This window comes from Gracilinanus agilis, chromosome 2 (genome assembly GCF_016433145.1).
Source record: "Gracilinanus agilis isolate LMUSP501 chromosome 2, AgileGrace, whole genome shotgun sequence".
Lineage (NCBI taxonomy): Eukaryota > Metazoa > Chordata > Mammalia > Didelphimorphia > Didelphidae > Gracilinanus > Gracilinanus agilis.
The window spans coordinates 471521441-471651482 of NC_058131.1; the positions used below are offsets into that span (position 1 = coordinate 471521441).

Consider the following 130042-nt stretch of genomic DNA (forward strand, 5'->3'; position numbering starts at 1 on the left):
CAGCCATGAGTTAGGGAACTGTCTACCTCAAGCATATGAAGTGTTTCCTTGGCACAATGGGTGAATGAGAATAATTTTTTCATCCAGAGTCAAGATGGCAAAGTAGAAGCAGAGAAGCTCAAAACCACCATAAGAATCCTCTCCAACCAGTCATAATATAATGCCATAAAACAAATACAGGAGTAAAAGAACCAACAAGAAGCCAGAGTAAAGCAACTTTCATGAAGAAAACAACTTGAAATGTAGGCAGAGAATATCTGGGACACCAGGGTGAGTAGGGAGCATGTCGCAGGAGGCTACAGCAAAAGAGCAAGGAGAAAGCCAAGAGAAAACTCTCCCTACCCTCACTGCATATCTGTTGTTCCAGATTCTGAACCTGGGGCCAAGCCAACATCTAGACCTTGAGATCCTGCTTTGGCCAATAGTGGTCTAACCCAATGCATGACTCTTAAAGTTCCAAGAAAATCTGCAGTAAGGTCCAAAATTATAGTCTAGGGCAGCCTATGTTGCACAATCTGATCTATGTGGGCCCAGAGGGAGGCCAGGAGTCCTAGACCAGGCTTGTGGTGTGGGCATAGATACCAGTTTGGGGCAGTTGGTAGGCCTAGAGCTGGACCTCCTCATCCCTGTGAGGGGCAGGATGCTGACTTGAAGGGTCCTGGATGACTCTTCTCAAAGCTAAGGTGGAGCCCCAAGGCAGGACAGGCTGCTGTGCACTATGCGCCTGGCTTGATGGAGCTCAGAATGAGACCAAAAGCCTACCCCCAAGCTTGAGGCTAGAAATTGAGCTATTAGCAGTCTTAGGGGGTAATTGGATCAGCAGTGGGAGGTGGCTATCAGAGCTCCCAGTCCATGGACCATCTTGGAAGAACTGAAACTTGCAGAAACCCAGAAATAAGGCTAAGGGAGGACCGAAGCTTTAGAAGTTGCCCTAACCTTCCAGAGAATAGAACCTACCTTTTTAAAAGGCTGGGAAAATAAACAAACCTCAAAAAAATCTACCTTAACATAGAGAATTTTTGTGGTGACAAAGAATAAGGCGCAAACACAGAAAGGGACAGAGAAAGCAAAGAAAATACATGCATAATCCAAAAGAAAAAAACAAATTGGATACAGATTCTGGGAGAGCTCAAAAAGGATTTTAAAAAATCAATTAAAGGAGGTAGAGGAAAAATGGAGAAGAGAAATAAAGGCAATGCAAGAAGAAATGGGCCAAATGAAAAAGGAGGCTCAAAAGCTGACAGAAGAAAATCATTTCTTAAGAATTAGAATTGGGCAACTAAAAGCTAATGCCTTCACGAAACAATAAAACAAAATCAAAAGAATGAAAAACAGAAGAAAACATAAAATATCTCATTGAAAAAACAATTGACCCAGAAAATAGAACCAAGGAAGACAATTTAACAATTATTGGACTACCTGAAAGCTGTTATCCAAAAAAAAAAATCCTAGAAATCATAATACAAGAAATATTCTTGAAAAATAGAGTAAAATAGAAATTGAAAGAATCCACAGATCACCTCCCGAAAGAAATCCTCAAAAGGCAATTCCCAGGAATATAATAGCTAAATTTAAGAGCCATCAAGCCAAGGAGAAAATACTGCAAGAAAATGCAGCCAGAAAGAAACAATTCAAATACCAATGTACTACAACCACGATCACATAGGACTTAGCAGCCTCCACATTAAAGGATTGGAAGGTGTGGAATATAATATTTCAAAACGTGAAAGATTTAGGTTTACAACCCAGAGTCACCAATGCAGCAAAATTGAATATATTCTTTCAGGGGGGAAATAATCATTCAATAAAATAGAAGATTTCTACACATTCCTGAAGAAAAGACCAGACCTAAACAGAGAGTTTGGAGTCCAAATTCAAGGCCTAAGAAAAGCCTAAAAAGATAAATAAGAAAGAAGATATTTAAGGGACTCAATAAGGTCAAACTGAATGTATTCCTACATGGAAAGAGGATATTCATAATTCTTAAAAATTCTTATTAGTAGTAGAACAGTTAGAAGGAGCAGACAGAGGGTGGGGAAAGTAAGCCAAGTAGGATGATATGCAAAAAAAAGTAAAAGAGTGAAAAAGAGGATTGCACTGCAAGAAAACAGAAGGGAGAGATGGAATGACATAAGTTATCTAACCTAAAGAGGCATGAAAAACTATTACAATGGAGGAGAGGATGAGGGTAATCACAGGCAATGCTTCAACTTTACTCTCATTGTAACTGACTCAGAGAGGGAATAACAACCATACTCATTTGAGTACAGACTCCTATCTTGCCCTATAGAGAAGTAGGAGAGGAATAAGACAAGGGAAGAGGGGTGGTGGTAATATGATGGAGGGGAAAGTTAAGGGGATGACAAAAAGTGAAACACTGGTAAGGAGGAACAGAGTGAAAAGGAAAAAATCAGGATCAAAAGGGAAAAATAAAATGGAAGGGAATACAAAGTTGGTAATCATAACTATGAATGTGAATGAGATGAACTCACCATAAAACAGAAGTGGAGAGCAGAGTTGATTAAAAATCAGAATCCTACTATACGTTGTTTATTAGAAACACATTTAATGCAGGCTGGCACACCCAGAGTAAACATTAGGGGCTGGAGAAGAATTTGTTGTTCATTAGCTAAAGTAAAAAAAAAAGCAGGAGTAGCAATCATGATCTCAGACAAAGCTAAGGCAAAAATAGGTCTCATCAAAAGAGATCCAGAAGGAAATTACATCTTGCTAAAAAGTACTATAAACAATGAAGTAATATCAATTCCAAACATATATGCACCAAATGGAACTTCAAAAAGAAATAGACAGTAAAACTATACTAGTGAGGGACTCTCCTCAACTTCCCCCTTTCAGATCTAGATAAATCAAACCAAAATATAAACAAGAAAGGAATAAAGGAAGTAAATGGAATCTTAGAAAAATTAGAACTAATAGATCTCTGGAGAGAATTGAATAGCAATAAAAAGGAATATGCCTGCTTTTCAGTAGTACATGGTTCCTACACAAAAATTAACCATGTATTAAAGGCATAAAAACTTTGCAACCAAATGCACAAAAGCAAAAATAATAAATGCATCCTTTTCAGATTAACATGATAAAATATATAATCAATATAGTTCCATGAAAAGATAAATTTAAAATTGATTGAAGACTAAATAATCTAATGCTAAAAAAGGTTGGGTCAAAAACAAATTATAGAAACAATCGATTCTTTTATTAATGAGAATGATGATGAGAAAACAACATAAAAAATTTATGGGATATAGCTAAAGCAGTACTTAGGGGGAAATTTATCTCTTTATATTCTTAATAAAATCAATAAAATAGAGAAAATGCAGATCAATTAATTGGGTATGCAATTAAAAAAACTAGAAAAAGAACAAATTTTAAAACCTCATTTAAAGACTAAATTGGAAATCCTAAAATTTAAAGGAGAAATTAATAAAATTGAAAGTAAGAGAACTATTGAACTAATAAATAAGACTAGGAGTTGGTTTTTATGAAAAAAAAAACAAATAAAATAGACAGTGTTTGGTTAATTTGATTTAAAAAAGGAAAAAAGAAAATAAACTAATCACCATAAATAATGAAAAGGGTGAACTCACTACCAAAAAAGAGGAAATTAAAGCAACTTTAGGAGCTATTTTACCCAATTATATACCAATAAATTTGACAACATAAGTGAAATGCATGAATATTTCCAAAAGTACAATTTGCCCAGATTATCAAAAGCGGGAATAGAATCCTTAAATAATCCCATATCAGAAAGAAGAAATTGAACAAGACATCAGTGAGCTCCCTTAAGAAAAAATCCCCAAGGCCAAATGGATTCACAGCTGAATTCTATCAAACATTTAAAGAACAATCAAATACTACATAATCTATTTGGGAAAATAGGCAGAGAAGGAATCCTACCAAATTCTTTTTTTGAAATAAATATGGTTCTTTTACCTAAGCCAGGAAATACAAAAAAAGAGAAAGAAAATTATAGGTCAATTTCATTAATGACTATAGATACAAAAATTTTAAATAAGATACCAGCAAGGAGAATATATCAATATATCCCAAGAATTATGATTAGGTGGGATTTATACCAGGAATGCAAAGCTGGTTTAATATTAGGAAAACTATCAGCATAATTGACTAAATCAATAATCAAACTAACAGAAATCACATGATTATCTCAATAGATGCAGAAAAACTGTTTGACAAAATATAGCACCCATTCCCATTAAAAATACTAGAAAGGATAGGAATAATTGGGTCATTCCTTAAAATATAAGTAGTATATACCTAAAACCTTTAGCAAATATCATCTGCAATTGGGACAAGTTAGAAGTCTTTCCAATAAGATCAAGGGTGAAGCAAGGATGCCCATTATTATCACTATTATTTAATATAGTATTAGAAATGCCAGCTTTAGCAATAAGGAAAGAAAAAGAAATTGAAGGAATTAAAGTAGCCAATGAGGAAACGAAACTTTCACTCTTTGCAAGTGATATATGTTATAATTAGAGAAGCAACTAAAAAACTAATTGAAATAATTAATAACTTTAGTAAAGTTTCAGGATACAAAATAAATCCACATAAGTCATCAGCATTTCTACATATGACCAATAAGGTCCAGCAGCAAGAAATTAGAAAGAAGAATTCCACTTAAAATCACTCTAAATCATATAAAATACCTGGGAATCTACTTGCTAAGGCAAACACAGGAATTATATGAACACAATTATAAAACACTTTTCACACAAATAAAGTCATATCTAACAAATGGAAATATTAATTGCTCATGGCTAGACCAAGCTTATATAATAAAAATGATAATTCTACCTAAATTAATTCATTTAATCACTACCATACCAATCAAAACACCAAATAATTCTTTTATGGAACTAGAAAAATTAATAACAAAATTCATCTGGAAGAACAAAAGTTTAGGAAATCAAGGAAACTAGTGAAAAAAAAAGAAAGAAAGGAGGCCTAGCAGTACCAGATCTCAAGCTGTATTATAAAGCAGCCATCATCAAAACAATCTGGTATTGGCTAAGGAATAGAATTGTAGATCAATGAAGTAGATTAGATACACAATATACAAGGGTAAATGACTTTAGTAACCTAGTATTTGATAAAAGGATCCCCACTTTTGGAACAAGAACTTTTTAACCAAAGCTACTGGGAATACTGGAAAACAATATGACAGAAACTATGTATAGACCAATATATTATATCCTATACCAAGAATGCTAGCCACCTCCAGAGAAACAACTGTTGGAGTTGTCTTTCACATCAGTTTATTTTTGGCTTTATATTGAGGTTTTGGTTATGTATGACTTTGTTCTCACAATAATGACTAATATGGAGGTGTGTATTGCATGACAATTAAAAATGGGGAAAAAAAGAAAAAATAATTTTTTTCTATGAAGGCAGCTGAAAGCAAGTGCTATGGAGCGTTTGAAGATTGGTGAGACATCAAAGATGCCAAGGTCATCCATTGCAACCCAGGCTCTAGCCTATCTTTTGTCTTGCCACTGGACTTTGATGACTATGGAAAAGAAATTACATTGTGACTTTTTGACTCACTTAAATCCAATTCATAATCAAGTCAATATATATAACCTCTTGATACCATTGGACCGCTTCAGAAAATAAAGATTCAAGAACTTACATATCCAATTTATATATCCAAATGTGCATTCTTCTGTAAAATAATTTACTTAGGAGACTATACATTTATTCCAGCAATGTTGACAATATTCAAGACAGTTTTGGACTTGTTTTTTGAACTACCATCAGTTTCTATGGAACCTTCTTTGGAATATATTTGGTGCTAGCAAATAATTATCCTATATGCGTGAATTTTTTAAAGCAGTCCAGTATCATGTGGAACTAAATTTATTGTGTAATATGATGATCATAGGGTCATAGATTTGAGATATGAGACCCAGGAAGTTCAAGGATCTTGCCAAGGTCACATTGATACTAAGTGGCAAAGCTAAGATTCTAATTGAGGAATTGAGATTCTTTTTTCCCCAAGTCTGGCTTTTCCAAGTGTAGCACTGATTGATATGGTAATACTCTTTTTGGTAAAACAAAACAAAACAAAATAATAAAATGTGATTTGAGCACAATGAGACCATTTCTTATATGGCTTCTAAAAAGCTCATGAAAACGATGGCAAGAAGAAAGCCAAATATATTTTGAAAAAATGGCAGTAAGGGTAGCTAAGTAGAAAACCTCTTCAGATCACTAATTTTAAGAATAATCTTTGGGATATTTATGTTCTAGTATGTTTCTTAAAAAAACAAACAAACATGGATAAACTAGAGTTAAAAGACTTATGACATCTTCCAAATTGGACAGCAAGAGAACATGTAGGTTTCTTTGTGCTACATGGAACTTCTATGAAAATTAACCATGTACTAGAGCAGTGATGGGCAACCTTTTGAGCTTGACATGTCATAATTCACCAAAAAACCGAGCATAACTCAGGTGGGGTGCACTTTGAGAAAAAAAACAACATAATTTCACAATATTTATAGTTTAAATAACAAAAATGTATAATTGTAATATATAACTGTATTTAATAAACCCAAATAGGTAAATTAATATAGGTAGAATTGTCATGTATCGTGCACAGAGTGTCTACACTACATTACAGCAAATGTTTCATCCTTGGCATGCGGCCCCATACTTCTCTATATGTAGCCGCATGCGGCTGCATGTCATTGAAAATGGCTATGCGTGTCAGTGCTGACACACATGTCATAGGTGTGCCATCACTGTACTACAGCATAGAGATATTTCAAAGAAATGTAAAATGGCTGAAATAATTAATATATTTTTTGCAGACCACAATGCAATAAAAATGAAATTGGCTCAGGGACTACAAACAAAAGATACAAATACAAATGGAGACTTAATAATGAAATCATAATGAGTCGGCCAAAGAACAAATAATAGAAACTATTACCAATTATGTAAAATAAAATGATGATGATGAAATAATAGATTAAAATTTCCGGGATATAACTAAAGCAGTCCTCGGGGAGGGGGTGGGGAACCATAACCTGACAAATATATGTTAATGAAATAGAAAAAGAGTAGTTTAATAAGCTGAATATAATTTTTAAAATTAGAAAACTAATGAATGAACAAAATAAACACAAAGAAAAATATATTAAAGATGAGAAAAATGCATTTGAAACAAAACACCATAAGAATTATAAATGAGACTAAAAGACAGTTCTTTGAAAAGATGACTAAAATTAATAAATCTTTAATCCAATTTTTAAAAAGAGAGAAGAAATTCAAATTAATAAAACACAAATTATAGATAGGTGAAATCACAGCAAAATCAGGAAAAAATAAAAAGAATAATCAGAACATATTACACATAATTATATGCTAAAAAACTGACAACACAAAATAGATAAATATCTTCTAAAACAAAAAATACCCCAACTATCAGAAGATTAAATAAAAATATTAAATAGCCCAATCTGAGAAAAGGAAATAGATATGATTGTAAAAGAACCATAAAAGACAAAAAAACAAAAACAAAAAACCAAACTCCTAAGCTTAATGGATTCACAGGAGAATTCTATCAAAATTTTAAATGACAATGAATACCCATGTTTCCTAAATTATTCCCAAAAATTAAGGAGAGAAGTACCCTACTAGAATCCTTTTATGATACAAATATAATACCAATAGCTAAACTGAAGAAAGAAAAAACATGAAAAGAAAACTATAGGTCAACATCATTTATGAATATCAACTAAAAATTTTAAACACAATCCTATCAAACAGATTACAGTAAATTCTCCAAGAAACCATTCATTATGATTAAGTGGGATTTATAACAGGAATATAAGGATGATTCAACTTGAGGAAAATAATCAGCATAATTAATGACTTAAAAAACTCAAACATCCAAAACCACATGATCATAATAGTTCCAGAAAAAGCCTTTGACAAAATATAACACTCTTTAATGCTAAAAACCCTACAAAGTATAAGTCTATCTAGGTTGAATATCCAGTCAGGTCTGGAATCAGGAAGACCTAAATTCAAATCTATATTCAGATGCTTATTTAGCTGTACAACCCTGGGCAAGTCACTTAACGCAGTTTGCCCCCATTTCCTCATCTGTAAAATGAGTCAAAGAAGGAAATGGCAAACTACTTCAGTATCCATCAAGAAAATCCAAAATGGACTCACAAGGAATTGGACATGACTAAAAAATGACTGAACAACAATAATGTGAATATGAATTTACCTGGAAAGAAGGGAATCCCTTGGAAGATAGTATTTTTCTGAAAATCTTAATAAAGGTGGGAAACAGTCCTTACCCAGACCCCCTAGTAGAATGGGACAGCCCCTCAGATGCCTCTAAAGAAGCTTTTCCCCTAGTGAATGGTGATACTATATTTGGTATTACTCTAGTGAGGGGATTCCCAGGCAGCTGAGGTTCTTTCTGGTGGTCCAGGGGGTAATGTACTCATTGTTCAGAATGCTCTTATGAAGACTCCATTTAGGTTTGTATCTTTTATTTGTACTGTCTGTTTCAGGTTTTTATTTTTTCTTGATGTTAAGGTCTGTAAAGTACTATAACTTTTCTTCCCTACTTATATTTCTATTTAGGCAACTGCAAAGATTTTTGAATTCTTAATTTTCCTATACTTTGTATTCTCCCTTTTGTTTAGCTGTTTTAAGAGGAACATATAATCTCTTAATATTAGTTATTTTTTGCAATTCAGCTAAATTTTCCTCTTTGAATTTTGAAATTGTACCATTATATATCATGTGCATATTTTATGTAGTTATTGGTTCATAGTCTATGATTACTTTAAGTATAATGTAATTTCCTTATTTTTTATATTGGGCTTTTTATTTTTGCTTTTATTAATCTGGTAATATGATTGTAGCTCTTCCTTTTGTGGATTCACTTTATATATAGTAAGTTGGGAAATACATGTCTGATGAAAATCAGGGATTTAAAAATATATATATATGTTTAAGCTTTTAATTGTATTCATTAAAAGTGAACTTTAATACTTCTTATTGCTGATCCAGTGCTACTATGATATAGTATTTAGTTTAAAGTATAATCTTTTGAATCTCAAAACATTTAATGAAGCATATTTTGAAAGAATCAGATTCCTTGCTTGACACTCAACTCAGTTAAATTTATAATAGAAAATTTAATGATCTTGTTAACTGTTTCCCATATTAATTAGTCAGAAGTTTTGCATAAAACAGGTTAGCTGCAAAATAATGGAAAGAGATTTATAGAGGTTAATTGTGCTATGTTAGTAATATGCAGTGGTATCAACATTTTTTAATGTTCCTGTAGATAAGTTGCATTTTCATTAACTCCTGCTTTTGGCAAAAAAGTATTTAATGCTTTTTTTTCAACCTGCTTTATGTGTATTTTTAGCCACCTCTCCCTCCTGCCACCCAAAATGATGAATCATAAAAGTTTTTACAAAATCTCTTTCTGTATTCACATCTTTCCACTTCTTATTAAAGGCTCCTTTCAAAATGTCTTTTCTGCAATATAGCAGTGAGCATCAAATCAAGAGCAGAGGAACTAATCCTAATTTTTAAAAACTAAAGCTATAGTTAAGGGTTGATGTTGTTACACTGTAGACCCGACTTCTTATCCCAGCTAACTATTAATTAAATGGGTGGTAACTCATCTACTGTCCATTTAATAATATTCTAATCTGTATCACAATTATTGATATGTAGAAATTGTGGTTAGTGTGGAAGAACAATGATCTTAAAATTGTAAGCTGTGAGTTCAAGTCCTCATTCAGATATTTGCTGGATATATGACTTTGGCAAAGTAAATTATTTCTCGGCCTCAGTTTCCTTATCTGCAAAGTAAGAATAATGATACTTGCCCTATATACCACATAGGGATGCTGTGAGGAAGGCATTTTATAAAATTTAACTAGAGCATAAATATTATTTTCTTCTCTACAAAATTAAATATTTTCTAACTCCATATCCCAAACCCTGGCAAAATGCTTTGTATACAGTACATATTTAATAAGTGTTTGTTGAATTGCAGACAATTTGACCTTTTTGGACTTCATTTTCCAAATCTGTAAAATGAAAAGATTGGTCTACATTATTATAAATGTAGGGGTCTAAAATTCTATTACATTTGAATATGCCCGTAAGAAAAATCTTCCCTTGAAATAGAATGATAAAAAAAGCTTTAAATTTTTTACCTTGTGATTTTGGACATCTGAGAATCCTTTCCTAGTGAAAAGCGCCATCAAGGAAAATTATAAAAATGATGGAGCCAGTCTTACTACAATGAAGGGTCACTTTAGGTTGGACTAGCATTTGTGATGAATGGACAATAATAGTATATCTACATAGCTGTTGTATAGTGACCTGAAGTGGGGTAACCAAAAGAAGGCAGGGTAGAAGAAATGCTGTAAGGATTCACTGAAGCATAACCTCAAGCAATGTGGCATAACTGTGGATGGCTGGGAAAGAATGCAGCCAACAAACCAGGCAGTTGCAGCCATAATGAACTGAGCCAAGACTTTGGGCTCACAATAAGCCTGAGAGACATTGTCACAATAGTGCTCTTCAAATAGTACTATGGATGCTAATCAAAAGATACATTTCACATGTACTGAGTATGGAAAGGAGCCGTGGTCCCACGTACACTCGTCATAATTGCTAAAACTGAACTAGTTTTTAAAAAATTATTTAATATTTTGTTTTTTCCCAATTTCATGTAATAACAATAATGTTTTCCAAAATTACGAGATCCAAATTGTCTTACTTCTTTTTTTCCCTCCTTCCTTACTAAGGTGACAAGCAGTTTGATCCAGGCTATACATGTATAAACATGCAAAACTATTTCCATATTGGTCATGTTATAAGGGAATACTTATATAAAACCAAAACCCTAAAATAAAAACACTCACAAATTAGTGAAAAATAGTGTGCTTCAATAAAACCCAACTAGTTTGAAGTGAGACTCTATTCTTTAAAAATTACTTTTATTAATTTCAAGTATTGTAGCCAATTAGAATTATGGTGACAAAGGATTACTTAGTAGAATTTAGAACTACAAATAGTTCTATAATCAGCATCTGTAATCAGCACATCAAATGGTTGTAAATGGTGTTTCTAAAACACTTTAAAAAATCTGTTTCTTTAAGTAGTTTAGGCATTCCCTTGGCCATCTTTCTATATTAGTAATGAAGTTATCAAATCCAAACTTCATGTGTGGTGAAAACTTTTGACTCCAAGACCAAACGGATACAAATTCTAAATTTGGCAGTCAAAATAATGAAATAGGAAATGATATAGATATGTACATAGTTGCACTTAGATCTTTGTCAAGGTGAGATACAGCACAATATAGAGAATAGAGTACCAATCTAGAGTACCAACCTGAAGACCTAAGTTTAAGTCCCATCTCTGATTTATATAGGCTATGTGACTCTGGGGAGATGACTTGTACTTTCAGTGCCTCAGGCAATTTTCTAATAGTATATGAATTACAGAGCAAGTGCAGACTTGTATGGTATTATAGGCTAGTTTAGAAAAATTTAAAAAATAAGCCAACAAATTGTTTTCTTGACAGTTTCTTGATATAACTGGTCAAACCTTCAAATTTAGAGAAAACTAAAACATCCTTGGATATCTATAGTTAATGGATTTTTTTCATTTTTTCCTCATCATTTCAAATCATTTGGCACATAGCACTTTAGGATCTGGCCCCTTTCCTATTTTTCCCATCTACATACATATGATTCCCTTCATGTTCTTTATGGCTTAACCATATTAGCTTACATTATTCCTCACCCACAACCCTTTATATCCCATTTCTTTTGCTCTGGCTATCAGTGAATAGCCATATTCTGGCCATAGTTCTTGTAAAATAATATATCCTGCTTGCTTTCAATTCATGCAGAGACTTTTCTGTTCCCAGGCATGCATTACGGAACATCATTCTCCCCAAATCAGAGCATCCACAGGTATCTACTATTTCCTGCCAGCTTGTTATGTGAGGAGGAAGTCTTTTAATGATCTGCTTAGGCAGAACTGAGTGTGTATACAAAATGTTTGAGAAGACAATCTTTCCTTTCTTCATTGTGCTTTCAAATGAGGAGAATTACTGTGAGTCCTTGGGGCAGGGCTAGAGGCAGCCTATAGTGTCTGCCACCTGGCTGCCAGGTGTTTATGAACACATGATCCCTCTATTTCCTTTGGTTTTGTGTTTTTTTCTTTCCTGATCATAGGTGAATGAGTATCCTGAGATGGAAGCACCATCAAAGCTATATGAAGTCCCACAGACACTCAGAACTGGTAGAAGCCATTGGCCAAATCTTGTGAAGACCCAGGGTAGCCCGGAGAAGTGGGCTGCTTAATCAAGCTCAATTATGAGTCCATCAGGCAGCTGAGACCAATCAGTGAGGGAATGATTTACCTATTGGTTATGCCATATCCAGAAGTGAACTTGGTCCAGACTCTGAAAAGGGAGAAAAGGACAACTGGGGCCAAGAAGTGGGGAGGAAGCTATTTTGTTCCAAAACTATGAATCTACTCTCTCCAGGGATGACCTGTGTACAGGTATACAGAGAGTAGCATGCCTCCTAGTTTGGAGAGATTTTGGAACTTCTATCTTTGCTATACTTTCTTAGTAAAAAGCCTTTTGTAAAAGCTAATTGATATCAAATGGTCAGTTGTCATGGGGAGATCTTAAGTGGCTAATAGAGAAGGGAGTATACTATGTGGGGGCTTGTAAGAATACTAGAAACTCCAGTCCCTTAGGGTTACCAACTAGGACACTGAGGAAAAGAGTGAGTTGTCCTCTGGTGACAAATTGACAGAATGGGTATGGATTGTAATAGGATGGGTTGGGAAATAGTTTCCCTCCCACCATTGCTTTGGGAATCCTTGGTTTTCTTCAAGACTCAACTCATGTTTGAGAAGCCTTTCCTGGTCCTTCTTAGCTCCTTTAAAATTACTTTGCATTTATCTAGCATGTAACTATATAATGTAGGTTTTCTCTCATTAAAATATAAGCTTCTGTACTGGAGAGACTATTTTTGTCTTGGTAGCCTCAGTCCTTAGCCCAGTGCCTGGATCATAGAAGACACTTAGTTGATTTAGTCTCTTTTCCCATTTAGGCTTCTAGAAGTATATTTACCAAACAAATAAATAAAAGTTTCTTAATAACAGCCAACATTTATGTAGTTCTTTATATATTTCATTTGTTCCTGACATCAGCCCTTGCAAAGAATTAGGTAGGTGCTCTTATATCCTCATTTTATAGTTGAGGAAACTGAGGCAGAATGAGGTTAAATAACATGTTCAGCGTCACACAACTAGTAAGTATTTGAGGCAGAATTTGAACTTAGTGTTTCCTGATTGCAGTGTTGATTCTTAAGTTGTTTTTTAAATCCACTGTACCACCTAGCTGCCCAACTTGCAAATAAATGGAGGTGTGAATTCCTCAGTACTCCAGTGGAGTAGAATATCACAAAATCTCACATGTAGTTCTATCTTTTGGTATACTTGGGAAAAAGTGGATAAACATACCCTTAAAGGAGGAGGTGACATTTTTCTTTATTAATAAAATAATATTCCTATACAATTAGATTTATTCACATTTTCTATTTGTCTTTTTAATTTATGGCAACTTTGGAATGACTGATTTTGAATATTGTTTCTGCCACTTATTTCTTAGGGGGACTCTGGTAAAGTCCTTTAATTTTTCTGAGTCAGCCTCTTGATCTGTAAAATGAGGGATTTGGATTAGATAACTTTTTAAGGGTCTTTCCAGTTTGAAAATTTTGTGATTTACATTGATTAAAGATAGCCTCCCCAACTTTGTTAGGTAACATGGACTGATAGCATTTGTAAAAGCTGTATTTTTACAGGCCACTTGTTTACCAGAAATTAACTACACAGTTTTATAGGACAAATGGTTCTCAGTGAGTATAAAGGTGGTATGCCCCTAAATTTTGAATGTTACACTATTTCAGATAAAATAAATGTGTAATTTTAATATAAATTTTATTCAAATGTATTTTGATATATGATATAGAATATAGAATTGTGTTTGGTAAGTATAGCAGTCACAACATTAACAGATCTTGCTTATTTTAATTACACATTAGCCTCTAAATGCATCAGAGCTTCAACTCACAAAGAATTCAACAACAAAAAAGGGGCTGCATTTATTGAAGGTAAACTGCAATGGCCAGGGACTCTAGACTCTTCTATAGCATTGCCAACTTAAATATTCAGTATAACAAAATTCCACATACTAAAGACTATTGTGCTGTGAATGAAAAAAAAGGGGGGGGTTTGCATTCAGCTGGTTTAGGATCTAACATTTTTTATTTGACTAAATTTTAGGCAATTAAAATGAAAAAAAACATGAAATTAGTCTTTCCAGATGATGGACAAAGTTTGAAATTAAGATGTTTCTTATAAAATATTCAATGTTACTTAATAAATTTATGTACTATTTAAATTCATCATATATTATTATCTTTATAGTCATTTTCACTGCTCTCCCCAAGATTGTCTAGTGTAATTAATATTAAGTGCTTTGCAAATGCAAAAATGCTACTTAACTGTTCATTCACCTCAACATTTATTAAGTACCTATTAAGGGAAAGGCAGTTTTATTTGCTCAGAGAAGCAGAGAAATTAAAAATGTTTTAACTGAACTTTGATGTTCTTTCATATTTTATGGATTTTTTTAGGTTCTTTTATATCCTCCATCTCAACTCTGTCCTTTCTCCCCCAAAAAGTAGCTGCACTGTCAGGTTAGAATATTGAAACTAGCTCTCTAGAGTGGCAGGGCAGGTATTATTTTCCCTATTTTATAGACTAAAAGATTAGGGCTAGAGTAGAATTTGTTCAGGGTCATAGAATTAATAAATAACAAAACTGATGCTAAGATATGGATCTTCTGCTCATTTATCTACTATTCATTCCATTACACCACAATTTCTAGGTGGTAGAGTGAGGGGAAGAAGGGAATAAGAATTTATATGTTGCCTACTATGTACCAGGCTCTCTGCAAAGCACTTTAATCTCATTTTATCCTCACAACCATCTTATTATTAAGGTCCTATTATTATTCCCATTTTACAGATGGGGAAACCAACGCAAACAGGAGTTGAGTGTCTTGCCCAGGGTTGCAGAGATAACAAGCTTCTGAAGCTGCATTTGAACTCATCTGGACAGAGATGGAATCAATAAAGATAGTGGTCTTCCCAAGGAGGCAGTTGGTATACTTAAAGAACATTTGATGTTGAGTTAAAACAGGTCAACAGCAAGTTTTATTTGACTAATCTCTTGGACAAAAAAAAGTGTATTTTAACCCTTGTGAAAGCTCATATGTCAATAATCAATCAATCAATATTTATTAAGCACCTACCACTTGCCAGTCATTATGCTATTTCAACCATAACCTTCAAATTGGCCACCATGATGTCTCTTTTTTTTGTCCCTGAGTTTTAGATTGCTATTTGGATTTTTTTTCTTTCTAACTGTGTGTACCACTATGAGGAGCACTTATTAAAATTATTTACATGATCACACCCACACACAAATTTGCACAACTGCTGCTTGTTGTGCTTTCACTGCTAGGCTTCAAAAAGCAGCTTCAGGTAATTCTAGCTTTTGAAGAAATTCTTTATAGACATGCTATCAGCAGATATTTCTCTAAAGTACAGTTTGTGTTTTTGAATACATATCCACTTACTAAATATTTACACATATTTTAATCTTAACTATGACTTATCATTTTTAATTGATTATTTCCTTTGTGTTTCAGTTCTCATAATAAAAATGACTTGGAAGGAATTTTCATTTGACTCTTTTTTTTTTTTTGAAAAAGGGTTTATTTTTTAAGCTAAAGGATTTTATTCTCATTAGAAACACATTTCCCAATACTGAAATCCTTCTAAAATGAAATTTTAAAACAAACCTTAATGACTTTTTAGCTAATAAGAGCAAGATGACATTGAGTTACATTTGGTTTTATAAACCTATTGTATATCTGAGTCATTTTGATCAATGCTACACTAGACTGTAGCCTGAAGAACAGTAAATTCACTTGAGAAGGCAGCTAATATTCTTTGAACACTTGAATAAATAGATGTAAATGTTAGCTTTAATGTTCTCTTTGTTAATGTTTTTCCCCCCTGAAACCTCTGACTGAGCACGGCAAGCTGAGTAGCAACATCACAGTGCTGAAAGAATTTTTCAACAGCAATTTGCTTGTTCTAATTTGCTTTTCAAGGCTGGTGATCAGAATCGTTATGGAGCCTGAAAAAAAGATCTATTTCTATTAATTTGGTCCAGTAATTTCTCTTATTCTAGTCATATTTAGTTTCTTTGGCAGTTTCCTAGAGGAAATTAATTCAATCAAAATGCCAGCAACCTATGTAGTTCTATAATTTCAAGTTAAAAACAAAACAAAAACACTCCAGAAACAGATACATTGCACCTCAGATACACCTGCTGAGGAAGTAAGGATATATTGAAATGAACAACTTGTAATCTAGAAAGTTTTTGTTGTTTCCTTTGAAAGAGTAAAATAATGTTTCCAATTATTTAGTCCACAACAATGCCAAAACATTATTTATGCAATCATGACATTTTTAAGTAAAAAAAGTTGATCAAAGTTCAATTTCAAACACAGAGACAATGCTCATTTTTTTAATTAGAGACTGTTCATATTCTTTAGGGAATAGGATTCTGAACAATTACTTTATATTCTAGGTAAATGTTGAAAAAGCAAATTTTATAGTATTTTGAAAAGTACTTTAAAGGAAAAATATTCTGCAATTACTTAAACCGTTTGGTTTTTACACATCCAATAATATTCAAAATTGCCAAATATTTTCTTTCTCCTTAATGTGGAAAAAAATTGTGATGTATTTCTTCCCAGATCCAATTTTTAAGTAGCTTTAGTGAAGCTTCCTCTTGGTCTACAAGGCTAAATGATGCTACAATTGTTCTCACTAAATAATATTCGAATCCAGAAATACACACATAGATCCTCAGTAAAGCAAGAGAGATTTCTATAAATAACTTGGATCAAACCTTCCCTTAAAATGGCAGTTAACTTACAGTTAAGCTATTATATGGAAATAGAAATGTAGGAGTTTGTCTTCAGCTTTTTTCCTTATAACCAGCAGAGGGCAGAAAAGCTCTTTGGAGGAAAAAAAGCTTTTTTTTACCCTAATAATATTTGTATTGAATACATATCATTTTAATGACTAAAATTATTAAAAGTATATTAAACATTTGTATTCTCTGGGGAAAATTACATAAAATGGTTAGATTTCATGCCATTTGACTTTGAAAATGGGGTTGTTTTAAATAGGTCACCCTCTAGAAAATATTCCATGACCTACATATGAAGGAAAATTCATTAAGGGGGTCTTCATCTGAAGCACCTCTTCCCTAATCTGAATGTGGATGTGCATCACACATTAAAAAACATGGCATAATTCAATCACGTAGATTAGACAGGGCCTACTGATTTAGCATTTGAAAGAAAGTTAGGCATAAAAGCAATATCGTTATAAGAGTAGTAATAACTGAAATACCTCTGGAAGTCTATTTCTCTTGGCTATTGCTGCTCACTGCTATTGCTCGTAGACATGACATTAGTGAGTTGAAACAGCTGGTGAACATTTTTAAGCCAAGCTAAAATTGTCAGTTGATTTAATAAAATCCAAATTGTATGACTATAGTAATTTGATTAGTAATGCTTTCATTTAAGAAGTTTGAAATCTCAATATGGATTGGCACCCTGGTATTTTTGGCAGATCAATTAAGGAAATGAAATCTTTAACTTTAAAATATTTAGTTCTTTTATTTCTTTGAAATGATATATAATATGGATATGTTCTCTCTCTTAGATAGAAATGTTCTTTGTTGAATTAGTGTAACCTATTGACATAAAGGTAGTTTGGGTAACTTCAAATATACAAGTTAGATAATATAACATCTTAGAATTAATTTTAAATCCATAGAACAGGTTCTTAAAAACATTTTTAAAAAGCCATATATATGTATATATGTGCAATTATGTATGTTAACACTTTGTTTTTTAACCTTTAGTACTGCAATGTTACTCAAATGACTTGCTTTTTGGAGCCATACAGCCATGCTAGTTTATTAATTTAACGTTAGAGACATGAAAAATTCAATCAGTTTGCCAAATAAAATATGTGCAATAAAGCAGGGATGGTCTTTTGCCTTTTCTTGTATCCCTAGAGTTTTAGCAGAGTGCCTATAGTGATTCATAAATGCTTGACTTTACTAAAAGGAAAAAATAAACAAAAATAATTACATTTATGAATATCTAACTTGTATTATACAGCAAACTGGTTAAAGATCATTAATACATGATGACAAAGCATTTAAAATTTTAAATGTAATATAATTAAGAATCATTAAATAGTATTTAGGCTCTAAAATTGAGTAACAAAAAAAAATCATGCTAGCTTAAAAAAGTTTAATACTCTAAAATATAATTTAACTAGGGTTAGGGGAGTCTGGGAAGACATTCTCTAAAAAAATAGAATTTTATATTATAAATAATGAGATTTTAAAGGAAAAAACTTAATTGCTTTATACTTATTTATCAAGAACTTTCAGGAAAGTTCTCAATATTACAGAGTACAAAATAATGCAGAATGTATATGAATAAAGTTTGAGAGGCCAAATTAGTCATCAAAGGGAAGAACTTTAGAGAAAACTAAAGGAACATTCGATCTTTTAGAAGCATTTTGGTAAGGGTACACTTTTTAGCATTACCTTATTTATATGTTCAATTCATACGTGCATTCTTGACAATGGACATGTTATCTTATGGAAGATTTTTCTTTTCTCCTCTCCCAAGATAAAATGAATACAGTTTAGTAACTATTAAGGTGGGTAATTTCATATCATAAACATTTCTTTCCAAGCTACATTTCCTTCCAACATACCATGTGTTACTAATCTGCAAGAAATGACAGTGCAATTTCTCTAAACAAGAAGCATTTACCTAGCCTCTAATAATGGTTCATTCCTTTGATTTCTAGGTGTCCCCACTCTTTATATGAATACATGAAACAAACTTTTAACTTGTATTTGGAATACCTTTTAAAAACTTAAGCTTCCAGCAAAGGGAAATGTTTACTCCATTGCGTAAGAAATAAACTTCATTTGGTATTCAATTGACTTTCCAACTTAGCAGACAGGACTTTACAACTTCAAATACGGAAAATAAATTGCATTCTTGGCTCTTGCTTTAAAAGGTTATGAAGAATAAACGCACACCCTGGTAGTGTTCTAGTGATCTCCCTAATCTCAGTTGCACTTTGTCAGAATGAGGTAACTGGTAGTTAAGTGAAATACCCTAGATCAAAGGGGGATTAATCACCAACTGAATCCTTGCTGAATAAACCTGTCATTCAAGAAAATTATTTCCACCGAACTTAGCAGAGGATTGAAGGTATTTGCATAACAGGGACCACGTACTTCAGCCAGGTTAAAAGGTTCAGAATTCATCCCATGTTTAGCTTTTTGCCTCCTTTTCCTTTCAGCAACCCTGTACAATGGTTTCTAATCTGATAATACAGCTAACTATCTAAATGATGTCAGAACAGGAAAGTATTGCAAAGTTTGGATGAGGGATGGATCAATTTCACTTTCAGTAGTAACTCCTAAATCTGATTTGTTGGAATTTAAGATGTAATCCTTAAAAAAGTCCCTTAAACCTGAGGACTGTTTATTAACAGCCCCTTTTTGACCTTTGTCTTAGAAACAACTGTTGTGTTCTGGCAGCAGTCCCTGCAGCTCTTTATGATCATTCCACTTATCTACCTTACCCCTAAAAGGTGAGGTTCTATGGATATCTATAAAGGGCTTTGAGGTTTTCATTTTTTTTTAAAAAAGGGAAGTTATAATCTTTGCTTTGCAATTTTCGATAACATAAGAACTCACAACAGGTTTGAAATTTTAAAGCAGACTGGCATCTATGATGAGATATTTCTAAAACTCAGTGCAACAGGCATCATCTAGAAATAATTCTCATTTTTCTGACAATGTTATTTACAACAGGTTAAGAAGGCATTCAGTTCAGATTCTGAAAGACCAAAAGATATATTAGTTGATGTAATCATCAGCCCAAAGTTATAGTATATACATTAATCTTAGAAAAAAATTTAAAATGTTTTGAGATTGAAAAGTCAAGTTAAATTGTCATTGTCATTAGATGTTTTTTCTAATGGTATTCTCTAAGTTTTATGCCTTCTTTACCTGGTAGGCACCCTGAAGAAGCTAATTATATAGCAGACATCAGATTTCATAATCATATTTTGACACTAAAAGTAATTTAGTCACTTTTGCATCTAGACTAGGTCCAATATGATTCAGTCTTTCATTGAAAGCAATTCTTGTATTCATTGGAAATCCAAAGCATCTTTCAAGTTTTTTTAAAAAATGCAAAGAATGGTTATCAAAGAAAATGAATAAAATCCATATTGAGATAATTTTTTAGAAAATGATTGAAGTTTTAACCCAAGAAAGGACTCTTAGAGAGTCTTATAGCTTAGAATAAGAACATGTCAATCACGATTAAGCTTCTAGAATCGGAATCCCTTTGAAATGCAGCTGTTTCTTCTTTAATTGTGGAAGGGACTCTAAAGAAAAGAAAGGTCCAGCCTTAAAGATGAGTAAGGAATACAAAATAGCTCAGGATTAGTTGTGGAGTTCAAAGGTCGCTAATTACACTAAGGAGTTCCCAGACACAGGGAAAACATTAAACAGGTTACCTAAAAAATGGGAAATAGACTTTGTCTTCAGAAATTATCCTGAAGTGACAAGTTTCTAGACAAAATCAGACGTATCACAGTGTACTCAGCTGATCTCAATGGGATGAAAATAGGAATTGGTTTTAGTTTTGTAGTTTTCTAAAAGGCAACTGATGGTATCACATTTCCTTCCCAGCATATTTTTCAGATTCTTTATATTATCCCTCAGGTTTCCAGAATTAGTTTCAAATCAGTGAATCATAGTCTGTATTAAAGAGAGATTGATTACATAAAAAATCCCCACTAACTAATGAATCTCATATGTAACTCATAGTGCTTTGCTGAACTTATGGAAAATTAGTTAACTAGGTGAAAACCAGTAAAGTCTTTCTTAGAAGGTTTAATTTTTGATACTGACATTTAATTGGTGTTAGTTTGCAGATGATCTAAATAATGTTATTCCTATAGTATAAGAGTGTTCAAACTTACTGTATGGTTCTCTTCTAAAAAGGCAAGTTGCCATTAATAATAGCTTGGTATCACTGACAATAATGAAGAAATGGTTATTTCACATCCTGAGGTTCCAGTCTATCTTCAAGGCATTCCATGGCTCTTTTTCAAAAGAGCTAATAGATTTATGCAATATTTTTCTTATCAGAATCTTTAAAGAGCAAAGTATCATACACATATTTGGTGCTAGTACTTAGTCATTTTCTAAAGCAATATTATGTTGCTTCTATCATTTATTTTTAAAAAGACATAAATAAGAAAAAGTACTTAAGAGTTTTAAACTAGATTTTTATCTAAAGTCAGCATTACTATTAGTTTCTGAGAAAATGGAAGATGACAAAGAATAGAGAAAGAACAATGGTGGAAAGAACAGCAAGAATGATGGATTCTGTAAGAAAAAATGAAAGTGATGTCATGAAAATGGGAATAAGAGACAAAGACAACATTATATAACTGAAATGTTAAATGATACTCTACACAAAGGATGGTTTTTTACTTTTTTATATGAATTCATAACTAAATTTTTGAATATCAAATATCATACAAAAATGCATAAAACACATATTCAAATGCATTTAAAAAATTAAGACATAAGAGTAGATTATCAAGCCCTTCTTATAAAATGGGCTTTTTATTGCCCTTTTATATATTCAATGTTATTCTAAAGAAAAAAATTAGAAAAGATGAATACATTTAAAAAGTAGACAGAGAGTAAAGTAAACATCTTCAACTGAATTGTGCAGTCCTTATACGTAAGTAAGAAAGCTTTGACTAACATCAACAATTTCCTCCTTCTTTTACAAGACTGAATTTCCAAAAGAGCTATGGTTTCCACTGTAGCCTCTTCTACCAAAATCAGCTAACATTTACCCTATGAGAGGTATTGAAATACATAGAATAAAAATCCCTATTATAGGATCTAGGTCCAACTTCCTCATTTTACAAAAGAGAAAATTGAGGAGCAAAGAGAGATTGAGTAACTTGCCCAAGGTTCCCATCTATAGCAGTGTTGGGATTTATACCCTTGTCCTCTGGCTGCAAACTCCAGGTTCTTTCCACAAAACCATATTCTTTTTCACTGTATGCTTTAGTTTAAAGAGACCATGGAAAGGCAACAGAGTAGAAAATCAGCTTTTAAATTATTTTCTTTTAGAACACGTAAGGCTAATAATAATAAGCACACTGTCATATTAAAAAAGAAATTGATCCATGGTTCATTCCCATTAAAGAGAAACATACATATTAAAAAGTAAAAGATAGCAATTTATTGTAATTGTGTTAATATGACTTAAATAGCCCTCTTTTTAAATATCAGAAAATTATAGCAATAATGATCTATATGTTACGGGTGCAGGGGCTTTGGAATTCCAGATATAGTAATCAGATGAAATCAGTTCCCGGCCTAAAAAGGAAACAATAAACAATGTTATGAATTTTTGTTTAAGCATGAAGTTCTGATTTTAAAAATGATATCTATATCATCCTGACCTTTAAATGATACCTATATCATTTGAACAATGCTTATGTATCTTATTAATTTCATTTAATTTATCACTATGTCAATATACTATCTACCATTATACTAGAGAAGCTTTTAACAAATGCTAATACTCATTTATTAATCTGCTACTTTTAGTTTATAATATGAAATATTATTCAAATATTCCTCACATTATGGTAAATCTCACCATTTTCCTAAACATGTACTTTCTATTTCTAACCCCATATCTTCATAGCAAATCCTTACTTAGTCTTGAATCAATTTCTGTTTTCATCATTGTAACTTCTAGATTAATATTCCTTATTCTGACTTTGATGCCTACTTGTTCACTTAAAAAATCCACAGCCAAAATAATCTCTCTTAATTACTTGTTAAAAAATTACCCATATGAGACCCTTTTCTGGCTCCCTAATAAAATTTAAATTTTATCCTTCTACATTTGCAAAGTTTGATTTTGCAGCTTTTATTAAGTAATTATAACTTGTAACACTTTTCTTCATTCCCTCTAACTACAGAATACCAGTTTAGAACAATGTAAAATGATTACTGCTCTCTTAACCATATTGTAATTTTAGAATATTCTAAGATGGTTCTAACTCACAAGAGCCAAAAAATGAACAATAATTGTTATTGTTATGGCAGCTGTCTAGAAACTAATAGTGGAAGGAGACCGGTCTGTATCTAATGGTCCATTTAAAACTAGGTTCATTTAATATATATGTTGTATTATAACAGGTGTGTGTTAAGCTGGTCACCTAATACCAGAATATATGTCTGAAAATTACTTTTTGATATATTTCAATTATTTAACAGTTAGTGAACACCTAAAATGTTTTTGACATGGAATTAGAACCAATTTATTCTCAAGTGCTATATACAATTTTAAATGCTGTTTGTCAGCTACCATCAATACTTTTCTCTAGGCATCCATGACTTAACAAAATACAAAAACTGAAGCACACTTAGAGGTTAATTTTTTTTTAAAATCAATCAACAAATAAGCAATTATTAAAGGCTTGCTACGTGAGCTGGTTATATAAAGTGAAACAATTCAATTCAATTAAAATTTATTAAGTGCCTACTATGTGCCAAGGCACTTTGTAAGCACTACAGATGCAAAAAGAGGCAAAAGATAGTCCCTGCCCTCATGGAGCTCCAAATCTAATCTGGAGGTGTCAAGATGTACATAAATGGAATATGTACAAAATAAATTAAAAATAATTTTGGGAAGAGATGTACTAGAGCTTTTGGGGTTAGGAAAAGCGTTGTGGTGCTGAAGCAGAGGTAGAGGAAATGCATTTTTTTTTGTTGTTTTTTTAAAACCCTAACCTTCCATCTTGGAATCAATACTGTGTATTGGTTCCAAGGTAGAAGAGTGGTAAGGACAAGGCAATGGGAATCAAGTAATTTGCCCAGGGATACACAGCTAGGAAGTGTCTGAGGCCAGATTTGAACCTAGGACCTCCCATCTCTGGGCCTGGCTCTCAATTCACTGACCACCTAGCTGCCCCCAGGAAATGCGTTTTTAAGAAGAAACAGAGATAATATAGGATGAGATCAGAGCCAACCAAGTAAAGAAGTCCAACTCACTCTTATTCATGTGGTACCCAATTCCCTAGTCATCATCATCTAGTTTTTTAGAATTTTGTAACTGCTGATCTCACTCTCATTGTTCTTGGTCCCTTTCCCTGCCTTGCCAGAATTTCTATCCAGTGACTTAAAAACACATAAAAAATGTATAAACTTTATTTTCTTCCAAAATGTATGTCACATACACTTTGTTTAAGTGAATTCAAGTTATTACTTCGTTTTATGTCTTTTTGATGTTTAATCTGTATGCTATTTTAAACTTGTTGACAAGTTGCTTTGTGATGACGAATTATGTACAGTATTTGTCTGAAATAGCAGGTGCTCAGTAAATATGATTAGCAAAAATATTTCCTTAGAATTAGAAAACCATTTATAGTATTACGATATCAATTATGTGTTGAAATAAAATATCTATTTACTATTATCAAGAAGAAAAGAAATTTAATTTCTGATCCAGCTGAATATATTGTAGCTCTTCCTCTTTTACATATCTAATTTAGGTGGTTTGCTTTGTAAGCTATAAGAAGACAGAGATCAGAATGTAATGGGCTGAGAAAGAATAGAAGTGTCCTAGGAAAAGTACTTCAAACTATCTATATTTAATATACTCAGGTTGCACCATGATATATGAAGTCTTATTCTACAAGAAATTTTTGTTATATATTCTTCAGTTCAGTTTAAAATTAGGGAACTTACATGTGCTTATTTTAGGTTTTCCTGATGCAAACACTTGAACTGAATGCTGATCAGCATAACACCCAGTGAGTGTGTAATCTGGGATCCTAAAATAAAGCTGTAAGAAAACAAAAATGTATCTAATTCTAGGCCATTCATTTAGTACACAATGTCACATTGTTTCTTTACTCACAGTTTTGTGAGCTTACCTCATTTCACAACATAAAAAAATCACAAAACACTAAAACCAGGATATAATATAAATATTTATGATGAGTATGAGTAGGACAACACATATTTCTAATTAATTATTGAAGTGTGAGAAGTGGAAACGTATGGTTGAAAAAGGAGATGGCTGGTCATATATAGTGAAAGCAAAGAATATGTTACATATATATCCTAAATATATACAAATTCTAAAATGAGTTTAAAGTGTCTGATCTTCTTAAACACTTGGATATTTCAAATTCAGTATCAAAGGTATGAATGCTCTCCTCACCTACACAGATTGTAAGCCCTTTACATGCTGATGTAGCTAATCAAAGTCTATGACCTGTTGGCCAACCTTCTGATGATTAACCTCTTCAAACTTAGCTAAATTATTTCAGCTATGACAGGGGAAGAAAGGTGGGAAAGGAATAAGCATTTTTGTAGCAATTAAGTCTTTTACAAAGATTATCTCAATTGATCCTCACAATAACCCTATGAGGTAAGTGCCTTTATTATTCCAATTTTACAATTAAGGAAACAGAGATAAACAGAAGTAAGTTACTTGCCCAGCATCACACAGTTAGAAAGTATCTGAGCTAGTTTTGAATTCAGGTCTTCCTGACTCCAGGCTTGGCAGCTCCCAGCTACCTCTAACAGATATGTCATCCAGTATTGGGCCATATTCAGCTTTATCAGCTAGTTAAGACTCACCAGATCTTTGATGTATACTTTTTGAGGACACAAGATCACTTCAGTGCCATGATGGAGTGTCAATGCATTAATAAGGATTAATTAAGCATTTAATTAACTCTAGGCACTGTTCTAGGAGTGCTGAAAGTCAAAAAGAGTCCCTGCCCTCAAGGAGCTTGCATTCCAAAGGTAGAAAAACATGTTTTTTAAAAAAACAAACAAACAATAACTATATACAAGATATGTATATATGGTGAATGGATGGCAGTATTAGAGGGGAAGGCAGTTGGAGGAGAAGGGCGTCCTACAGAAGCATGGAGGGAAGGCAATCCAGGTTTGGAGGGACAGTCAGTGCAAAGGTATGGAGATGGGAGATGGAGTGTGATGTGGGAGGAATGACAAAGCGGCCAGTGTGACTGGATAACAGATGTCATGGAAGGGAGTAAAACATAAGACTTGGAAAGGTAGGAAGAGGTCAGGCTATACAATCTTTAAATGCCAAACAAAGGACTTTATATTTGACCCTGCAAGTAAAGGGTTCCCCCTTGGAGTTTAATGCACAAGATCAGTTATCATGCATTTCAGCACTTACTCTATGCCAAAGATTGGGCTAATATGGTTAGAGCTATGCTTTAAGAAAATTTTCAATGATTCTTATTGAAAATCACTTTGAAAGTTAAGTGGAAAATGGATTGGAGTAAATGAGACAAGAGGCTGGGAGAGGAATCAGAATGCTGCTGGAACAGTCTGGAGAGGGGTGAGGAAGTGGATGTGGAGGAGGTACCTGAGGGATGATGTTGTCAAGAGAGAAACACAGCATCTTAAATATCTTAAATGTTTTCTTTATGATTATCATTGTAAGAACCACCAATTATCATACTGTGGTTTATATTATATTATAATATAGCATTATATATATTATAATATAGCAGATTATATTAAAGCTGTTTGCTGCTAAACTGCAGAACTGTCTTATGGTTGGGAGGGTCTGTACTAATGTATCAAGCGATATTTGTCTCTAAATTCTGTACTTAAGTTATGGTTAGTAACCTAGGACAGTGATGGTGAACCTATGGCACAGGTGCCAAAGATTACACACAGAGTGCTCTCTGTGGGCCCTTGGCCACCCTCCCTCCCTCCCCACCCACCCTGGAGTTCATTACTAGAAAGGCAAAGGGATTCAGGCAGAGCTGCTCCCTTCCCCTTTCCACCATGCCTGAGGACATTTTCACATCTCCTGTACCCCTCCCTTTGCTATTAGATTGGCAGTAGCTTATACCTCCATCCATGTGTATAGTTTCTATAGCTAATTATGCTGTCTGATACTCTTTTTCCTTTTAACTTCTTAGCTTTTCCTTTTGTCTTTCTTGTTCAGAGGACAAGTTTTTAATGTAGTTACTCACATAAATATTTCCAATAACTTACTTTTACATATGTTGTACCCCCAATACAAATAGTGTCAACTGGTTGCTTCTGATGACCCACAGAATTAAAATTCACAGTTCCAGAAAGATTAATTTCCAGTGATTTCGGGAACTTTTGCCCTGAGAACAGAAATATCATCAATCAACTATTCTTGATAAATATGCATCTGCAATAAATAAAAGAAGAAAAAAGCAACTCACCTATAATCCAGATTAATAAACTTTTCTCTCGTGATACTTCTACCTGGCCAAAACTAACTTTGTATTCCAAATGGGTGATTGGCCCTCTGAAAATACAAAGTTTTAAAAAGTTACCTGTAAATAAAGCTACACATAGTTCACAAGAAAAGAAACAAAAATTTTGATACTGATATTTAACATAGGACTACAGAGGTTTAATTTGTTCATTCTTTTGGCTTCTAAATGAAGTACAACCTGGATTTTGAGTTAAAGGACCTGTATTTGAATTCTGGTTCACTCATTACCTTTGTGATGTTGGACAATTTACTTAGTCTCTATAAGATTTGATTTTATCATCTATAAAATGATGGCATCAGACTAGATTACAGTGATCTTATGAATGGACATTAGAACTCTAATGATGACTTATAGATAGCTATATCATTCTTAGTTTGTTGGAAAAACTAAAGTGTCCACAATCTCAAAAATATTTCATATATTCTTTCACTAATTCTAAAAACAACTGGAAAACCAAATAAATATACGGAATATAGACATATTAGAATTTAGATATATAGAGAATATAATAAAATCTAGATATAATCAGAAATACATATGCACAATGAAAATTATGATTCGATTTTAGTTAGGTCATTTTGAGAACTACATTTCAGAATAAATTTAAAAATAAAAAATGAGGAGGTAACCTTGAAACCTATTCAGCTTAATTCATCAGACAGTTAACAGCAAGGCTAGGTATGAATATAAGGGCATAGAGTAATTACCTGAAGACACAGCACTTTGTGGAAACAGGTATCTGCTGTGGCTTATATTTATTAGTGATTAGCATCCACAATCAGGAAAATAAGGGCAAAAAATATAAAGATAAAAATGCCACTTTGTGCTGTTTACCACTATTATCAGTAACTTAGATAAAGGGTATACTTGGCATCTCCATCAAATTTGAAGAGGACACAAAACTGGTAGTGGTAGATAATACAGTGGATAAGAGTTAGGATACAAAACCAATGAAAGCCTAGAACACTGAGCTAAATCTAAGATGACATTCAATAGAGACAAATACAAAGTGTTGCAAGTGAATACAAGAAGATCAATTTTGTAAGCATCAGATATGGAAGGCATTATTGAGCAGGTTTCTGAAAAAGATCTTGGTAGTTTAGTGGACTCGAGTCTAATGAATCAGCAAGGAGCCATAGCTGTTAAAAAAGCTAATATTACTAGCAGCATTATCAAGATCATAGTGTGAATTCCACTGTACTCTGCCCTTGTCAAACTTCAATGGAGTATTACATCCATTTCTGTGAGCCACCATTTATAAGGATATTGATAGGTTGGAGAGTATTCAAAGGAGGGCAGTCAGGATGGCAAAGAGCCTTAAATCTATGATATGTAAGGGTCAGTTGAAGGAAAAAGGGATTAATTTAGTCAGGAGAAGAGTAGCCTTGGGGAACACAATAGCTGTTTTCAAGGACTTAAAGTGCTGTTATGTGAAGGAAGAATTAGACTTGTTCTGTTTGGTCTCAGAGGGAAGAACTAGGAGCTGGGGGTAGAAGTTGTAATGAGGCAGAACCTTCTATCTATTAGAGCTGTGTAACAGTGGAATAGATGGATAGGTAGTGGGTTTCCCTTCCTTAGGGGAGGGGTTCTTCAGAAAGACTGGATGAATACTTGTCAGCTATATAATATTAAGGGCTGCTTTGGGGCATGGTTTAGAATAGATGAGCTGCTAGTTGCTTCCAACTTTCAAAACCTATGATTCTGTGATTTTATAATCATAGTTAAAAAAACCAACATCATTAGATTAGCATGAAAATCCTTCCTTGCCTAACCAAACATTCTTTGAAGAGTACATTGCAAAAAGGGAGCAACCATGTCATTAAATTATTCCTACCTGTTAAAAAATGGTATATGAGCTTCACAATACTCAAAGCTATTTTTCACACTTTCATGAAGTTTTAAATGGACATTTATTTTTAACTGTGAATCTTCTTCCTTCAGTTGATAAAATCCCAAAATTGGTGGGACAGGCACCTAACAACAACCATGTTAAGAAAGTATAAATAATTTTTAGATATTAGACAAAATATTCATTGAAAAATGTATGAACCTATTAATTCTAGGACTATCATTCAAGTATGCCTATGATACTAATGAATAGAGTATATTTGCCCTGAGTTATTTTACCAGTAGGGACTTGCATCAACTGGCCCATTTCATACATGTATCTTTTCCTAATTCTTGTACAATATCTTATGCAGAATATTTGTTAAATACTTTTCTGCTGTTCTTTCCTGATAAACATCTCATCTGTTATGATCATAATAAGATGCTATTACTTAGCAGTAGACAAACGGTATAGGACCATGGGGAAGTAACCCATGATGGTCTCCAAAATGGGGACCATGAAGAAAATAATAGAATTTCTATTTCTACTTATTGTCTCAAATAAGAAATGAAGGTCACTTGTTATAGATAAAAATATCATTAAGAAGTTTTACATCATAGCAGGGTTAATATGAAACCCTTCTTCATTTATCACTTTTAGGATACTGTGATATATCAGTTTATATATGCCTGGTTAAATGGATTTTTAGTTTTAGCTAAACTCTTTCTCATAAAATGGATGAGTGGCTTAAAAAATTCTTGTAAACAAACTGAGGATAATACAAATAATGTGATCACAAATGAATAACTAAGAAATGGCACACCTAATAATTCTATTCCTAGGTCTTCCTTAGTTCAAGGTAAAGACAATAGATCTAATCAGAGCAAGAAGTTGGCAAAAAAAATCAAAATTATTAAGATGACCTGAATATAGATTTATATACCCTATTATTAATAATGAATCTCATCCTAAGTATATACTTGTACCTTGAGATATTAGGAATAAATTGGAATCTTGGAATATGAATAAATGACGCCATCAAGCTTAGCAAAACATCTAAAAACTAAACTTTTGTCTCAAAAATGTCACCCATAAAAAAATCTGGATCTATACTCTTAAAAACCTTGGAAACAGAGTTTCCTTATGTGTTTCAAAATCTTCCAAATGAAAAGTATCAGTATGTTTTGAATCTATTGGTTTAAAAAAAATGCAACACCTTGCAATTAGTTTGCAAGAACAAATGATTGATATCACAGAAATTTGCTAAAAGAATTTCAACAATAAGAAAAAAATCTTTGTATAATTGGTAGAACTGAAAATGTGTTTTGTGCTTTTTTAAGTGCAGCCAATGACACATTTTTCAATTGGATCCATATATTTTTGTGGATGTGTCTTATTTAACTAGACCAGTCATTAAAGTCAACTACTGAGATTAACTGGATTCTGTTCCAGACATCCAAACTATGGTATCACAAGAGTTAAAATAAAATTTAAAAAATAATTGAAGGGCAGCTGGGTAGCTCAGTGGATTGAGAGCCAGGCCTAGAGATGGGAGGTCCTAGGTTCAAATCCAGCCTCAGACACTTCCCAGCTGTGTGATCCTGGGCAAGTCACTTGACCCCTATTGCCCACCCTTACCACTCTTCCACCTAGGAGCCAATACACAGAAGTTAAGGGTTTAAAAAAAAATAATTGAGCCTAATCAGTCATAATATAAATGAGAATAAAAAGTTTTATATTTTTAATAAAATATTTTAAAATGCTGTTTATTTTTAAAAAAATTTGTGTATATATTTTATATTCTAAAAATTATTTTATTTATTTTTTTACTCTAGGGATGTTTTACAACGGAGGTGTCAAGCTCTACAATATGGCCTGTGGGTGGCCCCCTGAAATGTTCTATCCAGCCGCTAGGACATTATTCCTAATCTGACAAATACAATGAGTTGGATACAATATAATGAAACTTCAAAAGAGTTGCCTTAGAAACAGACTGACAGATGAGCATTTCTTTTCCTTTGGCCCCCTCTTTAAAAGGTTTGCCCATTATTGCTCTAAACAATTAAGTGAGATGACCTTGAAGATAAAGCATGTTGTGAAAGTTTATAGATTTCAGAAGAATTCTCAATAAAATTTTAAACCTTCATTTTCATTCATCTGCTATTTACTAAAACTTAGAAAATTCAACATGCTTATTTGCTTATTAACAAAATCTATAAACTATACAGATTAGTAACTTAAAAAAAATACCCAGCCTGTTCAAATCTGGAATGAGGCACTTCCTAGCTGTGTGAACTTGGGCAAGTCACCTAACCTTGTTTGCCTAGCCCTTGCCTTTCTGTCTTAGAATTGTTTTCAAGACAGAAGGTAAGGGTTAAAAAAAAAATCAAACCTACTGAGACTGCCACCTGCTTTTTAAGGGTTTCTTGGAACACTGAGAAATTAATTGATTGATCCAGGGTCGCAGGACTTGAACTTGGTTCTTTATGACTCTTGAGACTAGATCTCTAGCCACTAAATCATATGCATGTGTATGCTCTCTCTCAATCTCTCTCTCACTTTACCTGAGAAGTATAGTAGCACAAGTGGAATGACTCTAAAGGAGGACTGAATGGAAATTTGTAAGGCCCACTAAATGCAGAATCATCCATTATATCAACACTACTGGAAGTAAGAACAGCAGAGTCAAGGGAAGTCACACAAGGATGCACCAGAATATCCTGAAGTGGAGATCCATTGGTGGGGAGATTCAAACTGACAGTAATGTTTGGCATGACTCCTTCCAAATCACACTAAAAAAAAAACAAATAACCAGGATTATTACCAACAAAATCCTAAGATGGTAATTGCAGTAATTGCTGACACTCAGATGACATTTTAGCATTTGCATTGTGCTTTATGTACATTTTATATTTATATGCTAACTCATTTGAGCCTCAAAATAACCCTCTGAGGTAGACTATATAAGCAATATCCCCATTGTACAAATGAGAAAACTGAAGTTCAAGTTGAGGTTCAGGTGTTAAGAGTAGGATTCAAATCCACATCTCCTTACCAGTCCCCTCTTCATTCCAGCACTTTCTCTAGTTCTTTGAAACCTTTCCAGAAGGACCAGAATAGAGTTGCTTTTCTTTGCTTTAGTGAGTCTAAGTGTGGAACTCCAATGGCTACTTTGTCGGATATCAACTCATATTATGATATGCCCCTGCTTTAGCCCCTAAAATATACTTATCTTTGACATATATGGGTGTTTAACATTTTTAATCTACTATCTAAATACGGTTGAGGGTTAAATTTACTGTGGAGTTTGATAAAAGTTGCGGAGATCAGTTTGGTATACTACTGACACCTATTTATTTACAGGAGAGGTAGGGATAGGAAATAGAAGGTAGGAAATAGGATAGTATATCTCTTAATTCTTATACTATGTCTAAAAATCTAAACCCTATACTAAAATCTCTAATAAACCCTAAATCTAAGGATCTTCTTGCCTGACAAAGCAGGCCTAACTAAACTTACTCTCCAACTATGATTAAATTCACTAGCTATTTAATTTAAATTTAACTAATAAAATAAATTTTTATCTTCTCCAACTACCTTAAACCAGTATATGAAATCAAAGTGACAGAAGTAACTGCCAGATCCTCTTCACAGAGACTGGCTCAGAAACTCCCAGAACTCCTGTTCCCTCAGAAGCCAGAGAAAATGGAGAGACCTCTGCCAACTCTAGCCTTTCTCTTATAAATTCTGCTCTTAAAGAGACAGAGTGAGATTAAGTAACTCCCTCTAATCTAGAAATTCTGCTCTTAATAAGACAGAGTGAAATGAAGAAAATTCCTTATAACAATACCACGCATGGATATTTAATTTATATCATTGTGTTTATTTTAGATCATAAATAATTAGCAGGTAGGAAACAGTTCCATGAGCAATTTTTTCTGCATCTAGCATAAACCCTTGCATAAAAAGGTCTTTCATAAATGTTTTCTGATGATTATGATGTATTTATAAATCAGTGGACTTGTCCATAAGTGAAAACATATGTTTCTCCCCCTGAGGATATGGAAAAAGACTGGATTTGTGACTTTGCTGGTTTAGGAAACCCTTCCCAATATAGGTAGGCACCTTCTCTGCACTTTAGAGTTGTAAAGTTGCTGAGGGTTGTCAGACTCACAGTTAGACATGTTAGAAGTAGAACATGAAACTAGATCTTCCTGATCCTAAAACCAGTTTTCTATGTACAACCTTCACAGTTTCTCACCTTTCTCTCTTACTTTATTCTAACTCCTTAGCAACTAAGTGCTAATAATTAGCTATACATAAAAAAGAAAGAGGAAAACAGCAAGTGCATGTGGACATAACTCAATTGCTCATTTTCTTAGTGATCAAAGAAATACCAATAGTTTCCTCAAACAACTCATTGATATATTCACTATTATGTTCACTTCAATGACAAGATCATTAGTAATTTACAACAAAGCAACGTATTTCAGAGATGTAGCAAAATATAATTGATAAAAAGATCAACCTTGAAATCTGGAAGAGTTCAAATCATCCCCGATACATACTAGCTGTGTCAAAGTAGGTTTCCCTTTTTTGTGTCTCAGGCAATCTTTTAAAACTTTATAATACAGATTTACTAATCTGCATGGGTAGAAACAATTTCTACCCCTTGACAAAATCATTGGTGTTGACATCCTTTCCCTGGCCCTCCCCCCAAAAAAGAGGGGAAAAAATATACTTTGTATAAGAATACTCTTTATAGATATACAAATATAGGTATACGGTCATCAGTATTTTGAAATTAGAAAGGACCTTAGAGACAATCTGCCTAACACTCTCAAGAAATAGGAAAATGATATTAAAGAAGTGACTCATTCAAAGTCATATTGCTGGTAAGGTTAAGCCTAGATCCCCAAATTCTTGGCACTTTATTCAGTACTCTTTCTACTATACTTAAAAGATAAATTGTGTGTGATATTTTTTCCCTCCTCTGGGGTGGTGGTGGAGGGAACAAAACATCTGTTTTACAAAAAAATTTCAATCTTCAAATGCTGAGTTTCCTTAGCAAACTCCAAAGTAATATTCTTTTTTTTTTTTTTTTTTTTTTTTTTACTTTTAAACCTTTAACTTCTGTGTATTGGCTCCTAGGCAGATGAGTTGTAAGGGTAGGCAATGGGGATCAAGTGACTTGCCCAGGGTCACACAGCTGGGAAGTGTCTGAGGCCAGATTTGAACCTAGGACCTCTCATCTCTAGGCCTGACTTTCAATCCACTGAGCTACCCAGCTGCCCCTAAAGTAATATTCTTAAAGACTATAACATATCTTCTTATAGTAATATGTTGTCAATAGTATTCAGTAGCCATATAGTATTAAAATAAATTATATATCAATCCCTAGATTTAAAGCATAAAGACTGAAGGAAGGTTTTGGAAAATGAAACAATCTAAAAATAATGCTATTTAAAAATAGCTACAAAATGTTTACTTATACTTATTTTACTTAGAGGGATTTCTGACCATTTTAAAACAAGATATTTAAAGGTTAGTATTTATAGTAACATCACCATTGATTTTTCATAATCTTTAACCTAAAATAGGATTCCAATAGGAATGATTATTACCTACTGGTTCATTTAAAGCCAAAAAAAAAGGGGGGGGGAAGTCTTTTTTAATTTAGATGCCAATTTAGAGATTAGTCAGTTTTATCTCTGAGAAGATCTAGTGGAAAATTGGTGGGGCATGTAATAGAATCATTGGGTGTTAAATATTATAGATCTTAGAGATCATTTAGTCCAAAGCACTGTTTTATAAAAGAAAGTGTTGATAGAATTCACTCCCCAAGGCTTGCCTGACCCAGCTCATCTTATCCAGCATCCCATTTGCGTGCTTATGCTATGTAACTGGACATGAACACACATGCTTGGGGGGGGGGGAGGCGGAGGATAAAAGTTTTGGTGTGGCACTGCCCCTTCTCTCTGTTTCCCAGAATGCAGCTGGGGTGCCTGGCAGAGAGCCAGGCGGTGGTCATTAGGTTAGATTAGGCGTTAATCTGCTTTCTCTATCTTTAGTGATTATTAATAAAACTCTATGGAAAATAAGAACCTGGAGTTATTCTTATTAATTTAAATTTAAATTCTATAAAATTCAGGTGGAAAAAGACATATTAATAATTTGTATCACTCTGATTTTTAAGGACTACCATTTATTAAATTTAAGTCATAGTACTGATTTCCCAAAGTAAAATACTTTTACTTTTTTCAACATATGTAAAATAGATCCATTGAACATATACTGGAAAGTCTCACCTTACAAGTTATAGTTCCATAAACTTGCCACATATCTGCTACATCCCGCTTATCATATTGCATGGATTTAACTTTTTCTGTGATAGAAACAGCAACTTGTTGTTTTCCTTTGTAAGTACCAGCTTTCCATGCTGGTTGTTTTAGGGTTTGATTTATTGAAAGATTATTAAAATTATCTAATAAGAAGTTGGAATCTAACAAAGTGCCAAATGGACAAACATGCATGAGCAAATCAGGTAGCTGGCTCACTTTAGTACTTAGATCAACTTCAGTCTTGGGCCCAGAGTCAAGAAAATCAATTAACCCAAAAAGTAGATCAAAGGCTTGTGAGATTCCACTAATACTAATGAGTGGTGGATGAGGAGACAAAGTTTGCTCAACTAGTGGAATGCTAACATAAATCAGACTATTCTTCTGAAAGGCAAGAACAGGCCACAGTTCTCTTCCTTCTATTAGAAGTCCATAGACTGAAGTTTTATTGATTCGTGAACAGCTATCACGGCTCTCCACAAAATCCTTATCATCATCCAATAACCTGAGTTCAAAAAGCAGAGCTTTACAGAAGGGGTCATCTTCTGGTAGAGGTACATAACTTGATCCATTGAAGATTTTGGCTCGTTTTTCAACAGTGGGAAATCTTCTGAATCAAGGAAAGAAAAGCTTATGTTATTCCTGAACCTTTCTATTCATAGTCAAAATAAAAAAAAGTAACAGAAAAAAATTAACTTCCTGATACATTTATTTCTTCTGTTTTAATTATTTTCTCAAAAAATGAGCTGTTACATTTAAAAAACTTGATTAAGTTTGTTTTCCTTATTATACAGTTTTATTGTTTCAGAATTGGAAGTCTTGTCTCAGTTCTATATAGAGCTCAAACTTTCAAATTAATGGAGTAGATTTAAGAATAGAAAGCTGAATAGATTACTGTTACTTATTAATGAAACTAACACTCTTCCCATATATTCTTTCTCTCCCTCCTCAAGGACCCAGCCTAGCAGTAAAAAGCATATGGTTTAAAAAATTCTTTATGACTTATCTACCTTATACACAATGCCAGATACATTTTTGGGGGGATATAGAAGATAATTTTACCTGACTTTCATGTGCTTTAAAATACTGTATATTCTTAGTTTAAAAAGTTCTCTGCTACTACCTATGAGAGTACAAACCAGTCTCAGATATTGTGATCATTAATTGCTGAGTGAAACTGGTAAGATTTTTAATTTCCCTTGGTCTCAGAATCAACCTAGAAAATAAATAGGTTGAATTTGGAATTCTCAAATATCATTTTCAGTTCTAAAATTCTATGACTGAATATAGGGTAAAAATCCATTAGACTATGAGCTCCTTGAGGGCAGGAAATTACTGTTACCTGTTTTTTATCTCCTGGTGGTTAGCACAGTGCCTGGCATGTAGTAGATGTTTAATAAATGGTAAGTGACTGGCTGACTACTCAAATCTACTGTAGGCCCAACTTAGGCATTTCAGGTGGATTTTAAGCTTTCCTTAGAATAGGCTGCAAATGTCAGAGTTAAAAGATCTTTGAGATAATCTTGTCCAGTTCCCTCACTTTGCAGAAAAGGAGAATGAAGCTTAGAGAAATGAAGATATATGGCCAAAATCAAAGTAATAAGTAGCCAGAATTAGAAAAATATCTTTCAAATCGAAATATAGTAGGTTTTCCACTATAAGATTTAATAGGCTCAAGGACACTGGGGCTGCTTTGAGCAGATATGACCCAGGGTTGACCTTGATTTGCTTATCCTTAAGGTGTAAAAGGTAATAAGTTAGCTTTTGCTGTAAGAAAGGTAGTTTGCTAGCATGAGAATCATTTGCCTCAGCAAATTCTACCAATCACACCATATAAATGGGTGATGAAAAACTTACCCAATTACACATGAATTTTTCTTTTGAATTATTACTATAAAGACAATGAAAACTTCCCTAGAAGTTTTCAAATTTTAAATAATCTTATTTACCTTATTAAAATGAATTATATAAATTTTCACTTTTCATCAGACCACAGATTTAGAACTGGAATAGACTTTAAAAGTCATAATTTGAATCTCTTTTTTAAAGATGAGGAAACTGAGGCCTAAAGTATTAATAACTAGTCAAAAATCACAGAGGTAGTAAGTGGCAGACTTGGGATTTTAACTCATGACCTCTAGTTCACTTTTATTTAACAAAAGATTAAAAACCAAAACTATTTACAGTGTGAAATTAGTAAAGAAAAAAATAACCATGCAACATTCTTTGTGTCAAATAACAGGTATTTTATTTCTGCGCTGCCAAGCTATTTTTATTTTACTCTCTCCTTTTAGAATCCTCTTACTTAAAAAATATCTCCTAACCTTCCTCAGATGTCTCTCTTGATTCTCCCCAACTGCTAATGCTCTCCTTTGTTAACTTTATATTTCCTGTCATGTAAAATTTAATTTACAGGTACTTATAAAAATGCATTTCTTTTCCTGTTAAAAGACCACAAATTCTTTGTGATCCGAGATTATTTTAATTCTTCGTATTTATATTCCTAGTGCCTTGCACAGTACTTGACATGCTGCAGGTCCTTAATAAATGCAAAATAATTGATAGATTTATAAATCAGTTGGTCTAGATAAATTCTCAACCTCCTTTCAGAACTACTATTCTGCTGTGGTTCCTCTAATAACTCAGGAAGAATTAAGCATTGTTTTTCACTTCGGAAAAAGATGGAACTACTCGTCAAACAAAAGGATGATTTGATTACATTGACTTTCCTATCTATTCAACCAGTAAGAATAATTAATTTTCATTCCAAAAGCACTATGTTCCAATTTTCATCCCTTAGTATCTTCAGTTTTTAGGGATGAATAAATCCATAATGGTCAATCATCTAAGCGCTCCCAGCACTCCCCTACGCCTGCTGTCAGTACTCCTTCATTTTATGGATTAAGAAACGGAAGCCTAGAGAAATGAACTGACTTGACCAAGGTCTCACAGGTAGATGGTAAGTAGTGGAACTGGGATCTGAACCCAGATCCTATATACGACCTTCATTTTATTTTCTCTATTCAGTCGTTAAGCTATAAGCCAAACATCTAATTATCTTCTCAAGTCAATCAATAAGCAATTACTATATGTCAAGGCACTAGGCTAAGCTAGTCTGAATCACAGAAAACTTCCTAACGATTAAAATGAAGAGAACAGTATTTAATGTTTTGTAGAGATTCAAGGGGGAAAGTCTTTTGAATCTTATTTTCATCTGCTCTGATTTTCATTTGCCCCATGGTCCTAGAGATATGGATTGTGTTGCCTTTCTGGGAAGCAGGTCCTGAAGATCAAAAAGTTTAAACAGGTATTTTCTTAAACAATCACGATCTCTGGGGGTGCCCACTCACATTTACCTGGAGAATCTCACAGTCCCGCCATGCGGGGTTCCTGGTTCGTGGCTCACCAGCCAAATCGCCCGCTGGGCCATGACTAGGCACTACTGGACCAACTCAACTCCAGTCTCGGTCATCGTAGTGAGAAAACTCCAGTGGAGGCGCGCCATGGAGGCCCTAAGGGGTTTTTCCAGGAGTAGAAAGGTCGCTCCTAGCCAGCTATGGCTCCAGACCAGCTGGAAAACAGGCTCCCTCTACAGTACCGACGCTAAAGCTGATATGACCGCACACCACATCCGTGAGAAAGGAGGAGCGCAAGGGACAAAAAAATCTCCCAGTAAAATCCCAACAGTCTGGATACCCTTGCTACCAAATTCACACCCTCTTCCTCCTTGCTCCACTTCCGGGACGGTGGCCCGGAAGGTTCATAGCTCTTCAGTTTCCAATACAGTGCCTGACGTCTTCTCTTCCTTTTCGCTTTGCAATCCGGCCCCCTCACCTCTCCTCCCCCTCCGCCTCCCCCGCCCCGGCCCAGGAGAGCCCTCTCCGGGCTCCGTTGGGCGCAGCTCCACTTCCGGCGTATGAAGGCGGTGACAGAGAGGCGCAGGCGGAGTTGGGAGATGGTTGCTGAGTAGCGTTAGCGGTTCCGCTTTATGGCCGCTTTCACGCCCTGGTGGGCCGGTTGGGGCAGCGACCGTGCTGGGGGCGGCGGACTCATTGGCGGGCTGTACGGAGCGCCCAGGAAGCGAAGCATGTAAAGTGGGAGGCCAAGTCACGGGGATAAAAAGGGGATTCTCCTGCGTGGCAAGAGACAAGGCGGACAGTCCCAGTCCGTCGGCATGGCTACTACGGCGGAGCTGTTTGAGGTGGGTTTACTACGCTTGAAGCGGGAGGGTGGGGAGTCCGGGACCGCTCCGGGCTTTTGTTCACTGTCTTTTCCTTGGGATGGGGGAGAAGCACCTGTGAAGAAGGACTTGGGGGAAGGGATGGCCAGGGAAGCACGAAATGGGGGAGGGGTGTTTTGGGGATGGTGGAGGGATGGGAGAAGGATGGGTCCCAGAGTGCAAGGGGGCTGCATCTCCCTGCGAGAACAAATCAACTCTTCCATAACTTCTTATAAGAGTATGGAAATATGGAAGGCTAATCTCTTGGTCAGAAGAAGCCTCCAGATCATTGGAGGAAATGGGAAAGGTTAACTACAATACAGGAAGGAAGGGAAAATGACAGCGGCCTTTTGAGTTGGGGAAATCTCGGGACTTGTTTGTTGAATCATCTGAGATTTAACCTTGCAAAGTAACCCCGAGTTGATATTCAGCTCTTTATGTTGTGCACTTCTGTATTGGATCTATTCATTTTAGTTGTAGAAGAAGCAACTCAAATGTGGGCAATGCATCTCCTTGGAAATGGTGTTTTTGGGAGAGGCCTATCTTTCCACCATTAAAGTGGAGAGATATGCAAAGCTTTTAACCTGTTGGTGTTTTAAGGATTCTAAAAGGCATTAATGATGATAATGATAATTGCAAAAATTTATACAGTGATTACTATGTGCCAGGCATTGTGTTAATCATTTTACAATTATTATCTCATATGATCTTCACAACAACCCTGGGAGGTAGATACTTTCCTTATCTTTATTTTGCAGATGAGAAAAATGAGGCAAATAGAGTGACTTGCCCAGAGTCACACAGCTAGTTGCCTAGGCTGTATTTGAACTCCTCACACTGACTCCAAGACCACTGGGCCACCTAACTTCCTGTAAAATTTTAGTTCTGTTTGGGCATAACAAGGAGGTTAGCATAATCCAAAGTGTCTGCTATCCCTGTTATTTTTCTTTTTCAATCTGCATTTTAGTTAGTTCATCTCCCATGAAACTGGAGAGAAATACAAAGCTATTAACCTTGGTGTTCTAAGGATCCTAAACATCTTACTCTTGCTAGAGCAGAACCTAGGCAGAGGTTAGTTGTAATAAATGTGTCAATATTTTCATTAGTTTTTGTTGACTGTAAGCCATCTGCTTTGGATTTTTTTTTTTTTGGAACCTTACAGGATGTAGGGATGATAGGAAGCTTTGTCTTGTTTATTAAAAAACTTGGATTCTTCACTTATGAAATTCATCTTTTACTGATTTCCTTTTAGAAAAAAAAATCCACAGAGAGAGGAAGAATTGTTTTATGCTGGAGAACCTATGCATATCATAAATGCAGTTTAAATTTGGGAAATTTGTTTAGTAGTGAGAAATTTTGTTCTCCCTCTGAACTCTAATTTTTGTCATTTCAAATTCAAAACCTTAAGTACTAAATTTTATAATATATTCATAATATTGCTGTTTTTTCTGTCAAATCAGAGTTTGGCTACATAATTCATATAGTATCATGATTCCTCATATTACATGAGGAATATTATTCTATGCCATTTACCATGATAAAATCTTATAACATCAAGTGAATTTTATTTTTTTAAAACAGCCTATGCCATCTGATATGGCATAGAACCTTTCCATCATGCTAGTTAAGGGAATTTGAATTTTTTTTTTACTATTCACATTTTTGAAAAAGTGAAAGTACTTATTTATTTGCAAGGTTATTTTAGATGCCTAGTTTCAATGTGCCAAAATTTGGAGTATTCAAATTAGGAAACTGCAAGCTAGCATTTCACTCATAATTTATTATATTCATGGCTTGACAACTCTTGTTGAATTTATTCTTGGTAGTTGTATTACAGGTCAAAATGGGTATTTATAGTATCTATAATTGCTTAGTCAAGAGAGCCTTTATGATTTCATTGAAAATATGTTTAGTCTTTTACAGATAATAGTCTTTCTTGTCTTGGAACTTGTCACTTAAGGAATAAATATCTGAGAGCATGATTCTGCCTGATAGCCAGCAATGATAGCAACAGGGTGCCTGTATGAGGCCAAAGTCTTGGATCAGTCCTACACCTAGAGCTTCATCTTAACTTCTTTTGTTTTCTTTCATTCTTCATATTGGCTTTCTGCTTCATCAGTTTTAACATTTTTTATATTAATTTATTTTTATTTTTAAAGCTAATATTTAGTTATGATGAATTATTTTAATAATTCAATGTTGGAATCTCTTGAGCAAAAAAATAAGTATTATATGTTTTTCATTGCCAAAGTAAAATATTTATTTATGAAACCAAATTTTGCAGTAATATCATTCATATTTCTCCCCATGCATAAATTTATGTATATAAGAGCTCAGCTGTAGACCTTCTTTTGGTAACTTCTTCAACTCTCAGAAATTCTTTATGCAGATGACTCCTAAATCTGTTGATCTAAACTTTCTCCTGCTAAATGTCTACACTAGGATGTTCCGCATGCATCTCATTGTACACAAAACAGAATCCATTACCTTTTTCCATATATTCACGCCTAATCTTAACTTGGCAATTTCTGTTAAGGGCACATCCATTCTTCTAGTTACTCCATCTTACAATCAAAGAGTCATGCTTGATTCTTGACTTTAATTCTTGTAGCCATTTAATTTCTAAGTTTTCCCTATTCTTTGTTTACAAATACATTTTTTACATCTCTTCTTTTTGCTTCACTAATATCACAGTTACCTTAGTCCAGACCTTTACCTCTCACCTGGACTGTTGTAACAGTAGTCTTCTGATTGGTTACCTACTTCCAGGCCCCCCCCCTTCAATTCCTCTGCCTTACAGTTGCCAAATAGGTCTGATTCTGTCTCCCCATTGTCTTTAGGATAAAGTAAAATTCCTCTATTATTTAAAGCTTTTCATACAGCCTTATCTTTCCACAGTGATTGTACTCTCCATAATGTTCCCGGGATAAAAATAAGAAAAAGAAAGATAGCTTTTACTTTCAGGGAGTTTACAGTCTTTTAGAGGAAGATAACACACAAATGCTCAATTGGGGAGTTGGTGGGGAGGATGTAGTTGCCCACCATTGTGGCATGGTGGAGTCTAGGCTAAGAAGTATAACTTAGGAGAGATGAAGAGTTGGCTAGCCTCCTTAGAATGGAGTCTTTGGGGAGTGTTTTTTGCTTCAACCACCAGCTCTAAATCAGAGAGGCAGAGTATATGAAGGGTATTAAAGAGGTATGAGTACCAAAGCTGATGCAGACAAGTTTGGTGGTGAAAAGGTTTCTTGGGGACCATGGTGATAGTGGAGTCTTAAATCCAAGGAGCGCAGCTAGTGGGGGAAAAAAATCTAAAGTCAAATTGGCTCACTTAGTAACCTCCTCCCCAGAAAAAAAAAAAAGAAGGAAATTATTCTTTGCCTCTGGATCTTTAGGCAGGCTTTACCCTATTCTTAGAATGCTTTTTTACTTCATCTCTTCTTCATAGAACTCTTAGCTCACCTCAAAACTTAGTTTAGGTGCCACCTTTTTTAAGACCCCTTTCCAGATTCTTTAAGCCCTTGTGTCCTCAACCACAACACCATATTTATTTGTAAATAACCTGTCTTGTCTGTGAAAATCTCGTATCCTTCCATGTGAGATCTTTTTTTTAATAAAATTTTTATTTTTTAAAAATATTTTTCCATGGTTACATGATTCATGTTATCTCCCTCTCCTCTTTCTTCCCCCCCTCCTGGAGCTGACAAGTAATCCACTGGGTTATACATATGTTATCTATAATGTGAGATCTTTGAAGATAACTAGCTTTTATATTTTTGTCCTCAGCATTGAATATAGTACCTGGCATGTAGTAGGCATGAATAAATAAATCATGAAAGCTTGTTTATTGATGGGAATGAAGGATTATTCCCTCACCTACATATTGGGTTATTAGTGTCTTACTGCAGCTGGGAGAAGATCTCTGGTGACTGACGCTCTTGTATTGGGTATCCCAGATTCTTCATCAGAACTTGGAACACATTTTTCCCCTGAAAGAATATTGTCAGTTTTGATGGGTAGGTGATTCTTGGTTGTAAACCCAGCTCTCTCGCCTTTTGGACTATATATCTTAGTCCAAGCTTTCCAATCCTTCAGTGTAGAAGCTGCCAGATCCTGTGTAATCCTGACTGGGGGTCCATGATATTCGAATTGTTTCTTTCTGGCTGCTTGCTTTCTGGGCCTGGGACCTTGACCCCCCCCCTTTTTTTTTAATTGATTTTTAAATGAAAAAGATTTTTTTCTGGATTATACATGTATTATCATGCAAAACATTTCCTAATTATTCATTTTTGAAAGTGAATAAAACCAAAACCTCAAATCATATACTCAAATAAACTAGTTATAAATCATGTTTTCATCTGCATTTCTATTCCAAAAATTCTTTCTCTGTAAGTGCATAGCATTCTTCAAAGTAAGCCCTTCACAATTGTCCTGGATCATCGTATTGCTCTTAGTAACAAAGTCTATCACATTTGATCATTCCACAATATTTCAGTTACCATGTATAATGTTTTTCTGTTTCTACTTATTTCACACCGAATTAGTTCATGTAGGTCTTTATAGTTCTTTCTGAAATCATCCTGTTCATCATTACTTATAGCAAAATAGCATTCCATCACCATCATATATCACAATTTTTAGCAATTCCTTTTAGTTTCCAATTTGCTTCCACCACAAAAAAAGAGCAGTTATACATATTTTTGTACAAACAGGCCTTTTCCCTTTTTTTTTTTTTAAATCTCTTTGGGATACAGACCTAATAGTGGTATTACTAGATCAAAAGGTATGTATTATTTTATATCCCTTTGGGCATAATTCCAAATTGCCTTCTCTAATGGTTGGATTACTTCACAACTCCACTGGCAATGCATTAGTATCTCAATTTTGCCATATTCGCTCCAATATTAATTATTTTCTTTTACTGTCATATTTGCCAATCTGATAAATGGAGGCAGTTCCTCAGAGTTGTTTTATTTTGCATTTCTCTAATCAAGAGGGATTTAGAACACTTTTTCATGATTCTTGATAGCTTTGAGTTCTTCATCAGAAAACTGCCCATTCATAACTTTTGACCACATATCAATTGGGGAATGACTTGGATTCTTATAAATTTGACTTTGTTCTTTATACATTTGAGAAATGAGACCTTTATCAGAGAAATATGTTATACGCTTTTCCCTTAGTTTGTTGCTTTTCTTCTAATCTTGGTTGCATTGGTTTTGTTTGTACAAAACCTTTTTAATTTAACATCATCAAAATTGTTCATTTTACATCTTGTAATGTTCTCTATCTCTTATTTGGTCATATATTCTTCCCTTCTCCATAGATCTTGCAAGTAAACTATTCTACTTTCCCCTAATTTACTTATAATATCACTTTTTATGTTTAAAACAAACCCATTTTGACTGTATCTTGGTATAGGGTATAAGATATTGACCTAAACCTAATTTTTGCCATACTGTTTTCCAATTTTCCCAGCAGTGAGTTCTTATTCCCAGATCTGGGATCTCTGGTTTTATCAGACACTAGATTGCTGTGGTTACTTACCCCTAGTTTGTTCCATTGATCCACCTCTCTATTTCTTAGTACCAGATTGTTTTAATGATTAATGCTTTATAGTACAGTTTAAGATCTGGTACTGCTAGGACACTATACTTTGCATTTTTTTTCCGTTAGTTACCTTGATATTCTTTTTTTTTTAAAACTAACCTTTTGTCTCAGAAAGAGTACTGTGTATTGGTTCCAAAGCAGAAGAGTGGCAAGAGCTAGGCAATGGGAGTTAAGCGACTTGCCCAGGGTTACACAGCTAGGAAGTATCTGAGGTTAAATTTGAACCCAGGACCTCCCATCTCTGGTCCTGGCTCTCAGACTACTGAGCCACCTACTGCCACCTCCTTTGATATTTTTTTGTTTTTTGTTTTTCCAAATGAATTTAATTATTTTTTCTAGTTCTATAAAATAATTTTTAGGTAGTTTGATTGTTATGGCACTGAATAAGTAAATTAAGTTAGGTAGGATTATCATCTTTATTACGTTAACTCAGCCTACCATGAGCAATTAATGTTTTTCCAGTTGTTTAGATCTAACTTTATTTGTGTGAAAAGTGTTTTCTAATGTGTTTGTGTAATTCCAAATTTGTCTTGGCAGATAGATTCCCAAATATTTTATATTGAGAATGGAGTTTCTCTTTCTAACTCTTGCTGTTAAGTTTTGTGGGAAATATATAGAAATGCTGATGATTTGTGTGGGTTTATTTTTGTACCCTGCAACTTCGCTAAAGTTATTAATTATTTCAACTAGTTTTTAAATTTAATTTCTAGGATTCTGTAAGTTTACATCATATCATCTGCAAGGAGTGAGAGTTTAGTTTCCTTTTTACCTACTTTAATTCCTTCAATTTCTTTTTTTTTCTCTAATTGCTAAAGCTAGCATTTTTAGTACAATATTAAATAATGGTGGTGATAATGACCATCCTTTTTTCACTTTTAATCTTATTGGGAAGGCTTCTAACTTATCCCCATTGCAGATGATACTTGCTGATGGTTTTAAGTAAATATTACTCATTATTTTAAGAAGAGACCCTTTTATTCCTGTGCTTCCTTGTGTTTTTGATAGGAATGGGTGTTGTATTTTGTCAGAAGTTTTTTCTGCATCTATGGAGATAATTATATGATTTCTGTTAGTTTGATTGTTGATATGGTCAATTATGCTAATGGTTTTCCTAATATTAAAACAGCCTTGTAATTTCTGGCATAAATCCCACCTGATTATAGTGAATAATCCTTGTGATATATTGCTGTAGTCTCTACTAGCATTTTATTTAAGATTTTTGCATCAAAGTTCATTAAGGAAATTGATCTATAATTTTCTTTCTCTTTTTGGTCCTCCTGGCATAGGTATCAGAAACATATTTGTGTCATAAAAAGAATTGGTAGGACTCCTTCTTTATTTATTTTGCCAAATAGTTTGTATAGTATTGGGATTAATTATTCTTTTAATGTTTGATAGAATTCACTTGTGAATCCATCTAGCCCTGGGGATTTTTTTGGGGGTGTTCATTGATGGCTTGTTCAATTTCTTTTTCTGTGATAGAATTATTTAAGTATTCTATTTCCTTTTTTGTTAATCTAGGCAATTTATATTTTTGTAAATAACCATTTCACCTACTTTATCAGATTTATTGTATAATTGGGCAAAATAGCTCCTAATAATTGCCTTAATTTCCTTTTCATTAGATGTCAAGTCACCCTTTTTAGTTTCGATACTGGTAATTTGATTCTCTTTATTTTTTTAATCAAATTAACCAATATTCTATTTTTTTAATAGAACCAGCTCAAAGTCTTATTTATTCAATAGTTTTTATTTTCAGTTTTGTTAATCTTTCCTTTAATTTTTAGGATTTCTGAGTCTTTAATTGGGGATTTTTAATTTGTTATGTTTATAGTTTTTTTAGTTGCTTGCCTAATTCATTGATCTAGGAGCTCTTGAATTGGCTATAACAATTCCTTGGGGATTTGGGGATTTATTGTAGGAGGTGATCTGTGGATTCTTCTATTTTACCCTCTTGTTGAAAAATATCAGGGAATGTTCTTTGAATATTTCTTATTATTGATGTTTAGGCTTTTTCCCCCCTATGACGTTTGCTTCTTAGTTTGTCTCCCATTTCCTCAAGTGAGATATTTCATATTTTCTTCTCTTTTTGTATTCTTTTGCTTTTGTTTTTCTATTTCTTGATATTTCATGAAATCATTAGCTTCTATTTGCCAAATTCTAATTTTAAAGACTGATTTTCTTTGGAACCCATTTTTGCATAGAAACAGTGTTTCTATAAATGTTGATTGGTTTTTTGTGTTATTTCCAGAGAAGATTGAATTTCAGCTTTAGAGCAAAGAATCAGACTCATCAGCCAGATTCTGGCTGTTTCTTTCCTTCTTTTAGGGTTCACATTTTTTTTATTCCGGTCTGTGTCCTTTCTGTGCAGTGTTCAATAATCATCCTGCTTTTTTTTTTTTTTTTTTTTTTTTTTTTTTTAAAGAATTAGAAGGAGTTTCTTACTTGTGTACCTCATTTTAAACACTGAATATTTTAGGGTCAAAAAGACTTTAAATAAAAAGTTCAGGCAAAGCAACTAGGGAAAAATGGTGTTCAGACCTTGGGTTATGAGTGATCATACAATAATATAGGTCCTTTTATAACAGGCCTTATAGGTCCAGTTATAAAAAATGGCCTACCTCTGTTTCCTAATAATTTGATTCCAATATACAACTTTCACAGGGATATGTTTTTAGAAAGTGGTCTAAATGAAAAAGATGTAAATGTTCATACATTGAATCTATGAGAAACAGAGGGTTAGTTCCTATGACCACCAATCTTGACTGGAGATTACTGAAAATACACTTTATACAGTTCTTTATAACAAAATATTAATTCTGATAAAATGCACTTTTCCTGGCATAGTAATCATAAAATAATGTGTACTGTTGCCAGCTTGAAAGTAAAAATGAAGTTACTATAAAATAATGTGAATGCTTGAGGTCATGAAAGTTAAACATGAGAATGTTAAGAATCAGCTATTTCTAGCATGGCTTCCAGAGAGGCAGTATGGTGTAGTGGATAGACTACTAGAATCAGGAGGGTCTGAATTCACGTCTGCTCAAGACTGACTAGCTGTATAACCTTGGACAAATCACCTAAACCTCTTTTTGCCTCAGTTTCTTCAGCTATAAAATGTAAAAAAACAAAAACAAAAAAAAAAAACAGCCTTTACCTCACAAGATTGTTGTTAGGGATTAAATGAGTTAACCTTTGTAAAACACTTAATAGTGCCATTTTTATAGTACCAACTATCTGCCAGGTACTATCATCATTGTTGTCATCATCCATGTAACAGGGACCTAGTATATTGCTGCAGATTTCCCGTTCTGTAGCTTTGAAAACTGGTTCTCTTTCATAGATAATTTAAAAGATAATTATTGCTCTTTTGATAAAAAGTAGAGATGAGATATATGGAAACATACAGATAATTTCATTAGCTCATAGAATTTAGTTGATAGACTGGCATTGCTTATTAATAAGGAGATAAAGTGGTGAGCAAATTGTGGGATGGTGTTCTTTATGTTAGCATGGATTATTGAACTTGCCTTCAAGAAGGCCTGAAAATAAATTCTGCCTCTGATTTTTAATACCTGGAGGACCACAAGTAAGGCAGTCACTTACATTGTTAAGTCTCAGACAGTTCCCAAAGATTTTAAATTTAACTGGTCTTCAATCATAGTTTCCTTTGATAAAATGAAATATGTTAGAAAGGACATTGAGAGTCAGGAGACATGAGTCCTGGTTCTAACTTGCTTTGTAACCTTGGGTAAAGGACTTTATCTATTTTGATTCAATAATTCAATTAAATAAGGTTCCAACTATGTTACAAATATGTAAAAGTAGGACATTTTTCTATCCTTAAAGAGCTTATATTCTGCTTTGGAGAATATAGCATGTACACAGATTAAAATTCATTTTGTGAAGAGGGATGTGTGCAGAAAAGCTTTAAAGATAAGAATTCTTGAGTGTTTGAGGTGAAGAGAGAACATTCCAGTCATGGTTTATACAAATGCATGGAATCTGGAGATAGCATGTTGTGATTGTAAACCTTCATTTAGTTCAATGTGGCTGAACATAATAGAGTGTGAAAAGTGAATAGTATAAAGTATGGTTGGAAAGGTTGATTGGAGCCAGATTGTTTTAAACGTTAGGGTGAAGAATATGTATTTTATCTTAGACATATTAGGGAGCAACTGAAATTTTTTGAGCAGTAGAAAGATATGTTCACATATGTGCTTTAGAAAAAATATTTTGGCAGTCGTGTTGGAAATAAACTAAAGAGGATACAGATTAGAAGCAAGGAGATTAGTTATTAAGAAATTCTTAACAGTATTCCTGGTGTAAGGCCCTAAAGAGTGAATTATGGTGTGTTTTTTTAATGCAGAGAAGGTCCTAAAAATGGGGGGGGGGGTAGGTGGTGGGCAGAGGGATGGAGGGGAGAGGGTGGCTGTGGAGGTAGAATTCTCTAAAGAACTGATTGACTATTGGGGCAAAAATTTATAACACCAATGCAAAAACTCCAAGCTAAATAGGTTTATTGAGAGTTGTCCAAAACTCCCAATAAAGCCAGACCCTGGTCAAGATCAAGACCAGAGACCCAGAGCCTTAGAAGATAGCCTTTTTTATAGAACTCTGACGACATTTCTGTCATAAAAAACAGAATGAATACAATTTTTTTTTCAAATGGACAGATCATGCAAGTGCTGAATAAGCTAGAAAGTATATAAAATAATAATCACCATGGGTGGTAATTTTATGTTTATTATTATTACTGACCTTTTCAGTAAAGGGTTAGGATCTAAGGTTTTTTTCCACTGACAGCTAGGAGTCAGCAGTTAGGTAGATGAGTGTATGATTGACATTTTTGCCCAGAGTTACATTCGAACCCAAGAGCAGTCCTTCACCTTCTGTCTTATTATTTTGTGACAGGATGTGATGGGCTTGTTTGGAACTTTTGAGTTGTTATAGACCTAAAGTCAAACTGTTTGTCAGCAAGATTTGTTGATGCTACCCTTAAAATATATTTTTCTTAGCTAATGTTTATAATTCATATAAAGCAAACTATATTATCTTATGTTATAATCATAAAAGCTAATACTCTTATACTCATAAAAAGGGGGTAGGGGATTTCACACTCACATTATCAAGTTGAAAACTTGAATGATTAGGAAGCTGGTGGTGTCATTCACAGATATTGGGAAATTTGATGGAGTTAATAGAAGAAAATAATAAATTTTGCTTTGTATTATTAAATTTGAAATGCTGGTGAGATGTTTGGGTAGCTGTCAATGTATAACTGGAGTTCAGAAGTGAAATAAAGCTACACTTATAGATGTGGGATAATAGTTCAAATTATAGGAACAGATAGCCACCCAAGGGGAGGGAAGATGTCAGAAAACTGAGAACAATTTTTTGAGGCAGAACACCTCCATTGTGAGAAATAGATGATGATCCAGAAAAGGAGAGTGAAATCAAACAGGTAAAACTAAGAGAGTGTAGTGTCATAGAGACTGCAAGAAGAGACTGTACAGGAGGAGGGATGGTCAATGATGTCAAACTATGAAGAGAATAAGTAAGATGAGAACTGTAAAAGAGAATCAAATTTATTAAGAGATCATTGAGCACCCAAGGAGGGGACATTTTGAATAGAGGAGGAGCAAAAGCCTGATTCCATTGTAAAGTGGATGAATAGTGAGTAGAAATGATTTTTTCCATGATTTTATTTTGGTAGAAAGAATGGTAGTTTGGATCAGTGTTAGTCAAATAATTTATAACGCTTTAGGGAATCTTCTGCACCTGGAGATGGTATTGAGGACACAAGTATTAGCTTTAGCAAGAAAGACTACTTTTACTTCATAGCCTTAAAGCAAAGGGGGAAATGGCAGGTGAAGATGAAGAGGGAAGGAGTAGTGAGCTGTGGAGGAGGAGAGATGAATAAGTTTAATTTATAGGAAAGTAGATTATATACTAAAGAAGAAAGATGGGAGCAACAGGAGACTTGAAGAAAGAAAAGGTTTAGTTTTCAATTTTCTCATTTGTAAAGTGAGAGTGGTTGGGCTAAGATCCCTTCCAACTCTAATATCCTATGATTCTACTTGATGTGAGATAAAGAAGCACTATAACTACTTTTTGGCCTCATTTGTTTGAGGTTTTTTTGTTTGTTTTTTAACACTTACCTTTTGTTTTAGTCCCAGTTTTAAGATGGAAGAGCAGCAAGAGCTAGACATTTGGGGTTAAGTGACATGTCTGTTGCTCTGCTCATTGTGCTACCTAGCTGCCCTCATTCATTCGTTTGTCCAAACATTAATCAACAAGTGCCTTCTGTGTACTAGGCCAGTGATGGCAAACCTTTTAGAGATGGAGTGCCGGGCCTTATCCCTAACTCACCCCCCACACCAAAGTGTATGCTCACCTCACCCCCCCCCCCAAATGCTGTGCCCCACTCCCTCCAGAGACTGTGTGCTGTGCTACACACACCCCCACCTCATCCCCTGCTACCCTCCCTCTTGCTCCAGACAGGGAAAGGAGGAAGCACTCCATTGGGCTGCTGGGCAGTGGGGGTGGGTGATAAGAGGAGCGGATGGAGAGGGGTAGGGAGGGGAGTGGCCGTAGTGCTCTGCTCCCCTCCAGCTATGTGCCAAGTTGTGAGCTGTGCTCCCCTGAAAACTAGTTCCTCTGCAACCCCACCATGGGAATCACTTTCACCACAGACTCAACAGCCTGCTGTCTGCATCACACCCTCCCTCATGCCATGTGTGAGCCCCCCTTCCCCAATTAGCTGAGAACACTAATACTATCAATAGGAGAGACACACAGTTTATTAAACACTTAAGAAATATGTACAAGACACTCAAGGTATTGCTGCATTACAGTTTTTATAAGGTGCAAGCCAAAATTCAGGTTGGATTGTGTCCAAATTCAGGGTTATAACATAATCCTGAATCCAGGAAATTAAATCTTGTAATTTCTGTTGTAAGTCCTAGAAGTGACCTTATAACAGCAGACTACAAATTTTCTTCTTTGTTTCTCATACACATATTTAAATTTCATCATTTCCTTATGTAAACTATTGAATCTTTGTTTTGCTAACAAATCAACGGAGTTGTCATTGCTTGTAGTGCTGAATTTTTGAGTCCTGAAACTGGCTTCAGAACCTTTTCATAGTTGTGTGACTGTGGGAAAGCCAGTTAATCCTTGCTGAACCTTAACTGCTTCATTTGTAAAATGGGGGTGATATTCTTGTACCATTTCACCAGACTGTTGTGAGAACTAAAACAAATAGTATGTAAAGTGCTTTGCAAAATTTTAATGTTGTTTAGAAATTATTAGTTTTCCTATACATTTGTGCCATGTACCCCCCCACCCCCAAAAGATACCAAAACTTATGCATTCATTTGACTATTGCTCTCCAATTTGGCTGCTTTGCTTAAAATAGTTTTCAAATTCCTTTTTTTGGTAAGTTTTCTTCTGAGCCAGTTTTTCATACTGATCTTTTATGACTTTGTAGTCACAGGGAACCTTACCTTGATCTTTATTTCCTTCTTTCACCTCCCCTCTCCATTTGTTATATTTAGGTTTCCCCTATCAGTGTTATGGTGCTTGTCTTAAGCAATTGAGAGAAGATGTAGAGAATATGCTGGTGACATAAATAAGCATACATTTCTAAGGTCCATAAACATGTAAATAAGCAGAAGTTAAATTGCAGAAAGTTGATTCTTGCCTTTTGGCTCCATACAACTTCTTTATGCTCACATAGATACTACCCTAATTAAGGTGCTTATCACCTCTTACATGAATGATTGGTCTTTCTGCTATAAGCATTTTCTAATTCTAATTCATCCTTCATTACACAGCCCCCAAAGTACTTTTCTTAAAGTGTAGGTCTGACATTGTCACAGAGCCTGGCACATAGTAAGCACTTACATGCTTTTATTATTTATTCATGTCACTCCTTTCATCTCTCTCTCCCACTCTCTCTCAGTTAATTCAATGACTCTTTATTACCTTTCGGATCAAATATAACCTCTTTCTGGTATTTTAAAACTTTTCAGACTCTGCTTCCCACTTTTCCAGTCTTTCTTAAACTCCTCCCCCTCCCCACTCCAGTACTAGCCAGATTCACTTCCTGTTGTTTCTCACATATTACATTCCATCATCCTTCTCTGCCTTTTCTTGACTATTTCTTTTATCTGGAATGCTTTTCCTCATTACTTCTGCCTCCTGGAAATATTTTTACTCCGTTTCCCCATTTTTATTAACAAATATTCAGTCAATCTTCAAAATCTATATACTTGTAATGACAGAAAGTCGAGAATAGCTGCTAGACTCTGTTCTGTTCTATGGTGATCTGGGGGAAGAGAAACCCCAGTTGGAAGCAGTGGGAGTAGCATTAAGAAGGAATTAGGTTGGCCAGTTTTGGAACAGAGGAAGAAAGGGGAATGAACAGGAAGCTACCTGGGACCAAGAATTCTTACATAAAAATTTCTGCTCCTATTTTTTCCAAATCTGCCTTGGTCCATAAAAGAGATCACCAGTAGCATGGGACTCTGTTTTCACTGTCAAGCAAATAGAAGAAAAAGGGAAGGAAGTGATCATATTCCAGTGGGAATGTAAATGGTGTTTCAAGTCAAAACTCTTTATGACATTTTTCCATAAAAACTTTGATTTGAGTTCATTTGTGTTAATTATATTTACCTTGAATAGTAGGATCACTAAAGCTCTTAGTAAACTGAGGATAGTGGCGTATGCTAAAGACAGTAAAAAGGGCTGTTTTAAGTTATTGGGCAAGAGAAAGGATTAGTATCATATTTAAGAAACATGGGTTAATTTAGGTTTTGTGCACTGATACTAGTGTTCTAACTGCTATTTCTAGCATTAGTTAAAAATAGCAAGAGTCATAGAGGAAAGAACTACACACATACAACTAACAAACCAGATACCATGAAAATAGCAAATACAGCATAGGAATATCAGTAGAGAGAGGACTGATAATTTACCAAGGACTCTAGTTAAAAAGAGGGGCAGCTGGTTAGGGCATTAGATATCTTCCTGAGTTCAAATCTGGTCTCAGACACTCCAGCAGTGTCACTCTGAGCAAGTCATTTAGCCCTCTATTCCTCAGTTCCTCATCTGTAAAATAAATTGGAGAAAGAAATGAAGTTCCAGGATCTTTGCCAAGAAAACTCCAAATGGAGTCACAAAGAGTCAGACATGACCGAAACAATTGAACAACAATAAACTATCTAAAAATGGAGGTAATGATAAAAATCTATGGGCCTTGATGCCTATATACATAAATATATAAAATGAGGTAATAAGATAAACTTGATCACATAAGGAAGATAATTCAAGCTTATTACCATTGAGATTGGATAAAAAGTTATTCCTAATTGAACTATGCCTAGTTCTTATCCTATGAGAAAGGATGGTTATTCTTTATTCAGAAGGAAGAGAGTAATAAAAGAGGCAGCATCATTACATGCATGAATGCTCATGTGAAGATTTTTGAGAATAGTGGTGTGAAGATCAGTGCAGAGGAAAAGGAGGCAGTATTATGAGAGGAGTTTATACATGGCCCAGCCAGAAGGACATGTAAGAAATTGATCATACTTCTGGCACAGATTAGGCCTGAAGGAGACTTCAGCCTTTTGAACTTGGCACATACTAGGCACTTGTTGAAAGTTTGTTGATTAATCTCTTGGAGCATTCTACTAAAAACCAAGAGTAACTGATATCTTGTTAATTTTCATCTCAATTTATTATTATGCATTTAAGCACCTACTATATTCTAGGTACTACAGTTGTCATGGATAATATAGACAAAAAAGTGAAACAGCCTCTATCCTTAAGGTGCTTACTATTCTACTGACTTACTGCCATGATAGTTTCATTCATCAAAAAGTAGAGAAAAATGATGTAGAGAATTGCTATTCTGGACTTAATTATGACCAAAAAGGAGAAACTCATTATCAAAATACAAATGATGAAAATATTGGAAAGATTACTATTAGGTCTAGAAGGATTAGAGTAAGTGAAGGATAAAGAGATGAAAGCTAGGCATAGTTTTGATGCGTATCCCAAATTTGAGGACAGCAAATTTTAAACATTTCAGAGAAAGAATAGGCAAGATCCCCTGGACGAAATTATACAAAAGAAGTTGGCCTAAGACAGATGGGATACTTATGCAGAGACCTCTCTATGGGCATGCATGCCAAGGACCCAGTGCCCCCATCCCTGCAGCACTGAGTTCCTAACTAGAAAGCCAGAAGAAGGCGAGCTGGGCTGCTCCCTTCCACCTCTCCCCAAGGCTGACTACATTATCCACCCCCCTACCCAGCAGTCCAGTGGGAGTGCTTCCTCCCTCCCCTGGGTGGAGTAAGGTGGGCAGGTCACAAAGCAGCATAGATGCAGACCACAGAGTCTGCAAGGCTGTGGTAAAACTGATGTCCATAGTGGGGTTTGTGTGGAGTGAGAAATTAATGTGTTATTCTCATACATATTAGCAATATTAATATCTCCAAAATGAATACACCTAGGACCCCAGTAGGAATTAGTAAGTAGGTCTCTTCAAGACAGTATCTTTTGCAGGATAAGATTGTTCCACTCTTAATTACCTTTGGCTTGAGTAAGACAGAGATAACTTATGTCTTAACTATCAGGAGCAATCAGTGCCTCTTTTGAGTTTGTACTATAAAATTTTCAAAACTGTAGTCTAGTGATATAGGAATAAGTTTTATGAACCCAAGGCAAGCTAATAGCCTCTTCCCTGTTTGACAGCTCCTTTCCCCAGTTTCTTTCACAAGCAACCTTAGGCTGCTTTAATTTGTATTCTTAGTCCCCTCACCTCTTACTAGTGATGTGGGTAAATAAAGACAAATACACAGGGGTTCTTTTGGGGGGGAAAGGGATGAAGGAAGAATGAAGGGTGAAGATGTATAACTATCTTAAACAAATACAAAAAGGGCTGTGACAATGTGAGTGAGTTAGACCAAATCAGCCAGGGATATCTTACTTCTTCAGGGAAAGTCACAACAGGAATAAAAAACTTTTTAATAATGACTTTAAAGGGTAAGGGCAGTAGAGAGAGGTCACCCTAACATAGTTATCTAAGGACAAACTCAGGAACTGGGAGTTGGGTCAGGATCTACACTAATTTAAGCCAGATGATTTAACTAAACTAAACTAAATCTCTAACTAGAATAAGAGAGGGCTGGAGAGGTGGGATTCTCACTACACTTGTCCATGGTGCTTCAAGATGGCACAGATGTCACAGGAAACCAGGATCAAATTTTATCCAAAGCCAGTTAATCCTCAAAAAGCTAAGCTCTAGGGAGTAAGGTAGATAAAACTATTGTCCACCAACAGATATCCAAGACCTTTCTCTACCCAGGCCATGATAGTTGATCGAAGTATCTTCTTCTCAGTGATATCCCACTCTGTCAACTCCTTGGATATTTGGCAAAGCTGGACCACACAGCCAAAACTTCCTTCCTTCAGCATGACCAAACCACACTCACTCTTCAAACCCTGGTGTCATTCCATTATGGAATGTCCATGAAGTCCAAGATTTCTTCAAGCTGTCATCTATTCTGCTTTATCTAAAGTTTCCTATTTTCCCCATTACAAGCCTAGCCTGTTCAATTTGCATTCAAAGGGGTGCCTGCCTGAGGGAGACCAGGTGGGCAAGAAGCTATGGAAAACACAATAGTGGCTTGTCAGAGGTAGCCATCTCTCAATTATCCCTGGATCCAGAGTAAAACCTGACTTCAACACTTGATCTTTGCTAAGAAGGTTAATTTGGAGGATACCCCCTTCAGGAAGGCTGGAATGATGGGATGAATGTGTCCAGATGATGTCATTTAACCTGAGGGCTATATTTTCTTATAAATAAGGGGTTTTTCTGTAAGCTGGGGCTTTTTTTGCTTTTTTTTTTTCTGGCCATCTTTTTCTTTCTTTTTTCAATAAAATGTTGCATTTGAAATGGCTTCCTGGTTCCTTGAATAGTGGCTAAAGAAGGTATCCTTTGAAATTTTCAAGGTCCGCTCAATTTCCACTTTGGAGAGGAGCTAGGTTTGAGGGGACTATACCTCACATAACTAGAGGGGAGTAGAGTGCTTGTTCCCCTCACCTTTCCCTCTCCCCAAGCCTGACTGCATCACCTGCCTCCCTGCCAAACAGTCTAATGGGATTGCTTCCTTCATCCCCTGGGTGGAATGGGGGAGAGGGAGAAGCAGTGTGAGCCTGGCACTCAGTGTGGGGAGGGACAAAGAATGTTGTCTCGGGGGCGAGGGGGGGGGCGAGGGGGGGATGGGCAAGGCCCTTGGTCTGGGGAGGGTGAGGTGGGAGTGGGGCCTGGCACTCCATCTCCAAATGGTTCCCCATCACTGCTCTAAAGCATGAAATTATTATTCTGTTGATGTTTTGGAAATGGAAATTGTAAAAACAACCCTTCAAAAATCTATAAAAAATTTTAAATGAATAAAAATGAAAAAAAAAGAATTTGACTTAATAAAATTAAAATTTAGTTAAATTGGAGTTTTAACCTGTATTTGTCATAGAGGTTGGTCCTTGTCCTAGATTACCTCAGCCCTGGGTTCTACCTCACCCTGTAATAATCTCCATTCATTAGTAGCTGCATAAATTGATAGCTTGCCTGGTTATTGATACCAGGCAGAGAGAATGCTGTGAAAGCTATCTTGGTCAGGGTTCAGCTTCAAGCACAGCAATTCAATATCTACATGGGAGAGAATTTGTTTTTCAACATTAAAAGTTAATTATATTCAGTTCTATAATAACTCCCCTCAAAAAAAAAAAAAAGGTTGTCAGATGATGCCAACTTTTGAGCAATTGTGAGATATTTTTATTTTATTTTTTTTCACTGACCAGTTAGTTTAATGGTTATTGCTAGCCTGATCGATAAATTGCTTTTATTACCTGGAACTCAATTTCTCCACTTTATTTTTTTTTTTTTAGAAAGAATTTTTACATGGTTACATGATTCATGTTCTTGCTCTCTCTCCCCCCTACCCCTTAGTCCCTCAAACCCCCCACCTTGTAGCCAACGTGCATTTCCACTGGTTTCTTTATGTATCATCAATCAAGACCTATTTCTATATTATTGATAATTGTACTAGGGTGATCATTAAGAGTCTACATCCCAAATTGTGTCCACATCAACCCATGTGTTCAAGCAGTTGTTTTTCTTCTGTGTTTCCACTCCTGTAGTTCTTCCTTTGAATGAGGGTAGTGTTCTTTTCCATAAATCCCTCAGAATTGTCCTAGGTCACTGCATTGCTGCTAGTACAGAAGTCCATTACATTCTATTTTACCAGAGTGTATCAGTCTCTGTGTATAATGTTCTCCTGGTTCTGCTCCTTTCTGCATCAATTCCTGGAGGTCATTCCAGTTCACACAGAATTCCTCCAGTTTATTATTCCTTTGAGCACAATAGTATTCCATCACCAGCATATACCACAATTTGTTCATCCATTCCCCAATTGAAGGGCATATCCTCGTTTTCCAGTTTTTTGCCACCACAAAAAGCACGACTATAAATATTTTTGTACAAGTCTTTTTATCTACAATTTCTTTGGGGTACAAACTCAGCAATGCTATGGCTGGATTGAAGGGCAGACAGTCTTTTAGAGCTCTTTGGGCATAGTTCCAAATTGCCATCCAGAATAGTTGGATCAGTTCACAACTCTACCAGCAATGCATTAATGTCCCAATTTTGCCACATTCCCTCCAACATTCATTACTCTCTCCTGCTATCATTTTAGCCAATCTGTTAGGTGTGAGGTGATACCTCAGAGTTGTTTTGATTTGCATTTCTCTAATTATTAGAGATTTAGAACACTTTCTTGTGTGCTTATTGATCGTTTTGATTTCTTTATCAGAAAATTGTCTATTCATGTCCCTTGCCCATTTATCAATTGGGGAATAGCTTGATTTTTTGTACAATTGATTTAGCTCTTTGTATATTTGAGTAATTAGACCCTTGTCAGAGTATTTTGTTATAAAGATTTTTCCCAGTTGTTTCCCTTCTGATTTTAGTTGCATTGTTTTTGTTTGTACAAAAGCTTTTTAATTTAATTTAATGTAATCAAAATTATTTATTTTACATTTTCTAATTTTTTTCTAACTCTTGCTTGGTTTTAAAATCTTTCCTTTCCCAGAGCTCTGACAAGTATACTGTGTTCACTTAATTTTCTTAGTTCCTTCTTTATATTCAAGTCATTCACCCATTCTGAATTTATCTTGGTATAGGGTGTGAGATGTTGATCTAAATCAGGGGTTGGCAACCTTTTTGGCTGTGAGAGCCATAAACGCCACATTTTTTAAAATGTAATTTTGTGAGAGCCGTACAGTGCTCACGGTGCGTGCTCCTGTAACAGTGCCTGAAAAAAAATTGACTTTATGGCTCCTGCAGAAAGAGCCATACGTTGCCGACCCCTGCTCTAAACCTAATCTCTCCCATATTGTTTTCTAAATTTCCCAACAGTTTTTGTCAAATAGTGGATTTTTGTCCCAAAAGTTGGGCTCTTTGGGTTTATCATAGACAGTCTTGCTGACGTCACTTACCCTAAGTCTGTTCCATGGATCCTTCCCTTCTGTCTCTTAGCCAATACCATATTGTTTTGATGACCACTGCTTGATAGTATAGTTTAATATCTGGTACTGCTAGGCCCCCTTCCTTCACATTTTTTTTCATTATTTCCCTTGATATTCTTGATCTTTTGTTATTCCAAATGAACTTTCTTACAGTTTTTTCTAATTCAGTAAAAAAGTTTTTTGGTAGTTTGATAGGTATGGCACTAAATAAGTAAATTAATTTGGGTAGAATGGTCATTTTTATTATGTTAGCTCTTTCTACCCATGAGCAATCAATGTTTTTCCAATTCTTTAGATCTAGTTTTACTTGTTTGGAAAGTGTTTTGTAGTTGTGTTTGTATAATTCCCGTGTTTGTTTTGGTAGATTCCTAAATATCTTATATTGTCTAGGGTGATTTTAAATGGTGTTTCTCTTTCTACCTCTTGCTGCTCTAATGTGTTGGAAATATATAGAAATGCTGATGATTTATGTGCATTTATTTTGTATCCTGCAACTTTGCTAAAGTTGATTATTTCTACTAGATTTTTAGTTGATTCTCTAGGATTTTTTAAGTAGACCATCATGTTATCTGCAAAGAGTGATAGCGTAGTCTCCTCATTGCCTATTTTAATACCTTCAGTTTCTTTTTCTTCTCTAATTGCTACTGCTAGTGTTTCTAGTACAATGTTAAATAATAGAGGTGATAGTGGGCATCCTTGTTTCATGCCTGATCTTATTGGGAAGGCTTCTAATTTATCCCCATTGCATATGATGTTTGTTGATGGTTTTAGATGTATACTGTTTATTATTTTTAGGAAAGGCCCTTCTATTCCTATACTTTCTAGTGTTTTCAGTAGGAATGGATGTTGTATTTTATCAAAGGCTTTTTCAGCATCTATTGAGATAATCATGTGGTTTTTGTCGGTTTGCTTGTTGATATGGTCAGTTATGTGAATGGTTTTCCTGATGTTGAACCATCTTTGCATTCCTGGTATAAATCCCACCTGGTCATAATGAATAACCCTTGTGATCATTTGCTGGAGTCTTTTTGGTAGTTTTCTGTTTAAGATTTTTGTATCTATGATCATTAAGAAGATTGGTCTGTAGTTTTCTTTTTCTGTTTTTGATCTACCTGGCTTTGGGGTCAGTACTATATTTGTGTCATAAAAAGAGTTTGGTAGAACTCTTTCTTTGCTTTTTATGTCAAATACTTTGTATAGTATTGGAATTAGTTATTCTTTGAAGGTTTGATAGAATTTACTTGTGAATCCACCTGGTCCTGGGGATTTTTTCTTAGGGAGTTCTTTGATGGCTTATTCAATTTCTTTTTCTGTTATGGGATTATTTAAGTAATCTATTTCTTCTACTGTTAATCTAGGCAATTTGTATTTTTGTAAATATTCATCCATCTCACCTAAGTTGCTTTATTTATTGCCATATAATTGGGCAAAATAGTTTTTAATGATTGCCTTGATTTCCTCTTCATTAGAGGTGAGGTCTCCTTTCTCATCTTTGATACTGATGATTTGGTTTTCTTTCCTTTTTTTAGTTATATTGACCAGCATTCTGTCAATTTTATTTGTTTTTTCAAAGTACAAGCTTCTAGTCTTATTTATTAATTCAATAGTTTTTTTACTTTCAATTTTATTGATTTCTCCTTTAATTTTTATAATCTTTAATTTGGTCTTTAACTGGGGATTTTTAATTTGTCCCCTTTCTAGTTTTTTGATTTACATGCCCAGTTCATTGTTCTTTATCCTCTCTAATTTGTTAATACATTCACTCAAGAATATAAATTTCCCCCTGAGTACTGCCTTAGCTGCATCCCACAGAGTTTGGTAGGATGTCTCATCATTGTCATTCTCTTCAATGAAATTATTGATTGTTTCTATAATTTGTTCTTTCACTAACTTATTTTGGAGAATCATATTATTTAATTTCTAATTAGTTTTTTATTTGCCTGCCCATGTTCCCTTACTAATTATTATTTTTATTGCATTATGATCTGAAAGGTTACATTTATTATTTCTTCTCTTTTGCATTTGTTTGCAATGTTTCTATGCCCTGTTACGTGGTCATTTTTGTGAATGTACCATGTGCAGCTGAAAAAGTGTATTCCTTTTTGTCCCTATTTATTTTTCTCCACATCTCTATTAAATCTAATTTTTCTAGAATTTCATTCACCTCTCTTAACTCTTATTTATTTTTTGGTTTGATTCATCTAGATCTGAAAGAGTAGTATTTCGATCTCCCACTAGTATAGTTTTACTATCCATTTCCTTCTTGAGCTCTGTCAATTTCTCCTCTAGGAATTTGGATACTATGCCATTTGGTGCATACATGTATACATGTTGTATACTGTTATTTCCTCATTGTCTATACTGCCTTTTATCAGGTTGTAATTACCTTCCCTGTCTCTTTTAATCATATCTATTTTTACTTTGGCTTTGTCAGAAATCATAATAGCCACGCCTGCCTTCTTTTTCTCAGTTGAAGCTCAAAAGATTTTGCTCCAGCCATTGACCTTAAACCTTTGTATGTCCACCTGCCTCATATGTGTTTCTTGTAGACAACATATGGTAGGATTTTGGTTTCTAATCCATTCTGCTATTTACTTCTGTTTGATGGGTGAGCTCATCCCATTCACATTCATCATTATAATTATCAATTGTGTATTCCACAACATTTTGGTATACTCTCCTAGTTCTACCCCTTCTTCTTACGCTATTTCCTTTTAAACTAGTGGTTTGTTTTAGACCAGTCCCTATTTTCCCCTCCCTTGGTTTACTTCCCTTTCTTCCTCCCTTATTATTCTCCTCTTTATTTTTTAAGTTCTAATGAATTCCCTCCCCTCCCTTTTTTTGACCTCCCCATTACCCTGCTCCCCTTGGTTTATCTCTTCTGACTTTCTCAGTAGGGTTAGATAGAATTCTATATCCCAATGGATATAGCTACTCTTCCCTTTCAGGGTTAATTCCGCTCAGAGTAAGGTTTAAATATTACCTCTTAATGCTTTCTTCCTCTCCTTCTTATAATAGTATTCATCCCCTACCCTTCCCATGCCCTCTTTGTGTGTAATAGAATATCCTATTTTTTTATTCAATCAAGTTTCTCTTGATGACATCTACTCTTCACCCTCCCTCTTCCCCCCCCATCTCATCTTAGACTATTTAGTGCCCCAATCTCTCCCTATGAATAATTCTTCTAATTACTATAATAGTGAATACAGTTTTTGAAAATTACACATAACATTTCTCCATATAGGAATACAAATAATTTGATCTCATTGAAGCCCTTAAGGAGGCAAATTTATAAATAAGATGTTTCTTTCTTTCCCCTCTGTTTCTTATTTACCTTTATTATGTTTCTCTTGGTTTTTGTGTTTGGATATCAAACATTCCATTTAGTCCTGGTCTTTTCTGTGCAAATACTTGGAAATCTTCTATCTTGTTGAATGCTCATACTTTCCCCTGGAAGTATATAGTCAGTTTTGATGGGTAGGTGATCCCAGTTCTCTTGGCTTTCTGAATATCATATTTCATGTCTTGTGGTCTTTTAGTGTGGAGGCTGCCAGATCCTGTGTGATCCTGATTGGTGCTCCTTGATATCTGAATTGTCTCTTTCTGACTTCTTGTAAAATTTTTTTCTTTCACTTGGAAGCTCTTGAATTTGGCTATTATATTCCTTGGGGTTGTCTTTTGAGGGTTTAGTTTAGAGGGTGATCTATAGATCCTTTCAATGTCTATTTTACCCTCTTGATGAAGAACATCAGGGCAGTTCTTGGATAATTTCTTGGATATGGAGTCCAAATTTCTATTAATTTCAGCTTTTTCAGAAAGACCAATGATTCTCAGATTGTCTCTTCTAGACCTGTTTTCTTGATCTGTCAATTTTCTCAGTGAGATATTTCATGTCTCCTTCTATTTTATCAGTCTTTTGACTTTGCTTTATTTGTTCTTGCTGTCTTGAGAGATCACTGACTTCTACTTGCCCAATTCTGATCTTTAGAGACTGGTTTTCTGCTATAATATTTTGATTTTTCTTTTCAATTTGGTCTTTTCTGTTTTTCATGTTTTTTCCTCCAATTTGCTCATCATTTCGTTTGATTTTGGGGCATCTTTCTCCAATTGGGAGTTTCTGTCTTAACCTGTTAATTTCCTTTTGAGCTATTTCCCACTTCTCTCGCCAAATCTCTTCCATCTTTCTCATGATCTCAGATTTGAACTCTTCAAGAGCTTGTGACCAATTTTCATTTTTGAGGGGAAAGTTTAGATGTGATTACTTGATTGTTCTCCTCTGCTGTTTGCTCTGTTGTCTGGATTTTTTCCGTGTAAAAGTTGTCGAGTGTCAAAGATTTCTTTTTGATTTTTCTCTTTTGGGGTTCTTGTGACTGGCTTGCCATTTTTATTATTTCTTTCTCAGTCAGAAGTCTAGGTGAGGCAGACAGGCTCTCTGCCTGTAAAGCTGTGGAGCAGTTTTCACCTGAGTCACTGCACTGTGCGCCCTCTCAGCTTTATCCTCACACCCACAGTCGGTCTGCGTTCTTTAGGCTCCTGAGGTCTCAAGTCTAGTTGTTCTCAGGGTCAAGCCTCCTGGTGGTCCTCTTGCTTGCCCCTCTGCTCAAAGCTCCTTTAACGGTCTCAGGGAGCTGCTTCTACAGTCATGCACCTCTCTGTACTGGGTCTCCACCTAAGGTCCACGCCTGTGCTCAGGGTCTGCGCCTGTGCCTGCGCTCAAGGTCTGTGTTCAAAATCCACATTCTTTAGCCTCTTGGGGTCTTAAGTCTTGTTGCTCTCAGGAGCAGGTCCTGGTGATCCCAGGTAGCTGTCAAGAACTTAATAAATGCCCCAAACTTGCTCTAACTCTTGTGCTCTGTCTTTGGCACTGTAGGTGGGGCGTGTGTGTGTGTGTGTGTGTGTGTGTGTGTGTGTGTGTGCGCGCGCGCGCGCGTGTTGCTTAGCTCATGTTTTAGTGAGAGCTATTTTACCCCCTTATAGCATGGGAATGCCCCAATCCCATGTACTTTCAATGCTGTGACCTGTTGTGGGGTAGCTTCATTCGGCTGGATTTGTTTTTTATGTCCTTTACGGAGTCCTATATGTGTGGGTCAGGAGAGTTTAAGCATGCTACTTCTACTCTGCTGCCATCTTAATCTGGAAGATCATTTTCTTTTTCTGATATGAGATTATTTAAGTATTGTATTTTTTCTGCTGTTAATCTAATGATTTATATTTTTGTAAATATTCATCCATATCACTAGATTGCTATATTTATTGCCATATAATTGGGCAAAATAGTTTTTAATGATTGCCTTAATTTCCTCTTCATTAGAGGTGAGGTCTCCCTTTTTATCTTTAATACGGTTATTTTGGTTTTCTTCTTTTTTTTTTATTAGATTGACCAGTACTTTGCCAATTTTATGTTTTTTTTCAAAGTATCAGATTCTGATCTAATTTTTTAATTCAATAGTTCTTTTACTTTCGATTTTATTAATTTTATGATCTCTAATTTAGTTTTCATCTGGGGATTTTTAATTTGTTTTCTTTCTAGTTTTTTGATTTGCATGTCCAATTCATTGATCTTTACCCTCTCTAATCTGTTATATATGCACTCAAGGATATAAATTTCCCCCTGAATATGCATTCCATATATTTTGGTAGGATGTCTCATCATTGTCATTCTCTTCCATGAAATTGTTGATTGTTTCTATGATTTCTTCTTTAACTAACTGGTTTTGGAGAATCATATTATTTAATTTCCAATTAGTTTTTGGTTTGCCTCTCCATGTATTCTTACTAATAACTATTATTATGATCTGATAAGGTTGCCTTTATTATTTCGGCTTTTTTGCATTTGTTTGTCATGTTTCTATGCCCTAGTACATGGTCAGTCTTTGTGAATGTTCCATGTGCTGCTGAAAAAAAGGTGTATTCCTTTTTCTCCCTATTTATTTTTCTCCATATATCTATTAACTCTTAATTTTTCTAGGATTTCATTCACCTCTCTTATCTCTTTCTTATTTATTTTTTGGTTTGATTTTTCTTGATCTGATAGGGGAAGGTTGAGGTCACCCACTAGTATAGTTTTGCTATCTATTTCGTCCTTGAGCTCCACTAGCTTCTCCTTTAGAAATTTGGATGCTATACCATTTGGTGCATACATGTTGAGTACTGATATTTCTTCATTGTCTATACTGCCTTTTATCAGGATGTAATTACCTTCCCTATCTCTTTTAATCAGGTCTATTTTTACTTTGGCTCTGTCAGAAATCATGATTGCAGCTCCTGCCTTCTTTTTCTCAGTTGAAGCCCAATAGATTTTGCTCTAGCCTTTCACTTTTAATCTATGTATGTCTGCCTATCTTATATGTGTTTCTTATAGACAACATATGGTAGGATTTTGGTTTCTAATCTACTCTGCTATTTACTTTCTTTTTATGGGCGAGTTCATCCCATTTACATTCAGAGTTATAATTATCAGCTGTGTATTTCCAGACATTTTGATTCTTTCTCCTTGTCCTGCCCTTTCTTTCATTATTTCCTTCTATGCCAGTGTTTTGTTTTTAATCTGTTCCCCTAATCCCCTCCCTCATTGTACTTTCCTTTCTCTCCTCTCCCTTCTTATTCCCCTCTTATTCTTCTTTAGGGTCTTTTTAAGCTACCCTGCCCTCTCCCTTCTTAGTGTTGCTTCCCTCCCCAGCAGTCCTTTTGTTACCCTTCTATTTATCTATAGGGTGAGAATCAATTTTCTGCCCCAGTGGATCTGATTGTTCTTCCTTCTTTAAGTTTGGTTTCAATGTGTTTGAATGAAAGGTGATAAATAAGATGAAATTCAGTAGGAAAAAATACAAAGTTATGCATTTATAGGATGGGAAATAGATAGTAGTTTTGTGGAAAAGATATGGGGGTTTTAGCTGACTTCAACCTGAATATGAATAAACAATGGCAGCTGAGAAAAGCTAAGGAAAAAGGAGAAATTATTGTTTTACTTTAGTTTGCCCTGGTCAAATCACTAGACTGTTGTGGGTGATGATGTATTCTATTTGGGAAGAGATTATCTAATTGGAGTGCAAACCAAAGAGAATTGGTTTCAGCAGGATTGTAAACCATGTCATAGACTTAGAATATCTCTTGGGGAATTGGGAATAGTTAGCCTGATGAAAAGAAGTTTTGGAAGTTTGTCAAGAAGGAAGAGGAGATATATTAGCTGGCTTCATTTGTTTGAAGAGTTAGAACCAGGAATAGTGGGCAAAAGGTTTAGAGAGGTAGATGTAGACTCTACATGTTGGGAATGTTGAGGAGGGAATTTCTTTTCAGGTATATGTTGGACTAATAGACTTCCAATGTGAAATTCTGTGATTCATTCACTCTAGAACAACCATTTTGTATGTGAACTTTTTGAATCATAGTCTCCCAGTAAGTTGAGGATTACTTGTACTTGCATAGTAAACTTTTAATGTTTGTCCATTGATTGTTTTATTCTAAATTTTAAAGAGCCCCTAAGATTAGTAAAAAGGTAGTTGATTCTATTTTAAAAGCATCAGTGCATTTCAAACCTTTATTTACTTTACATCTTAGCCTTTTTTTATGTTAACATAACCTTTTTTTTAAAAAAAACAACACTGGAAATAATTTTGTATTTATAATTGCCTAGTTTGTTGCTTGTTTTAATACTATTCTGGTGCTTTATAAGTTAGGTGAACATTATTAAATATCTAATCAAAAGCTTCTACCACTCCCCAAATTCATCAATCAGATCATTCTTCCCATTTTTCCCCTAATAGCACTATGCTATATTTGGAAGTGATAGAAAACCTTGATAGGCATATCTACACTTAGCACTGAGAAATTGATTTTTAATAACTTTAATTTAATAATACTATAGAATGAAATGTAATCCCTTGATCTAGTAGAACTAACTGGAAGAGACTAAATTCTAAACAGTTTTTTATGATTTCACAATTATGAAAGAACTTACTATAGTTATATATTGCCAAGATGTTCCTCTTTAGGGTCTGAATATATTTGGTTGCTATTTATACTTGTAGTGAACACTGTTGGATCAGAAAATCATTGGATCAGTAAAGGATCTTAGGGGAAATCTAGTCCATGTAAGCTCCTTCTTAGCCAGAAGTTTTGTGAGATACCTCATGTTTTCAAGTTCTATCATCTTGATAGCCCCTCTGAGTCATAATGTCTTTCTCAAAATTAACTGCCTCCAAATGGACACAATATTCCATGTTTACTTACCAGGGAATAATAGTGAAATTTTCATCTCTTTGAACATGTTTTGTTCAAAGAATCCTAAGATTGAAGTTGACTGTTATATTGCTTGTTATTAATCTTATCATTCATCAAGATCCTTATGTCTTTCATGTGAATTACTTTCTGTCCACATTTGCCCCATCTTACGTTAGTATAATATGTTCTGGCAGAAAGAGCACCAGATGGGGGAAGCTAGGTGGCTCAGTTGAGGTACTGGTTTCCAGTGCAGCCTCAAATACTTCCTAGGTGTGTGACCCTGGACAAGTCACCTAACCCATGTTGCTTTAGCCCTTATTGCTTTTCTGCCTTGGAACCAATCAATACATAGTATTGATTCTAAGACAGAAGGTAAAGGTTTTAAAAAAAGAAAAAGCAAAAGCACTGGATCAGAGAGGATCTTGATAAAAGCCCTATCTTTACCACTAACTAACTGTATGATCTTCAGCATATCATTTAAGCTCTCTGAGTCTTAGTTTCCTCATCTTTAAAATAGGTATAATATTCTTACTACTTACTTCACTTATTGTGAAAAAATTGCTCTGTAGACCTTGAATTGCCATGTAAATGCAACTTTCTATTGTGAGTTGTTTTTTTAAACAAGTTCATAAGAATTAGAGCTTGAAGGGAAATTAGAGAACATTTACTCCAATATATTTATTTTATAGATGAGGAAACTGAGGCCTACTGAGGTTAAATGATTTTCCCTATTTTTATAATGTAATAAATAATAAAGCTGGTAAATCCAAGCCCTCTGACTTCAAACCCACTACTCTTTAACTAAATCATCATACCAGAAGAAGATTGAATAGTGTTGTGTAAAAGATGAACCTACAAAGAACTTGGCATAGAATCTACTTCAACCAGATAATTCTAGCAACAATATAAAATGAAAATGGGGACAGTAGAAAAGAAAATGAAATATATTAGCATAGTTTTTTATGTTTTTATTTATAGTGATAGAGTAACTCCATATGGGTAGGACCAGAAGTAGGTGTATGAACATATACATATATACATAGTAGTGTAGATATGTACTAATGTGTTGCTATCGTCATTCTTAAAACTGTTTAGAAGCTATGGAACATTGCTTCCTTGACCAGATGGAATAGTCCACAAGTTTTCATTACAAAAATTATGTATTTGATTGAAATAAATGTTATAAATACATACATCATTTTTGTTGAAACATTGTATTTTAACAGAACAAGACCTTCCAGAATTTATATTTTAAAGATTTGGTGATTTAATTATAAGGCATTCCTTGTAAAAAATTAATTCTTATGACACTATTTAGTATTATTAACATTTTCTCTTTGTTGCTGTATCAAAGAATATTTATTTTACAAATTAGGAGCCTTTTGTGGCAGATGAGTACATTGAACGTTTGGTATGGAGAACTCCTGGAGGAGGCTCTCGAGGAGGCCCTGAAGCTTTTGATCCCAAAAGGTAAAGTGAAAACTTTTGTATCAATCTATTGTTGTGGCTAAATTTTTGTTTTTGAAATAAAGGAACTAATTTTCATTCGTTTCAAATTTTTATGTGACTTGATTTTACCAAACAATTATAAAATAGAAACAGAATAGTGTTTCAGAAGTGAGATATTTTCTTTTAAATGGTCAGTTTTTTTAACAAGTTCTAAGTTATAGCTATTACCTCTAAAGTATATGAAATTACTATTTTAAATACATTCAGTTTCAATGATGTGCACAATTTAGAGTATTGCCAAGTTGCAGAAGTAATCAAGAATTGAATATATGTTGGGCTTTGGAATTCATTATATGATTTGTCTTTCTGATGATTTTCCTTACACTTATATTGAAATTATTTTTTAGTTCTTGGGTGCTTGAGATATATATTTCTGAAATAACATGTTTTTAAAAGTTTTAAGTCCTGAACAAGGCCAAAAAGAAAGCATGAAACAGTGGGAAGATTTAGAAAAAAGAATTCCTAAAAAGACTGTGTAGAGAAATAACTATATCTAGCTGATGGAGTTTTTTATTTAGGTTTAGGTATATATGTGAATTGGTTTATTAGTATATTTTGTTGGGGCATAACTGTTTTTATAATTTGTAATAATTTTATTTTAACAGATTGCTAGAAGAATTTGTAAACCACATTCAAGAACTTCAGATAATGGATGAAAGGATTCAGAGGAGGGTAGAGAAACTAGAGCAGCAATGTCAGAAAGAAGCCAAGGAATTTGCTAAGAAAGTACAAGAACTCCAGAAAAGCAATCAGGTAAAAATTGAGAATAAGTAGTTCAAAGGATAAAGAAGTAGACATGTACCTCATCTTTAAATTATTTTTTTGTGATGATCATTTTAAAAACTAATAAGTGAAAATGCTTATTTCTTTGGGAATATTTTCTGCTAATGAAATAAAAAGTTAGTTATCTTAAATTGCCTGGTTGGAATCAGATACTCTTTGTTGGGTTTAATAGGAAATGTAGGTACCAAATCAGAGTACTTTTTCCCAACCTTGTAACTGTCCATGGTTTTTACGAAGGCCTTTTTAGTGGACTGGCCCTTCTTAAAAAGATCCAAATCTTTAGAATGGCCTTGTAAGTTGATCTGTAGTTTCTTTGAGTGTCTATTGGATCACCTTTTCACTTTAAACATACTCAGTCTGGAAAATGGCAAAATGAAGTAAATTTACAGGAGACATTGCATATTCCAACAGAATTTATGTTCCTTTTCATTCCTTCAAAGCTAGAAAATTTCTGCTTAATGCTAAGGAATACATATTGAAAGATTGTTTCCTTTGGGAATAGTCTGATCTGGAACTCACATAATTTAGAATATAATCAAGCCCCTACATTTTATTTGGGGCAGAGAAGACCCTTTAGCTTTATACAAACCAGTTTCTTAACTTGTCTGGACCTTTTCTGAATCCTTTGAGATTTAATATTGGGGAATATCTTTTAGCTTCATCCCTTAATTATATCTTAAATTTTGAGCAGCCTGTCCTTAAGTATCAATGCAATGATATCATTAATTCTTCTTATATTTTTAGATTTTAAAAGTTATTATTTCAGATTTTCTACTTTTAGGTATTAAAAATTCAAATATAATGAACACTTATTAAGTGCCTAAATGCAAGGCATCTCAGGATAGCTTTGTTAAGATTAGTGAAGAAATGTTTAGTCTACTTAAAATAGTGCCTCAAACATCTAAAGTTGTTCTATTTGCATTTGCTTAAGACCTTAATTACAAATGGATCCTGTTTGTTTAAGCAAATTATATAAGATAGCCTTTGCTTGGTAGGACTATATTCTTGTGTTACAAAGCCTAGGTCTCTATTCTTCTTTGTTTCTCCCAGAACTTGTATCTTGTGATGCTACTTCCCTATTCACCAGCCAGCCTGGGGTTCTCTTTATTACCATATTCCTTCATTGAGAAACATTGTAGTAAAATGGAAACAGTCTTCCAGTCACAGAAGATCCAAGTATAAATCCTGCTTTTGGTGCTTAACAGTTAATGCAACTTTAATTGAGTCCTTTAACCTCTCTGAGCCTTTGTTCCCTCAGAGTAATCAGCTAGGCTTGACTCAGAATAGTCTGAGAGCATAGGTTTGATTTTTAAATAAAAACTCTTATAATATCTGACAGTTAACAGAAAAGTTTAACCATAGCATAGGACTGTGGTAGCAAACATATTGCACACATGCCAAAGATGGCACATAGAGACCTCTCTGTGAGACGTGCAGACCCATGGCTTGGCCAGCTGGGAACCTGGCCCTGCCCCTGGATGCAGGGGGTAGGGCACTTGAGCCTCTCTCTAAGTGGAGCTCCATCTTGGCTTGGCCAAAGGCCTAGCCCCACCTCTGAACATGGGAAGGTGAGGGTGTGTGGGGTTGCACCATCCTGTCAACAGAGCACAGCCAGCCCAGGGCAGGTGGCATGGTCCCATACCCCAAATGCAAGGGGGCACTGTGGCCTTCCTGCAGAACTTGGCCCTGGCTTGGTCAGCCTGCATCCTGGCCCCACCCCTGTACCTGCCCCCAACTTAGGGTTGGTTGGGGCGTTGCATTTAGTTAGGGGCCAGGGCTTGGGCACACAGTCTGGGGAGTGGGTGGGGTACGGCACAAGTCCCTACAAAGTTCCAAAAGGTTTGCCATCACTGGCATAGGACATATATTCAGCAAAGATAGCAGTATTAATTCACTTGGCTGTTGCTACCTGTTATGTGTCACCCATGTCTGTCTGGCAGCCTGAGGAGGAGAGTAGCTGGTGATTCCTTATGCTTGACTTTTTTGGACCAAGGCTATTAAAAAGCTACATAAGCAATCTGAACCTGTTTCCTGAGCCAGTGGCTTCAATACACTTTAAGAAAAAATAGCCTAGCTTATTATAGATAGTATTTAATTTACACAAAGTACTTTAAGATAAAATGAGATGAGATAAATGAAGTGACTTTATAGATCTATGAAATATTTTGTGAAACTTAAAAACATTATGTAAATATTAGCTATTATTGAATTCTCATCTTTTTGTTAGAAATTATCTTTATTGATAGGTTTCAGTTAAAAATAGTTCTGCAGGGGCAGCTGGGTAGCTCAGTGGATTGAGAGCCAGGCCTAGAGACGGTTCAAATCTGGTACTCTTTCTGGTCAACCTCTTGGTACTCCCAATACTGGCAGCATGGCTGAATGTTCAAACATGGGTATTTCTGGCAAAGGTGTTACATCAAAGGCTGAGTTGGAATAGCAGGCTCAAAGTAAGGGTGAAAATCCTACTAACCTTTTTCCCCTTTGCGATCTTCCGATCGTACGCGATGATGGCATATTCCATGTAAAGCAACACACAAGATTTAGATCTGAGGATGTGAAAAATTTGAAGAGAAAGATCCTAAATTTCCATGATGATTCTGGGGAATTTCGTTAAGATCTTTAAGGCATTTATAAAACAACATGACCCAGACTTTGAGGATTGTTGGTATGTGTTGGGTGAGATCTTGTCATACCATGATAGTGCCAAATTTGTTGAAGAAACAAGGAACACAGAGGGAATGACACCATGGCTAGTAGCCTGGGAGGAACTGGACCTTAATTCAGTTCCCATATACCGGACGCTAAAACAAGCACGAAAGTCCCTTATAACAATCATGGAAAAACATGCAAAGCGTCTAAATTCATGGTCTAAGTTTGAGAAAATCAGGCAGACAGAACTAGAGACCCCAGCAACATTTCTGGACAGGATTATTGAGGCAGCTGAAATGTATTTACATATGAACATACTAGAGGATACCACCGTAGACCATGTGAAAAGGATTTTTGTTAGGAATTCTGTTCCCCAGGTAAAGAATTTCTTCACAGATAATTATCCTGATTGGAAACTTTTGAGCCTAGATGAGTTAAAGCAAAAAGCCACATAGGTGTTTGCACAGGAGAAGGAAAGAGGTAGTGATGAAAAGGATACCATCATTGAAAGCCTTAGAAAGCAGTTAAGGGAGGCAAATTCTAGAGCCAATATAAAGGAGATAAATGAAATTAAGGTAGTGGCAGCATTAAGGGCAGCAGAGAAGAGGAATAATAATAATTATAAGACCAGTGGTAATGCAAGCACGAGTAATCAGAGGCAACAATCTTGTTATGTTTGTGGCCGTATTGGACACTTTGCAAGGGATTGTAGATACAGAAAGAGATCATATGGGCAGAGATACAACAATAATAACAATGGATTTAATTGGTATAATAATAATTATGGATACAGGGGAAATAACTGGAATAATGGTTTTAATCATGGAAATGGCCAGCAAAATGTGTTCCAATGCCAGAATGCATGCTGTCAAGGTGCACAAGCTCCTAATTTGGCAACGATACAGGATTTTATTCGTACAGGAGCCTGGCCAAAGTTTAGTCATGTTGTACAGGGGAATGTTAATAATGGTAACATGAATGGAGGGACAGCTTCATTATGAAGGTGTGCCTGAAGTTCAGAAGTGATTGATCAAGGTAATGGGACTAAAGTGAATGTTGATGTAGTTGTATGTGTTAAAGATAATGATGATGTAATTGTGAATAATGGAAATGGTGCACTTGGTGTTAATATTGATTTAACTGGTGATAATAAGAATTTAATTAATAATGGTAATGAGTTGATCATGTTAATTTAAATGGAATCAATGATAGTTTAATCAATGTGAATGATAATTTGAATGGTGTGAATGTAAAATTATCTGAGTTAACTACTAGTAATGGTGTAAATAGTACTTTAAACAATGTTAATGGTAATTTACTGGTAATATTAATTTAACTAGTGTTGGTAATAATTTGATTAAGATTGATGATGGTTTATATGGTATTGATAATAATTTGATGACTGTTATAAATAATTGTGGGAAAAAGAGAAATAGTGTTGTAAATGGTGTTAGAAGTTCTAGTAAATGTGGAATTAAGAAGAATAATAGAAATTGTGATTTGATTAAGGATAATTTGATTGTAAGTAAGAACAATGATACCAGAATAAAGGTGAAAAGGACCAGTGGTTTAAAATCCTGGGAAAATTCTATAATTCGAGACGATGTTAACTTGGATGGACAGGAAATAGCTGAGCTTTGTTCTGATGTTACTGTTTTAGCTCCTGTGTTGGAAACTTTCCAACCTTCCATTAGTCCTGAACCATATGTGCCTGTGACTATTGGAGATCAGATTTACAACCTTCTTTTCAATACCGGTGCCAGCAAATCAGTTTTGCAAAGCTTTCCTGAAAATTGTAGAGCTGTTGGAACAGTGGATGTCGTTGGTGCTACAGGTGTGACTCAGAAAGTAGCTAAATTGCAACCAAAAATGGTAACCCTAGGACCACTTTCAGTGGAACATGCATTTTTGTGTGTTCCAGAATGTCCTATGAATCTTTTGGGTAGAGATCTGTTGTGTAAATTAAGGGCTACTATCCAGTGTACTGAATCTGGTGATATTTCTTTGCATCTCCCAGGGGAATCTTTGAAGGCCTTTCCATTGCTTTTCTTAGATTCTAGCAGTACAGAGGATGACTTAGGTACTATCTATCCAATACCTGAGGATATACCTAAGGATTTGTGGTCAAAATCATCCACAGATGTTGGGTTGCTAAAATCAGCTACTCCAGTCAGGGTGAGGACAAAGGAAGGACCAGTTCCTTGTGTGCCTCAGTATTCCTTGACTAAGGAGGCAATAGATGGTATTCGTCCGATTATTGAGTCCCTAATCCAACAAGGGATAATAATACCATGCTTTTCTGAGTATAATACACTGATTTTGCCTATAAAGAAGCCAAAACCGTATCAAAATGGTTGACCTGTTTACTGATTTATTCAAGATCTAAGAGTAAATGATTATGTCATCAAGACACATCCAGTTGTCCCAAGTCCAGCCGCTATAATTTCTTCCATTCCAAGTCAGGCTAGATATTTCACCGTGGTAGATTTATATGTTCTGCGTTTTTCTCGATACCAATTCATGAGGACTCTCAAAAGATCTTTGCTTTTACATGGGAAAAGACCCATGAATGTGGACTCGTCTCCCACAAGGGTATACCAACTCACCTCAGTTCTCTCAGATTCTAAATCGAGATCTGAAAACGATTAAATTTAAAGAGAGTAAATTGGTGCATTTTGTGGATGATATTCTTTTGGCATCCCCAAATGCAAAGGTGTGTTTTAGGGATAGCAAGATTCTTTTGATTGAATTGTATAAACGAGGACATAAAATCTCCAAAGCGAAATTACAATTCATTTTACCCAGGGTGAAATATCTTGGATTCGTGTTGTCAGAGGGTTCCAGAAGTATTACACAAAAGAGAATAGCTGGCATACAGAAATTGAGTGCACCTAAAACTAAGAAACAACTTAGAGCTATTCTTGGAACTACTGGTTTCTATAGACAATGGATTCCTGGATATAGTGAGATCACTAAATGTTTAACAGATCTGACCAGGAATACAGGACCAGAACCTCTGAAACTAAAGCCTGAACATCGATTAGCCTTGCATAAGCTGAAAGAAACCATTCTATCTGTACCTGCGTTAGGAATCCCAGACTATGAGAAACTTTTTCTGTTGTTTGTCAACGAAACAAAGGGTATAGCTTCTGGTGTGTTGACAGAGACTCTTGGACAGAGTTATCGTCCAATTGGGTATCACAGTTGTTAATTAGATCAAATAGCTGCGGGGACAGTACCCTGTCTAAGGAAGGTAGCAGCAGCAGCTGTGTTAGTCTAGAAGTCAGCTGATCTAGTTTTGGGATGTCCTTTAACTGTCTATTGTTCACATCAGATAGAAGGACCAATGAGGAAGTTTCGTACACAAGCATATTCAGACCAACGAATAGCTAAGTATGAAATTATTCTCTTAGGTAGTGAGAACATCCAGTTGAAGAGATGTAGCATACTTAATCCAGGTACTCTTCTTCCTGATTTGCCTAAGAATGGTGAGCCATTGCATGAATGTGTTGAAGTAGTAGATCTTGTGGATATGCCTAGGATGGATTTAAAGACACTCCACTTGAAAATCCAGACTGGGTGTTATTCATGGATGGATTATCATATTTATGTAATGGAATCAAGATGTACTGGTGTTGCAGTTGTCACAGAATTTGAGACACTGTGGTATGGCTCATTACCTAGTAATCTTAGTGCTCAGGGTGCTGAATTGGTGGCATTGAAGCAAGCATGTCTTCTAGCTGAAGGTAAAAGTGTGAATATTTACATGGACTCTCGATATGCATTTTCTGTTTGCCATGCAACAGGAACAATCTGGAAACAACGAGGTTTTATTACTGCATCGGGAAAACCAATAGCTCATGCAGGAATAATAACTGAGTTGTTAGAAGCAATCCAAAAGCCAAAACAACTGGCAGTAATTTATTGTCGGAGTCATACTCGTGGTAGAGATTCAGTCTCTAAAGGAAATCACAGAGCTGAGATCACTGGGAAGTATGCAGCCCAGAATGCTCCAATTTATGTAATGAATTTAACATCTATTGATTCTGATGATCTAGAGAAAGCTTATGTAGACTCAGATATGCAGAAATGGAAGAATAAATTTGGAGCTAGGAAAGAACATGGGATATGGATTACTGATACAGGAAGACCATTGTTACCAAAAGACTTGTATACCTATTTGTGTCAAGCCATTCACAGCAAAGGTCATTTTGGTACATAAGCTGTTGTGGATTCCATCAGGAGACAATGGGTTGCTCCTGGAATAAGTACTGTTGCAAATAAGATCTGTAATAGCTGTCTAGTCTGCCAAAAATTCAATCAAAGTGCATTCAGAAAGAATGGTTTGGGTGGTAGGCCTTTAGCATATTGTCCATTTGAGAGTTTGCAGATTGATTATATCTTTATGCCTAAAGCTGGGAGATACAAGTATTGTCTTGTGATAGTCAATAGACTAAATGGCCTGAAGCTTTTCCATAAAATACCAATACAGCTAGTTTTGTGGTAAAAGTGTTACTCAAGGAAATTGTGCCTAGATTTGGTGTACCTTTAACCATAGATTCGGATAAGGGATCTCATTTCACTCAGGTTGTCCCTAGAAGAGTCTATGAGAATTTAGGAATAACACCTAAATATCATAATCCTTATCACCCGCAAAGTTCAGGTCAGGTAGAGCATATGAATAGGGAACTCAAGACTATGGTTGGGAAACTCTGTGCTGAAACTCATCTTAAATGGCCAGAGATTCTTCCCATAGCTTTGTTTTACCTCCGTACGAGACCAAGAGCGGATCTACATATGGCATCGTATGAGGTGCTCTTTGGACATAATCCACTACAAGCAAAAACTTGTAAGGCTGTTTATGCATCACTCTTAGGAGGTGATTGCCAAATTGTTTCATATTTAAGTGCTTTACAGCAGAGGCTAAGAGAATTATAAGATATGGGAGTATTAATTCAGTCTGGTCCATTGGATTATTCTCTTCATAATTTTCAATCAGGTGATATGGTCTATGTGAAGAATTTTACCAAAACATCGGCAACAGAACAAAATTGGGTAGGTCCTTATACCGTTGTATTAGTTTCACCATCTTCTGTGAAAGTTTTAGGTAGAGATTCGTGGTATCATTGTTCTCACATTAAGTTAGCACATGGAATAGATAACGAAAATGTAGAAATTGTTAATAATGAAGGAGGAAGTAGGAAGAAGGAAGGAAGAAGAGATTGTATAATTTGAGATCTTCAGTCAATTAGAGTCTGCAGTCAGAAAGTTCAGTAAGGAGAGGACCATTCCAGTGGAAGAGGACGTTCGGATGAAAGAGGACATGGATGAAGAGGATTCAGGATTCAGGATTTATAGACTTTGTATTAAGACTGATGAACTTATGAATTGAACTGATAAAACTTCAGTTTCAAGGATTTTCTTGAAAAAGAGGATTAATCATGGACAATTTGGATTAAATGGTTTGGAAGTATTTTGGCTAATGTATATAGTATCACTACATACTCATATGCATCCAACATTGCACATAAAACTATCAAGAGCTTCAATGGAGAAGAAGAGAAGAAGAGGAAAACCAGAGAGAAGAGGAGAAGATTTCCTTGAGGAATGGAACATCATAAGGAGAAAGGAGGTCTGCAGGAGATTTGGAGTTTTGGTAGGTATCATGCATCCATCAGTAACATGTTGCAATACAATATAGCAAAGAAACAACATAACATATCAGATACATATGACACAAACATGTTAAGATACATTGTGTTCCTTATGGAATGAAGTAATGTATAAATACTAACAAAATTAGACTTAGCTATAGGATAAGTAAATGCTAACAAGAGGTAGTTAGTTACTAACAAAGATTAGCTAGTTTTTAGGTAGATGTAGCTAGACTAATATACTAATATCATAGGGTTTGTTTAGAATAGTTTAGTGAAATAGATATAGTATTAGATTATATTAGAGGATAAGATAAGGTACTAATGTACGTTGCAATGCAGATACAACAAACATAACAAAATTGCATTACATGAAGAACATATAACATACTACAGATCACATATCACAAATAATGTAAATAGTTGTGTAAATAGTATATGTATATTGTAAATTGTATTATAGCGTAAGTACTGCATATATGTAAAGGGTGCACATATGTATATTTGATGTCTATGTTATATGTACATACATGTGTATATGTATATCATACGTTTATACATTATGTATGTGTTGTGTGTGTATCATGCGCATATATGTGTATAAATGTAAAATTCTGCGAATACTTTGATATAATTGAGTTGCAAACATTCAAATGTAATTTGCATAAGGAAGTTTACTGTTTTGTTTTAATTTTGATGTGAAGACTTATGCATTGTTGTGTTAAAATGTGTTTTCCAAAATGGTTTGCATTTATTAGTTGGTAGGATATTTCTGTTTTAGAGTAGGGGTTGTGTTTGATTTTTGTGTTGATATTTCATATTTGCTGTTGATTTTGTTGGAAATTTTGCATTGTTACTTGTTGCTTTATGCTTTGAACTATGTAACTGTTCAATGTATTTGTCCTTTTACCTTTCCTTGTTGAAATCCCTAGTGTAGGGTACAGTAGGATAGTGTTAGATAGAATAGAGTTAGTGTAGGTTGTTTGTTATTTTGGGTTAGAATTTTAGTTTAGAGTGTAGTGCACAAATACCAAAATTTTGTTAATTTTGGCTTTGTGCAAAGGGGGGGGAACTATTGTGAGGAAGATTAGTTAGTAATTAAGTATTAAGGATGTACCTAGTAGGAAGGAGCTGAAGCATTCCAATTTGGAATGAAGGAGCAGGAAGAAGTTGCTTGTGCCCTGAGCGAGACTCCATTAGGGGTTGGCACAAACTGTTGTTAGCCCTGGGAGATCTCAGAGCAAAGGACACCCTGCATTATGATTTCCCTGGGATCCTGTGTGGTGGTGGTGGCATCTAGTAAAGAGGACAACAACAACAGAGCAGCACCAAGGAAAGAGGAGAAGTTTGGGATCTGGTGGCTGGTACCAGGTTTGAGGCCTTTACAGTGACTCCATTACTGCTCCTTTGGCCCTGTCTGCTTAGATCATTAAGATTAGAGTAGAGAAGTCCTCCCCTTGCCCTGTGGTTTTGTCATTAGGTTTTAAGTATAGAAATCCCTTTCCCACCTTTTAGTTAAACATATTTAAACCTGTTAAACCCTTTTACCTTGCCTGCTTGTTTCTAGACTCTGGCCTAGGGAAAGCTGGGTGACAATTAAGACCAACTGCCATTCTTGTGTTAATCCATTGAACTCTGATTTTCCCATCCTGGTCCAGTCTCTTCTACAACCCAGTGTGTGTACCCATAACTATTTAGCTTTATTGTAACATCCCTGTTGCCCTCCATTACCTATTTTCACACCTCAGATACTTCCTGGGCAAGTCACTTGACTCCCATTGCCTACCCTTACCACTCTTCTGCCTTGGAGCCAATACACAGTATTGACTCTAAGACAGAAGGTAAGGGTTTAAAAAAAAAGAAAAGAAAAGAAAAGAAAACAGTTCTGGAACAAGTCACTATCCTGCTGCAATTCTTTAAAAAAATTATTGTTGTCATTGTTATCATATCATTTTATCTTTATGAATATAATTCAAGTAGAGATAGTCCTGGAACAAATTATCCTGCTATTATTTTTTTTAATATAAGGCTGTTTTCTAAGAATTTAAGAACAGCATTTTTATTTAGTAGTTATTGTCTTACCAAATGCTCAGTCTCTGAGTTACATAGAATAAAAGTTTTCAGAATATATTAAAATTAAACTTATATAGATACAGTATGAGGGAAATATCATTTTTGTTATCCTGGCTGCTGTAGCAAGGATGTGTTTGTATTTTAATACTTTTATTCAACTACAGAAAAGCCGTTACTTTATCTATCCTTACAGTAATCTGGAGAATACCTGGCTTTCAAGTGATAGAGACTCTCCTATTGGGTTCAAAGTTAACTCCCCTTGAATTAAAAGTTCTTTTACTTTCCTCACTTCCTCAATATTGAGACATTCTGGAAGTCATTCTCTTGCCTTTTTATCAGCAAGCCTACTACATCTAAGGTCCTGTGCTAGATATTCCTGATATAAAGAAAGAAATGAAACAAGCTTTCTTAAGGACATTATTGTTCTGCTTATTCTATTCTGACTAGTCTACTTGAAACAAATTCTAATATATAAAATCTTCTTCATTACCAGAACCCTTCATGGGGAAATTGGCTCTTCTGCTTTTACTTTCCTTGAGTTGTAAGCCCTGGGATCTGACCCCTAAGCTTCTGTGGCCTAAATCCAGTATTACAGGCAGTAATTCCCTGCTCAAGCTAAATTTTTGTCTGTCTGATCTTTGTGGCCCCACCCTAGCAGCCTACTTATTGATTTAACTTAGCTGCATACAGATATACAAGAGTCAAGTGGATATTGGATACTTTTCCTTCTGCTTTTTAATGGAATTTAACCATTTCTCTTTTCTAATGATGAATTGTAGACCTGCTTGAGTCTTCTTTTGGGCTAAATTTCAAAGGCTCCATGTTTCTTCCATATGCACAAAAATGTTAGCATATGAACTCCCTTCTAACTCTCTGTCTCCCACAAAATTGTCTAGTCATTTCAATGAAATTATTCATTAATTAATGAATTACATACTATCTTATTTGAGAGTGATGTGCATTTTTTAAAAATTCAGAATTCCTATTTTCACTGAATTCATTAAAATTTAGATTTGTTTTTAGACTGACTTTTCTCCTTAATTGATCTGAATAAGTGAGGTTTTTTTTTTAACTTTTAATTGTTTTTACCCATGAGATCTCTGATTTTATTGTTATAGGGCAGTGATAAGCCTTTTAGAGACTGAGTGCCCAAACTGCAAACTGCATGTCCCTCTGGCTTTTTAGTAATAAACTCTGGCAAACTCTGTGCTGGGGCAGTGGTGCACATGCCCACAGAGAGAGCTCTGAGTCCCCCTCAACCCCACCCCAGCACACATGCCATAGGTTCACCAACACAGTTATAGGGAATTTCAGTTGAGGGTAACTTCTTATACCACTGTAGAGGAGCACCTGCTCAACAATTTAAGCATTTTAAAGAATTGCCTTGGAAACTGAGAGATTAAGAAATTTACCCAGTATCATACAGCTGGTATGTGTCAGAGGTAAGACTTGAACCTAAGTCTTTCTAACTCTGAGGGCAACTCTTTATTTATTCTAATACCATATTGTCTTATCTTACTGAATATAAATTATAAGCAAAGGAAATTATTCATTTCAATTTGAGTGCTCATAGCTGAAAAAGTATAATGCAAAATTTTGTTTTCATATTTTACACAGCATTATTTTTAAACCCTTACCTTCCATCTTACAATCAATACTGTGTATTGATTATAAGGTAGAAGAGTGGTAAGGGCTAGGCAATGGGGGTTAAGTGACTTGCCTAAGGTCACACAGAAAGTGTCTGAGGCCACTTTTGAACTTAGGACCCCCTGTCTGTAAGCCTGGCTCTCAATCTACTGAGCCACCCAGCTGCCCCGACATTATTTTCCTATGATGAAAAATGCTACCTCTCTCCAAAGATAGAACTGATGAACTCTGAATGAAAATAAAAATGTAATTTTGTTAGTTTCATTTTGTTTATTTTTATGTATGGCTAATATGAAAATGTTTCACATGGGTGAGGTAGGGTTACAGGGAAATGTAAGATGTTTAAAATGTAGGGTGGTTAAAAAAAATTCTGGCCCATTGGTAACATTAAGAGATATATTTCTATGAGTAACTAGTTTCTAGTATTTTGAGAAAATTCTAGAAAACTATGTAGATTCCTCAAAAAACATATACAGAATTTTCCTGTACCTAAATAGAAATTCCCTAAACAGTGTTGCTAGGTGAATACTCTGTTTCTGCTTAAAAACCTCCATTGGAGTAGTCCTGTCAACCTTTAATTTCAAACAGCCCCTTTTATTTTAGTAACTGAAAAAAAAGCAAGCTGTTGTTCCTTTAAATAAGTAGACTTAACAGTGAGTAAACTACAATTGAATATTTTGTTTTTGATTGTGTTTATTACCTTGGATATTTATATTAGGCTTGGGAATACTACATCTTCAACCTAGTAGCAAAAAATCTCCTCATTAATCAAGTCTAAACCTTAAAACTTGATTTATCTTCATCAGAAAAAAGCTCTCATTGGCCTCTGTGCATTGGGTCCTGGGCTTTTTGTTAATTAAAATAAACAGATAGATGTTTATTATTTTTTTGGCTCATAATTTAATATGTTTAAAACAAAATATACATTTTAGAACAGTTTTTACTTTCATTGAAGTTTTTAGGTTTTGTAATAATAGTGAAAGTGAATATTTTAAAATAATTTTTTTTCAATTAAAAATCTACCTTCTCTCTTTCCCACCACCCATTCTCCCCATTGATAAGAGAAGAAAAATAAAATCTCTTTCATGAACAAATATAGTCAAGCAAAACAAATTCTGTTATTGACCATGTTTAAAAAACATGACTTAGCAGATCTGTACTCTTGAGTCTATCACTTTTCTCTCAGAAGGTGAATACTATGCTTCTTCATGAGGTTTCAGAAATTGTGGTTGGCCATTATATTGATAACAATCTTTATCAGTTATTTGGCTTTACAATTGTCATGGTCCAAACTGTTCTCTTGGGTCTGTTCACCTTACTGTCTGCATTAGTTCATACAGGTATTTCCAAGTTTTTCTGAAACCATTCTCTTCATTATTTCTTACATTTATTCACCATCAGCCATTCCTGGTTGATGGCACTCCCCTCTCCCTGCATCCTGTTTCCAATTCTTTGCTATCATAAGAACTGCTATTCATATTTTTCCACATCATATCCTAGACTCCCCTTCCCCAGACCTGACTCTAGCTGTTGCCTATGTGTTTTCATTTTGGAGTTTCATATGGGTGACTGGTGTATTCTTTCAATATCTATTTCACTCTCTGGTTCTAAGAGTTCTGGGCAGGTTTCATTCATGAGTTTTTGATAAATGATATCTAGGTTTGTTTTTGGTTTTGTGGTTCTTAACTTTCAGGTAGCCCAATTCTTTTTTTTTTTTTTTAAACCCTTACCTTCTGTCTTGGGGTCAATATTGTGTATTGGCTCCAAGACAGAAGAGTGGTAAGGGTAGGCAATGAGGGTCAAGTGACTTGCCCAGGGTCACACAGCTGGGAAGTGTCTGAGGTCAGATTTGAACCTAGGACATCCCATCTCTAGGCCTGGCCCTCAACCACTGAGCTACACAGCTGCCCCCTGGTAGCCCAATTCTTAGATTTGAGGTACCTTATATATTCTTATTTTTTCAGTCTGTACTTTTAATTTTTTTTCATTGTTTCATGAAATAGATTCTATTTGGCTTATTCTAAGTTTTTAAAACTGTTGTTGTGCAGGGTTTTGTACTTGTACTAACCTGTTAATTCCTTTTCCAATTCTTTTTCTTCCATAGATATAATTTCTTTTCCTCTAGCACTCATTTAATTTATAAAAACATTCAAAAACTTTTATTCCATCTGTTTCAGGAGTATTAGTTGAATTTGTGCCCCAAGCTGTGTTTGTCTTTGCATAAAGATATTTTAGATCCTTTATTTTTTTCCTGGTTTTGTATCTTGACTGTCTCTGACACCATAACTTTTTATAGTGGATTGTTTGTGTGTGTGTGTGTGTGTGTGTGTGTGTGTGTGTGTGTGTGTGTGTGTGTATGTATGTATGTATGTGCTCATTATTCCAGACTACTTCCTGACTTTGGATTTTATGTTAGGGCCATGGTCTACACACTTGTGGAGAGAATTATCATACAGTTGCTTTCTTGGGTAATATTGAGTGTTGAGTTATTATTTCAAGATCTTAGGGACATCTCAGGACCTTAAGCTTTCAGTTCTCTCAGAGTGGTCTTATTCAGGCCAAAGTTATGTTTATACTTTTCTGATCTGATCTTTGCTCATCTGAATTTTGCGCTTGCCCCAGTTGATATTCCAGTAGAATTGGACAAAATGGCTGTCATCAGCCATTATGTTCTTCAGGTGTAGGTTTGGGATTTCTACCCCGGTAATACCACTAATGGATTTAAACTAGAGGCTTTAACTGACACCCTGCATTGCTTCTGGGATCCAAGTCATGCAGCTGCTACTTGCTTCTTAACTTATTCCATTCTCACCACACAGCATAGGGACCATAACCTGTCCTAACCATGCACTGCCTGAGAACAAGTTCTGTTCTCAGTCACCTCTGGATTTGTAACCTAAAACTGGGTAGAGAACAACAGAATTATCATTTGTCACCCTCCACCCTCAATCTGGAACCTCTTTTTTTTTTTTTTTTAACTTTACAGATTTTATTTTATACTAATCAAAGTAGAATGTATTCTTTGTAGAACTAGATAATAATACAACTAATCTCATTTTGAATTATAAAAGGTGTATGACCTCAAAGAAAATTTTGAAAAAATGAATGATGACGGGTTATACTATCATCATATGATATGTACACTATGATATTAAAAGAAAGTAGTCATTAAGACTACTTTGTTCTTTTTGTTCAGTCATTTTTGGCTCTTCATTACTAAGTCAACTATATCATGACAGTGCTGTTCATGAGGTTCTTTTTTAAAAATTTAATTAACTAATTTAGAATATTTTTCCATGGTTACATGATTCATGTTCTTTCCCTCCCCTCTTTCCCCCACCCCTCCCCGAGCTGACAAACAATTCCACTGGGTTATACGTGTATCATTGTTCAAAACCTATTTCCATATTATTAATATTTGCAATAGTGGGATCATTTAAAGTAAAAATCCCCAGTCGTATACCCATCGAACCACGATTGTTTTTCTTCTGCATTTCTACTCCCACAGTTCTTTCTCTGGATGTGGATAGTGTTCTTTCTCATAAGTTCCTCTGGATTGTCCTGGATCATTTCATTGCTACTAGTATTTTTGGCACATTTGATTGTGCCACAATTTATCAGTCTCTGTGTACAATGTTCTCCTGGTTCTGTTCCTTTCGCTCTGCATCAGTTCCTGGAGGTCTTTCCGGTTCACATGGAATTCCTCCAGTTCATCATTCCTTTCAGCACAATAGTATTCCATCACCATCAGATACCACAACTTGTTCAGCCATTCCTCAATTGGTGGATACCTCCTCATTTTCCAATTTTTTGCCTCCACAATGAGCATGGCTCTAAATATTTTTGTGCAAGTATTTTTCCTTATTATCTTTTTGGGGTACAAACCCATCAGTGGTATGGCTGGATCAAAGGGCAGGCATTCTTTTAAAGCCCTTTGAGCATAGTTCCAAATTGCTTTCCAGAATGGTTGGACTAATTCACAACTCCACCAGCAGTGTATTAGTGTCTGGGACCTCTTATTGCCCTGGTTCACAGTGTCTCCCTTTAGGCCATTCCTGGCTAGACCCCATAGACCTCTGTATCTCCTATGCTTACCTTTCCTGGGAGTATGATTCACTGTGATGGATTTCTTATTCTGGACTTGGCCTAATGAATTTTCTAGATTTGTTTAGAGGAGTTTGAGAGGAGCTCTGCTATGTTTTTGATTCTTCATCATTTTTACTCATGATTCTAGAATGTTTTTAATATAAAATACTTGAAGCATTGCTTAAAAATTTTTTAATCATCTGAATTAAGAAAATAGATTGAAGATCTAGTTTATTTACTTGTTTAATACTAACTATCATTATCAATTTTTTTTGCTTTTATTCATTTCCACATAGGTTGCCTTCCAACATTTCCAAGAATTAGACGAGCACATCAGCTATGTAGCAACTAAGGTCTGTCACCTTGGCGACCAGCTGGAGGGGGTAAACACACCACGGCAACGAGCTGTGGAAGCTCAGAAACTGATGAAATACTTTAATGAGTTTCTAGATGGAGAGTTGAAGTCTGATGTTTTTAAAAATGCTGAAAAGGTAAGAGCTGTCAGCAGGATAAAAGGAGTTCATTAAATAGCACTGCCCTAATTACAAGCTGTTGTGACTTTAAATGGTGAGACTTCAAACTAAAGAGTGACTGACTTATGAAAAGTTTTGTTCTGAATTGTAAATCAACACTTGACTGTAGATTGCTGATGAAGCATTTATGTTCAGTGTTCTTAATGTTGTAATGCTGGCATTTTTCATTTATGAAATTATGAGATTTAGAAATGCTGATACAGTCAGTTTTACAATGCAGTTCTTTTTCATAAGCTTCTTCCACAATGTGTCTATATTGGAAAATGGCCTCCTGGAGGGATGGGGGGAAAGGGATGTGAGCTAAATAACATTTACTGTTAAAGTTTTTTCTATGTATTAAACTGATATAATTCAGAGATATGCTCTAAGACTCTTAGTTTTCTTACTAAAGATATCCTATAAAAGAATTAAGAGTATAGCGTTTAGACCCTGGAAAATGAAAAATCTGAATTAACTATTTCATGTTAATCCGTTTCATAGCACTAGTCACTTAATCCTGGTCTAAGGGTACATGGTATTGGCTGCTCTACAGTCTTGAAAAGAAGGTAAATTTAGCTCACTTTCTTCCCCTCAGGAAAAGAATCAAAATGCATGAGAACTTAAAGACATTTGTGGGTAACATGCATACAAAAGTATTTCCCAAGAATATATTTTGAATTCAATACTAATGAATTGTTCACAATATACCCCACGAGAGTTGAGGTGATTTTTATCCCCCTGAAGGAGTGATTTTTATCTAACTGGCAGTAAATTCAGTGTCAGCACCACCATCTTCCTGTTCCATGTATGTGTAGGCAATATAAAACCATATAATTCAGTTTATTAAACTCAGAAAATTAATGCATTAGCGATTATAGGGGAAGTGTATATCTTTAGAGACATATTGACCTTTTAATACATGTAATTTAATCATCTTATCTGTAAAATAAAACTGACAGTGGAATTGGACCAGAAGAACAACATTTTAATGAATATGTAAGATAGTTGGCAGAGGCCAGTTTCTTTAAATGTGGGTTTCAGTTTAATAGGACTAATTCAGTATGACAAAATAAAAGAGTAATATATATCTCTATTTGCATATATATATATATATATATTCATATTCCATTATAGCTGTAATGTACCTATCTTGCAGGCAGTTCAAAATAGTCAGGTAGAACCTAAGAAAAAGAGGCATTTCAAGCCAAGGCAGGTCATATGGCTCCCTGCTAGTGATTAGATTTAGATTAAGTTGTAAGGTTTTGATTTAATTTTAATTATGTCCCCTGTTTTTTCCTTTAATCTTTTTATTATTCACCAAAATTATAAAGTTGTAAATATTGTGTACATATCCTCTTTAATCATTAGAGAACTTCATGAAAAGAGAAGTAAGCATTTTTCGTTCTAATTGTATACCCTAGATGATGGACATACACTCAACACTTTTGCTTCCTCTCCTCTTCACTCTCCTCTAAACCTTCCCCTATTTGGTTTTCAGTCATATCCTTCAGCTAAAACTTTTCTTTCCAAAATTATCAATCGTCTCTTACTTGTCAAATCTGATTGATTTTTTTCTATCACCAGCCTTCTTGACCTCTTTGTAGGATTTAACATTGTTGACTCTTTTCTCTCTGGATTTTCCTTTCTCTGCTTCTTCATGGTTCTCCTGTGACTACTCTCATGCCCTTTGTTGAGTCTTGATGTTATACCTACTAAGTGTAAGGTATCACCTCCAAGGTTCTATATAGACCCTCTTTTCTTTCTGTGCTCTCTCTCTTGATATCACTAGCTCTCCATGGGTTCAGTTATCATCTCTAAGCATATGATTCATCTCTACATCCAGACTTAATCTCTCCCTGAGCTTTAGTCCTTCACCTTTAATTCCCTCTATGTAAGGTGTAATATTTTATACCTCCCAGTGAGGGAATCTTAAGTATATAGACTCCATATGTGAAATGATTCACTGGGGAGATCTGACATATTAATCTCCTAAAACACTCAAGTGAAGAGATTTAACATGCTGGTCTCCCAAGGAATCAGGAGGGGGCTTGTGGGGATTTTTGTCACAAGGATAGATTGGAAGCCTTGGTGCCCCCTGTAGCCAGCCCCAAAAGGCAACAATAGAGATAAGAAATCACAAGACAGGACAGACTGGATGTCCCCTGGATTGCCCCCTAGACAGACTAGGCAAAATAGAAACACCACAGTTGGTTCCTGAGGCAATACGTGTGAAATTTAGTAGGCGGAGAAAAAGTTTGATAAACTAAGGCAAGAACAGATTTGGGGGTCTTCTCTTCCGTGTTTGGTGCTGACTCGACTTATATGTTATCATGGCTAGGGGGCCCACATAGAAGCTCCAGAATAGCAGTTCAAATGGAGCAGCAAGGAAAGTGGTGTCCCTTTTCCACTCCCTCTTCTCACCCCCACCCATTACCTTCTCCCTCTCTCTTCTTCCCTTCTTCCCTCCCTCCCTCTCTCCCTCTGTCTCTCCCTCCACATCCTTTTCCTCTACCCCTTTCTGATTTATTAAATAATAAAATCCACGGCCAGTCTCACAATTTTAATTTAAACAGTCTTCACCACCTACAGCCTGTTGGACATTTCAAACTTGATGTTCCATTACCATCTAAATCTCTACATACTGTAATGGTTAGAATGGGTGGTTGCCAAAAATTGTAATTAACCCTTAAGTCACAAGACTGTTAATAGCTAGATTTATTAGTAAGAAAAAGAAAGTAAGCAAGAAATATAGAAAGAGGTGAAGAATTTCCTAGCCTAATAATCCAGAGCCTAATAACTCAGTCTGTCTCTGAATCTCAGAAAATACCCTCCCCCCAGCTTCCTGCTGGGTCTCATCTTATAAATCCTTTACATCCACTAGCTCTCTTACGTCACTCCCCAGGAACCAGTCACATTTCCTCAATTAGGAGGATCAATTCCCTAGTTGCTGATTGACCCAAATTCAAAAGAAGTGGAAGGGAAGTCTAAATCTCTGGCTGTTCAAATCAAAATCAAATTCCCTTCTCACACCAAAGAAGAACTCATTATCTTTACCCTAATTTGGAATTTGGCTATTTTTGCTAGTGGCACCAACATCCTTCCAGTCATCCTGGTTCACAACTTTAATGTCTTATCCCTCATTCTGACTCATTTAACATTTCTCTACAGTCTCTTTTATGTATCCCCTTTTTCTCACTGTATAGGTACCATTCTAATTCAGGCCTTCATCAATTACTTTAGATCAATCGTCTTCTTCTTGGAGTAATAGCCTTAAATATCTGCTTATTCTAATCCATCTTCTACATAGCTGCCAAAGTGATTTTTTCTAAAATGTAGGTCTGATCATGTCAACGTTCATCCCTCATAACGTTTAATAACTTTCTGTTACCTTTACGATCATTTATAAACTCCTTTATTTAGCATTTAAAGCTCTTTACAGTCTGGTCCAGTTCTATCTTCTCAAGTCTTTTATTAATAGTCTTTAAACATATCATTCCCTTCCATATTAGCTATATTGGCCTATTGCAGTTCTTTACATATTTTACTCTATTTCTAGTCTCTTTGCCTTTGCACTAGCTGTCTACCTGCCTGGAAAGCTCTCCTAATCTCTAATTTGTAGAATTCCTGGCCTCCTTTAAGACTCAGCTCAAGCACTAATTTCATTTTCTGTGGTGTCCCAACCCCTATCAGCCATTTGTTTTGTATTTATCTTACATGAACTCATTTATTTATATGTTGTCTCCCATTAGAAGGTAAGTTCTTTTAGAGAGGTGCTGTTATTACTTTTTCTTTTATTCCAAGCAATTAGCATAATTCCTGACACCTAGGAAGTGCTTAATAAGTATTTGTTGATTTGATTGATTTGCTTGGTTATTTTATGTCTCAAAAGCATAGGAGGCTATATAGAATTGTGAACTGGATTTGCCCTTTTTTCCCTCCAGCTTCCCTATCCTCAATCCCATTCCCATTTCTTACTCTGCTCCTTTATTTCCCTGCTTATCCTCTATGCTTACTCTTTTGACTCCCTTCTACTCCAATTTTGTATTATCAGTGGCTAATTGTGGATTATTTCTAGCTCGGATTGTATCATAATCAGGCATATTCAGGAGTTCATTTATTAGGTTGTCAGATACCAGTTAACTGACTTTCCAGCTGTGTTATTTCTTAGGCCGTGTCCCAGCCACAGCCATCTCTTGAGAAAGGGGGGGGGGGGAGTGAAATCATCCATATTACTAAAGATGCTGACATGAGTGTGGTTGGTATAAGGGAACATAAAAGAAGACAGTCAGAAAATTTAAAATATCTCACTTCTTTCTCATCTTAATCACCAGCAATTTATGCCTTTTCAAAGTCTCTTTTTAAAAGATATTCTTGAACCACTAGTCTGAATTAAACTTACTCTGATCACTTTTCTTTCTGTTAAAATAAAAATAGTATGCAAGTCCATCCTGAAAGAAAATCACTTCCAGTGAGTTTATTGTTTATTGACTTGTTTTCTATTTAGATGGTAATGATATATGGTTTAATGTTGTTAGTTTTTAAGTATAATCATTATCATCTTCATCCCTTTTTATATATTTCACGTGTGTGTGTGTGTGTGTGTGTGTGTGTGTGTGTGTATTACCTCTGTAAATAGACCTTAGAGATGTGGTAGCATCTCTAGCACATAGAGCAATAGAAAGTGTTCAATTCGGATTCAGAAAAGATGGGTTCAAATTTCAGACTTGTTGCTTATTTACTTATTATTTACTTATTACCTTAGTGACCTTGAGGCAAGTCAGTTATCTTATCTGTGCTTTAGTTTCCAAATCTGTGAAATGAAGAGATTAGCCTAGATCATAGATAAGGACCTAAAGAACCTTGGAGTTCCTCTAGTGTGACACTTTCCATCCCTGACAAGGGCATCTCTCATTTTACAAAAGTAGTAATGGAGCCCTGGGGAGGTTACAACTTGCTCAAGATTACTGAGATAGTAAATATATGAGGTAAGGTTTGAACCCTAGTCCTCTAGCTCCAGTTATTATTCTTTTCACTCTGATATGATGACTTCCTAGCTACATTGTAGCTCTAAACCTATGAACCTATGACTATATACTTTCCAAAAGCTTTAGACTTTAAAGAAACAATTAACTAGCAGAACTTAAGTAAAAGTAAGCACAATTTATTACTTGGCAAGATTCAGCAAACAGTAAGTTTGCTAACATTTAATTTTTAGGATAATTATCTCTTAAATTAGAATAAACCATTAATTAAGTTGGTAATAGTAATGTCAATACAGAAACAATCTAATTTGATTAGTTTTGCATATTAATCACAATTCAGCTTTGTATAAGTTTTATCAATAAATCCTAAATTTAACCAATATGGAATTTTAAGGAGTGAAGTCAGTCAGGGCCAGTGTTTTTAGCAGTGATGTATACTGGGCTTGTCTTAGAAAGAAAGCAAGCGATAATAGTTCTCAACAGTGAGTTAAAAGAACAGCTAACTATTGTGGTGAAGCATTGATACTTCCATAAGCAGTATAAGCATAATGTTTCTGGGAAACATCCATCACAGAGCTGCTAAAGAATCAATGACTCAAACAATATTATATTGTCTGTGAGGAGGTAGAAATGGAATCAGACCCTGAGCATTTGGTATTCCTAGTTGCTTTCTACACATCATATGAAATCATACTCAGTGAAAATACCAATTCTCTACAAACGTCAGAAATAACTTTTAAATAAAAAGAATCACTTAAAAGAAAGGCAGCAGAGGCAATAGTAAGCTTAATTTTTATCGATTTTCTTCAAGTCATGCTCCTTACATGTTTATTATGTGCCAGAATAATTTCCTAGTACTAATTGGAAACAAAAACGAACACCACCTATTTGTTTCATGCTTTGGTATCATTAAAAGCAAAAGTATATCAGTATTCTTAGATTATAATTTTGGACTGTTTGTCTAAATCTTGTTTGATACCTGGAATAAATGTAAAATGCCATACATACTTCATATGTTAACAATTTAATGTTGAAATCTGTTTATTTTTTTCTAGAATACTATACATTTATACATTTAATAAATTATAGGACAGATTTCTATCTCATTTGTCCCATGTAGACTGGTTGGATACATTTATTACATATCACCAGAAACACTTTCATAAAGCCTCATAAAGTTTCATAAAACATCAAAGTGAAGTTCATAAATGAGAATGAGCCTGTAGTTCTGACTTTGAGCAAATATAGTCTTAATTTCTTTAAGGTAAACTACAATTGCAGGTTCTACCTGTGAGAAGACTATTAAAGCATATAGTTGAAAACTTTTCACAAGAGAGTTAGAGAAATGCTTCTTTCCTCCATTGTCCAATCCAAATTATTACCTCTTCCTATTTTTGGTCATTCATCAACTATCAAGGTATCTATAGGTAGAATGCTTTGTTCATATTCTCAGAATCTTGGTTCATCATATTTTAAAAAAAAAAAACATTATTATGAGTTAAAAATGTGACTGTTTGCCCATCCTTGGAATAATTTCTAAAGCCTGAATCTAAAACTCAGGGCAGATAGATAAGTCTATATTTGATTAAACTTTTTTATTTAATGGTGGTACAGCAGTTTAAATCCATAGGGTAAGAACTTCCTAATCTTTTTGTGCTATGGACTCCATTGGCAGTCTAGTGAAGTCTGTGAACCTCCTTTTAGAATAAGAAGTTCATAGACCTTAGGTTAAGACTGTTGTCTAAATTTAGTATGGTGAAAGGATTTTATTTTGATTGATCTAGTTACAAGATTTAATATTTTTTAGGTCTAGGCTTATACAGAAAACATGAGTTAGATTTTTAGTATTTTTTGAGATCTGGTTTTTCTTCTTGGTATTTTTCAAGATAATATTTTATCAGCTTTTAAATATTAACATAATAATATGTCATTTTGGTGTGCACAAATATGAACAAGCCTTCAAAAGAAATCAGAGATCAGTATTGTGAGTTTTTTTCATGAATATTCATTTGTCATTCACTCTGATGCTGTTAGTTAAAATTATGTTCTTTGGGAAATAGATTTATCAGTTCTTTTATTCTTTGTTACAAAGTACTTATGAATAGTGTTAGAACATTTACATTTATTTTCCTTTTAAACCATTGAAATTTGTCAGTATGTATGGGAGAGAGAGCTAAATAGAAATTTTTGACTAACGGTATAGATCATCAAAACCTTTGGATTAGAGACAGGAGGTCCTAGGTTCAAACCCGGCCTCAGCCACTTCCCAGCTGTGTGACCCTGGGCAAGTCACTTGACCCCCATTGCCCACCCTTACCACTCTTCCACCTATGAGACAATACCCCAAAATTAAGGGTTTAAAAAAAAAAAAAACCTTTGGATATTTTGGCATAAGAACAGGGTAATTATCTCCTTCTTAGATATCTTCAAATGGACAGTATCCTGAGAAACGAAGTTATTCTTGCTGAACCATTTTATGAGAAGATCCACTCATTTTAATTGCTCCCTTTTCTTTAGTCTCTGGTAGTTTGTTTTTTGGAGTCACATTTTCTCTCTTCTCTCTCTCTCTCTCTCTCTCTCTCTCTCTCTCTCTCTCTCTTTCTCTTTCTCTCTCTTTCTCTCTCATTCTCTCATTCTCTCTCTCTCTCTCTCTCTCTCTTTCTCTCTCATTCTCTCATTCTCTCACTCTCTCTCACTCTCTCACTCCTTCCCTCCCTCATTTAGCTGTGATAAGATCTTTGTTTATGTACAAAAGGTAAGGAACCTGAGTGTTAGATCCTTAAATATATGCATCCCTTGGTATGTGATATTTACAAATATGATAGACTTGTGTGAGATCAGTCTAATATTATAATTGTGGCACACATCATCTAAATCTTACCCCCAACCATATAAGTACCATTTACTGTCATTCTTCATTCCCATTCCTCTGTCTCCCATTTCTTTTTTTCATTATCTGGCTTTAGAATCTCAGGAGATGCTAAATTTAACCCTATCAGTGAGTGTGACAGAATAATTCGTATGTCTTGAGCTTACCTTTGCTTTGAAGCCCAAGTAAAACCAAAGTTTTAGTCAAATAACCAATCAAAAGTCAAGCTTGGAATGGTGAGAGCCTGTGGTGTATGTGTTTAGATTAGTTCTAGTTCACCATAGTTCTAGGTTTGAACTATATTAAGATTCCCAAACATATTTGGGAAGGTTTTTTTATTTTGAGTTTTGAAAATAATTATAAGGTATTTGTGTAGGATGGGATTTTGTAATATAAGTATGTAATTTTTTTTAATACATTAGTTTTTTATGCTTTTTTCTCCCCAGATAAAGGAAGCAGCTGACATTATTCAAAAGTTACACCTAATTGCCCAGGAGTTACCCTTTGATAGGTAAGTTTATTTTTCAGCACATAATAAGGATATAAAAACTTTTATTGTAAACTATAATTTTTACTTATGATTTTTAGAAACTCATTTTAGTTACAGTATTCTAAGATTTTTTTTTTAAAACTTGCATAGCTATTTAGATAAGTTTTTTAAAAAATGTTCTCTGGAATATTTGAAAGATAAAATTGACCAAAATTTAGGTGTCATTTATAGTTTGGGATGTTCTTGACTTTTTGGTCCTAATTCTTTTCCTTCTGACTTTTGATATCTTTTGATACCAACAACATTGGTCGTGGGGTAAGAAAGAGAATTTAAGTCAGTCAATTTTCAAATAAAATGAGGTGATTAAATTTTGAATTTAAGTCTCATATCTCTTCAGTGCCATAGATAATTGAGAATAATTCCAGTATTATAAAGTGTTTTCCTATAAATATTTAATTTTCAAATCTTAACATATAGTAATGCATTGATATTTATCATCTTAATGGGTTTTTTCTTGTTTTATAGATTCTCTGAAGTGAAATCAAAAATAGCAAGTAAGTGAAAGCCACTGCTTTTTCTACTTGGAATCATAGAATTTTTAGACCTGGAAGAGACATTATTATAGACCCTCTAATTCACTTCCTCATTTCACAGATGAGGAAAATGAAATCTTCAGAGGCTGAGATGATCTAAAAACTATAGTCTCTAGATTTCCAGGCCAGTGTTCTTTTCTCTGTGGCATGCTGCTCATCATAGCAAGCCAAAGTGTTTGAATAGTTCTGACTCACTATGTTTCTGAGGCTAATTGGCTTTTTGACTTATTCCTTGGTTTTAACTAAGCACCAAAACCATTTCTGAATTTCTGGGATACCATGTGTTAGTAGTGCATTATTTATATCTTGGGTCCCTCTTTGATAAGATTATAATCATTTTAGTTCTACCAAACTAAAAGAGAAATGAAACCACCTCTAGCTTAGAAATGACTAAGAGTCAATATTGATAATCAGTCGTCTTTTGATAGGTATTGTTCTCTAGATCAATCCTGTGCTGTGCCCTATCAGTTAGCTTAGCCAGATTTAAACTGACTTCAAGAATATTGTGTATCAAATTCACCATAAAGTGGGTCCTAAATTAGTTATAATAATAGGATAAGTTCAGGCTCATCAATGTCTTTCCTAAAATGTAGCCCTCAGAACTAGACATGATATTGTAGAAGTGATATGGTGTTTTCTGGTTGCTACAGTTCTTTTAGTGCAGCTGAAATTTGCATTGTTATTTTTATTCCTGCTTTGAAAAATTGCTTGTTGATTCATATTGAACTTAAAAGTTCCCAAATCTCTCAATTTTTAAAATAAATATCTGAGCATGTCTTCTCCCATCACGTATGTTTTCAGTTCATTTATTTTTTATTATAATTCAGTTAGTGAGTAAAATACTTGGAGTCAAATGGGACCTATGGTCAAACCTCATTTCTTTTGTAGCCAAAAACAAGTCACTTATGTCTCTGAGCCTCAGTTTCTTCATTTATGAGATAATGATGCTACTTGCAATACCTACCAATAATTATAGTGAAGATCAAATGAAGTAATGTCTGTAAAAATTACTTTGTAAATCGTTAAGTGCTATTTAATTGTTAGCTGCGTAGGCTTAGAGTGGTCAGGAAGGAGGGAACAAGCATTTATGAAGTACCTAATTTTTGCCAGGCATTGGTCTAAACATTTTTATCTCCTCTAATCCTCACAACTGTGAGACTGGTGCTTTTAAAATCCATTGTGTTGGGGCCCCTCTTCACATTGTATACACTACTCGTGGTCCATGTGGGCTCTCTAACAATTATCTCACGTTCTCCATACATGATTGTTTTGACTTCTGATCAAACCTCTCTGATGATATCCTTTATACTCTTTCTGTAGTCCTTCACTGGTAATATTCTACAGTCTACTAAAATCTATCATGTGTTTTTTCCATTGCTTTTTAGGTGCCTTATAACTTTAGTCTTTCAGAGGTTATAGTGTTACATGATTTATATTCAAATGGTATTTCAGATATTCAAGTGGATCCATGCTCTAATTGATTTGAGAGTTCACCGTGGTGATATAGGCCATGACTCATTTATACCTGACCATCCAATGTGACTCTTGCCCAGGTTTTCCCCAGCAGTTTGATATAAGATCTACCCAATGTTCTGGAGGTCTGCCTTGTTTTTTCCCACTATCTCAATGGTACTAACTCATTGGTTACTGCCTGCTCTCCCCCAGAACACACTTTTCCATTGCTCTGCTAAAATACTTATCTTTAGTTTTTTGAAGGCAGTTGTGTTCATAAAGTAACACTAATAAAATGTTAATATTGAAATGATGGGCCTTGGTTTTTATGGAAAGCTTTGAGGTCAGTAAAAAAGCTTTTCAAATTCTGGACAGTATTTCAGTCTGTTCTTCCATTCCACTCTGGGCCTAACTTATGTTTGACCATCTCTACTCTTTCTCATATATATATGTTTTTGTTGGACAAACTATATGGTATCTATTAAAATGCATATTGAAATCTAGACAGCAATCATTCTTCATCTAGATAGTCTTTCCAGTATGGATGGACAGGACATATTCCTTGAATGAATACATATCCTTTGTTCCAGGGCTTAATGTCAGTGCAATGCCATCCACAAGAATTAGTATTTGGAGGATTTCATTCTCTTGATTTGGACTTTGTACTGTATATATTCCAGGAAACACCTTTGGCAAGTGTTCTTCATGACCTGTGTCTTAGTGGACATTATCCCCAGACTATTGAAAAATAGTTATTGCTGTTAGTTTTCAAGGTTATGTTTTATTCTTTTAATACATTCTTTTGTTAGACTTCCTTTAAGGTGGCATTTTGTTCTATAGAATGAATTACTTTTGTATCAACAAACAAAAAACCCTAATGGATTTCTGTGTTCTTTACACTTTTCAGACAATTGTTTGACTAAAGAGATTTGGTTTTCTGTAGAACATCATTCAGGAAAAGAAGCCTTGTCCTTTCTTTTACCTTTCATCACATCGTGATAAATGTGTAGATTTTTTTTTTTTAAATCCAGACATTCGATTTCATGTCCTCACTTATCCAGGAGTCTAGTTCCCCATTAGCCATTTGTCTTCTATTTTCTGAAGATTATCTTTCTTTTTAAAAGAACACAACTAAAACTGGAGTTAGTTACCCTTCCTACAATTATCCATTATAGTTTTTGTATACATTGCAAGCAAGGGTGCTTTCCTTTTTTGATCTTCCTCTTAATTCCAACATGACCAAAACAAATACAAAATCCTCTTTGTTCATGGCTTTTATTACCAGCCCTAGCTTCTCTGACCCTTTTGTTACACAACTATAATGCTTTTTTGTGTCATCCTCAATTGCTTGTCCTGGATTCTGTTATTTTTCATTTTCTTTCTGAGTCAGAGCTTGTTCATTAATTCCCTTTGCAGCTACATTGGTGCCTTTAAATAGCTTTCCCCTTCCACATAATTTTTTTATTGTGCCATTTCATTTTCTTCTTTTTTAAAAAAAAATCCTTGCTTTCTGTCTTAGAATCAGTACTAAATATCAGTTCCAAGGCAGAAAAGCAATAAGGGCTATTTGCCCAGGATCACACAAGTGGCAAGTGTCTGAAACAAGATTTGAACACAGGATTTCCATCCACTAAGCCACGTTGTTGCCCAGTATCATTTGATTTTCATTTTCGATGACTTCTCAGTGCTCCTAAGCTGCTTTCTGTTTTATTTAAAGTGTGAAACTATTCAACCTTACCTTGGATTTTTAAAAAAATTTGCCAAACTAGGCTACCCATCTGACCATGCATATCTGGTATTCCTTCTCTACAACTGACTCTTAAGATAATATGGTTGCCACCTAGCAAAGTTCCTATAATTTCCATGTCACCAAACAGTTCATCCTTTTTAGTGCCAGATCCAGAATAGTAATTCTATTTTTGGTTTGTCCTCCTTTTGAACTATCAAATTCAGCAAAACCAATCAAGAATTTGTTACATGTTCTGCTTTTAGGAGAGAAGAATACTTAATACAGGTCTAGCTTTTCCTCCACAATTACATTCAATTCAGTTCTGCTTTTACATCTGTTTCTGAAATTCAACTGTTCGGGTGGTCAATAGCTAGTCTATAGTTATTAGCACAATGACACTTCTTTTTTCCCCCTCTTTTCATCCTTCTCTAAAATTTTCCACTATCTCCCTCTTCAAGTTAACTGTGTTTCAGTAGGTTTTTGTAAATTTGTTTCACTCTGCTTCCTTTTTTTGTTTAATCTTTTTGGTTGAATAGTATATCCATATATTATTCAATAGTCCTGCCATATTCTAGATTTGAAACAAAAATCATTGATACATACTTTGGAAGTCACATTTGCTTCCTTGTTCTAATAGTTCTTTATTCATTTTCATTTATTCTCCATGTACTGCATATCACATTAGCTATGAGGCTACCGATATTTTTATTTTTATTTTCCTCATTTTGGTGTCTTATAAATTAATGAACACTTGTATTTTATTCTTCCTCTTACATCTGTGGTTTCTTTTTTACTTTACAGGTACTTTACCTTTTTTTTTTTACTTTACCTCTGCTTTACAGGTGTATAAGTATTTTACTCCCTCTTATTTTTCTAGTTTTAAAGCCCTTTTGATCAATTCAGTTTGTATTTAGGCCAGTATACCATTCTTTTCTTTGTTCAATATTCTCTGTCCCCAGACAGAAGCCTCCATTCCTCATTCCTATCTTTTTTGTCTTCTCTATCCACTTTCTGGCTCTCTTCTTCAACCCTCTCTTCTGCCACCACTAGCTGTAGGATTTGCACAGGAGTAAAATGAGTAGCAAGGGCTTAATTGTCAATCTACCTGATATAGGTTTAACTTCACATTTAGGAAAATTTTCTGTGATCATAAAACATCAATTTCTCTATATGTTAGATACATTTTTAATAACATTAAAATAGGGTAATTTCTGTCCACTATTACTTTAAATTTTTTAAGTTTTCTTTATTTTTTGTTATATTTTAAGTGCTAAGCTGTCTCCCTTCATCCCTTCCCACTCCATGCTAGAGAAGGATACTATCTCTCTCTCACACACATACACATACCACACCCATACCACATGAAGCCATACTGTGATTTTCCATTTATCAATTCTTTCTCTATAGATGGATAGTGTCTTCCTTCATAGGTCCTTTGTCGTTGTTTTGAATATTCATACTACTCAGGATACCTTATTTATTTGAATATTATTACTGTTAATGGATCTGCTTGTTTCACTCCTAATTTCACATGAGTGTTTCTATGTTTTTCTAAAATTAACCTGCTCATTTTTTTCCTGCTCATTATTTTTTTTTTTTTTTTAACCCTTGTACTTTGGTGTATTGTCTCATAGGTGGAAGATTGGTAAGGGTGGGCAATGGGGGTCAAGTGACTTGCCCAGGGTCACACAGCTGGGAAGTGGCTGAGGCCGGGTTTGAACCTAGGACCTCCTGTCTCTAGGCCTGACTCTCACTCCACTGAGCTACCCAGCTGCCCCCACCTGCTCATTATTTTTTGTAGCACAGTAGTATTCCATCACAATTAAATGCCAGATCTTGTTTAGCTATTCCACATTTGAGGGGCATCTCCTCAATTTCCAGTTCTTTACCACCATAAGGAGAGCTACTGTAAATATTTTAGAACATATAGATTTTCCTTTTTCCTGGCTCTCTTGGAAAAGAGACCTAATAGTAGTATCACTAAGTCAAAGGGTATTCATGGTTTTATAACTCTTTGGGTGTAATTTCAGATTGTACTCCAAAATGCTTAAATCAGTTTATAGTTCCACCAATTCTGTTAGTGTCCCACTTTTCCACATTCTCTCCAACATTTGTCTTTTTTTCCTCCTGTCAATTTAGCCAGTCTAATAGGTGTTGAAATATCTCAAAAGTTGTCTTAATTTTAATTTCTCTGATCAATAATGATTTGGAGCATCTTTTCATATGACTATATATAACTTTGATTTCTTCATTCAGAAACCACCTGTTCCTATCCTTTGATCATTTATCAATTGGAGAATGACTCATTTTTATAATTTGACAGTTTTCTACATATTTTAGATATGATCTTTATTCAAGAAATTGTCCATAAATTTCCCCCAATTTTCTGCTTTCTTTTTAATCTTGGCCGATTGGTTCTATTTGTACAAACCCTTTTTAATTTTGTGTAATTAAAATGATCAGTCTTCTGTAAATTCTTCTATCCATAAATCTGATGAGTAATATGTTCTGTGTTTTTTATCATTTCCCTTCATGTGTAGATCATGTATCCATTTTTACTTTATCTTGATAAATAGTATAGCAGATTGGTCTACACCTAGTTTCTGCCAGGCTGCTTTCTTGTTTTCCCAACAATTTTTACCAAATAAGTGAATTCTTATCCCAGAAGTTTAAATCTTTGCATTTGTCAAACATGAGGTTACCATAATCATTTACTACTGTATAAATTTACTACTGTGTAGGTCTACTCTGTTTCATTGATCCATCATTCAGTTTCTTATCCAGTACCAGATAGTTTTGAAAATTGCTGCTTTATAATACATTTTAACATATGGTACTGCTAGACCTCTTTCCTTTGCTTTTGTTTTCCATTAATTCTTGACCTTTTGTTTTTCAAATGAATTTTGTTATTATTTTTTCTAGCTCAATAAAATTTTTTTGGTAATTTAATTGTAATCACATTGAATAAATAGATTAAGTAGAATTGTCATTTTTATTATATTGATTGGAGGCACCCATGAACAATTAATATTTCTCCAATTATATCTGACTTTTATAAAAACGGTTTCATAATTATGTTCTCGTAGTTTTTGGGTTTGTGTTGGCAGGTATACTCCTGTGGTTATTATAAATGAATTACCTCTTACTATCTCTTCTTGCAGGGCTTTGTTGGTGATATATAAAAATGCTGGTGACTTTTTGTGGGTTTATTTTATATTCTGCTACTTTGCTAAAATTATTGTTTCAACTAGATTTTAAGTTGAATCTTTAGGATTTTCGAAGCACATTATCTGCAAAAAGAGATAGTTTTGTTACCTCATTGCCCATTCTGATTCACTGTCACTCTTTTTCCCCTCAACAGAGATGCTAGTTTATTCTATGATAATTGATAATAATATATATTGCTGTTAGGCTCACGAAGTATTCCTTGTATCTCATCTGCTCCACACAACAGTCAAGTGAAGAAGGAATTGTAAATATTGTTATCCACATTTTGAAGATGAGTAAGCTAAGGAATTAAATGACTTGCCCATGGTCATACCCATGTTAATTTATTGTTCTCTTTACTCTCTTTGAACATGATTTTTCACTTAAGAATAGCTGAATTTTTTTTCTTGTTTAGGTAAGTATCATGATTTAGAATGCCAACTTATTCAGGAGTTTACCAATGCCCAAAAAAGAGGTGAAATCTCCAGAATGAGAGAAGTGGCAGCAGTTTTACTTCACTTTAAGGTAAATTAAAAAAAAAAAACCCCAACAACCTTAATATTTGAAATTGATTGTTGAAAATATAAGATGGAAAACTGGAAATTCTGAAGTCTTTTATTTTTTTTGATCATAAAACATTCTATTTCAAAGCTCTGATTTTTCTCATTTAAGTTATAAGAGCTTCAGAATGATCATTCTGAATTCTCAATGATTTAGGAATATGTGCTATATCTTTTGCATGACTAATCTTAAGTATCAGGCTCCAAGAAATAATAAATTGCTATAAATATTTATCATAGACTTGTGATCAAAATGATTGTTGCTTTGATTTCTTAATATTTCTTTATATATAATGACTACTATGGGCAAAAGTCATAATGAATTCCATAGAACATATAAATTTAAGAATGAACATAAGGATAGAAATCTGGTTTCCAAAATTTTAGGGCCTAATTATGAAGCCTAGCCTCTTTAATAAATTAGCAAATGGAAACTAGTGCTTTAACATTTAGAAAAAAAGAAGGAAAAAGGTACCAAGCATACATCATTAACCCAATTTTCTTCCACTCCCCTGAGTCTTTTGTGTGGTATTCTGGTTTGGTGGATGGATTGAGATACTAGTTTTGGGTTGATCTTGTAAATTGTCAGAATCTTTGTAGTTAGTGAGGACCAGAGATATAGTTTTAATTAGATTCCTTTCTTATAATGAAATTTTATCTGTTATAAAAATTCAGCTTCCTTAGATATAACTTCTACATTTTTTCCCTTTCTCAGGGTTATTCCCACTGTGTTGATGTATATATAAAGCAATGTCAAGAGGTAACATCACAGTTTTTTATTTTGGGATTATGTAGTATTTCATGCTAATTGGCACTCCTAAAGATGTGTAAAACAATTAATTTTCTCTACTTTTTAGAATACTAATTTGAGAAGTGATATATTTGAAGATACAGCAATACTCTGCCAACGTGTAAACAAACAAGTTGGAGATATATTTAGTAGTCCAGAAACAGTACTGGCCAAACTTATACAAAATGTGTTTGAAATCAAACTACAGGTAATTTTTTTAATGCCCATAAGTTAAATAGTCTTTTAACTACTGTGTGTATTATGAGGGAAAATGTCCTCTGATTCAAAATATTGTAGCTTACAAAAGTTATACATACTAGCGATTAGCCTAAGCTATAGCTAACCTTCTACTTACATGAATTATTAGAAAAAAATTAAATGACTGTCATTATAAAAGTCCTACTGTCAGTAGGATATATACAATGAGTTGTTTTCTAGCAGTTGGTATGGATAAAACAGAGGCAAACACTCTTTATTGTTTTACTCTTATAGCCAGTATTGGCTGGTTATTTTTGAAGTTGACAGGCTAGAGTATGCAAACTATGGTCATTAACTAGAACTTTTCTTAGTGTGAAGCTAACAGCTCTGAGAACTGAATTTGTGACCTTGATCTTTTAACATACTTTATTTGAATTAATGAATGATTTTTTTAAGGTGGTATATTTTATGAAGCAGTGTAGACTTTTTAAAAATAAAAAATATACTGCTAAATTTCTTAGTGTTAACAAAATCTTCACATACAGCAAGTGTGAGGGTTTTAACAAAATTAAAATATTACAATTTTGAAAAAAAGTTCAAGATGATATTTGCTTCTTATTTTGTATAATCAATTTCCTAAGTAGCTGTTTTGTATTTTTGTGTAAGGAAGAAAATGAAACACATCAGTAATTTCTAAAGAGAAATTATCTTAAGAAATTGCCATATTGAGTAATATAGAAATATGTTTTGCAGGATGGTGCATATATAATTGACAACAAATTGTTTTCTCAAGGACTGAGGGAGGGAGAGAATTTGGAACTCAATTTTAAAAGAGAATGTTAAAAACTGTTTTATGTGTGAGAAAAAAAGTTAAATGAAGTTACAAAAAAAGAAATTTCTGTATTTAATGTATATTTTACATATAAATTTCTTTCTGTATAATTTTTCTTCTAGAGTTTTGTGAAAGACCAGTTAGAAGAATGTAGGAAGTCTGATGCAGAACAGTATCTTAAAAATCTCTATGATCTTTATACAAGGTATATATATAATCTGTATACTTATTTAAATATAACAGAATTTTGGGTATTGTCATGAGAGAGCAGTACATTGAAACATGGTTTTAAGTAGCAGGTTAAATCAGGGAGTAGCAATGTTAAGTATTTTTTTAAAGTGATTGAGAGAAACATTAAAGGTCCTTGTAGGAAGGTATCCTGGTGTCATGACATTCCCATAAAATATGAGATCTTTTTTTCCTTAATTTTAAATGGAAGGTGCTTTAAGCTTTAAAAAATACTTTGTGTATGTCTTTATTTGAAAAGTACGTTTTGGATTAGAATATTTGAAGTTGAATAAGAATCATATTTATAGTGAACAGTTTTGGTCTTAGGTCTAAATATTACAGTGTCCTCTTTTATTATTAGTGGCCTTATGATGAGTGAAGCTTTGTTCTGAACTATATTCCTTATGATAATTCCCTTATAGAAACCAGTTCTCCAAAAGTAACATCGATCAGAATATATTCACTATTGCCACAATTTCTACAACAGTGGAAAAATAGCCTATTCATGAAATGATTCAGATAGGAATTCAGGTAGGAATGATTGTTAGCAGTTGAAAGTTAGGTTGCAGGCAGTTAGAGGAATGCTGAGAAATAAGGCAAGGGAAAGACCCACAAGGACAATAGTCCATCCTACCTCAAGTGCAACCCTTTAGAATTTCTGATTGGATACTATCAAATCCAACCCCATTAAGCTTTAAGAAGAAGTCTGAAAAATTCAACATTTACTTGTTAGAGATATTCCTACTATATCCAAAACATACATTAATCTTTTTTTCCTTCCTCCCTCTATGAAAAGAACTACCAATCTTTCCAGCAAGTTGATGGAGTTTAACTTAGGTACTGATAAACAGACTTTCTTGTCTAAGCTTATCAAATGCATTTTCATTTCCTATTTGGAGAATTATATTGAGGTGGAGATTGGTTATTTGAAAAGCAGAAGTGCTATGATCCTACAACGCTACTATGATTCAAAAAACCATCAGAAGAGATCCATTGGCACCGGAGGGTAAGTCCCCAAATGAATTTTATGCATATACTTTTTGGGGGGCACTGAAGCTATAAGTTTATTAGCATAGAGAACTTCTGCTGACAGAGTTCTCCTATCAAAACAAGTTGGCACCATCTCTTTGCAATTTATGGTATTAAATAATTGCCCAGGACAATGGAAGGGTAAGCCAGTAAGTGTCTGAGGCAGAAGATGGGCCTGGGTCTTTCTGATATTGAGTACATCTCTATTCCATTCTATTGCCTCTCAACTTCTATTCAAACGAAAATGTTTCTGAATAATATTGATTCATTGAAAATGTGTTACAGAATTCTTTTGGTAATATAGACTGGGATAAATTACTAGGCAAATAAAACCTCTTGAAAATGTGAAAGCTTTATACCTAGATGATAGGCATTGTCTGATAATGAGTCTTTTGGTAATGAATTTTTTTAAGACTAGCTAGGCTAATCCTAAAACAAGTGATGCAGAGTACCTTGCTAGACTTATTACCAAAATCTTACCTGACATAGCTTCTACTGACCTATGTGACTTTCGAATTTCCAGCCACTTCTGTAGGTCACAATGAAGCATCAGAACAGGAATGATTGGGGGAGGGCTGAATACATAGTAAATGCACAATTAACATGTTGTATTGAACTAGTTTTCAGAAATTTTTTATGCCAAGTGTGGTCTTTATGTTGATAAGATTTATGAAAGCTTTGGGGTATAAAATTGCTATATTAAACAATATGGCAGCTATAACAGTACTCCAGTAACTTAAAAATTGTTTTGTATAAACTTCAACATTACAGAGATGTCTCACTTATCTAGCAATTTAATCTACCTGAAACATGTCTGAAATTCAGGGTGGGGGAATCAAAAATGACTTTTAAATGCACAAACTAGTGGTTACTAAAGATACATATTTTATTTATACATTTTTGCTCAGCTTCTACATAAGTGTGCTATTTAAAACAGCTTTTTCTTTCTCAGTAGCCGCTGAAGGCTTCCGTTACAATCATAATCAAAGAGAGAATTGTGATTAGTTAAACATATAAGAAGGAAGGACTTTTAACATTTTTTTAAGAAAGGTCTAAATCAGTGGTTCTCAAACTTTTTTGGCTTACCGCCCCCTTTCCAGAAAAAAATATTACTTAGCCCCCTGGAAATTAATTTTTAAAAAATTTTAATAGCAATTAATTGGAAAGATAAATGTACCTGTGGCCATTACCACCTCCTCTGGATTGCTGCAGCCCCCACCAGGGGGTGGTGGCGCCCACTTTGGGAATCACTGGTCTAAATAGTCAAAATAAGTTTGATGACGTAAGGACCTAAAACACTGTTATCTGAAATGTTCTTAGGCAGAATAGCTTTCACCAAAGATGCTTAGTAATTGAGGCATTATAATTATAATACCAGAATTTTACTAGAAGGTACCATACGACAACTTTTAAATTACAGATAAGGAAACTGGAACTTAGAAAGAATGAGTGGTTTGCTTCTGATCATATGGCCACTTAGTGGCAGAATCAGAACTAGAATCCAGGACTTCTCATACTGTCATGCTTATTGTATAGCATGTTTATTATAATATTTAATTTAAAATCTGTGCCTAATGGAAATATTTTTGTTTTATATGGTATTATAGTATTCAAGATCTGAAAGAGAGAATCAGACTACGGACCAACTTACCACTTGGGCCCAGTATTGATACACATGGTGAAACCTTCCTCTCCCAAGAAGTAGTGGTTAATCTTTTGCAGGAAACCAAACAAGCATTTGAAAGATGTCATAGGGTAAGAATGATTGCATATGAATTTTATATATATTATATTTCAGTAGATCCTTTGGCTCTTCAGTGTGGGTACTTGCTCTTTTAGTGTAGCCGCTTACACAGGCCCTTTTATAAATCTTCATTGTAAGATCTAGTCAATGTACTGAAAAAGTCTAGGTCTCTTAACATTCCATGGATGCCATTGTAGCTCTTTGGTTGTCTCATTTGTTATTTTTCCATTCTTTTCCATTTACATAGCTTAGATCTATTTAAGCCATTTCTTATGCCCAAATCATCTGTCAAATCCTATAACCTACTTACTGATACCCACTCTACGTCTCTATTTCCTTTTATGTCCCCCATAATTTTCTTTGGAAATTAAAGTGTTACTTGATTCACAAATATATAGAATCACTAGCAGTATATACTCTTTATACAGTAGCTCACATAAATATCTTTATTCTCAAGTACAGAAAAAATGGTTTCCTTAATCCCAAAGATAAATTATAACATTATTTTAGAAAATAAAATTAGTGCTAAATGCTTTAGGTGTTTGCACTATAGGACATTTCATATAATTTTAAATTAAACTATGAGTATACTTTTTAAAAAAAATTATCTTTCCTCAGCAACTTGTTTAGTGTTTTTGACACATAGTAAGGCTTAATAGATGTTGAATTTAATATGAACTCAAGATGTGAGTGAAGTATATAAAAATTACTTTTGTTATAAAGAAGATTAAGTTTTAATTTTTGTCAGAATCAAGGACTTGCAGTAATGTATTTTGTAAAGTATTTTGATACTTTTTGATATTGGCCTTTTCTATTTTCTTCACACATAACCTCCCATGTCTCACCTACAGGCCTTTGTTTTGGCTGTCCATTCTGCCTGTCGTGAAGTCTTTCCTCATATCTATTTTGTAGAGTTTCTCTGTTCTCTTAATATGAAACTTAGGTACCATCTTTGGTAGGAAGCCTTTCTATGATTTACCTGACACCACTAAGTGCATTTCCTTCTCAGATACCATGTATTTAAATATTTTGGATATATTAGTACCTATTCACTTATATTTATTCTCTTTATATTTCTATCTACACATCTTTTTCTCCTCCATAAAATGTAAGCTTATGAGTAGGGATTATTTCTTTGGTACTTGTTTTTTGTTTCTGCTTAACAATGCTTTGCATATAGTAGGTGCTTAATAAATTCTTGTTGATTAATATTTGTCATCAGTAACTAATTCTGGATTGTAATTTATATTCTGGAGAGACAAAGACTAATCATTTATAAAATATTAGGATAAATATAACCCTTTTAACCAAATCCCCAAATACTGGGAAGGGAATGGTTGGAGTGGTGGGGGCATATCTCTCTGAGACTTACAGACCAAATAAGCATAATAGGTAAGATGATAATAATGGGAAGTCTGTCATTCTGTATGTTGGTATAGGTTGAAAATAAGTAGGCTCAAAGAAGGAGAAAGAGAAATTCATGAATGATACCTGTATTGACTGTCTGAGATCCTTATCATGCCATTAAGTAGTTATGGTTAGAATCACATTTGTTCTGTGGCGCTCATAGTTACTTTTTCTGATTGGGTAGTAGGGAGATAAGCAGTTAAAAGTTGTGTTGCTAGTTATATACTTGAGTTTATTATGGCCTTTTGGAGGATAGCCTGGTCCAAGTCAGGAGAACTCTAGCTCTCTAGACTCTTGGACAAGACAGGTTTAGAACATCACCAAGACAGCATGTATATTATGGTGGAAATCATTATTTCTGTTTTGGAAACTTATTTTCATTTTGTTATGTGATTGTTTTCAGTTGTTTGTATATGTTTATTTTTACTTTTTTCTATTTTTGTGTGTGAAATATGCATTTTCTTTTTCCTGTTCTAGTTACTAAGTAATTTTATAATTGTACGTGGTTGTTATACTTTGTATTATGTTTCCTTATGTTATGTCTTATTCTCCTTTACTAGAATAAATTCCACAAAGGTAGAGACTATGCTTTATTATTTTTAAACCCCATAATGCCTTATATAGCCAATAAATGGTAAATGATTTAGTTTCTTGTTAAGCTGATATGGAAATTGTTTTTTTGTTTTTAAAAGCTTTCTGACCCATCTGATTTGCCAAGGAATGCCTTTAGAATTTTTACTGTTCTTGTGGAATTTTTATGTATTGAACATATTGATTATGCCTTGGAAACAGGACTTGCTGGTAAGTATAATAGCTTGTCTTAATGCATGCACAGAGGTAGATAAAAGCATTAGCAATGTAGACATTTTTATATAGCTAGTATATTTTTTTACTTTGTAGCATATATTTTAAGAAGTGAAATCATTAATGCAGAAATATATTTTATGTAAAATCATTAAAACCGCTTAGCTCTAAAATCAATAGTGAAAATTTAATTCGAAATATCATATTAAGGGAGCAGCTAGGTGGCTCAGTGGATTGAGAACCAGACCCAGAGATGGGAGGTCCTGGGTTCATATCTGGCCTCAGACACTTCCTAGCTTTATGACCCTGGGCAAGTCATTTGACCCCCATTGCCTAGCCCTTACCATAGTATTGATTCTAAGATAGAAGGTAAGGGTTTTTTTAAAAAAAAAGTCTTACTAAATGATTAGATATCTTAATTTTAGTGATTAACTATCTTAATTTTATACTGTTTTTAATTTAATTATTTAATTTAATTAAATTAATGTTTAATTTCTCTGTTAGCTTAAAAAGGATGATTTGCAAGTTTGTACTTATAATAGGCATTTTATACATAGTTAAGATTAACAAACTGACCAGATACATTTGTAATGGTACAAGATATGAATTTCTCCTAATAGCTAATTTTAATACACATTCATCTGCATTTTAGGAATTCCTTCTTCAGATTCTAAAAATGCAAATCTCTACTTTTTGGATGTTGTGCAACAAGCCAACACTATTTTTCACCTTTTTGACAAGCAGTTTAATGATCACCTTATGCCACTGATAAGGTCAGTTAAATCTTTTAATTCATATTAGAGATCATCTGCTTCTAAGGGTTGAATTATTTTTGCACAGATAAGGTGACTAACTCTACATCTTGATCCTATGAGCATAGATCTTTATGCTTAACTATAGCCTCACAACTAAACTACTATCCCATATTTTCAGATCTTTTCCTTCTTAAAGGACATTTCCAATTGAATGACCTGTTGGAATTTCAAACTCAACATATCTAAAATAATTTATTTTCTCTAAAACCAACTTTTTCCCCCTTAATTTTATTATTTCCATCTAGAGTACTACTATACTTCCTATTACCCAGATTCATAGTCCCAGCCACTTATTATATAGAAGTCTTAGTAAAGTTTTAAACTACTAACCCTTAAAATTTGCTACGGCGTAGGAGACTTTCTATTTATATTCTGTAGTTGACCATTTCAACTAGACATTGTTCTGTGCTCTTGAATTATTCCCTTTATTATTGTTGTTCATCAGTTGCCAGTCCCAAATCTTAGATTACTCCACTCCTCCTCACCTGTTCCTGAATGGAGATGGAAGAAGTAACAAAACCCTTTTGACTGGGTTCATAATTTATGTTAACCATCTTGACTGTGACCCTCATAGCAGTAAAGGAATCATTTTATTCTTCCTTAATTGATTCCTTATTATTCTTCACTGGAGCTATTTCAAACTTCTTATGTCCAGACTTCTCCTTTTTGCCATCCTCTTAGCTAAGGACTCTCAATATTTTATTGAGAGAGTTGAAGCCATTCACTTTAAGTTTCCACTTCTCCCTATCTCTTCATCTTAAATGTTTTTTTAATATCATTCCCTATTTTTTGCTCATGTCCTATAGACCCTGATACTGCCATAGCCCTCCTTTTCATCAAGATCAGTTCCTCTGTATGCTCCCTTGGTTCCATCTCCTCTAGTAATTTACTCTTTGAATATCTCTTCTTTATCTAATCTTCAACCCCTCCCTTTCTACTGGTTCCTTTACTGTTTTCAAACATGTCCAAATTTCCCTTTTCTTAAGAAATCCTCACTGGATCCTACCATTCCCTTGAGCTGTTTTCCTAAATCTCTTTTGATTATCCCCTCTTCCATCCTGAAATGCATTCTCTACTATCACCTCTACCTTATAAAATTCCTCTCCTTCATTTCTGATGGGGAAGACAACAAGCATTTAAATATGTGTAGAATATGAAGAGTACAAGAATATAAGTAGTTGAGGGGAATCATGAAATGTATACCCAGAAGTTAATACTTTAACTTAACTGCCTATTAACTGGATTATTGTAATAGTGACCTAACTGCTATCCTCATTTTCAGTCTTTGCCATCCTCCCTCCCTTAACTAGTTTAATTTTCCAGTGCAAAACTTTGCATCATTCTTTGCATCATTCCACTATTCAGAAATGTTTAATTTAATAAATAAAAGTTCAAATTAGCATTCAGAGCCCTATATTATCTTGTTCCAATCTACCTGAACAACTTTCTTTCATATTACTCTGCCTCTTATATTCTAATCTATACAAATACTGTACAGTTATCCTTTATACCAGGGGTTGGCAACGTATGACTCTTTCTGCAGGAGCCATAAAGTCAATTTTTTTTCAGGCGTTGTTACAGGAGTGCGCATTGTGAACACTGTACAGCTCTCACGAAATTACATTTTAAAAAATGTGGCGTTTATGGCTCTCACGGCCAAAAAGGTTGCTGACCCCTACTTTATACAATTCTCTATATTTGGAATGCCCTACCTCTCAAGGGGGAGGAGTTGGAAAGGAAGAGGAAAAAAATCCTGCTTTTTCATGAATCACAGGACCTTGGATTGAAAAAAACTTGATGGTTCATGGGTGTTCATCTATTTCAGCTTCTAGATTTATTGAAATCCTACTCATCCTTTAATTCCTAGCCCAGATGCCACCTTATTATGATGCTCTCTTTGATAGCTCCACTAGTAAATGAACCAGCCCTTCTCTGTACTATTAAAGTACATGATTTATCTAATGAATAGATTGTAAGTGCAATATTTATGACACACTTAAATGTTTCAGATAATTCTGGGGCTACAAAATATTTGTCATCCTCTACATATTTCTATTAATGCAACAAAGATGTGGGATAAAGGATAGTATTAATTTTGACTTCACTCTAAAAAGGGGGTTGATTTTTCATTATATTTTATCAAAGCATCATATATTTAGATATCAAAGTATAGATATTTAATGAGAAATAGTATAACATGAGAATAGCTCTGTTAATATCAACAAAGACTATACCACTGATAGTTTCAGGATCACATTTTGAAAAATGACTCCTAGTGATTAAATCTCTTTAGAACCTTTCCCCTTGTGATAAGAATTGTTTAAACCATTGGATCAAATACACCACACACACATACTCCCATAAGATTTTGATGAAATATAACAGGTATATATAGGTGCCTCAGAAGGGAATAGGACTGCCAGCTCTTTGTAATCTAGTTTCTTAACCTTAAACTAGCAATATTATACTATTAGTCTGTTAGTCTTATTTAAAACTTCATGATTCCCTTGGATTTTTTAATAATATAGAAGTTTTTTGTTTTAAGAATTAATTCTCTTTGGAATGAAACCAAATCATTCTGGTAATTTGAAAATACTTCGATAAAAATAAACTTTTTAGTCTTTTATATGGGTCAGTATAAATTTTTTTCTCTCCAGTGATAGAGATCATAACCCATGTGTGCCTTTTGATTCCACGAGACTCTCCCATAAATCTATCCCATGGAATCCAACTAGTGTCCTAGAAGTCTTTCTCCAGCCTTCTTGACATTGTGTGGATATTATTGTAGCATTGAAAATTGACCAGGGGACACTATATATAGTGTACTTTGCTCTCAGTATATCAGTGGCCCTTTTATTTTACCTCTTATATATTTCTCTGTTGATACTATATGAATTCTCTTACCTGGTTCCTTGTTTGTAGTGTTTCAGCTTGTTTATTTTATGCCTGTCATGCTGCAATCTACCCTTTTAATTTTGAAGGTCACTTGAATGATATTTTCTTGAAAATTAGATATTCTTCATGTAAATGGGTTATATAAAACCTTGCATAGTCATTATCAGTAAATGCTTTAATTTGGTGAATGGGAAAGAATATTCATTGCATTTACTTATTTCCCTTATTTCTTCATACTTCTTTGGGGCAAGACTAGATTATTTTTTTAAAGTAAGATTTTATATTTTTAAAATAAATAATAACATTGTATTTTTCCCTTAAATATTTAATAGCTCGTCTCCTAAGTTATCTGAATGCCTTCAGAAGAAAAAAGATATAATTGAACAAATGGAGATGAAACTGGATACTGGTATTGATAGGCAAGTTGTATTGACAATTTTTTTCTCTTGAATTGAGGTTTGTTGTTATTTTCATAAGATATCCGTGTTTATTTTTAATTCTTGGAAATTATTGAGAATTAATTTCTAATACAATTGCAGTTAAAAGCTCTTTGATTGTTTACTTTCTAGTTCCTTCTAAGTGCATCCTTCTCTTCCTTTCAAAAACAAACAAAAAATCTTAATCTTCAGTATTTTTTAGAAGATGATTTAACTTACAATTCACATTTACAGTATTTTTAACATGTACTTTGAACAAATAAGTAAAATGCTTAAAAAAGCATTTTTTGTATATAGTGATTGAGAAGGGAATGAGAAGAGAGAACAAAAATTAATTTCAGATTTGTACTCTTTTATTCCACATAACATATCAATAGATGGAGTTAGTTTGGCTTAGAAGAACCTTTTTAAATTATTTCATTGAACCTACTGTTTTTAAATTGGACTATAACAAATCTAAGGGAAACTATTTCAGTTTCGAGTTATCCTCACTGACATATTTATTCTGTAGTCTAGAGTAAAGCCCTATTAATAACAAACAACTAACTTCCTTTCCTCTTCAAACAAAGAGGCCAGACAGTAAATATCTTTTATATTTCAGTTTTTACATACATATGAAATATCATTAAACCATTTCCCAACTGTCTTTCTCCAACTCCTGAGTTATCCTGCTTCTTTATAGGCTTTCTCCAGAGGCATTATTCTCTAACCTTCTAATAGTTTTGGCTGTTTGTATGCTATTTTACACGTGCGTGTTTTAAAATTTACTCTTTTTGTGCCCTTTACATTTAAAACCAAAGTTAAAGATTCTGTCTACCTGCTAATTAGATCTGCTTCAAATTGATGGTCAGGTTGATGAAATAATTTGAAACTACATCATATGCCAGATCAGTGTCTTTTAATCCATACCCCTCCTAAAATGTGGCTCTCAGAACCAAATAGAGAATATCACTTATTTTGGTCCTCATGCTTTTATGAGTGCAGCCTGTCACTGTTGATTGTATAATGGTTAAATTGGGATTTTGAATAAATACGAGTTATAAAAACTGGTCACTGATTATTATCCCTTAAGTCAGGAAAACTATTAGCAACTTTTAGCAATTTTGCTTAGTTGGAATATTAATAAAAAGAAGGAAATGTAGAAGGAGAAGAGGTTAGGAGACTGCCTAGCCAATGAAGTTCCCTCCCTGACAGAGTTCTAATCTCCACATGGGAATCCTAGTCACTCACCAGCAAGCTGGGCAGGATCCAGGCAAGGTCCCAATTGAACCCAACAAGAAAGTCCCCAACTCCAAGAAGCTCCAAAGCCGAAAACTCCAGTTGAAAGGCCCAAAACTCCAAGTTGAAGTCCAAAAATCCCCAAGGATCTGTCGTCCAGAGAAGTCCAGAGGAGAAGATCCAAGGAGCAGAGACTCCAAAGAAGAAGCCTCAAGGAGAAGTCCCTTGGACAGGAAGTTCAGGACTTATTATAGCCCATTTTCTATGTCACTTCTTGTCCCTTCCCCACTTTATGGGAACTAGTCACAATCTTTCAGTTTGCCTAGCACTTCCCTGGGGTTAAGGGGAAGGGCCTTTGGAGTTGTCACCCACTCTGTCAAGTGACTTGTGAACTCTCATACTTAGTGACTGGTAAGGTACCAAGTGGGGTACTTAAGTTTTTGACTAACTTCAAAGTTGCTGATTGATAGACAAAGAGAGTTTGATTCACTCTTCACAATCCCCACTGTGATTCTTTGAGAGACTAGTCTTCCCAATGAATCATTTAACATAACCTCTAAAGGTCTTCCAGCTAAAGGTACATACAATATTGCATTTTCTGAGAGGAATTTACAACAGTTGGAGATAAAAGGGAAATAAAAGAGAGAGAGCAAAACCAATGTTTGTTAGGCGCATTGACAAAAAGCCAATTAGCAGGTTTTTGACATAAGAGTTTACATTCAGAATAAATGTATCCAACCACCTTCAGTTCAATCAATTACATCCCAAAGTTCATTCTGGATCTTCTGATGCAGTGTAGGTTTCTTTATGGCCCTTTCTTTAAGTAATTCGCTTTATTGATTTGAGGAGTTAGTGAGCTTCTTTTCCTGAAATTTTACTCAAAAAATTTTAAGTCTTGGATTATACAAAAATTATACAATTGAAATCGACTACTTAGCCAGATTTCCTCTTGTGCTTTATCTTTCCTTATCTCTCCTGGGTAAATTCTCTTTTCTCTTCAAAAAAAAAATAACTTATGGCTTAATGATGCTTCATTCTGATTTATAGTATTCATTTGCAAGACTCTTTACTTTGGGAAAATGTGTTTACTTCATTCTTTTAATTGCCTGTGCAACTTTTTGTACTATATCAGTACCTTCTTCTTGTCCCATCCCCTTTGAATATTTGGGTATATAGATTTACAGATATTTAGAAGTTAAGAGTCTAGTTAAGTCAACTTCGTTTTACAAGTAAGGAAACTGAAGCCCAAACAGGTTCCTTGACTTAACCGAAGTCACTTGATAGAGACAAAGCCAGAACTAGATCCATGTTTTATGTACTCTTTCCTCTGATCTGTGCTGTCCACAATGCATTTTTTTCTTTCACTTTCATGTTTTATTGTTACCATTAATTTTTATTTTATTTTATTTTATTTTTTAAACCCTTAACTTATAACCTATTAACTTATAGGTGGAAGAGTGGTAAGGGTAGGCAGTGGGGGTCAAGTGACTTGCCCAGGGTCACACAGCTGGGAAGTGTCTGAGGCCGGATTTGAACCTAGGACCTCCCGTCTCTAGGCCTGGCTCTCAGTCCACTGAGCTACCCAGCTGCCCCTGTTACCATTAATTTTTGATCAACCAGAATCCTCAATAATTGAATTTAGTTTAGCAGTTCATCAAAAGGTGAGGAGTAAATCAAGGAAATAAAATGGAAATGTAATTATTGTACAGTCACTGAACTATACTTACTAAGACAGAAAATTAGATATTTTGGAATGCTTTTACCTGCAAAGATTGAAATTAAAAGATTTTCATTTGTCTATAGAATAAATAAATAAATAAATAAATAAATAAATGAATAAATAAATAAGAGCAGGGAAGTTCTAACTTTGAAGGAATGGGAATAAATTTTCCTATTTGGAAGTGTTTTAATTCTTTCTGCATACTTCTTTAGTGATTTTTTGAATTATATGACAGTTGTCAAATTGTGCAAATCATGATTTCATCTGTTCAAAAACAAGCAAATAATAAAACAAATAATTTAACATTGTAGAATTATCCAATTCAAATTAACAATAGTTTTAATGTAAGGAACTTGAGTAAAACTCAAATATATTGTTTCTTCTTTGAAGGACTCTGAATTGTATGGTTGGACAGATGAAGCATATCTTGACTGCAGAACAAAAAAAGACTGACTTTAAACCAGAAGATGAAAATAATGTTCTGATTCAATACACTAATGTGAGTAATGTTAACTATAGTTCCATCAGTGACTATAGGTGTTTTGAAAATACTTTTAAAAGATACCATGTATTTTAAATAATATTGGTTGTTATGCTATAAATTTTTCTTTTATCTTTGAAATTGGAGGCTAAATTTTTTTTTTATTGGTCTCATAGACATTTCTGCATTACAAGTGTACCAAATTTTTTCAGGCATGCGTTAAAGTCTGTGGTTATGTCAGGAAGCAAGTGGAAAAGATTAGGAATTCTATGGATGGGAAGAATGTGGACACAGTTTTGATGGAATTTGGAGTACGTTTTCATCGACTTATTTATGAACATCTTCAACAATATTCCTACAGTTGTATGGGTGGCATGTTAGCAATTTGTGATGTAGCCGAATATAGGAAATGTGCCAAAGACTTCAAGGTAAGCAAGCACAGCTACTAAACCTTGTAAACAAGTTCCAAAAATGTGTCAACCCAACAAAATTATTATTAACCTATATTTTCTCTGGTCATTATGATGCTTATTGATGTCTTTCTTAGATGAATGGTATAATGACTTTAAAGAAGTAAACTATCAGTAAACTATTTTGATTCACATTTTCTCAATATTTTGCTTGGCTGCTTACTTTCATTGAGGCCTTGCCTTTTTTTCAACTACATGTGCCCATGTTCATATGTATGAAGGGTATGCAATATGTGTTATACATCAGAAAAAAATAATCCATAAATTAATTAGTGTTTTTTCTTTATTACCTTACCATCTTAATTTCTTTATAGTACATTTAAAAATAATTGTCATGTGAAATTTTGGACTAAATTTTTAAAATTCATATTTAGCTCTAGTCAGTGAAAGGTCTCATTTAAACATAACTAGTTCTAGTCAATAAAACATTCAGTGTTCTAAAATATTGATTATACTTGCTATTAACTTTTTTTTTCAAAGAATTAAACTATAGTTAGAATCTCTATTTTAACATCTGAGTTGCTTTTAAATATTCTAATTTGTCACAGACAAAATCCTGATGGACACTTTTCTTATGGAGGCTAAATAATTGAAAATAATTCTCATTGAATTTTTTCTCAGCTTTCTCATTGAACTAGTGATTGTTCTATTTAATTAATAATTTTTTCTTCTCTCTCAATTCAGATCCCACTGGTATTACAACTTTTTGATACCCTGCATGCTCTTTGCAACCTTCTGGTAGTGGCCCCAGATAACTTAAAGCAGGTCTGCTCTGGAGAACAACTTGCTAATCTGGACAAGAACATCCTTCACTCCTTTGTGCAGCTCCGGGCTGACTATCGGTCTGCCCGCTTGGCTCGGCACTTCAGCTGAGGTTGAGTTTGAAAGAGAAAATTGATGTACTTTGGCTAAGCCTTGATTTTTAGAAAGCACACAGAGGATTCCTTACCGATTAGCTACATTTTTACAGGAAAATGACTATTCAGAACAATATGGCAGCCATATTGAAACTCAGAATTTTATTAGGGGAAATGGAGATTGATAGTAACATTTTGCAATTTTTTTCTCTAATGATTTCAGCCAACTCTTGTATTATAAATTACTTGTCACTGTTTTCACCATTGGAGGTGTTTATGTGGGAAGGCAAGTAAAATATTACCAGCATTCCTCTTTGTTCTTTATGGATTCTATTTGGAGACTTTAACTATGATGTTTTTAGCACAGGTGATGGCTGACAGCTGAAACTCATTTGTTCACCAGTTATTTATTTCTTCACTATAACCAATCATTAATCAAATTCTTTTAGGTGTTTATAAATAAATTTCCATTATCCAACATGTTATCCTACTTTGCATCATTTCTTCAACTTTTCTGAGATATGACAGTAACACTAATCTAAGAAATATGTGATAGATTAACTAAATCACTGAAGCCGTTTTTATATAGATATTAGTCAGGGGCAGTATATTTTTTTTTTTTGGCTTAACTCAAGAAGGTTTACAGTATCTTGTTTGGCACATAAATCTTTAACGTGTCCTTTCAAGAAATATAAGTAGCCACCCCATTTTAGATTTTGTTGCTCTAAGGTATAAGGTGGGGGATATCTTTATAGAAAGGACTCCTTTTTATTTTAAAATGATAAGGGAAATGAAAGGATGAGATATAATTGAAAAATGTTCATTTTTAGAAGTAGTGCTGTTTTAAAGATTTTTATCTTTAAAAAATTAATGAATATTCAGAAAGTCTGCCCTCCATTTGAAGTTGAATTAGAGGTTGATATGCCAGCCAATTAATCTTTTAGATAAATTCATTACCAAGACTACTGTCCTAGTCCCCACAATTTATGCCTTCTGCCTTTCTCAAGATTATTTCTGAAATGGATTCCTATTGTAGGCAAATGATTGAGTCAACCTAATATATAGTGATAGTAGATTAAAATACTTAGGATAGCTTGGGCACCAAGCGGAAATTTAGAATGTACCTGAACAAATGCTCTACTTAATTGAGCTGTAAGAAAACCCTCTATATTGGCCTGTTTCATTTACTAATCTCTGTATTCTGTTCCTAGTCCTTAAGGAGTAGAATATTTTAAATATTCAATTTATGCCAATATCCTTAAAAAAAACACAAAAACCCACAGGCTTTTCCTAGTTTCAGAAATATCTTCTGAAAAATCTATTATTTCTTAAAATACAGTCATCCTTACCCAAACTCTTGAAATTTCTAAACCCTAGAGATACATATAATGTGAGTCACTGTTGACTGGATTTTCTTCATTTTGTTCTTAGCACAGTATTAATAAGGTAAGCAAGGGAAGTAAAAAGCATGCCAGATTTTGTGAAAGCATTCTGGGAAACTGGCAGCTTTAAACAACTGTATAGTTCTTCTGTTTCTTGGTGAAGAGAGAGTCACAGCAAGGTTTGGGTACTAAAAAAAAGACATTTGTGTACTATTGCCATTTTAGAAAGCTTTGATATGAATTCAAAGGATACCTGTGTTACTTAAAGCCAACAACTTAAAAACATTGCTTTTAATGGCCATTTAAAAATCTTTGTATACTGTGTCAATTTGTAAACACCTCAATTACTAAATAAAACATTAGATGTCATTTTAAGACTTCAAATCATAGATGTGCTTCAAAATTATTTTGTATGTTTGAGTTAAAGATGTAAAATGTGTACTTTTTAAAATATTTTGTTAGCTATATTTTCCATGTTTGAGTTTTGTGCAATATTTTTTATGTCCATTATAAAGATAGTGACAGACAAACCCACAATACTTAAAATTTAGACTTGTAAGCATCCATGCTCAATAAATAAATTCCTGAATCTTGTTTTTTTTTAATTTCTCCATTCTTTCAAATCTTTTAAAATTCCATTTGATAAATGATTTACTAAAGAAAAAATTAAAATATTTTTTTCCTTTAGATTTCATAGCTTAAATTTTTCTCACTAACTTTTATTTGAAAGACAGGTTCTAAACATCTTCCTATTTTTGGAAATTCACCTTCCAAATGTTTTTTTTTAACGAAGAAAAATAGATTGATATTATCCAAACATATAATCTTCATTATCTAATAAAAACTTAAAGCAATTTTTTCTTCTTTTACAGCAGTTACATTACTCTCCAAATAAAGGTTAGAAAAGAATTTATAAATTTAATTTTAAAATAATAATTCATTTATTTGAGTAGTAAAATTTTAAACTAAAAACACTCATTTGAATTTAAATACTGAACAAAATTTTAGTAAGATTTAGCTGTATACTTTGTATAATCTTAAAAGCATTAAAATTAACTGCATATTAAGTAAATTATTAAAAGCTTAAAATTGAGAATCTAAGTCACATATTTTCTGAAATGCTGTTATTTGAAGTGAAACAGTACCAAATGTGGAGAACAACACAAGTTTAAAGAAGGTTAATCAGATAACCACACTAATTGGAGGAGGCCTCAAATGATTGTGACTCATCCACTGATTTTAGAAAGGTGGTCGAACCATTTAGAACAAAAGGATAAGTCTCTCTCCTTAAAGATCTCTAGAGATGCAGCCATCAGGACTTTTTCATAATAAAGTAGAATATTTTGAGCTCGTGCTGCCTTCTCTGACAAATTATAAATGGAAAAAGTAAGAGAACTTTTGGAAAGTTAACAAATTTGCCCTTTTTTTTCAACCAGTTCCATTTTCTTTTCACTCTCCCTTAAGTTGTCCCTCCATTTTATACAAAAATATTTTAATTAGAAATCTGAAAGTAGAAATATCTCCCTCATTTCTGAGGTCTTGTAATCAAAAGTGTAGCATTCACACCTATAATACTTAAAGGGAAATTTAAGAGAATGTGAGTCCATTTAGGAGAATGAGAATTCAACCTTGAGGTACTGAAAAAACCTCTCAATATATAATGTTATACTTATAAGGCAGTATTCAGAAATAAATCGTAAGCGTATTAAAGCAAAGTTCTAGTTTCTAATCCTTTGACCTCTAAGAGTTTGTATCTGGCACCCTTTTGATCTTTTTGAATGCCCATTGTTTACATTGCTATTGACTTGTCATGTACTTTGAGAAAATATATCTTCCAAATACTACTGATTTCTGTCCAGAATGCAATACAAAAATAAGTGACATATAAAAACTTTACCTGGTTTTTATTTGAACCTTGCTCTACCTCAGAAGGGCTGGTCTGATATGTACTTTGGAAGAAAAGATAGTCTTTATTTAAGTCAATGTAACTAAACCAGAAGTCTTTGAATCTTCTCTTTGAAGCATGAATCTCTTATACCGGCTCTGAAAAGTAGTTCCCAGCATGTACTTGAAGGTTACCAGTGATGATCAACCAAGGCAACTCATCCTACATATTGAACTGAAATAACAAGTTGCTATTTTTTCCTTATGTGAAATTAAAGTCAACCTCCTTGTTAGCTTTCACTTACTGATCTTAGTTTTCTCTTTGGCCAAATAATATATGTCTAATCCCTCTTCCACATGATTGACTTTTAGATGTGTGATTCATTTCACCTTCCACGTCTTCCTTTCCTCAGCTTTGAATAACCTCAGTTCTTCTAACTAGTCTTTGTAATGAATGATTTCATATCCTTTTTATTTTCCTGAACCCTCTCTAGATATATTCCATATATCTTTTCTTTTGTTCCATTGATATTGCATTTATTTTAAACACATTTAAATTGCTATCTTTTGTTTTAAAATTCTTTTTTTAAAACCTTTACCTTCCATGTATTGGTTCCAAGGCAGAATAGCAGTAATAAGGGACAGGCAATGGGGGTCAAGTGACTTGCCCTGGGTCATACAGCAAGGAAGTGGCTGAGACCATATTTGAACTCAGGGACCTCCTGTCTTCAGGCTTGCCTTTATTCCTGGAGCCACCTAGATACCCTTTGTTTTAAAATTCTCTCCATAGTGTGTACAGTAACAGAAATGTTGTACGATGATCAATTGTGAAGGACTATTATCAGCAAAACATTTCGATAATAACCCCAAAGGACTCCAGATCATTTCGAGCATATTCCTCTCCCTCTTATCTACCATCTCCTTCCCTTATAACACAGAAATAATAAGGAAAAAGCAAGAGGAATGAGTGAGAGGCGAGGCAGTTCAGCAAGATTAACCCACAATTACATTCCTTCCTAAAATATGAGAACTAGAACTGAACTTAGCACAGTTGTTGTCTGACCAGAGCAGAATAGGACAGGGCTACCCTGGTACTCCCTCGTTCTGGACAACAGCCTCAGGCTGCCCATTTGCTTCCCAGCTCATACTGCTGCCTCAGTTTGTAATCCAAAAGTTTTAGGTCCTTTTTAACATGAATTCTTATCTAGCGATTTTGTTCTTAAAATTGATTTTTTCTTCAATTCAATTTATCAAACTTGTGTCCTTTTACTTCTCTCTATTGAATTTTGTTTTACTAGGCTTTGTCATTATAGCATAGCGAGGTTTGGTTTTTTTTGGATCCAGGTTCTGTCATTTGTTGTTAGCTATTTCCTTCCAAACTGTGTCAACTGTTCATGTAGAAATATGCAAGGAAACTGGTATTTCATATGCCTGAAAATATATTCATTTTCCTTCATATGCACTAAAGGTTTGAATTCCTATACTTGTGAGGTAAAGAAAATATCCCTTTATATGATGTGGTATATTAGCAGCAGGTTGAAAGAAAGGAAGATGCACTGAAAATAGAAATGACTGTGACTTCTTTACTTCTATTTTATGAAATACTCCTTAGCTTATAAAATGAGATCTAAACTACAATCACTACTCATCTCATATGGTGGTTGTAAAGAAAGCACTTTGGAGACAATAAAGCAGTATATAAATGAAAGCTTCGTGTAGGTCTCTAGGCCTGTAACAAATGTGAGACAAAAACCCATTTGGAGAATGCAAAGCTATGTGTGAACAAAAAAATGTTAGTGTTTTTGGAATCTGTTATTAGTTTAATTTTGTTTCCTTTTCATTCATAACAAGCTAGGCGAATCAGATTTTGGGGACAGAGGGAATCAAAGAATTCATAAGCCCATTTAGTGTGTGTGTGTGTGTGTGTGTGTGTGTGTGTGTGTTACTGACAATTCATGCAAAATACTTTGTTTTTTTTCTCTTCATATATTTTTTTAACATTGTTGTCTGAGGGTATCAGCTCTTAGGATAATAGCCTTTTTTTTGCTACATTGTTACTTAAAATTACATGGTAGGTCTTTGTCTATTGAATCTCTAAGTTGGTGTAGTCTACTTTATCCAGAGTCAATTCAACATACTCAAACTAGCAAACAACTTCAGAAGAAAAGCACTTATTCAGAAGGCACGATATGAACGAGGCAGCAATGATGCATTACAAATATATAATTATTTGCACTAATATTTGAGCAGGTGGAATGGATTAGTACTTGGTCAACATTACACTGATTATAATGTGTTTTCCTATATTAATATGTACTGTGTAACATGTATTAAATTGTCAATTCATTCCAGCTAAGATAGTAATATTTATATATCTGTTTATATTATAGACAGTAACCAGTTGAGCTAGTTTTAATTCAAAAGTTTCAGAGCAAAAATAATTTTACCTTCAAAATGACCTGACAGTCACTAGAAAATAGAATTATCAATAATTGGCAACAGGTGGAATAGGAGTTAGGAAAATAAACTCTTCCATTTTTGTTCTGCGATGTAGTGCTTCCTTATCCCAGTGGCTGTTACTCCCTCAGATTCCTGCCCTCTCTACAAGTCCTCTCATACTGCCCCCTTGCTGCTTGTTTTTCTACCTTCTACCTCAGACTCCCTTGACCATTCTGTTAACAGAAGGCCCAGCTCTCAAATATTTGGCAAGCTAACCTGATTAACATCATGACCAAGCTGTTACTAGCTGTTAAAAGCTTAGTGTCGGGGGCAGCTGGGTAGCTCAGTGGATTGAGAGTCAAGCCTAGAGACTGGAGGTCCTAGGTTCAAATCTGGCCTCAGACACTTCCCAGGTGTGTGACCCTGGGCAAGTCACTTGACCCCCTTTGCCCACCCTTACCACTCTTCCACCAAGGAGCCAATACACAGAAATTAAGGGTTTAAAAAAAAAAAAAAGCTTAGTGTGTAACTCCTCCAGGGCTGTTTGCATTTTAATTGGACACTCTTCAAAACCAACTTACTCTAATGCAAAGAAATGGAATCTCCAATGATGGAATCAAAGACTTCGTGAGTATTGGGGGTTTGAGGGAGAGGGAAAATGCCCAATAATTCACATTAGGTAGGCAGTTGCCAGATGCACCTATGGATTATTAGTATGTTATTTGTTGAGAATAACCCATTTTTTTTGTTGTTGTTGCTGTTAAATCATTAAAAATTAAGTGGACCATCAGAGGCAATTTTGACCTGGAGAGACAAAAAAAAGTTACTTCTTGGGTGTCCACTATTTGCATAAAATACATGACATTTAAAATTAGATAAGGTAAATTCTGTAAAGGGTGTGAAGGACAAAGTACCCAAATCAAGTAAAATAATAATGATGGGGTGATTAACTATTCTGAAACTCCACTATTGTAAATTCTGATGCATATCCAGTTTGTGCCACCAGGGGGAGAATTTATTTGTATTTAGCAAACACTAAATGTCTACTGTGTTTTTATAACAACATTTTGTGTTTTAACTTAGGGCTTTTATGAAATTTCTCTTAAATTAAAAATGCCTTGAAGCACAACATCCTTTACTCACAGACACATCATTAACCTCAGAGGAAATTTAAATTTGCTTTTATGCCAAGCAAAAATCATCATCATTATCATCAACTAATAATATAATGCTGGGGACAGCTGGGTAGCTCAGTGGATTGAGAGTCAGGCCTAGAGACAGGAGGTCTGAGGTTCAAATCTGTCCTCAGACACTTCCCACCTGTGTGACCCTGGGCAAGTTATTTGACCCCCATTGCCTATCCTTACCATTCTTCTGCCTTGGAGCCAATACACAGTATACTCCAAGACAGAAGGTAAGGGTTTAAAAAAAAACAACAAACTAATAGTGCTGTTTTAGATTCATGGTGTGCCACCTCCTCTTGTTGGTGTCTTAGTTTTTGTCTAGAAATTAATTTCTTTTTCCTTTTTTTTGATCACACAATACTCAAAACATTCAACACAAACTCTTAGTTTGTAGACATCTACCCATGCATATGCATTGTCTTTATGCCAAGAACAATAACTGGACAATGTTCTTAACTCCAGTGAATTCAGTGCTTTGGAGCTGATTTTTCTAAGTAAATATCACAGTAAAAATAAGTAAGCATAGTTCCAAAAAACTTTCCATGTTCACATGATTCATTTTCTTTCCCTCCTTTCCTCCCTACCCATTTCCAGAGCCAACAAGCAATTCCACTAGGTTGTACAAATGTTATCATTTTATACCTATTTCCACCTTTCCACATTATTCATTTTTACCATAGAGCAATGAAACCCTAAATCATAACCCACATAAACAAGTGATAAGTGATAAGTTTTTCTTTTGCATGTCTACTCCCATAGTTCTTTCCCTCAATGTGGATAGCAGTCTTTCTCAGATTATATGTGTTTTAAGATGCTATGTGGCATTGTGGGAAAGAGTGCTGACCTAGAGGCTTGGAAAGCTCTAGATCCAAATACTGCCTCCTGTGCTAGTTGTATGACTTGGAGTTGAATCTCGGAGCCTCAGTTTCCTTTTCTGTAAAATAGGAATGATAATTGCAGTAGAACTTCCTTCATAATATTGTTGGGGATCTAAGGAGAAGTTAGCAAAAACATCACATATACATCAAAGTAACATAAAAATGCCATTATATGATTGAACAGTTATTTCCATTCATATAAACTTTCCCTTTTCCTGCTCTACCTTCCCACTTTTACCCATATACTTTTATCTCTAGAATTCATTTAAAAAATTACTTGTGATGCAACTTAGAGGATAGAGTTGGAGGTGAAATCAAGAAAATCTTGGTTCAAATCCTGCTTTTCATACTAACTGTATAACCATGGGCAAATCACTTTACTTGTCTGAGCTTGTTTCACTAACTAGAAAATGTGTACATGTATCAGCTATAGTATTAATCTCAGAGTGCTGAGGTTCAAATGAGATCATGTAAATTGCTTTTTATAGACTTTAAAGCACACATATATGCCAGTTATTCATTCATTGATTTAATATTTATATTCTGCTTATGTTAAGGGTATTAGGTAGGGGGCAAGGCCTATTGGTCATTCTCGTCATTATTTGGCTTAGCATCCTGTGTCAATTTAGACTTACTCATTTCTACTTTAGTGATTTTGGGGAAGTCACTTCATCTATGAGACCCATTTTCCTCATCCATAAATGAATAGGTTGGACTAGATTGTCTTGAAAATCCTCTCCAGCTCCAGCTTTCTGGCATTCTTTGATGTGGAATATAAGTAATCACCTCAGGGGAAAGCACAATAACTGTATTTTAAGAGCTCATAGCAATACCAGAAGTAGATGAGCACAAGAAAAGAAAGTGACATCTGAGGCCACTTGAAAGCTCCTAATCACCTGAGAGCTAATGCCCCACCCCACGTTTGATGCAGTTTTCCCATGATTGTGGTGGCTGCCTTTGGAGTGAGGAAAGTGAGTGATTTACAGCTGGGGAAAAGGCCCCTTCCAAAAACACAATCTTTCACAGAGACTCCCTCTTTCCACTTTTCTCAGGGAATTGTACTGACAGAATAGACCAAAAAAACAAAAACGTGATTCTCCAAGAAATCTCTCTTCCCAATCGAGACTTAAGGAATGTCACTGCCAGTAACAGTGGCCATGAAGGGTGACATGTTATGACATCGATGCCTTTTTCCTCCACACCTTCAGTTCATCTGTAATTCAATTTCAGTTTTTAGCAGGTTTCTTCCATGCTCTTATGGAGAGAACTCTACTCCCTTCATCTTTAGTGACTGTGATATCTATTATTTCATCTGCATTGGTATTCCCCACATCCAACCGAGATTGCTTCCTCCTTAATAGATGTGATTGAAAAAGAAATCCCCTGATGATCTTGGACTCATCTTCCAATGGTAGTTGCCTATTAGAGAGCTTCCACAGGCTTCACCTTTGAGAACCCATAGACAATATATGAGCCCCCTTCTTTATGATAAAGCAGTGGAGTAGCCAAGGACTCATAAAAGAAAGTTCTTAGCCCCCAAGTCCATAGTCAAATGGTTTAACATCAGAAATAGATGTGATTGTACTAGTGGAAAAAATCAATAAGCATTTATTAAATGCTTACCATATGGCAGGCATTGTGCTAAGATAGCTAGATGGCACACAGATATAGTGTCAGTCTGGTCAGTAAGACTCATCTTTGTGAGTTCAAATCTGGTCTCAGAAATTTAATAGGTCTGTGACCCTGGGTAAGTCACTTAACCCTGTTTGCCTCAGTTTCCCAAGCTCTAAAATGAGCTGGAGAAGAAAATGGCATACCATTCCAGTATCTTTCCCAAGAAAACCCTAAATAAGGTCATGAAGAGTCAGACTCGCTGAAAACACATATTACCATCTGCTTTGCTCCTGAACTCTAGAACCATTTTTCTGTTTGATTTGGAGATGAAATCCCTTATGTGTTGCTTCCTCCATTAGAATGTGAGTCCTTTGACAGTAAAGACTGCCTAACTTTTCTGTTTGTATTTTACAAGTATTTTTTTGTATTAAGTATTTTTTTTCCTGCATTCAACAGAATTATAGTAGAAGTTACCTTCCTCAAGGAGCTCCAGTTTTTATAGAAGAAAAAAAAAGATTCTCAAACATGAATTGCTGGGGGAATTTGGAGTTTCAAGTTGGATACTTGTGTCTCTGTCTTTGCAGTCCATGATTACTACTTTTTCAATACTGGCTCCACCTCCTGACTGGCCAGTCTGGGCAGAGCCCCAGGATGTGCCCCAGGGGACCCTTCAGCCCCTACCCCATATTCCAGCGCCTTCAGCCTCCATCCTCCTCCTTCCGCAGGCGTTTATGGCTCTCATGGCCAAAAAGGTTGCCAACCTTGCACTAGTAGATGGTCACTATGGATTGTTAACCATTAAGACAGATTAGGAAGTCTGATCATGATTAATGTTTTTCCCTAAGTCCAATTCTATTTCTTAACACCACTGGCAACTCAAAAAAGGTCTCCCTAACCTTATTTATGAAGCACTCTTAACAGAAGTTGATTGAATCATAGAATTTTAGAGTTTCAAGGTACTTTACAGAGCATCCTAGTCCAGTCCTCTCTTTTCACAGACTAAGGCCCACTGGAATGAAGAGACTTGGTCAAAATCACATAAAACTGGAGCAAACTAAATTGAAAAAAAAATCCAGTTAACTTAAGTGCTTAGACCATTTTAAGTATTATGGATAGATATATGTGGTTTCCTCCATTTGTTCTAAGTCATCACTAGATTTGAATATCTAGTCTCGGGATAGGTATAATGTGTTTTTCTGACCAGATGAAAGATATCTTCATATATAGAATCTGAGAATCCTTTGGAGCTCATAGCATTACAGTCAAACAGTCACCAGATGGGGCTGGGTGAGGGGAGAACTGATGAAAGAGAAAGAGAGAGAGAGAGAGAGAGAGAGAGAGAGAGAGAGAGAGAGAGAGAGAGAGAGAGAGAGAGAGAGAGAGATAAGGGGGTGGGGTCAGCAGGGATTCACTTTATCCAGTTTCAGTAGGGTCTTAGAACGTATCTTTCAGGG

General features: G+C 34.6%; 2 protein-coding genes across 2 annotated transcripts; one reads left to right on the forward strand and one right to left on the reverse strand.

Moving 5' to 3' along the window:
- Positions 1–21825: 21825 nt before the first annotated feature.
- AP5M1 (adaptor related protein complex 5 subunit mu 1) lies at positions 21826–39634 on the reverse strand. The gene is made up of 8 exons (XM_044664894.1): positions 39203–39634; positions 35817–36456; positions 32073–32300; positions 29515–29654; positions 27624–27709; positions 27424–27542; positions 25120–25216; positions 21826–22734 (listed from the first exon to the last, which is right to left on the reverse strand). The coding sequence occupies exons 1-8, from the start codon at positions 39274–39276 to the stop codon at positions 22652–22654; spliced, it is 1467 nt and encodes a 488-aa protein (XP_044520829.1). The 5' UTR covers positions 39277–39634; the 3' UTR covers positions 21826–22651.
- Positions 39635–39843: 209 nt separating this feature from the next.
- Positions 39844–119687, forward strand: EXOC5 (exocyst complex component 5). The gene is made up of 18 exons (XM_044664895.1): positions 39844–40047; positions 69863–69957; positions 70602–70749; positions 87185–87379; positions 95698–95762; positions 96267–96295; positions 103138–103247; positions 103998–104042; positions 104140–104280; positions 105225–105307; positions 106127–106336; positions 107967–108114; positions 110203–110311; positions 110967–111087; positions 114357–114443; positions 117790–117898; positions 118093–118308; positions 119035–119687. The coding sequence occupies exons 1-18, from the start codon at positions 40021–40023 to the stop codon at positions 119221–119223; spliced, it is 2127 nt and encodes a 708-aa protein (XP_044520830.1). The 5' UTR covers positions 39844–40020; the 3' UTR covers positions 119224–119687.
- The last annotated feature ends 10355 nt before the right edge of the window (positions 119688–130042 follow it).

Excerpts from the sequence above, each read along its gene's own strand:
- AP5M1 (XM_044664894.1), bottom strand. The coding sequence starts at position 39,276 with ATGGCCCAGCGGGCGATTTGGCTGGTGAGCCACGAACCAGGAACCCCG. Across the intron at positions 36,457-39,202 it reads GGGACTGTGAGATTCTCCAG|AAGATTTCCCACTGTTGAAA; the intron begins GTAAATGTGAGT and ends TCCTTGATTCAG. Across the intron at positions 27,543-27,623 it reads TTTATTAATCTGGATTATAG|GGCAAAAGTTCCCGAAATCA; the intron begins GTGAGTTGCTTT and ends TTCTGTTCTCAG.
- EXOC5 (XM_044664895.1), top strand. The coding sequence starts at position 40,021 with ATGGCTACTACGGCGGAGCTGTTTGAG. Across the intron at positions 40,048-69,862 it reads CTACGGCGGAGCTGTTTGAG|GAGCCTTTTGTGGCAGATGA; the intron begins GTGGGTTTACTA and ends TTTACAAATTAG. Across the intron at positions 103,248-103,997 it reads CAGTTTTACTTCACTTTAAG|GGTTATTCCCACTGTGTTGA; the intron begins GTAAATTAAAAA and ends TCCCTTTCTCAG.